The 144,179-nt window shown below is 42.8% G+C and overlaps 8 protein-coding genes across 14 annotated transcripts in view; 4 read left to right on the top strand and 4 right to left on the bottom strand.

The window, feature by feature from the left end:
- Positions 1 to 9,441, bottom strand: part of caskin2 (CASK interacting protein 2) — a 104,244-nt gene extending 94,803 nt beyond the window's left edge. Inside the window, exon 1 of the mRNA XM_079521447.1 lies at positions 9,180 to 9,441. The gene's annotated coding sequence lies outside the window, so the exon portion shown is untranslated. The remainder of the gene's footprint in view (positions 1 to 9,179) is intronic.
- A 3,534-nt stretch (positions 9,442 to 12,975) lies between these two features.
- Positions 12,976 to 20,508, bottom strand: st6galnac2 (ST6 (alpha-N-acetyl-neuraminyl-2,3-beta-galactosyl-1,3)-N-acetylgalactosaminide alpha-2,6-sialyltransferase 2; the record flags this gene model as incomplete). Its single annotated transcript, XM_079520758.1, has 7 exons — positions 12,976 to 13,155; positions 15,132 to 15,231; positions 16,071 to 16,151; positions 16,986 to 17,089; positions 18,052 to 18,190; positions 19,767 to 19,929; positions 20,304 to 20,508. The coding sequence occupies 7 exons, from the start codon at positions 20,506 to 20,508 to the stop codon at positions 12,976 to 12,978; spliced, it is 972 nt and encodes a 323-aa protein (XP_079376884.1).
- A 14,116-nt stretch (positions 20,509 to 34,624) lies between these two features.
- On the top strand, positions 34,625 to 37,550 carry LOC306936742 (G-protein coupled receptor 182-like). The gene is made up of 3 exons (XM_079520362.1): positions 34,625 to 34,880; positions 35,382 to 35,704; positions 36,068 to 37,550. Exons 2-3 carry the CDS (start codon positions 35,390 to 35,392, stop codon positions 36,833 to 36,835), a joined length of 1,083 nt encoding a protein of 360 aa, XP_079376488.1. The 5' UTR covers positions 34,625 to 34,880; positions 35,382 to 35,389; the 3' UTR covers positions 36,836 to 37,550.
- A 4,531-nt stretch (positions 37,551 to 42,081) lies between these two features.
- Positions 42,082 to 57,169, bottom strand: mfsd11 (major facilitator superfamily domain containing 11). Of its 3 annotated transcripts, XR_013791454.1 has the most exons (15): positions 56,970 to 57,169; positions 56,179 to 56,342; positions 55,676 to 55,731; positions 54,777 to 54,884; positions 54,486 to 54,565; positions 53,743 to 53,839; positions 53,578 to 53,636; positions 53,112 to 53,271; positions 49,149 to 49,192; positions 48,789 to 48,854; positions 48,151 to 48,276; positions 47,059 to 47,233; positions 45,951 to 46,086; positions 43,233 to 44,321; positions 42,082 to 43,181 (listed from the first exon to the last, which is right to left on the bottom strand). XR_013791454.1 is itself a non-coding variant. In XM_079519426.1 (14 exons), exons 2-14 carry the CDS (start codon positions 56,272 to 56,274, stop codon positions 44,160 to 44,162), a joined length of 1,365 nt encoding a protein of 454 aa, XP_079375552.1. In that variant the 5' UTR covers positions 56,275 to 56,342; positions 56,970 to 57,169; the 3' UTR covers positions 42,082 to 44,159. The 3 variants fall into 3 exon arrangements, 2 of the variants coding, with proteins under 2 accessions (XP_079375552.1, XP_079375553.1); XM_079519426.1 differs by having other exon boundaries at positions 42,082 to 44,321; XM_079519427.1 differs by having other exon boundaries at positions 42,082 to 44,321; positions 56,179 to 56,338.
- A 792-nt stretch (positions 57,170 to 57,961) lies between these two features.
- srsf2b (serine and arginine rich splicing factor 2b) lies at positions 57,962 to 61,561 on the top strand. Of its 3 annotated transcripts, XR_013791596.1 has the most exons (5): positions 57,962 to 58,223; positions 58,410 to 58,827; positions 59,355 to 59,631; positions 60,144 to 60,398; positions 60,825 to 61,561. XR_013791596.1 is itself a non-coding variant. In XM_079521067.1 (4 exons), the coding sequence occupies exons 2-3, from the start codon at positions 58,415 to 58,417 to the stop codon at positions 59,614 to 59,616; spliced, it is 627 nt and encodes a 208-aa protein (XP_079377193.1). In that variant the 5' UTR covers positions 57,962 to 58,223; positions 58,410 to 58,414; the 3' UTR covers positions 59,617 to 59,631; positions 60,825 to 61,561. The 3 variants fall into 3 exon arrangements, 2 of the variants coding, with proteins under 2 accessions (XP_079377193.1, XP_079377192.1); XM_079521067.1 differs by lacking the exon at positions 60,144 to 60,398 and having other exon boundaries at positions 58,410 to 58,779; XM_079521066.1 differs by lacking the exon at positions 60,144 to 60,398.
- A 334-nt stretch (positions 61,562 to 61,895) lies between these two features.
- Positions 61,896 to 66,889, bottom strand: mettl23 (methyltransferase 23, arginine). 2 transcript variants are annotated; one of them, XM_079520305.1, is made up of 5 exons: positions 66,752 to 66,889; positions 63,880 to 63,984; positions 63,327 to 63,564; positions 63,011 to 63,095; positions 61,896 to 62,927 (listed from the first exon to the last, which is right to left on the bottom strand). In XM_079520305.1, the coding sequence occupies exons 2-5, from the start codon at positions 63,961 to 63,963 to the stop codon at positions 62,771 to 62,773; spliced, it is 564 nt and encodes a 187-aa protein (XP_079376431.1). In that variant the 5' UTR covers positions 63,964 to 63,984; positions 66,752 to 66,889; the 3' UTR covers positions 61,896 to 62,770. The 2 variants fall into 2 exon arrangements, with proteins under 2 accessions (XP_079376431.1, XP_079376430.1); XM_079520304.1 differs by lacking the exon at positions 66,752 to 66,889 and adding an exon at positions 64,981 to 65,301 and having other exon boundaries at positions 61,899 to 62,927.
- On the top strand, positions 65,495 to 78,809 carry jmjd6 (jumonji domain containing 6, arginine demethylase and lysine hydroxylase). The gene is made up of 6 exons (XM_079520303.1): positions 65,495 to 65,952; positions 68,217 to 68,605; positions 69,731 to 70,017; positions 71,529 to 71,664; positions 73,719 to 73,857; positions 77,307 to 78,809. The coding sequence occupies exons 1-6, from the start codon at positions 65,824 to 65,826 to the stop codon at positions 77,445 to 77,447; spliced, it is 1,221 nt and encodes a 406-aa protein (XP_079376429.1). The 5' UTR covers positions 65,495 to 65,823; the 3' UTR covers positions 77,448 to 78,809.
- Positions 78,810 to 83,002: 4,193 nt separating this feature from the next.
- On the top strand, positions 83,003 to 123,339 carry LOC306936734 (uncharacterized protein). 2 transcript variants are annotated; one of them, XM_079520352.1, is made up of 7 exons: positions 83,003 to 83,596; positions 108,281 to 108,334; positions 108,377 to 108,458; positions 108,904 to 109,044; positions 112,502 to 112,589; positions 119,992 to 120,029; positions 122,215 to 123,339. In XM_079520352.1, the coding sequence occupies exons 1-7, from the start codon at positions 83,213 to 83,215 to the stop codon at positions 122,238 to 122,240; spliced, it is 813 nt and encodes a 270-aa protein (XP_079376478.1). In that variant the 5' UTR covers positions 83,003 to 83,212; the 3' UTR covers positions 122,241 to 123,339. The 2 variants fall into 2 exon arrangements, with proteins under 2 accessions (XP_079376478.1, XP_079376477.1); XM_079520351.1 differs by having other exon boundaries at positions 83,012 to 83,596; positions 108,281 to 108,458.
- Positions 123,340 to 144,179: the final 20,840 nt, after the last annotated feature.

Genomic DNA, 144,179 nt, shown 5'->3' with positions numbered 1-144,179 from the left:
CCAGACCCCCATTTGATATATTTATATATATTTCATCTCTGGGATCTCTTGGAAATCCATAAATAAAAAGGAATAATTATTACGAAGAAGTAGTGAACATAGCCGATCTACAAGCTCGCAACGCGGCGCAAAGCAATGCGTTGTGCATGTGTATAGATCTGTTATTTTCAGTTTGAGTCCCAGGCAAACAAATTTGTCGAATGTCACGTTTGGGCCTCGACCTGAAAGGTTTGGGAACCACTGATCTATAGCAATGATAAGTATCTGAATATAATAATATTTGTTCTGCACCTTTAAGTAAAAGCATTCAATTCTTCTTCCATGCCTCTGGTTCAGGCCCAGCAGCACTGGGCCATAGACCACATCCATGCCATGCCTCTGGTTCAGGCCCAGCAGAACTGGGCCATAGACCACATCCATTCCATGCCTCTGGTTCAGGCCCAGCAGCACTGGGCCATGAACCACATCCATTCCATGCCTCTGGTTCAGACCCAGCAGCACTGGGCCATGAACCACAATCATTCCATGCCTCTGGTTCAGGCCCAGCAGCACTGGGCCATAAACCACATCCATTCTCAGGCCCAGCAGCACTGGGCCATGAACCACATCCATTCTCAGGCCCAGCAGCACTGGGCCATGAACCACATCCATTCCATGCCTCTGGTTCAGGCCCAGCAGCACTGGGCCATAGACCACATCCATTCCATGCCTCTGGTTCAGGCCCAGCAGCACTGGGCCATAGACCACATCCATTCCATGCCTCTGGTTCAGGCCCAGCAGCACTGGGCCATAGACCACATCCATTCCATGCCTCTGGTTCAGGCCCAGCAGCACTGGGCCATAAACCACATCCATTCCATGCCTCTGGTTCAGGCCCAGCAGCACTGGGCCATAGACCACATCCATTCCATGCCTCTGGTTCAGGCCCAGCAGCACTGGGCCATAAACCACATCCATTCCATGCCTCTGGTTCAGGCCCAGCAGCACTGGGCCATAAACCACATCCATTCCATGCCTCTGGTTCAGGCCCAGCAGCACTGGGCCATAAACCACATCCATTCCATGCCTCTGGTTCAGGCCCAGCAGCACTGGGCCATAGACCACATCCATTCCATGCCTCTGGTTCAGGCCCAGCAGCACTGGGCCATAGACCACATCCATTCCATGCCTCTGGTTCAGGCCCAGCAGCACTGGGCCATAAACCACATCCATTCCATGCCTCTGGTTCAGGCCCAGCAGCATTGGGCCATAAACCACATCCATTCCATGCCTCTGGTTCAGGCCCAGCAGCACTGGGCCATGGACCACATCCATTCCATGCCTCTGGTTCAGGCCCAGCAGCACTGGGCCATAGACCACATCCATTCCATGCCTCTGGTTCAGGCCCAGCAGCACTGGGCCATAGACCACATCCATTCCATGCCTCTGGTCATCCATTCCATGCCTCTGGTTCAGACCCAGCAGAACTGGGCCATGAACCACATCCATTCCATGCCTCTGGTTCAGGCCCAGCAGCACTGGGCCATGAACCACATCCATTCCATGCCTCTGGTTCAGACCCAGCAGCACTGGGCCATGAACCACATCCATTCCATGCCTCTGGTTCAGGCCCAGCAGCACTGGGCCATGAACCACATCCATTCCATGCCTCTGGTTCAGGCCCAGCAGCACTGGGCCATGAACCACATCCATTCCATGCCTCTGGTTCAGACCCAGCAGCACTGGGCCATGAACCACATCCATTCCATGCCTCTGGTTCAGACCCAGCAGCACTGGGCCATGAACCACATCCATTCCATGCCTCTGGTTCAGGCCCAGCAGCACTGGGCCATAAACCACATCCATTCCATGCCTCTGTTGCAGACCACCTCTCTAACCACAACAAAACCCAACCAACCAAACACAGGATTTCACCGTGTCTCAATCCGCTTGCAGTTTAATCCTAATTAGATAAATTTACCATGAAACCTTACAGCGATGTAAAACAACCTGAGGCACCATGATTACTCGCTTCCGCCCCACACCTACCCACCCCCTCTTCTAAACAACCCCCGTTCCCCCCACCCCACCGCCTGGCTGCTGGGACCTCAGTCATGCACGCTGTGGCTCTCAGGGAAAGAGCCATGTCGCAATATCCTGAAAACTAAACAGAAAGTGTCCTCATATAATGCTCTCCGCACGCACGCACGCACGCACGCACGCACGCACGCACGCACGCACGCACGCACGCGTGGGACCGGCAAGGGACATGTCCCTTGCCAGAAAGAACAGATGGTGGTTAGCTTGTAGATCTGTTCTTTCTGAATATTTCCATTTTTTATCCTTCTCTCCCTCCATTGCTTGCTCTCTATTATATGACTATTATATGACACTCACACATGCATAATACTGTATGTTAGACATTAACAGATTAATGTATTCACAGCAACCTGTTGCAAAAACTGCAATAAATTTAAATTCATGCAAAAAATGTCAGAGCAATAATGTAAATAAATAAAGGCATATCATTGTTGGTAGTTACCTCCACTAAAGAGGTTGTTTTGAGTTTGGCTGTGACCAACGGATCTAAAAAAATTCACACCCGTGTGAAGTGAGTGGTGCAACTCCGTGTGGGGGTCCCCGGGGGGGGGGGGGGTTCCGGACCCACAGGAACGCACCCAGGCGTTTCCCGGTTCCAGCGAGCCGCCCCACGTCCGAAAAACGATAGAGAAATGACAGTTACCGTGTGGGGGTCCCTCTATTGTACACTGTACTGTACTGTACTGTACTGTACTGTACTGTACTGTACTGTACTGTACTGTACTGTACTGTACTGGCACACCTGAAATCATCATACATATGTGCGTGTGTTTGTGTGTGTGTTAGGTTGCGCTCAAATGGTGAAAAACAACCATGCTGTTTTCGTGCTCAGACCCACCCAGCCAGCCACCCACCCAGCCACACACATAGCTCCATAAGGGAGAGGTTGCACCACTCAAAAAAGGTGGCAGGATAGCCATGACATTTGCTTCACCGATACGATATGACCCGATATGCCAAACGAGGCCATATCGGTGGCCGATATATTGGTCAGGCACTACTGGCCAGGGTCCTTTCAATTACGTAGGCAAGTCAGGTAGTGACTCGAGTTTTACACTGGTTAACACTGGTCTACGAAAAGAGCCACTCTACAAGCTCACGACGAGTGTGCTTTGTGGTCAATTGAATCTCCTATCAAATGATTGGCTTAGGAATGCGACAAAACAAAGAAATGTCACTGAATTCAAGGCTTCATGGGGTGTGTAATTGATAGAAAATAAGTACGTCATTTTTCGGATGAACTACTCCTTTAACTGAGGATATCGCGCTGCGAAAAGAGCAAGCTCTACAAGCTCACATTGTGTTGAGAGCTTGTAGATCGGTTATTTACGAGAGGAAAGAAATGTATTTGGATCTCAGGATCCACATGAGAACACTGTGGATCCAATGTGGTTGTCCAACTCTACATTTTCAAAAACAGCAGATATACAATCTCGATTGTACATACAGTATAGGAGAAGCCAGGCTGCATGTTATGAACGTATTGTCCTCATATCACCAGGAGAGGGAATGAATGCTCTGGCAGGGCACATCATGCGCTGCTTGTTGCTGTATAAACACTAAGTGTGTTTGGGGAAAAGCAGGGATCACCACTGAGATATGGACAGTTCCTGGCTTGCACCCCCTGTGCTCCTCTGTGCAGTAGTACAGCAGTGGGAAAGTGCTCACATTTCTTGCTTAAGTAAAAGTATCAATACTGCAACGTAGAAATACTCGGTTGCACGTAAAGGTCCGGAGATTTTACTTTACTTTACTTTGAGTGAAAGTGCAAAAGTATCAGGCATCATACTTGTTATGCATTATGGGCTCCATCTTGCGCCACCCTTATCCCTTATCCCTAAACTTATTTGCCATTTTTTACTATTTTGAAAATAATTTTAAAATAGTTCAACTATCAGCTATTTGAACTATTTTAAAAGGTTTTTTTAAATTGTAAAAAAAAAAGGCAAATAAGTTTAGGGATAAGGGTTAATAAGGGGTGGCGCAAGATACAGCCCAGTGTCCCATTTCACAAGTTTTCAAATGTATCAAAAGATTTTGAAAATAGCAAACCTATAGAGAGGCTATTTTGAAATGGCCGAAATGTATATAGGGCTGTATAGTAGTGGGTGATGCATGTTTTGTAATAATAATCTAAATCTAAAAAGTAAAGTAACTATAAGTTTCCAAATAATTAGTGGGGTAAAAGTACAATATTTGTCTCTGAAGATGTAGTAAAAGTACAGAATTTTGGAAATACTCCAGCAAAGTATTGTACTAAAAAATACCTCAACATTATACTTAACTACAGTACTTGTGAAAATGTACTTAGTTACTTTATCACTCAGCACTGTTTTCCTGGTTCCAACTTGTTTCATTACATAACCACCAGTGAGCCTGAGTACACCACACACACACACACACACACACACACACACACACACACACACACACACACACACACACACACACACACACACACACACACACACACACACACACACACACACACACACACACACACACACACACACACACACACACACACACACACACACACACACACACACACACACACACACACACACAGAGAGAGAGACACACAGAGAGAGAGAGAGAGACACACACACATAGAGAGAGAGAGAGAGAGAAAGAGAGAGAGAGAGCACCGACTGGGCGTAAGCAAGGCTGTCATTCCTAATCACTGTGATCTCGTCCCCCTCTTCTCCTCTCTCTCCCCCTCCAGGGCCTAGAAGGCAGGCTTTTCATGCTCATTGCATTGATGACAATGGACCACATTTATATAGCCGCCCTTTCTGGGCTTTGCAGCCATTCAAAGTACTTTACAATGTACTTCACAGTCATTCACACACACGACGACACCGCAATGGTGCAGATGAGACACAGTTAAGACTTATACGTTGATTAATTCGATTCATTGACGGAAGAACATCAGTATTGGGTTAATACTAGGTTGTTGACAGTCATCTGTGTGTTGGCAAATGAGACGACATCCACCAATGCCAGTGGTCGATGTTTATCGTTTATTATCATGATTGCATTTATGCTCAAGGCTCATTAAATGTGAGATGAAGGGCTGAAAGACATTAAAAACCAGTAAATATTTCATAAGATGTATTTGTTCAACAAAACGTTGGTAGCCGATCTACATGCTCACTTGTATATCGGCAACTTCCAGTGTGAGACGACAGACAAGTCAGGTGTTACGCATTACATGATAACGCGACACACATTCACACACTGACTGACGAGCAATAAGGCGGTGTCTCGCTCGAGGGCACTTCGACACACAACCATGAAAGAGGAGGAGCCGGGAATCGAACCGGGAGCCTTCAGGCTGCAGACAGCTTCTCTAACTCCCTCCTGAGCCACTAGCACGCACGCACGCACGCGCACGCGCACACGCACACGCACACACACACACACGGAATAACATCTAGTCGTCTACACTGTACACATCGTGGTGCTGTCAGGTGGAAACCTCACACCAAAATACTATTTTATAAAAAATAAAAAACATTAAAATATGGAGGTAAGAGATTTCTGCCCCACAGCAATGATATCTTTGATAGAAACCAGAAACCTCTCATCTCCATGCATAGTCTAACTTTTTGTGATTTTTGGTAAATCAACGCTCTACTTGATCGTACTACTACTACAGCGTCACACAAGACAAACGCATAAAAAGTAGCAGATCCACAATCTGCTCCTTTTGAATTTGAATCCTGAAAAGTAACAGTTTTGCGAGTTTGAGAGAGCAAGGAACTTTCACAGTGACTTGCAAGACTGATCTCAAGTGCAACACTTTGATTAATAATGAGCAAAATCACTTTCACCTCTCTTCCTAAAGTACAGTGAAGTTTAAACCAAATCACTTTCACCTCTCTTCCCTTGAAGTGGGGATTATGGAAAATGTCTTGTAATAAAGTGGCGCACTGCATAGACAGTGCAGTATGTAAGAGTTGCAGTGCTATGTACGTATTACACAGAGTACAGTGTTTACTGTACAGCGTACAGTAAACATAGTAGGTACACTGCACAGTAAAGAAAGTACTACACTATACAGTAAAGGCAGTACTATTTGTGCTAAGAGACTGTGTTTAATTCTGTGATACAGTGTTTATGAATTCGGCGGGACATGTTTACATTGTATAGCTCAGCACACTGCCAGCAAACAGGGCTGCAGGGTACAAACTTTAGCCATCAATCGCAGATTCGCAGCGTGAGTCTAGTGTGAATTTTACTGCGACCGATAGCTTTGATGGTATACATCTCCTTGTATCGAGGCAATCATACAAATCTGCATACAAGATTTCACTGAATATGTCAGTGTGTGAGGGTTAAGTCAAGTGTTAACCACTTAGATCTTACACCGTGTTGTTACTGTTGTACGACGATAAGATATGATATATACCTGCCTCATTTATTCACCTGCCTTATTTATTCATTAAGGCAATGGGGTGATGGCATTTATTCACACTAATTACCTACTTGAACCCGATAGCGAAAATAGACAATCGAAGATTATTACACATCTTCAAAAATAAGAATCGGGCATAATTTGGGCTCTAACATGGAGGTAGAACTTGCCAGCCACACAACGTGCAGACCAGTTCCATGGCCTCCCGAAATGCAATGTTGTTGCATTTGAGTTTTGCACAGAGGAATGTGGTATTTCTGTTCCTGCAGAGAGCTCCTTTTTTAAAACAAAAATAAATGACTCAATTACAGGCGAGGGCGTCCTTTTCCTTTCCTGCAAAAAAAGAATACTTTTGCTAGTTTAAACTAGCTCCCCCCACCACCACCACCACAACCACCACCAATCTATCATGTCTTGACACCAGCAGCCACATCATTGACAAGCTGGGCCACGGCCTTCAATAAACATAATGTTGGCGAACTCTTATGACCTAGAAGTGCCCCCCCCCCCCCCCCCCCACCACCACTATTTGTGTAGAAAACGGAACTTGGGTGTAGCTCCTCCCCTTTCTTAGTTCACTTCCTGTCGGGTGCTTCTGTGTTAATTCCTACTAACAACACTACATGTTTAGGGCAGTAGTGCCAACAGATTACTGCTCCCCAGGCATGGGGCCTTGCCCACGCCTCCTAAAAGTTAGGTTCTCAAACGTTTTCGTGCCAAGGAGGACCCCCAAAAATTATGTGTATTGCACCTGGACTGTAAACTGTAAACTAGGTGATATTTTAAAACAAATGTTATTGATAAAAGGTTAACACTCTATATTTCGATTGCTATAGTTAGTTTGTTCAGTTAACAGCGGTCTCCCCTTCTCTCCAGCTCTTTAGTAAACAGAAAATACATTTTCAGTTGGGGTTACAAAAGTCATCGGATCAAGAGAGAGAATAATTTAATAGCTTGTGTTCCAGTTCCAAATGTGTCTGCCCATTGATTTGTTTAATCACTTCCGAGTTCCAATTTCACATGTCTATCCTGTATCCTGTCTGAGTTCTCTGTCCTGATTGGATGAAATTGGTGTCACGGTCTGAGAAATGCATTTTCTGTTTACTAAAGAACAGGAGAAATGGGGAGACCCTTGTTGTTACTGAACAAACACGGTATTAATGAATGCTACGGAAAAACATCACTTACAACGCCTTTGATTAAAAAAAAGAAGAAGAAAAAACATAATACAGGGACTGCAGGGTTAAGTGGCAATAATAATATTAGTGTGGACATAGTGAGTGGACACTAATGTCTTCTGGCAACATATTATGTTACCAGAAGACATTAGTGTCCACTCTGTCCAGTTATATTTTCCACATCTATTTCATGTATTGAGCACTCTACTAATTCTACTTTCCCTACTACTGTACTTTCACTTAAATGTTATGAACTTGAAGTGACTTCAAGCAAGTGACATGTATGCTTGATAAGCCAACATTAGTTCACATTCACACAATGGATGAGGGCTCCTTCCCAACAGTGTGGTGACAGAACTGTCACTTTGTCTTTCCATGCAAGCTTGAAAAGTGGAATGTGGAGTAAAATATGGAGTAGCCTCAGTAGACCTCAGTGTGCCACAGACAAACATCACTTCTCTCTCTCACACACACTCACACTCTCTCAGATTATGTGCCCCAGCTGTTTATTGTTACAATGTTTAAAACTAAAAGTTCTAAAACTAAAGCTGATGTTATGAGTCATGCACATAAACCATGTTTTCTATAATTTCTAACGCTTGTTACGTCATGGAGAAGAATTATTGTTATTTATTATTTCACAAAATTGTGTTTTACTAGGTCTTTTTTTTTCTTCACTTTTTAGCCCCTACCAACCCCATATGTTATTCTGGGGGTCAAATAGCCTAAGATTTAGACTCTCGTAGATGTATTTTATAGATTCTGACATTTTCGAGAGTCTAAATCTTATTCTAGGGGTCAAAGTGATGCCATAGCACCCACTTCTAAATGATATGACAGTCACTGACTTCAAAAACTGCATCGAATAATGTAGAAAGAACTGTTAAAACGTTATAACATGTGTTTCCCATGGATGCACAAGCAGCCTGTATAAATAGCTTGTGCATGTCAGATTCTGTATATTGCCATAATAACATGTATAAACGTGGCTCATTCTCTTCTCCCTATATAGTCTTGGATCAAGACTACCAATCTATTGTATTCAATCGAGTCTGACTTTTGCTTTAGTGTGATAGATGAGATACATCTTAGCTCTGGTCCATAGAGCTAGATACATCTCTGATACTAACTAGTCTTGATCCAAGGCTAAGTTCTGCCCTTACAACCAGCCAGCCAGCCAGCCAGCCAGCACGCAACCACGCATTGATCTGTTCTGATTCTGAAGCGATTTATTTTATTGGTTTTGTCACTTGCCGACAACAACTGAAGCTGGACGCGTTCACCTCATAGACTGTCAAAATGAAAGGTTCACCTTCAGTAGGCTACTTGTCGGCAAGCGACACCAACACACAACGAATTAAGCGCATAACTACACTTGATCCTGGCAGCCTCAAAATCTATAGGCGACCTTTGGATCATTTGGATCATGAGGACTCCAGCCAATGTGCAGTATTATGTGCCATGAAACTTGTAATAATGCATAAACAATCCAACTCACTCACCTTATCGTTTATTGGAGCATATCACATATTTGAATCCCCAAAAGAAGTTTGTTTGTTTTCGCAGAAGTAGCGCAATTCCTTCAGAAAGTCCCAAATCCCTGGCAGAATCCCTGGTGCTCCAGAAAAAAGTTCACCAGTAATTAAGTTTTCTTTTCTTTTCAGTGTCTTGATCTTGAAATAGAAGTTCCCGATCTATTTTGTTTCACGTACAAATAATAGTTATAGTTGTCGTTAGGCCAGTGAAACGTTCTCCTTCACTACATTGTCACTTTGCTTGCTCTAGTGCCAGACCAGAGAGAAGCAGAGAAGCAGTCACAGGCAGGCTCCTCAAAATGTGTTCGTACCTCCCACTAGCACCGTGTCCATCCCATGGGCCGGGAGGACCGGGGGGACGGTTGTCATGCCAACCAGCGGTTGCGTGCCAAGTGCCAACTATCTAGCAAATCAGCGCGCACCACTAAACATCACTTCCGGGGTATGGGATATTTACCCTTCCAAAAAAGGCAGGGGCTGTTTGTTTGTTTGTTTGTTTGTTTGTTTGTTTGTTTGTTTGTTTGTTAATATTTCATAAGGTAATCCAATACAAATCTTTTATTTGACTGCTATATGCTTCGAGTGTGTGATTTGCCCTTGATTGTCTTGCTTGGTTGGTAGGCCTATATGTTTCTTCAAACTTGTTTTGATTGATTGATTTAAATATTTATTAACAGTTTGCAGAATTACAGTACATTTCAAGCACAACTCCATACAAATACTGTTAACTGTGAGTGGACGACCCAATAAAGCATTACACTTGTTTACAAGAGTGTCCACCTTGTTCAAATCATCAAAACACGTACAAATAGACACTTCTATATAGCCAAACAAAAAAGAGAACAGGAATTCATCATAAAGGAGGTAAAAAGGGAAAAGAAGATGTGTGATGTTGCCTTGTTCTAAAAATAAAATAAAAAAATAATCATGTTTGGATCATAATCAAGTATGATTGATTGTGAATGTGATGCTGCAGCACCCCCCCCCCCCCCCATTTAAAATAAATAAAAATAAATAAATATATATATTTTGATTAATTTTGTTTAATTCAGTGATATTACATGAAAAGCTTTGTTGAGCCACAGTATTTTAAGTAAACACGTGAAGTATAATCACTCTCTCGCACTCTCACACTGTGCAATTGTGTATGTTGTGTCTCCCTCTGTTATGTATTTTTGTTTGTCACTGATGTTTTGTGTGGCTGCAGCAGGGGTGAAAGCCCAAGACAAATTTCCCTCGTGGACAATAAAGTTTACCTTGACCTTGGCCTTGACTCTCACACGCACACATGCACGCGTCCCCTAGTTGGATTTCAGTTGTAAATCTCTCTTTTCCCGCAAGATGTGTTTGAAGCATGTTAAATAACATGATAAATATATCCCCTAGGCTACAGTATCAAGTCGGCCATATCCTACCACCCATGCCCAAAATTAGCATTAAAAAAAACAGGCCAAAGGGGTTTAATAACAAAATGATAGGCAATATTAGGCCTATGGTCGAATATGACATCAAGGCATTTAATAGCAACTTAAGTATAGGCTAATAACTTGCTATTAAACCCTGTCCTATCCCGTCCCACTTGTCCCACACAAGCGATACTTCTGTCCCACAAACAGTTTGGATCTGGCCACCATAACACACATGCACACTCTCTCACACACACACACACACACACACACACACACACACACACACACACACACACACACACACACACACACACACACACACACACAGGGATCAAAGCCAGTGCAGGCCTTGTGGCTGACTGTAGTGGTATCCTTGAATAAAGTGTGGAGTACAAAAGGTGCTCAAGAGTCAGACGTGTCGCACAAAAGCTGTACGGTGAACGGGCTGCCTGCTCCACAAGGCTGAAAGCTTCCATTGTGGCAGTTTAAATTAACAACAGCCATCGAAGGAAAGAGAATAAAAGAGAAATGAGCCCATGGTTTTGTCCCGCTGCACCTGCCGTCACTTGTACAGATAACACCCCCCTGTCTCATCCCGTCCCTCAACACATGATAAAAGACATTCCCCATCCCGCAAACAGAAACTTGGCAACAACCAAGCATCATTGCGAGTATTCAACCAACCTTCTTTGAGGTGTCCCTGTTTGAGCAGGAGATCGAGAATCGGAGCAGCAGAGGCGTCATTGCAGTCGCTGTAGGCTACCGCACTGTGTGGGTTACATGACCGAAAGAATAAGATTGCGGATACAAGCGGCTGTCTCAGACAGGTTGCCGGCCTCTCTCTTAGATGGTGAGAACTGAGAAGTCATACGTGAGAGACTCAAGCGTTATTCATAGTATGGATTTTCGGTGGTGAGGTGACCACCGAACTACAACATGACGTCACGAGCCGCGGTGAAGAGCAAACTACCGCCACCGCCCCAGCCCTTCACTCTGTTTTTACTCACCACCGCTCAACGTTATTTCAGCTCCGGTGGTCACCTCACCACCGGAGCGGTGGTCACCTCACCACCGAAAATCCAGACTATGAATGAGCCTTTAGAGTAGAACCGCTGCTCCTTGACTTGGAAAGGAGACAGCTTAGGTGGTTTGGGCATCTAGTATGCATGCCGTATGAACACATCCCTATAGGGAGGTCCTTGCTGCACAGCCCACTGGGAAGAGACCCCTTGGCAGACCAAGGACCATGGGGGGATTATATCTCCACACTGGCCTGGGATCCCCCAGGAGGACGTTGCCAATGTTGCTCTGGAAAGGGTGGAAATCATGGAACTGTTTCCCATGCGACCCGGTTCAGGATAAGCGGTTGAATATGGATGAATGGATAGTATAGGGCAGGCAAAAATGCTCAATGGTTCAACAATAGTGAAAATAGCACTACAAGCTCACATCTTCTACATATTCCAATAGTTCGGTAAGACTGGAAAAATGTGCACCCTGGCATAGGATGCTCAGGAGCAGGGGTAAAGTACATGGCCACCAGTGCGGAGGTTGCAGGTTCAAATCCACCACGGTGCATCTAGTTTGAAGAGTAAACACAAGAGAACACAATTCGCCATGGCCCACGTGGGAAGGAAGCCGGACAGGGAGAGTGATGTTTGTCACTGCACATGCTCCTATGGGCATTCCCTGCCTGTACGTGGGAAATGTTGAACAGGAGGAGTAGGAGAGAGGTTTCCTCCCAGTGGGGGCTCCTCACTGGCAGGTACAGTAGGGTCCAACAGCGATGTCAAGCAATAGGAGGAGCAATTGCATTGGGAGACAGACAGACACACTTGCATTGGGAGACAGATAAGATAAGATCTATATTTATCATTGTATGAGACATACAATAAAACTTTGTTTAGTGCATTCATGCAACAGTAGTATCAACGAAAAGAAACACTGAGCGAGCAACACCATACCATAAACTCATAAACTGTTAATCCGTCAAAGTCAAGTCAAGACAGACAGACTGACATCAAGTCACATGTCATTTTATCATAATATACAAATTAAATTATCCATATAATGTATTATGGACAGCCCCCCCCCCCCCCCCCCCCCTAAGATTAGCAAAGAATTTTCACAGCATTGATGATAGTGCTGATAGTGAGTGTACACTACAGTACAGCAGCATCAAAGTTGGAGCAGAGACAACCCAATGTGGGATACGTTCTAGTCTCAAAGCTCACTACAAATAAAAACCTGGAATTCTTCCAAGCTAGTCTCACATTTCCCATTGATCAATAGAATAGGGGTGCTGGGGGTTCAAGTGGTTAAGTTTTAATTAGTGTGTTTCTTCAAGGTGTTGTTCAGCTTCCCCCTGTCCTCTTGTACAAGCGCAGGACTTGTTTGTGGTCCAGGACGTCCCACAGCCAGCTCTCCATCTTCAGGTCATGGTTGGCAAAGAAGACCAGAGGCCTCTTCACAGAGTCATAGTAGTGGTCCGAAAAGTCTGCGTAGTTGCTGGTTATGAAACCATAAGCAGACACCTACAGACAGACAGACAGACAGACAGACAGGCAGGCAGGCAGGCAGGCAGGCAGGCAGGCAGACAGACAGACAGACAGACAGACAGACAGACAGACAGACAGACAGACAGACAGACAGGCAGGCAGGCAGGCAGGCAGGCAGGCAGGCAGGCAGGCAGACAGACAGACAGCGGATCACTGTGTTATCAAAGCTATCCAGCCCTATATTGCGCTGAGCAATGGTCACTGAGTTATATGGCTATTTAAAATGTAGGCACTGCTGTAACACTGCTGTATAGTGCCATGTTTAAATTGTTATTTGTTTGGGTGTGACTATTGTCTTGGCAGACCCCTGAACAGTGTTTGTGCCAAATTTGGTGAGTTGCAAGTCTGCATCTTCTAACTATAAATGCACCAAGTCTCTGTGTGTGTACGTCTGTAATCCACATAACTCGAGAACCGTTCTCCCCACAGACTTCCACACCCCCACAGGGAATGCAGTGCATTCAGTGTCGAGTCGGTCGGACCCACTGTTGTCCAGAACCGCCTCTTCCCGGGCTCTGGACAGGGCCCCTGCCCAGGCTCCATATACTGTATGGAGCTGGACATCACAACACTCCATATTTGGGCATGCCTGACACAGAACTCCATATATAGGAATAAAGAGACACAGAGAGACAGATACAGAAATCTGTCTCTCTGTGTAGTGGAGTAGAAGTATAAAGTATGTGATATTGTAGTTTGGCTATTTTAAAAATGTTTGCCTCTTTCATACGTAATATTATTTGACAATTTTAGCAATTTTGTATTAAAAGGGTCTTAAAGGTCATTAAATTGTAACTTTAGAAATGTACAGATACCTTCAGGTATACTGTATGTTGTTTTAATTGTTTGCTGTTGAGTGAGAAAACAATGTTGCACATATAAGCTAATCATCTGGGGATCCTCCCAAAAGTATTTGGGGACACCCAACACATGACTAGTGTACTGTAGTGTAAAGGGTATGCACGCTGTATGCACGGGTATGCACGCTGTAGAGTGCATCGCTGAAATTTGGCAGAAGTAGCGGGATTTTGGCGGAAGTACAGCTCAAGGAAATGACGTTGACGCTTTACAAATCTGTTTTCATTCTCCGTGAATGAAACAAGTGTTGTACTTTGTCAAAAAAATATTGTATCCAGGGGATATACATCTGACGGATGTTCCAGTCCGACACTTCCGGCTATGCGGTCTCTGCCTTATATTATGACCAGGCTTTTCTCTTCGCAGATAAGTAAGGCTGGGATCGAGGCTAGATTGCATTAAATTACATTAAATTACGTTAAACTCACTTTGCCACTCGATTTGCCACTCACTTTATGCATGCGCATACCCTCTATAGCACGCACTAGTAGTGTTGTAGTGTTAGTGTTGTAGTACTAACACTAAAACTACTTGAGTCCGGTCTCAGTCTTGAGTCCGGTCTCAGTCTTGAGTCCGGTCTCCAGTCCACTTTTTCATTTACTTGGTCTCATCTCGGCCTCGCCCATAATTTAACTCAGTTTCGACTCGGTCTCGGACCAAGCGTGGAGTCACGAGTCTCTATAAAAGCAATGAAATCATTGTATTATACCCATATTATGAGGAGCCCATTCACATGTTAAGTAACGGAGCGCAGCTGACGTGCCTGCCTGCTCTGTTTTCTGTACCTATATCAAATGAGGAAAAAAAAAATAATGTGTAATAATAATCTGGTCACTGTCTCAACTCGGTCTCACCTCCCGTCTGTCTCGGTGGCGGTCTCGACACGGACTCGTCGACTCGACCCCCTCCCACCCTCGGCCTTGACTCGGACTCGATCCCCTCCCACACTCGGTCTCGACCCCCTACCACATTTCTTGGTCTTGACTCAGACTGGTATAGAACTAAAAGTGTATACTGACCTGGTTATGCTAGTATAAGACTAGTAGTGTATACTGACCTGGTTATACTAGTATAAGGCTATAGTGTAGACTGACCTGGTCACAGGTGTGCAGGGCCAGCATCAGCATCAGTGCTCCAGTGCTGGGCATGTACAGGTGACCTGTCCTGTACCTCTGTAGGGGAGACTTCAGGAACCTGCAGGGGAAAGCAATAGGATACCGACAGCACTGTCTGGCAAAAACCTTGTGTTACCATTTTCCTTTTCCTTTTTATGTTTATGGTATTTTTTTTACGTCTGTCTGTGGGGTTTTCAAATATTATACTCATGAAAGGTATTAAAAGGCGGGTAAAGTGACATTTTTATGTTAAAATAATGTTAAAATGAAAATACCTTAGGTTGGGATACCATTTTTGAGTGGTGTAAACCACTCCTACAACTGGCTTTGTTAGTCTGTGCAGAAAAAATGAGCATGGTTGCTATGTTCACCCTGTTCACCCGGGTGTGATTTCATTACGTCAGACATGATTTAATTACGTCAGACAGGCTATATAAGACCTTACACCACTCAGTTCACACGGGTGTGATTTTTTTCCAATCAGGAGTGAAAACGAGCAAATATTTTCAGCTGATGAATGAAGTTTCTGCTGCTCTCTCTCTCTCCTGACTTTATGAAAATGTGTATCCCAACCTGATAATTGTTTTCTGTTAAATTTAGAGCTGGAGAGACAGACCCCCCTGTTACTGAACAAACACTCTATACCAGCAAATGATTACTATCAGAATATAGAGCTATTACTTTTAAACAAAACACTCACAGTTTTATTTATTTATTTTATTTATTTATTTAAATCTGAACCAAAATGTTCACTTTACACCATTCCAATGTAACAAGAGCTTGCGTGTGACTATGTAATATTAGCTCCATTGGAATACAGGCTCTGTTTTCCATTTTCTATGTTAATATTTTTTGTCATATCTGTCCGGTCTCTCCCAGCTCTCTCTCCCTCTCATCTTGACCACAGCTGTTCCTTACCTTTGTGTCACATATGTAATAAAATCTGGGTGGATCATCTTGAAGTACTCAGGAGGTTTGAACCCAAAATACCTCCAGGGCCTGTTGGAAGGAAACAGCCTGCATACATAACAATGTAGAAATATAGCACTGAGAAACAAGGTAAGGTAAGCAATTGAAAAAAATTACAGAGGCAGAGCAAGAGCGTGATATCAATGAATATGGCATGTAAGACAAGTAGGCTATACATGTCAGTCTTGTTATTGTCAGAAACCAAACTTTACTAAGGATAGACTGCCATCTACAGGTCACAAGGGAAAAGTACACTACACAAAATAAATTATCCTGAATATTTTATAGGGTTTGATTGATTGATTGATTGATTGAAATATGTAACAGTTTGCAGAATTACAGTACATTTCAAGCACAAACTCAATACAAAGACTGTTAACTGTGAGTGGACGACCCAATTAAGCATTACACTTGTTTACAAGAGGGTCCACCTTGTTCAAGCGGGGCTCTATACTTTTCAGTCAGTACTACTCTACTTGATGTGTGGGTTCTTGTATTCAGTCAGTACTACTCTACTTGATGTGTGGGTTCTTGTATTCAGTCAGTACTACTATATTCAATGTGTGGGAGCTGGTATTATCTAATGTGTGTGGGCACTGCCGCTGGTATACAGATGGTACTACTTCATTTGCTGTGTGGCTGGTATTTAGGTGGTATTTGATTAGGTGGTATTTGATGAGTGTGGGCCCCTGTGCATGCATGCGTGCGTGCGTGCGGCTTGACAGGCTTGTATGTATGTGTGCATGTGTTGCACTGTCTCCTGTTTGTACAAAAACACACGGTCAAATGAATGGCTGGCACCGCATAAAAATGGTATTTCTGAAAATGGTGACAGTTTTCTACACCCATAATGAATGGAAGCACCTGTCCCCAGCGTCTTCACCAGAGGTGACAGTGAGGCCCTGAATAGCAGCTGTCATCATCACGTAGTCTCTGAGGTCTGAGGGGATGAAGATGTATCGCACTTCCTGCATGTTGACATGGAAAGATCATTTGACCCAATAACTCGGTTTTGTGAAGAAGCTTTTGTATGTCACAGGGGGTTACATAGACTTGGCTGCTAGTCTGCTACATGACGAGGTGGCAGCCAAGAATAAGGACCTTTTAATGTTTGTTTTAAGCCTGCCCAGCTGGGGCGTCATGTGTGTTTGTTTCTTGTGTTTGTCCATGATGAGATTTGAAACATTTGGGATGGAGGTTCTCCCTCGGCTTAGTGGGGAATGTGTGTGGATTCTGTGGAACGTTTCCCAGCAATCGGGCGCTGCATCCCTCGATGTTAGTTATTTTGTGTAAAACGGCCACGCCCAAAAACTTTGGAAGCCAATCAATAGCCAGTCAGAATGGAATATGACAAATCGGATAGATCCGTCTTGATCACATTGCTATAGAGATACAATTTAAAAGGCCTCCTGGTGAAGTTATAACAGGCCGATCTGAAAAATGTGGGGGCAGAGGTTCTGCTCTGGCCTTCACACACACACACACACACACACACACACACACACACACACACACACACACACACACACACACACACACACACACACACACACACACACACACACACACACACACACACACACGTGTTAAAACGTTTGCAAATAGTCAATCTAGAAGCTTGGCTATATTTTCAAATAGCATGTCTTGTCTTGTCTTGTCTTGTCTTGTCTTGTCTTGTCTTGTCTTGTCTTGTCTTGTCTTGTCTTGTCTTGTCTTGTCTTGTCTTGTCTTGTCTTGTTTATGCCAAAAAATATATAATAATAACAACCTAATCTAATCCTTTCTTATATTTTCTGGTTAATGTGGTTAAACTGATGTTGATGCTATATGTTAACTAAACTAGCTGGGGACCCCCTAGAACCTCCTTAAGGACCCCTGGCGGTCCCCAGGACCCCACTTTGAGAACCACTAGTGTATAGAATGGACATACGGGGCCTTGTGGAACCTGGGTGAATCCCTCCTCGTAGTATAAAATGAGTGAATGTTTCATGGTGTTGGTGGTGAAACCATAGAAGGAAGTCTTTGTCCCCACGTCATCTGCAAAGCGCGTGGTCACAGCACCGTTAACTCTTTTAAAAAAGAAAAAGGAGAATGACATTTTAGTTATGAATTATGCTTAAAACTGTGTTATGTGACTTTCAAATGCTGACACATTACAAGCCTGCTTGCTTGCTTGCTTGCTTGCTTGCTCGGGGGAGAAATTGAATTTTGTCAAACCAGAAACAGGATCGTGTCAAAGGTCGTGTCCAAGCTAGACACAGGCCCTAAATGTCTCAATAGAAGAGCAGGGAGACCCCAGGGCCAATTGTATAAGAAGTCATATTATTGTAAGTTAACTACTCCTACTCCATAATACAGGGGTTCTCAACGTTTTAGGCCGGGGACCCCGGAAATGCTTTGGCTTTGTCTCGGGACTCGGGACCCCCGCCCCGCCCCCTCCCGACCCCCAATATAAATTGACTGCTACAATAACCTTAATAATAGAGACAATACACCATGAATAAATACTGAAACCAGATATCATTAGGGAAGGTGTTTGAATGTACTATATGCATTTCCATTTTCCAGCCATTCTGGAAAAACAAAAAAAAGAATTTTAAATAATTTGGGGACCCCCCAAAATGATTTGGCAACCCCCAAGAGGGGTCGCGACCCACGGGTTGAGAACCCCTGCCATAATATACGTATACCTAAAGACTAAATCATGGTTGTGTAATACCTATACCTACAGTGTAACTATAAGTACAAGTACTGTACTTAAATACAATTTGGGGGTACTTTTACTTTACTGGAATATTTTTACTTTAATACTATAGTAATAATAATAATAATATCTGGGATTTATATAGAGCTTTTCATGAGTACTCAAAGGTGCTTTACACGTGTGGGGGGCAGGGGAGGGAACATAAGAAAAGGGATATTTCCAATTTTCAGTACTTTTACTTCTCCACTACATCTCAGAGGCAAATATTAGTTACCTTGTAGATTTTGATTATTATTACAAAACATGCGTGATCTCGGCAATTTGAAAATAACCAGTCTGCAAGCTCACAATGCGATGCAAGTCACGCAACGCACTGTGAGCTTGTAGATCTGCTATTTTCAAATTATTTTTTAACATTAAACATTTGAAAATGTATGAAATGGGACATTCTGCAGGATACTTTAAGTACCAGTACTACATTTTGAATGAGTCAATTTTGAAGTTGACTTTTACTTGTAACAGAGTATTTCCTATTAATGCTTTCACTTAAGTAAAATGAGGGGTACCCACTGTATTTATATCGGCCACATGACATAATTTCTTACATAGTCATTTAGTGAACTAAACAAACATTAAGGTCCATAGACAGACCCGGTGCCACAGGGAGTCAAAATGGGTCATTGACCCCTTAAACGAACCACCTTGACCCCTTAGTCAAGATCTTCTTCAAGGGGTGCACGCCATTTACAGTAGCACAGAACGCATTGCAGCACACAGACAGACAGGCGCCAGGCTGGCAAAGATTTACGACGTCATAAGTGCTCTAAGCAAACATTAAAAAGTCCATAGACGTAACTTGGCTGCCAAATGACTTGTTGGAGGGGCTAGCGTAGCACCCCTCAAACATGTTGTAGGCATATACTTTATCCACCACTGCCTACCTAAAGACTAAATCATGGCTGTCTATGGCGTGTCCTTGCTTGGACCCCCTGAGGATGCCGCCGTTGCCGACCACCGCGCAGCGCACACACTGCGCCTCGTGGGGGCGCTCAAACAGAACACTACTGACAGGGCTGTTCAGAAGCGCCAGGCTGGATCGAACAACTGAAAAACACAAAGAAGAAATTGGAAACTTACAATCTGGGACTTAAATGAATAAAACACAGTTTTTGTATCTCTATGGTAGAGGATGTTAATGCATATATACTATTCTATATTCCTTTGTATTGTATTATATTATAATTAATATATTATATTATATTATATATACTGTATGTTTGACATAACGATATTATTTGAAGTAGCCTATATGCCACGGCCCATGACACATTATTGTAGTCCAGTTGGCCTAGTTCAACATTATTGTTGCAATATGTCTCTCTGTCAGGAGAAGAAAACTAAACGAAGGCTATAAAACGTATGGATTGTAGTTTTAAGACATACTGTATACAGGACAAGAGCATTGGGTTTGAGTGTACCATTCACAGGCATGCCCTCCCATCCATATGGAGGTGCGTGGTTGCTCAGTCTCTGCCAGGCAGACTTGTGGAAGCTTCCAGCCCACTGCAAACCAGGCACTGAGAAGTTGAAGTGTCGCCTCAACTGCTGATCCCTGTGTACCGCCTTCCTCAAAGAGCAGCGTCCTTCTGTCTGCAGAGACCAAGAGGGAGATCCATCCGTCATTGGCAGATGTCCTAGTACTACTGTAGGCCTACTAGTAGTGGTTGGGGCGCATAACACTCTAATGTAGCTTGCCAGCGAGTCGAGGGTTCTATTCCCGAGCCTGAGCCCTTTTTCCTGTCTCTTTCTACTGTACAAGCGATTCTACTTGTACATATGCTTATTTCACTAGTTTGGGTCCTGATGGGGAGATAAGAAATTTCCCTTATGGGTCTTAATCCATTGAGACCTGGAACGCATCCATGTCACGTTAGCGTTTAACCACATTAACCATTAAAAGGTTTGGGATTGGGAACAACTGGTTTAAGTACTAATCACAAAATCACATCTGAGGCATTTGGAATAACTACATTTTCACCACTCTTGATGAACAGAAAGAGATGTTAACCCAACCTACCATGTGTTGCTGTGTTGCTGTGGTAAGCTTCCAAACACTCTCTCCTTCCACAACATCCTCAGTCCAACTGCTGACTCAAAGCGCAGAATAACCAGCATGTTATTTGGAGATGAGAGATGCTGATCAATGCTAGTTATAACCAGTTGATCGACTGGTTATAACTAGTACTCAGAATCTTTATTCCTTAAGTATAAGTATCTATACCACAATTGTGAAAATACTCAAAGTCAAAATACTGTTTTGACTTGCCAATACAAAAGTTTCATCAAAACATTCTTGAAGTACCAAAAGTGAAAGTGCTCAGATATTTCAAAATGGTAAAAGAATCTTTTGAAAATAGCAGATATGCAAGATCACAGTATACGATGTAAAGTGTTGTATATCAGCAATTTTCGATTAGACAAAGTATAAAATAGGGCTTAATTGGTTAATATTGTTTTGTAATAATAATAATCTATATACAAACTTTACAAAGTAACTTCAAGTAATTGTAGTGGAGTAGAAAGAAATCTTGTTTAAAATAACCAATCTGCCCTCTTCTGAGGGCAGACAGGGAACAGCAATCGGCATTGGTCTTGGATGTTGTCAATCATTTGCCAATATTGCACCTTCAAAAACTCCACAGGAAGTTTTATTTGAGGCTATTTCAGCCTTTTATACTGAGAATCACCTGAGAAGGGCACGTGACTTTTAAGGTTCCTGTTCAAAGTTCCCCCGTCTGGTTATTCATTCTGACAGCCGGTGGGGATATGTTTTATCCTGCTTCTGGTCTGACTCAATTACATTACATGCAATTCCTTTTGGGAAATGTAGGCGGTCTGATATGTTTAACAATATCACAATTTAACAACTTAGTTAAAATGTTTACAGTATTAACCACATTGTGCCTGGTGTACCAAGTTGGGTACATTTGGGTGAATTTGTCCAACATTTTGTCAACGCAACTCTAACAGCTACGTCGCACTGCCGTTCCGACCAATATGTCTGAGTCATAGTGTTGGGGGCTTTGTCAGAGTAACGGTTGGACGTGTCTCTGTCCCTTTTGTGTCCATATATGGAGATGTCTGTTTCTGTCTGTCTACCTGCTGTGTCCTTTTTATGCCCAAATATGGAGATCTCTGATGTCATTAGTATATGCCCATAAATTGGGCATGTTGGTTGGATCTGCAGAGTTTGAAGTCGGTTGGTCCCATTATAACATTGCAAAATAACACCTTGTGAGCTTATGATTTGTCATAGAAAAAAGTCTGTATAGTGGCTAAGAAGTGGTTAAGCCGCCTGTAAGGCATTACAATTACAATTTACAATTTCTGCCTGTACAGACGAGCAGGCAGAAAGGTTAGAAAGTAATTAAGGCTTATAGTCTCAGTATCTATTACGGTAGCCTCTCTAGCCAGCCTCTGCTTCCTTTTCACATCATGCCAGAGGCCATACATTTTGTAACAGCTGAAATCTCTGGGTACATTTCTTCTCCCTATGGCTTTGTTTGGAAGGTGTCTTGTGTCTTCAAGTGCAATTACAACTCTGAAATAAATTCCCATTGCGTCTGTCAGGTTCTATACCGGCGTAAAAAGCGTTAGAGTTGCCAGTGAAATCACCCACGGCAGTGGTTCTCAACCTGTGGTCTGGGGACCACTAGTGGTCCTTGAGGTTCCAGGTGGTCCCCAGTTAAATGATGGAGAGTTGGTAACAAAATTAAGCATTATAGATCTTTAAATCTTTAAGTTCAATTATTGTTAAACATCTGCATTACTTAATTTATAAGAAGTCTACACAATTAGAGAATGTAGAAGAATAGTTATTTTGATCAACGTTTGCATGTTATCTCTCCTAACCACAACACAACTGTAACACGAGGCCAAATATTGGGAAGTAAGCTGAGAACTGCTGCAAAACACACTGTTAAACACACTGTTTAACCCACTACACACGCACAAACACGCGCACGCACGCACGCACACACGCACACATGCACGCACGCACGCACGCACGCACTTCAGCCCTGTTTAAACTTTGGCTATTTGAAAATACCTGATCTACAAGATTATAGGCCTATCTGCGATTTTCTAGGCCATATATTGTGCATAATGACTACTTTTACTTTTGGCACTTTAAGTATATTTTCATTCCAATACTTTTGTACTGTCTTGTAAAGTTTGATTAATGGACATGTTATACTTAAAGCATTTAGTATACTTTTTCTACCACTGTATAATAGGTCACTTACCTGTGAGAAGTGTCGAAGCCAGTGTTACTATGGTATTGAACGTACATAATAGTCAATATAAAACAAATAGTAACACCTAGTAAAATGAGCTCCATAGAAGCTACTCTCATCTTTCTTGCTGTCCGAACGACGTGTTTGAAAAATCATGTCATAATCTCATGTCTTTTTCTTTGTCTTCTGTGCAGTTCACTGTTCCCACGACAATGAATGAAGTTCACAACCCAACACGTGTCACTGAGACTGAGCGCTATAGCTATCAGGATCAGGTGACATTTTTCTTTTTACAACTGTGTCAACACTTTTAGTACAGCGGCTTATACCCCAATACAAGAGGTATTGTGCACTTTTTCAAAAAAGCATGAAACTTCTACCATAGTTAGATGATATCATGAGGTGTATTTTCAGATGTGGAGTCAAGTCAGATTTGACCCCTGAGGCCCGGTAGAGCATAATATGTGACCAATACCCATAACATCCTATATAAGGCAAAAAAGTCCAAATTTCATCATTCTTTAAGTAGCATGTGACATATGAAACTAGGGTGTTTGCATGATTCTGAATCCATTCCAAGCATTAGTTTTGCAAAAAAACACTCATTGGGCTTAAAACGGCCATGCCCACTTGCCCAAATGTGCTGGCATCATCAATTTGTGATGACGGCATTGGCCGTTTTTAGCCCAATGAATATCGTCACTGTCGGGTTTCCACCCGACAGTGACGATATTCAAGTAGCCTATAGTAACTGTAATATATCCCTTACTTATTTGTATTAAACCATTCAATTAGATTTTTAGCGTTAATTCATACTGACATTTCTTATTAGGCTACTTTTAAGAAAAACAGCAGTGCTCTGCTCATGTCACATTATTTGTGCTCTATGTCCCTGTACCAACAGGAGGTGACCACTAGATGGTGCTGTTTACACTGCAATGGAACCAAACTCATTCTGCTGGATTCACACATAAATAATCATTATTTAATTGCATGCAGTTTGGTTTAAATTAGTTGTGCTTATTTCTCTTATAGTTTAATGTGTTATGGTTTTGATTGACATATCTACAACTTACAGTAGGCTATAAACTTGGTTTGAAACTATGGGATTTTTGGGTTGAAGAAGTACAATTTCAAAGTTCCTTTACTTTACTTGAGTAGGCTATGTAGTTTCTAGTTTAGTTATAGTTACTTTGCAGATTTACATGATCTATAATGAATGAAATTATTAATCACAAATCTTGAAATTGTTTCAAATAGCAGATCAAGGCCTAGAACAACGTGACGTGTTTTGAGCTTGTAGATAAGATAATATAGTATAAAAAAAGTACATCACTTAAACCCTCTCAGTATTTTAAATTTTCTGTAGGCCTACTTTTACTACTACACTACATCTCAGAGGCAAATATTGTACTTTTATTTTTTATTTGAAAACTTTAGTTAGTTTGTCGATTGTGATTATATTATTACAAAACCCATTCAGCCTTATATACATTTCGGCATCTACAAGCTCAGTGTGTTGCGATGTGACACATTGTGAGCTTGTAGATCTGCTATTATACATTTGAAAACTTGTGAAATTAGATATTCTGCATAATGACTATACTTACTTTTTATTACATTTTGATACCATGTTGTACTTTTACTCAAGTCAATTTTGAATTCCGGACTTTAATTTGTAACAGAGTATTTCTACATTGTAGGCTATTGATACTTTTACTTAAGTAAAATATGTGAGTACTTTTTCCACCACTGTCTACTCAAGCCTACTCTACTATACACTGACCGCAGTGGGCCTATCCTAGGTGACCGTCCCCTCTTCCTTTTTCCCCTCTACCCCAAATCTCTTCTCTAAAAAGAATTGACTCAAAACGTGTCACAACATCAGAATTGGATTCTACTGCAACTACACCCATTATCTTAAAATAAAGAGGTATTATTGGCGACCATCTTCGATTATAGTTACCCAAAGTTGCTACTTGGGAAACCATGCATGCTAAAATTGTTGTAGGTCCCCATATACAAATGTTCCTGAATGTTCCAAATTGCTAGAAAAAAAGGTGAACGTACCTTTTGCTTTTAGAGCCCCGACACTCTGGCAGTTGTACTGCCGAAACGTTGGTTTTTACTCTGCATCCTAATAAATAATCGGATCTTTGGCTATCAGTGTGTGCAGCCACTCTTTTGTCTTTTTAAGACTTAACTCTTTAGTGACTTTATAAATTGTCAATTACTTGCACGCAGGGGAGAGGTGGTGGAGTTGCTTTAGTAGACAGTTGCTTTAGTAGACAGTCTAAATTGGACCCTCAAACCCATTGGACCATCCAATGGAGTTAAGAGGTTTTGTCCAAAGCATTTTTTACTACTTTTCCATTGGTTCAATATTTTCAAAACAACACAGAGACAAGGGTGTTCAATAGCACTGATTTATGCAAAAAAAATAATCAAAAACCTCAAAAATGGAGTTAGGTGTTTTCCTCCCGACAGCAACGGAAATATATCTTGCTTTTGTGAATGAGTTTTACTTATTTACCAGTGCTGGCGCAGTAATAATATTAGCTTTACTCCTCGGGTAATAGACAGTGCTGACCCATACGTATCTCGATGATGTTTACTCAGACTTCCACAGAACGTACAGGGTAGCCGGTAGCGCGGGCCTCAGGGACTGGTCTTCCTTAAACTTTCCCAGAATTAGTCATTCTGTGCTGACTACTCCTTCCTGCTGCTTTGGAAAAAGACACAATTGGCTGTCTTTGGACAATGAAAATCAAACAGGATGGATGAGGAGAGAGTGAACGACAGTGGTGGACAATGTACTCGGCCCCAGTACTAGAAGTATTCCTGGTCAAATATATACTCAACCACGAGTTGAGTTTAAATAAATTAAAATCTAGGGCTGAAGTGGGTAATGTATGTTTTGTAATATTAATAATAGAAATCTACAAACTAGTGTAAAATAAAGTTTTCAAATAATTGCAGTGGAATAAAAAGTACAATATTTCTTTCTCTGAGATGCCGTGGAGTATAGTAAAAGTACTAAGAATTGGAAATACGCCAAATTCCTCAAAATTGTACGTAAGTACGTGTACTTATAGTTACTTTACACTACTGGAAAGAGTAGACATGCCATTAATCTGCAGCTGATGTGAATGTCAGCCAACACAAATGTCCCTGCATTCTGTCCCTGTCACACAGTGACCCTGTGTGTCATGGCCTTACTCTCACCCTGGTGACCACATGTCAGCTAGACAGGGGTATTCATGGGTTGAGGTACCCATGACCATGAGTGGTATTCCATCCATCGATCCATCTTCAACCGCTTATCCGTAGTCGGGTGCAGGGGCAACAGCTCCACCAGAGAACTCCAGACATCCCTTTCCAGAGCAACATTAGTCATTTTCTCCTGGGGGATCCCGAGGCGTTCCAAGGCCAGTGAGTCGATGTGATCCCTTCATCTGCACCTTGGTCTGCCCGGGGGTCTCCTCCCTGTGGGACGTGTCTCGAGGACCTCCCTAGGGAGATGCCCGAGAAGCATCCTAACCAGATGTCCGGATCACCTAAGCTGGCTCCTTTCCAGGCGAAAAAGCAGCGACTCTACTCTCTCGCGTGACTGAACTTCTCACCCTATATCTCTAAGAGAGATGCCAGTCACATGTCGAAGAAAACTAATTTCAGCCGCTTGTATTCGCGACCTTATTATTTTGGTCATGACCCACACTTCATGACCACAGGTCCATAAGGGGCGAGCTCCCGAAGATTGCTCGGTAGACAGAGAGCTTTGCCTTCTGGCTCAGCTCTCTTTTCGTCACAACAGTGCGGTACAGCGACTGCAATACCGCCCCTGCTGCTCCGATTCTCCGGCTGATCTCCTTCTCTGTCCTCCCCTCACTCGTGTACAAGACCCGAGATACTTAAACTCCACCTGGGATAATGTCTCATTCCCTACCGGGACTGCACAATCCATCGGTTTCGTGACAGAATATAGTTCAGTCAGGACAACTCAAGAATGGATGGAATATATATTTTTGAATATAAGATGAGCAATATATTTATTATGGTTTGGCGATGTATTGGATCTGCTTTTTAGGTACTCAGATCAAGCGCATCAGTCCCGACCATAGGGACTCTGAATCCCCCATACCTAAACAGTAGATCCAAAACGACAGGTGGTAGCTGGGGTGGAGGTGGGTGAGCAGCAGGTTTGTATACAGCAGCGCGCTGATACAGCAGCAGCAAGCAAGCAAGCAAGAGGAGGAATGCAAACCTCCGGTTAAAGTAGCCGGTATGAAGATGGAGTGAGTGTGTGATTGGTTGAGTGAATCATGTGAATGAGAGCGTGATGCTGAGGCGGCCCAATTAACGGCCGGCAGGAACTGCACTGAGGTTCCCTGACTGAACTTGCTCTGCACATGTCTACGACAGGCACAAATGCTCATGTGCATGGGTATGAGTGGTATTCTTATCCCCTAATTGCTTCCCTGAGTGCTAAATGACCACATCAGCTGGGGCAAACTGAAAAGTAGTTTCCCCTTGTTGGAATATTTAAGTCTTTATTAAAGGACCAAGCAGTTCTGAAAGAACTTGGTCCTTTTTTGAAATTGCTATTTATTTTCTTCCGCCAAAATAGCAGTTCTGGCTGAACCGTGCAGTCGGTTTTCGCGAAATTTGGAGATATGGTAGAGGTCCATGCCAAACGGTGAGGATGCGAAGCCCACAACCATTGGCCAAAGGGTGGCGCTATATTGAAAATGCAAACTTTGACCAGGCATAGCTCATGAACCGTTTGACCGTCGGCAATGAAACCTCGACACACATATGCGTCTTTTGACCTCTGACCTCTAGATCACCCGCCATTTTGAATTATATGAAAATCAATTAAAATGCATCTCCTCCCAGGATCTTTGATCAAAATGCACGAAAACTTTGGACCTATACGGACATGGGAAAGTATAGTATGTTTTTGTAAGTGAAAAAATGAAGGTTTTATGAGCCAATGAAAATTGCCGTTTTGTGAAATTCTGTCTTTACTTTGTTCTGTTGTAGTGCCTGTGGCTTTGCTGACCTCTGCTGGTCTAAAGTGCCTCACCTGTCAATCACCTGAGCCACACCCTTAGTCAGCTGTTCTTGATTAGTTGCAGGCTATATAAGAGGACTTGTGGCCAGCAGCTCATTGTCTCCCAAACACCCAAACTGAACAGTTGTGTTCCCTTTTTGTTGCTGTTATTAGTTAAGTTTCAGATGGGCTGGTCGTAAGTACTGTATTCTTGTCCATCAGTCCCTGTTTTGCAATGCAGGATTTTAAATAAATGTGTAATATCTTTGTAAACTTTTGATCTGACTTTGTGTCCTTTTATGTTAGCCCTTGGTTGAGCCAAATTGAAAGGGCCGTAACAATGCTAGAAACTGATTTGTTTAGTGAGAAACATGTATAAAGAACTTGATCCTGATCAAATCAGGTTCTTTACTCATGAATTGATAGATTATTTGATGTTGTACAACAGTGATTTTGAAACGAAGACTGATTTGGACACCTGGCCTTTCAGTTCAGGTTTTTTGTGTCCTGAAAGGATTCCCTTGCATGGATGGTTCTGGTACCGGATGGTACCCAGACCTGGCGAGCCGACCCGGAACTCTGAACCCCCCCCCTTCACCCACAAATGTGGTAATCTGGTTCTCCAAATTGGAGAAAGAGACTGCTTTCCCTGAACTGAATAGGAACTGAACGGGGACTTTTCAATTCAACAACTTAAAGTGGGCCCCATTTGTTTGTTTTTTATGAATGTTCAAAGCTGTTTATTTTCTGTGAAGTTTAATAATAATTTTTCAGTTAACCTTTAATCCCTGTTTCCGACTCATTTCATTGGTTTTCACTCACTCATTGAGCTCCTCGTCTGAATCTGGTACATTTTCTGGTTTATATGCAGTCAATTAATTTATCTTTACCCACCTTTTATCATTAGTTATCCTTGTGCAACTTGCTAGCTCGGTAGGTAGAGCTCTTGCCTTTGCAACACAAGGTCATGGGTTCAAATCTGGGCACCGCCAACTCTGTGTATGAGTCTTCAAGAACCTGTACCTGCCCCCCACTATAAAAAAACGACCCTGTCACAATTCCATGGTCTTTTTCTCAAGTTTAGTCTTCCATGTTTCTTGTGCATATTATTCTTATTGCCTTCCTGCTTGGTCCGGCCTTATCGCTGCTTGCAGCGATCCTTTTCTAGTTATTATTATTATGAACAGCATCATGACCTTCAATATTGACTTGTGAAAACAAGATGACAGAGCTACGTGTGGGTGCTATAGGTGGGTTGGGTGGAGGTGGGTGAGGGGGGCTTGCTCAAACTCTCGCTCCGAGTCTGGAGAAAGTGGCTTTGAAAGGAATGAACCTTTCTAGGACAGCAGCCTCATACAAGATGGTCCATGGTGGACATGGGTGGACGTGGGTGAAGCATTTTGTCACCTTTTTCACCCCAGGGCTGTTTGCATGGCTGTAGGTTAGGGTCAGCTATTTAAAATGTTAATTTGTTTATTGAATGATCTTTTTTCTCTCCTCAAGTTCAGTCTTCTATATGGCTTATCACTGCCGTATTGTTTGTTTTTGCTATGGATTTGCAAGTTTTCTTTGTGTCAGTGTCAGTCATTAGTCATGAATTTGACTGCTGTCAAATTCATACTCGGTAGCCTACTTCGTACTTTGTGTGACAGGTGTTATTACTGCACCGGTATTTCTCGTGCTGTGGCTTTTTGCTTCCACCCGACCAACAAACCACACCACTTATATTAGGAACACCTTCACAAAAAGGGCCTCCCTATTCGTGTTCAATCAGGCCATTTATCATCTGTACAGGGTTTTGTGACACAATTTCCACAACAATGTGGGCAGCAACATCTGCATGAATTTACATAAATGTTTATCATGCCTCACTGACGTCAACATACCATGTATAGGACGTGAAGGGTCCATGGTCTCGTCACAAACATCCCTCGACTAGAGGAAAGGTAGGCCTATATGTCTTATTAATCCTCTTCCACTGCCTCTACTGTGTTGTCACATTAAGAGTTTAGGAACTAAGACTATGTGATAAGAAGACTAGGGCTATTTACAGTCATTTAATATGTAAAATGTTAGTTGTATTTTTGTTATAATGTAAAATAAAGAATTATAGTTAAATTAAATGACCAATGCTTAAATAATTTTTCTTTTGTAGTGCTTCTTGTCATCTCATCCTCATCATTATCATCATCGTCATCTTCGTCTCATCTGGGTTTTGGCAATGTTGCTTCATCGGCATCTTTTGTCTCCAAATGTAACTACAATCTCCTATGATGCCGTATGGTGTGTGGACCAAGTGGAGGGCCCCGTCATCTGGGCATGTTTCGCTGCAGTCTTTTGCTTATGTGGCTTTCCCGCCTGCGTCGCTGTCATTTGGGAGCAATTTAAGAGACACAGGAATGGCGCCCCCTTCACCCCCAACGACGTCTTCATGCTGAACATCACTGTCATGAACCTGGTCTTCTTTGCGTTTCAGCCGCCCGCCATCGTGAATGAGTTCATGAGGCTCAATTTGACGTTTCATAAGGTCTTCATAGTGTATTTATACGGGCTGGTCCTCACCGCACAGCCTCTGCTCATGGCCTGCATCTGCCTGGACTGCTACGTAGCCGTGGTCCAGCCGCTCGTCTACAGGGCCAGGAAGAGTCTCATTCCCCGGGTCGTGGCTGCGTCCATCGTCTGGCTCGTCACACTGACTTACGGGACTGTATTTGTTATTTATTTCATGTATTTGTCCAACAGTCCTGTGTTTTCGTGGCCGTACATCGTCGCTCTCCCCACCATTGCTTTCTGTGACTTCTCCATCCTCTGCGCTCTGAGGAGACCTGACCCCGCCGGGGGAAGAGACATGAATCCCCAGAAGAAGAGGGCTCATCAGATCATCGTTAACAGCCTGGTCATGTCAGTCATTGTCTACCTTCCTCCCATGATGTTTCCTTTGCTGACTGCACTAATCCCACTGTCTGGGGCTGAGTTCATGTGTCAAGTGTTTACTACAGTGTCCATCTTTCCATCTTTAGGCTGTGCACTCTTGCCTATTCTCCACCTGGGAAATCTAGGCAAAATTACGGTAATCATTTAAAAGTTCAGATGAGGTTATTGCCTTTGTTTAATTGCATCTGAAGCATTCACTTGCAAGTGGTTAATTCATAATGCATGACAGTTGTATATGATTATGTCCCAGGGAGATTTTCAAGAGGCACACGGGGGGTACGTGAGAGAAAGTGGAAATGGAAAAACTGGACACAGTTTAAAGTCAATGTGCTGCAGGATTCCTTTTCTTATTAATATATATTCTTCAATACTCTTCAAACGGTGGGTTATCGTTCATTCATAACATATACCTTATGTCTAAAACGGCTACTTTTCAGGATTTAAATAAAAAGATAGCACATCTACAAGCTCAAAACAGAATGCGCTTTGAGCTTGTGCATGCCTTGTAGATCTGCAAGTTTTGCTACTTTTGTATAATACTGTAGTATGGCAAAGTAGGGCATTAATTTAGGTTAGGGTAGGTTGCCGGTCTAATGACACGCGGACCACACCTGTGCTTTGAGCCAATGTATTTATTAGGAGCAATCCCTTGAGATGAACCATTTCAAGGGGTCCGCAATTTGCGAAATACACTTCATACATAAAGACAAAAATAAATTGTACAGACAATTAAAACAAACAAAACAAGACAAGACAAAACAAAACGATACATACGAAAACAAAACAACTGCAACAAAACAACAGTACACATAGACATAACACATGGATCATTGCATTATGGATCTGTTAGTGAAAAAAGGTAGTCTCAAGATGAGAGGACAGCACAGTTTTGAACAATTGAATATGTTATTGAACGGTAGATTGTTCCAGTCAGAAGGAGCTTTAAACATAAATGATCTTTTGCCAACTGATATAGGCTAGATATTAAAGTAAACCTGTGAACAATGTCTAAGTTGATGTGAAGAAGTGTATGGTACCATAAGCTTTGATTAGACAGCTGTCATTATACAGAAATTACTGCTGAATTCAGTGATTGACTAATCGGAATCAAGCATTCAACCAAGCTGTGTAATAAAGGTCTATATCTGTCCATTGAGAAAGTGGCAATATTCCACGTGACACTCTGTTTTGGTGCCTACATTTCCCTAATTGTCATAACCTATCTTGCCACACCTATCTTGTGGGTCCCTGCATGTCACAAAATATTTTGGGTGATAGGCCTATTTCCTTTAAGTGACTATGTGTGTGGGTGGCTGGCTGGCTGGGTGGCTGGCTGGGTGGCTGGGTGCGTCTGAGCACGAAAACAGCATGGTTGTTTTTCACCACCTGTGCGCAACCTAACACACACAAACACACGCACATATTAACTGTATATATGGTGATTTCGGGTGTGCCAGTACAGTGACAGTACAGTACAGTAGAGGGTATAGTAGAGGGACCCCCACACAGTAACTCTGTCATTTCTCAACCGTTTTGGACGTGGGGCGGCTCGCCGGAATCGGGCCGCCGCCCTGGGTGCATTCCTGTTGGTCTGGAACTCCCCCCCCCCCCCCCCCCCCGGGGACCCCCACACGGAGTTGCACCACTTACTTGACACGGGTGTGATTTTTTTTATACGTAGCAACGGCACTGTATAGAACTAGATTATCTTGATGTTCTCAACATCTCAACATTGAATACATTTGAATGGAATTTAACTTGTAATCAAAACTCCAGTAAACTTGGGTCATTGTAAACACTGTACTCTGAGTATTCCAGCGGAAGATAATGATGAGCTGAATGGTTCTCATCTCCAGGCCTCAAGTCCAACCTGACACAAACCTTCTGCTGAAGCCAGGAACCTGATTGAACTACTACATTACTTAACATGCCCATGATTAGACTAATACTTGTTGACTTCCTGGATACAACCATTATATTCTGTCAGAGCAGAGGCCAATGTCTTCACCACTTAATCTGACTGACTGAAAACATAATCCCTCGCCTTCGGTGGTTCCGGTCTTCTGGCGGAGATAGGATAATAAACCGGCTCTTTTGAGATCTTAAACTTAGATTTAACAGGAAAAAAAGAAGTACAGCCAAGTACAGCGCACTGCGCACAAAGGGCCACAGATTTGCATAATCAGTTCAAACTGTGTTGTGTTGGTTTGTCTCTTCCAGCTGCACATATTTAAATTAGCTTCTGAGTGGTTGCTGATATGGTCTGGTGACTGGTATTGAATGTCATGATATTGTTTGTTTTGCTATGGATTTGCAAGGTTTCTTTGCTTGCACATCAGTCATGAATTTGACTGCTGTCTATAGGCCTACATACAGTGAGTAGACAGGTGTTATTACTGCACCGGCTGTGGCTGTGGCTTTCTGCTTCCACCTGACCTACAAACCACACTTCTGTGTATAATACAGGAACATACCTTCACAAAAAGGGCCTCCCTATTCGTGTTCAATCAGAATAAACATCACCTTCCTACACCATTTGTCTAACCTGCAACGAATGCTGGAAATCGTGGTAATGAGCGGCATCGCTTCATCTAGCTGTGCCAAGAGGATGTGAACCCTCAAGTGACATCACAGTCCATGACAGGGAGGCAGGTACGATGGTTGCCATGGAGATTGTTGTGAAGCACATATGAAAGAGTGACAATAAATAAAATAATAATAATAACATTTAGGACTGAGGCTGATTCTAAAAACACCTTCAATCAGCTTTCAGTCAAGCACCTTTTTTTATCTTACCTCAGGTACATGTCGGTGTACTCTGCAGGTCAAATGGTGCGTTCACACGGGCAGATGATACTGGAACAGAGACTGTATTTTATTCCACTAATTTTTATCCCACGATTTTGCAACCCATTTTTTCACCCAGTGTCAATTATCTAATGTAATCCTGGGCGCTACATTTCCTCTGCCAACCTGGGCGGAACAGAGACCGTCTTAACCCTTTCCAAGAAGGAAAGGATGTCCTGTTACGTGTGTGTGTGTGTGTGTGTGTGTGTGTGTGTGTGTGTGTGTGTGTGTGTGTGTGCGTGTGCGTGTGCGTGTGTGCGTGCGTGCGTGCGTGCGCGTTCATCCAAACAGAAAATTCCTATCTGATTGTATTAAACAATGTTAAACTCAACATAAGTACGGAAAGCTTGAATTATTCTTTATATATCAGCAATGTTTTTGTTTCATAAACCATGCATGCACCATAGACATGTTATGAGCTACTTTCTCCCATAAAATGACATGCAGGTCTTTTTCTTTTAAGTGTCAGGGTTTTGGCTCAGTTTTCAATAACGCAACGTCCTGCTGCCTCCTGAATTATGTGCAAATTACAAACAGGTGGTATGCACTATGCAAGTATGCAGGGCCGTTGAGTGATTTCCAACGAGCGCTTCCAAACTCCAACGCTCCATGCTGCTCAATTTTTTGCCACTCAGTCTATCTATAGATGAGGTGGTTCGCGTCTGTCCATGTCCACGTTCTATTGTTGGGAAGGTTTTCGCAGGAAATAGCAGATGGACAAGCGAAAGCATTCCCCCACAATAAGTGTTAATGAGCAGTGGGAGGGGAGAAACCGCAGGCTGCCTGATTGTCCAGACAGACAGTCCAGGACAGCAGAGCTGGTAGAGTTGTCTCGGGACTCTCAGACACGCCAAGCTGCACCTCAACATGGAACCCAACCTCTTCACCATTTATCCTCTCCAGTAGACACACACCAACAGATCAAGGTAAATAATTATGACATATTTAGTTAATGTGGTGGGAAGTAACCAGTTACATTTACTCAAGTACTGTACAATTTTATGCAAAATTGGAGTACTTTTCAACAAGCCCAAAGGCAAATAAAATGTAGTTTTACTCCGCTTTAATTATTTGAAAACTTTAGTTAGTTACTTTGTAGATTTTGGCAATCAATCAAATTTTTAATATTGCCAAAGATTGTAGATCGGCTATTGTCACTACTTAACATTTGTTTTCAAATTTCTTAGATTTTTCTTTTATTTCTTCATGAAATTACTGAAAAACATAATTGAATTTGTTTTGAATTCTTGAAAAAAATTGCATTTTTGCGAATGTTTTCTGAAAATGGTTTGAAATAATAATTAAAAACAAAATGTAGGAAACCAAAAAATAAAGTGACCCATAACAGTGATTTAATCGAATATTACTCAAATACAATGGGGCAGTTGCAGCCCTAATGTCCTTTTCCTCTGTGCTTTGAACCCCAGAGACCATCATGTCGCTGGAAGAACACGGCAACCACTCGGACAACGACACGGACTGGTACCTCCACGACTGCACCTTCCACCTGAACAAGGATGCGCGGCGCATCACACTCTTCCTCCTCTACCTGGTGGTGTTCGTGGTGGGCCTGCTGGAGAACGCCCTGGTGATCTGGGTCAACTGGCGCCGGCGCCACACTGCCAGCGGCGTCCTCTTCTGCGTCATCAACGTGAGCCTGTCGGACCTCATGATGATCCTGGTCCTGCCCTTCTTCATGATGGAGGTGACTGTGGGCGACGTGTGGCTCTGGGGACACTTCCTCTGCAAGGTTATTGCTTTTTATTTTTTAAGCATTGTTCAATAATTTTATAGATCGTTTCGAAATTGTAATGTATAAAATTATTTTATATATTTCTTTATTTAAAGAAAATCTTTTAAAATACATACCGGTATATCTTTTTTAAACTAGGAAAAGATAATGGGATTTCTACTTGAGTCGTGAACCATAAATATTGGTCCGTGACCCACAAATGAGTCCCGACCCAGTGTTTCGGAAACAGTGGATTACACTGTCTCTCTGCGTTCTACGTGTTTGCCTTGCTTATGGTAAGTCGCTCTGGGATAAGAGCGTCTGCTAAATGCCTACGGTCAGGTGTGATCGAAATTGTCTTTTTCTTTTCCTCCGCAAAAGGTCACCAACCTCATCTACATGCTGAACTTCTACAGCAGCTCCTTCTTCCTGGCCCTGATGACGCTGGAGCGCTACCTGTCTCTGTCCCGGCCCTCCGCCGTCTGCTTCCCGGCGGCCAACCGCCGGCGCCGTTGGCTGCTGTGCGGCGGCCTGTGGCTCACGTCCTTCCTGCTGGCGCTGCTGGAGAACGTGCACGTGGACCTGGTGCAGTGGGACGAGCCGGGCTGCTACCTGATCCCTGAGCACAGCCTGACCACAGCCTGGTACGAGCTATTCTTCTTCCTCAACCTGGCATGCCAGTTCCTGGGCCCCGCCGCCGTCATCGTCACCTTCAACGTCCTCATTGCCCGCGCCATTCGCTCGGCGCCGCAGGGTGCGCGGCCGCCACTGCGAGAGACGCGGCTGGTGCACGTCTACTCGCTGGTGTTCGTGGCGTGCTGGCTGCCGTACCACCTGGTGGTGACGCTGCTGATGACGTCCTACATCAACCCGAACGCGGACCACTACAGCTGCCGGACCATGGACGCGCTCTACTTCCTGTACGGCCTGACGCAGAACCTGTCGCTCTTCCACTGCGTGGCCAACCCTGTCCTCTACAACTTCCTGAGCAAGGACTTCCGCAGCGACCTGGTCAGCGCCGTGGCGAGCTACATACCCAAGGAGGCTCAGACGGGGACGGCGGCGGGGTCGCCGCCTGATGCGGCGGGGAAAGGGGGCGGGAAGCCTGCAAGCGACGTGAGCACCAGCCACTCAGATGTTGGATCTTAACCCATTCGGGAGTCCCTCAGAGCTCTATGCTAGTGTCTTTTCGGTTTTCTGTAATTGTGCAGGGGAAAGCTTTCGCTTCAAATAGCAGATCGACAAGCTCACAACATGTGTTGCAAGCTTGTCGATGGGCTATTTTCAGTGACACGGATGCTGGGGTCTACGTGGCTAAAGGGATATTTCACTTGAATGGGTCATTTTTATCGTGTACTCAGGCTTTTGTTAAGTTGCTCGATTCAGCATTTAGATATTTGATATTTATTTTATCAGACACGTCCCCAATCATCTTTTTTGAAGTGAAATATTCCTTTAAGCAGTTATCCTTCCAGGATTACACTATGACAAACAAAAAAGTGAAATATCTCTTTAAGAAAGCTGGTGATTTATTGTTAGAATAGCCTTCTATCATATCTATGCAGAAGATACAGTTCCAAAATCTTTCTCTTTAAGATGGGAAAATGAAGTTTAATTCTACATGTGGTAATCTGAAATGCAGTTTGCAGAGGCATACAGTACATTCTACTTATATGATGTGACTTTAGTGTCTTCTTTCACAGACTCATGCTGTTGTTTGTTATGTAAGAACGATGGACACCTTCCACTCGATCACTATACACTTCCTGCTTTTCTTTTTACCTAAAGGACCACTTCACCCATTTTCAACTTTTATAACCAGAACGACACCTGAAGACACATGCCATAAAAAACACAAAAAAGAAGCTGATCTACAAGGTCAAAACATGTTGTGTTGTGACTCTTGTGAGCTTGTAATTCTCCTATTTCTATTTTCTCTTTTTATTGCAAATTATTAAAATAATAATAAAAAATGAAAATGTGTAAGTTCTGGGTTCTCAGAAGTTCAGAGCTAAGGCTTAGAAGAACATCCTGAGCAGGATCCAAATTAGGTTCTGAGAGAGAGTTATCTGAAACCGAGCCTGTATAGCGCTGTGTGGAAACAAAATGTTTGCTTAGTTCTAGTAGTAGGAAAAGAGGCTACAACAATTTGCCGTAGTTGCATTTCACTATCTGGCTTCTTGTTGCTTTGTGAGGAAGTCCAGGCGGATCCTGTGACTTCCATTTCATCGTGCCAGGCTTCACTTCCAACAATGTGGACTGGCTGATAAGAAGAGGACAAGAGTTCAGGATTCTGTCCACACCTGGGTTTAGAGAGGTCAAAGGTCACAAAGCTCTGGAAGTGAGATGTGCAGAATAATTTCACGTGCCTAGTAACTAATTTTCAATGAGAGGCATGCGTTTATTTTGGACGCGCAGAGAAGTTGAGGGGTGATTACGCAAGCGCATTTTCAAGGGGGAAATTGTTGCTCGCATGCTTGTTTTGTGCACACGCCCGCGGGCGACTATAGACCTGGATTGTGGTGAGCTTTTTATCATGCTACGCATCCCGCGCCCCTCATGAGCAGACCTGTTGCGACAACGCCTGAAAGGACATCCGGAATACTGCTAATTCATCACTGAGCTTCTGAGGAATTGAATGTTGTTTAAAAAATCACACCCGTGTGAACTGAGTGGTGTAAGGTATTATATAGCCTGATCAGCTCTGACGTAATGAAATCAGCTCTGACGTAATGAAATCACACCCGGGTGAACTGGGTGACCGTAGCAACCATGCTCATTTTTTGAGCACAGACAGACTAAATAATGAAACCACACCCGGATGAACAGGGTGAACATAGCAACCATGCTCATTTTTTCTGCACTAACAAAGCCAGTTGTAGGAGTGGTTTACACTACTCAAAAAAATTACGAGAGGTTCGGGATGGGACACTAATACCAGGAATTTCATCATTTTAACCAAATGGAACCAAAATGGATCCTAACGGGTCCATTTGGTTCCATTTGTGTACACTCTCAGGCAGCGTTAAACACCCACCCGTAAGGGGCCAATTGGAACCCCCTCAAGGAACCATGAGGACTCCTGGACCACACTGTGGTGTTGCAGAGTGTAGCAATATCACCACCCTGTTTGACTAGAATGAATCCGTCAATATCAAAGGAAAAGAGGGCACTGTTTTTCCTTTATTTGGGTATTATGGGTTCTCAGATTGGACCAGAATAAACAGCCTTAATTAGCATCATTATTGGTAACACCTGCTGTGAAGGAAGTGAGGCCTATACATTCTTTCCAATATGGCTGCTGTGCATAAAGCCTGTTCAGCTGGGACACTGGGGCAGACCGAGTCACGGCCGCACGTACGCACCGCTTTTTATTCTAGAACTACAAACAAGATTAGATTTGTTGGGAAGGCTAACATGTATAGTTCTTGTACTTTAAACTTGTTTAAAAATGAAATGGTTAAATAAATACATAAAAAGGCATATGTATAACAAATAATTACATCATAATTACAAATTGTAATTAGATACAGACATACAGATGTAGGCCTACTGTTACTATTGCTGCTGTGCTGTGTCTCTGCTATAGCAAATCTATACACGTGTTATACACATGGCTATTCTAATTGCAAATTTGCTCTTTTTCCTCTGCCCTTATTATGTTATGCTGATGTAGATACTGCTGAATCATATTTGTTTTATTTTGATCTTTGTTTATGTTTTATTTTGATATTACTATTGTCATTGTTTTTGTAGAACACTAGGCCTACTTTGTGAACCACACACAATTGCATTTCGCTATACTTGTATACTAGTGACAAATAAACAGTCTTGATTCGTCTTGATTGTAAAACAAAATGTATCACAGGTGTGAAGTTTTACATTAGTAGCCTACTTTAGTAACGTGTCTTCAACACAACATGAAAACAGACCAGTGGTTGTAAAAGTATCAATACCACAAAAGGTAGAAATACTCTGTTAATTAAAATAATCATACATTTACTTGAGTAAAAGCACAAAAGTATTGGTATCAAAATGTACTACCGAAAGTAGAAAGTACTCATTATGCAGATTGCAAAATGTCCATTTCACAAGTTTTCAAACGTGTAACAATCTTTCTCAATAGCCGATCTACAAGCCGATCTACAAGCTCACAATGCGTCGCATTGCGACACATATTGTGAGCCTGTAGATGTATACGAGCAGGGTTGAGTTGTTTATGTTTTGTAAGTTTTCAAATAATTGTAGTGGAGTAAAAATACAGTATTTGCCTCTGAGATGTAGTGTACGTGTCTTTAGAAGTACACTATTAAAGTACACTATTAAAATAATGCATTTGTCCATGTGTCTTATTATTACAAAACATACATTAACCATTGCTCGGCCATTTGAAAATAGCCGAAATGTAAATGCCGATCTACAATGCGGCAATGCCGATCTACAATCGTGATGTAGATCTGCTATTTTCAAAAGATGATTGTACATGTGATAACTTGGATCCAGCAGGAAATCACGCACATCTCAAAAAGTTCTACGGGTGCTGAACAATACGTACAAGAGAAGAAGTTCGCACACCGGTCTTGAGCTCCAAGCTTTAATTTAAAGTAAAAGAGGAAACAGCGTTTCGACTCCTTCGGGTCTTCGTCACTCGTCAGGAATTAAATATACAAAAGTATAGGCATGTTATATACAAGCATATTAATAAGGTACAGTGCTGTACTGTATTCATCTTTTTCATTGTTTTTGTAGGCTTTAAGCTGTCTCTATAGCAATATTTAGATTTTTTTGGTTTAAGTTTGGTTTTAATTAAATGTCTGTTACCCATTAAATCAGCGGGTCTGCTGCTGACGTTACGACACTTTTTAGCTGCGCTCCTGTTATGCTCAAAAGTGCCCCTAAAGAATTCTGAGGCAACATGGCTGGAGACGAGGCAGCCAAACAGAACTGCTCGACCAACCTCCAAAAACCAGGCAAGCAACTGTGGGGGAATTTTTTTTCCAATTTTTGCTGGAAATAGGTCGTGACTCGTGACTGGTCGCGTACATTTCTTGGTCATTCTTTAACCAGCCGCTTTCCAAGCAGCTGGTAAAAAGTAAGTAAGCCTTGCCGAGCCATGAGGCCCCAATGCCCCATAGGGCCTATCTCCTGTTTCTGTAGCGTGAGGCAGCTTGATGTACAAGTACAACCCCTGGCTGGACATGATAGTCCAGCTATCGCAGGGATTTACCCCCAATCCAACCCTTGATGCTGAGTGCCAAGCAGGGAGGTATTGGGTCCCATTTTTTCCTTCTGTCTTTGGTATGACCCTGCCGGGGATCGAACCTCGACCTCCCATTCTCAGGGTGGACACGCTAACCACAAGGCCACTGAGCTGGTCACACACGCCTACTTTTGTATATTTCATTCCTGACGAAGACCAGGCCGAAGGGGTCGAAACGTTACCTCTTTAAATAAAAGCTTCATTGGAGGCGGAGCTCAAGACCGGTGTGCAAACTTCTTCTCTTCTCACATTTGATAACTTGAAATGGAAGTTGTATTGATACTTTCATTTACTATAAGTAAAACAATTGAGTAGGCTACTTTTTCCACCACTGAGCATATTATTTAGCTGATCAGTCAAGCATCGCGTGAAGGCAAAATAAAGGGCCCCAGTGTGGTAGGGTAGGTGACCTATTGAAATCAGTGACTTCATTCCGTTTTCATACCAAGAACAATCTGATCTAGTGCCCTTAACATTGTTCACCCACGACGAACCATCTGGATGGGATTTCTACTCTACTCCTTGGTGGTGGCTGAAGTTGCCAAACATCAGTACTGGAGTCACAGACTTGCGCTAAAGGTCACCACTTTTGGTGTAATTAGCTATAAATGTTATGTAAATTATGTGTTAAAATATTGTTTCTACATCAAGCTGGACTGAAATTGATAGAACTCACTATTGTTCATTGGTGTTGGGGGTATTTTGTCACTTAGTTGGCACATGTTGAATGTGTCCTGCTCTGCATTTACTTATCCTAACTATTAAGAGCAGTGATGATAGGTGGACCATGAGATAACAGGCCCCAGTTGGCACGGATACGCACAAGTAGGCTATAATGTGGCTAATTGGCTATATTAAAATATATATTATGGCTATTTTTTAAGAAGAAAATCTTTAGTGTTTAAAGGCTGTTTCTTAATTTAGCTTTTTTTTGTTTTTACCCCCACAAATCTTCTGGCAAAAACAAGCTTCATGGTGCCACCTGCTGGTCAGTTGTGGGGTGACAGGTACCAAACATTCAATCAAAATATCATGACAATCCTATTGATTATTGAAAGATATTTCACTAACAGAGTAGACACACACTACTACGCTGCACGCAATAAAAAACAAGCAAGCATGCTATTCATGATCATTCAAGTATAAAAATCACCTTTATTGTACATTGGTAATTCCCTTGATATCCTAGAGATACTAGATTGCATGTGACCCAGTCGCAACACAATCTAAAAGGCTATAATGTAAACCATGAACAAACCAGCCTTCTCAATGCTCCGTCTTCCCACAATAGATTAGCTACACAGTGTGTGATTCATCAACTGCATAAATAACAGAAAATAAAAATACAGCATGGCGAGATCCTTTGTCCAGGCCCCGATTTATGCTTTGTCGTGCGACATCCGACAAAGACAACTTCGCGAAGGTCCACTTCATACCAATGTGTTTGCTTTGTGTCTGAATGGTATCAAATGACTGTGAAAATCAACGTACACAGTACACACCATTCAGAGCTGTACCATGCGTGTACCATGCGACCGTGTTTCCCCTCCAGGCTTCTCTCTGAGGGGTTTGGGAGGTGGGGAGAAGAAAACAGGATATGGACTAGATAGAAGATGATGTTCAGTTCTACATGCACAATCCAAACAGTGTCAAGTTAGTATATTCACCGCACACCCAAATGCTGCCATCGACCTCTTTACAACATGAGGAGGTCACATGGGATCCAAAGGCAGGCACCATCGTCCAAACTAGGAGCTCCCAGCTGGATTGGATCTTCTAGATTACAGTCAAAGCATAGAGTTTGACAAACTTTGACGAAAACACAAAGACAAACATTTACAGCATAGTCCTTCATCAGTTGGGGTTCACAGATCCATAGATTTCCCTTTAAACTATTAATGTAATTTGATGCCGTGTCTTGTAATACATAGATTTATACGGGAAGGCGGCAGCCCTATGTATGTCCACACGTTTTTCTCTTCTTTTCTTTTTTTCTCAGCTGATAAAAATGGCAGACATGAACGGTCGCTTGGCACCTCATCGTGCTCCTGCCGTTCCCAGCATAGTGTAGATAAATGGACCTCACATTGAAAATAATTCAAACCATACGATGTTCTCAGCAGAAAAAGGCGTGTTGCTGGATGCAACCCATGATAAACGCCACAGGACGTGACGAAATCAATGATAAAATCTGTCTGTAACCATTTTGCATCACATTATTTATATAGTTGAAGCCTCACTAAAGAATCTATCTCGTTCTGAATAAGAACGTTGTTGGTTCTTCACCGCATCATTTTCTCTTGGATCTACTCATGACAGAGACAAACAGCTCAAAAACATATATTTTGGGGCGACTTAATCGCATGAAAATAATGCCCACGCAGCATACAAAGACCTTTACAATATGTGCTTATAATTTAAGGAGGAGAAAGGGGATGTAAATTTGGGACACATTGACAGCCCCAGTACAGGGGACTGTCAAATGTCAATGTGTCCCAAATTTACTCCAACTGAAGTAGTGTCCCTACAAAGCGGCGTTTCTTGCTGAGATCGGCACATTTTTGTTGGCATCATCGCACTATAGCCTATAATAATAAGCAATAAAAGCGGAGTTTTTTTTATTGCACGCAGGTGACCTCAATATGATACCATCTGAATGTCTACAGTGACAAAACAAAAGGAGGCACGAAGTTTCATTTACAATAGCCGTGGCAATAAATATCACTGTCCCCAAACGGTGTCCATTCATTGAACTCTGAAGGCAACAAACAAACAAACAAACAAACAAACAAACAAAAACGGATCCTAGTGATTTATGGAGCTAGAAGAAGGCTGTGGGGGAAACAAATCAAATAGCAGAGATGCCGTTGAGTGGAGGTGTGTGGACTGGAGAACCCAGGCAGGTCCAGGTCCAGGTGTGTGGAGTGAGGGTCAAGGCGGGTCCAGACAGAGATGCAGGTCTTCACCCAGGGTGGAGCTGTCCTCCTCACCAGTCAATGCTATCAAAAGTCAGGTCTGGTGACCACCAGGCAGGGGGTCCAATTGCCCCATCGTAGGGGCTTGTATCTCCAAGTGAGTTAAATTAACGCTGGGGGGTCCCAGAGATCAAATAAAATAGCATCAAATATCCTCAAAATTAAAAAAGAAAAGGCTTGAATCACTGGCCACCGCCACTCCCTCCTCCTGGTCCCACTAGTGCCACAACATGGCTGGTTAGATGCTGTCGTAGTCCGAGTCCCGCCGGCCGGCCTCCACCACCCACTCAGCCACGAAGAAGGATAGCGAGCCCAGGAAGCCCACCAGCACCAGGATGAGCAGCTGCCAGTGGAGCAGCAAGTAGTTGCTGTAGCCGAACGCCAGCGCCGCCATGATGGACTGTGTGGACAACATAAAACACCATTTACAATTTACATTACATTTATAGCTAAAGACGACTTTTACACCTGTTTCCCCCAATGGCTCCCCCTGCCGAAGACGACTTTGATGAATTGAACATGGTGGACCCTGTTGTAAACAAGTGTAATGCTTAATTGGGTCGTCCACTCACAGTTAACAGCCTTTGTATTGAGTTTGTGCTTGAAATGTACTGTAATTCTGCAAACTGTTAATAAAATTTTCAATCAATCAATCAAAAACTTTGACGACTTTTTGGTGTTTCTATTAGTTCATTTTGAGGTCGCTGATAGCCACCGTCTAGGAGCGTCTCTGTCGCCAGGAAAAGCTCGGCTCGGCTGTGGCCCATCAATGAAATGATTCCCCCTCGTCCACTGCCATACTTTATGTCGCAAGCACATGCACAGTCGTTCGCGCATACACATATTGGAAATAAATAATTAATTATTAACCCACACAACAAATCACGTTTAATTCTCTTTACTTATAGTGTTGTCATAATGCATTGACCCGTATAACCTTTAGTTCATTCCCCTCTAGGCAGCTTGACAAGTGGGCGCAAGTAGTTGCCTTGACAGACAGACTCATTTAGCCAATCACAGTGCGCTAGTAGTCTGCTCCTCATGCTTGAAAGATACCGCACAAAAAAACAAGGTCCGTTTAGTTTCTAGTTTCTACTTTCTATGTGAGCGAGCTATGTCGGATATACAGTATGTCACAGTCTATAGGTCCTTTCAAACGGGCAGTGACTTAATGCGGCTATAGTTCATTTTCAATGAGGCCTGCGTTTTCTTTTCTGTATGCACGGAGAAGTCGAGGGGCAACAACGCAAGCGTATTTACTTGGGTGCGGTCCTGTGAAATTGTCGTGCACGTGCTCGTTTCGTGTCACACGCCCACGACTCACCAGACCTGGATTCTGTTTAGCTTTTTTTTAATGCTTGCGTTGTCACGCCCCTCTTGAGCAGACCTGTCATTGATCCAGGCGACAACGTGTGTGTTAATCACTGCCCGTTTGAAAAGACCTTATATCTGAAATAATTGCACTTCGAGCTGTTCTTGTTTCTGTGGAAACCTTTGAACTTGTTGCGTCAAGGGAAGCCATTGTATGGAGTACCAGACAGTGGCCTTGTGGTTAAGAGTGTCCGCCCTGAAACTGGGAGGTCGGGCGGGGTTCGATCCCCGACCGGGACATACCAAAGTGTTTGGCACTCAGCATCAATGGGTTGGATTGTGGGGTCAAATCAACTGATCAAATGATTCCCAATCGCGGCACGGCTGTGGCTCACCGCTCCAAGAGATGGGTCAAATGCGGAGAACAAATTTCACTGCGGTAACGTGTGTGACAAATCGTACGACTTTGAACTTTGACAGTACCGCAGCACGTATGTTACATCACCATATACACAAGGACCAATCAGAGGCTGCTTTTCACTGTTGTACGGCACAGCAGTTGAAACGCAGTCACTGATTGGCCCCGATCATTTTCTGATTTCTCCAGCTTCCGCATACTCTCTCTGCCTATGGGCCGAAGTCCAGACTCATACCTGGAAGGAAGCGTCAGTGAATCCACGTTATGTGTATGGCCTAAGCCAGACTAGTGAAAGCGTACCTGAATGAACTTGAAGACGGCGAAGGCTGGAGCGCTCTCCTCACGCCACACGAAGCCGATGATGCTGAGCAGCTGTGTGTTGAAACAGCTGTCTCCCAGACCCAACAGGAAGCTGCACAGCAACGCCACCGGCACACTGATGCACGCACACGCACACACACACATACACACAGGGTTGTTCAACGTTTTTTAGGCCAAGGACCTCTTAGCTGAGAGAGATGAAGCTTTCTTTCTTATGACATGTGATGTATTATAAATATTTCACAAAAAAATGTTGACACAGAAAAAACAGGGGGTTTACAAACCGGCCAAATCAGTCTCAAATCGAACTCAGGGATTTCTATAGGCAACCGTTGCTAACTACAAACTGCTCATGACGGAGCGTTCCGCCAATTAAAATCCAACTGTCTGTTTTTTGCTTGGCCTTTCCTTCTTCAGCGATCCTAGACCGGTTTCGCGCATGCGCACTGCCGTTCACTTCTTGTATACAGGCTGACTAAAAAGCTGAATAACTCTAAATCTACATGGTTTTGACAAAATGCGCAATGTTCGGAGGTCTTTTCTGATCATCCGGTGATCCCGATTGAAACATTGGCGTTTTCTAGAGCAAGGATAGCCTCATTTTACGCCAAATATTTTGCATCTAAAATGGACCACAAAATGGCCACAAACGGACGTGCATCACACTAAAACCAAGTACATCTGGGTCAGCAGTCAAGCGTTGGCTCTTGCGTCCACCAGGTGGCAGTGATACGGTTAAGAGTTGTCTTATTCAAAAACATGGAATCCGTGATCATAAATATAAATCATGTGCTGCTGAATGAATAATATCATCTGATGTGAGTGACTGCTAATCAAGGCTGAGTCATGTCATGTTTATTTGTGTATGGAAAAAGAGAGATATCGCCTCCGTTGGGTGGAAACCTAATACTGTATGTCCAAAAATGTTACTTTTCAGGATTCAAATTCCAAAAATAGCAAGTAACCATATCTACACACACACTCACACACTCACACACTCACACACACAGTGTGGGGTCCTACATACCTGGGGTGATGTAGGCCTTGATGGGAGCGTGGGGGGTCAGTGTCAGTGGGTCTTACATACCTGGGGGTGATGTAGGCCTGCAGAGAGGTGCCCTCCTCGGGGGCGATGGGCGCGTCGCTGGCGATGTTCAGGAAGATGAGGTAGAAGGCCACGAAGTGCACGATGAGCCCCAGCAGCACCACAGGGTTCCTGCCGAACCGGTTGCACTTGTTCAGCATCCCGAACACGCCCCCTCCTAGTGGCCACGCGGGGACAAGCACCCAAGCCCAGTGTTAATTTTGCCGACTAAACCGAAAAATGTTTCATGGACAAAAACAAAATAAAAAACTATAACTAAATATATACAGACAATTTCATCAACAAAATACTAAAATGTAATAGGGAGGGACTAGTGGAGAAGAGATCCAGTAGTACTAAGAGAAGTCATTTTATGCTTGGTTGTGTGCAGGTGTCACTCTCCAACATTAGACCACAATCTCACAACGTTGTGAGCTTGTAGATCTGCTATTTTCAGCACACAGAAGACTATATAAATCAGGCATTTCAACGACATCACGGCCGGCCAAAATACATTTTAGTCGACTACATCAACTGCAGATTCGGTCGACTAAAATCGTATGGTATTTAGTCAATTAAACTAGACTAAAACAAAAGAAATTCAGGTGACTAAAATAGACTCGCTAAAACTACATAAAGATGTTGCTGTCAAATTCAACACTACACTCAACCCCACAGAAAACAACAACTAACCTCAAACAGTGAGCTTGTCTTGTGACATTCCCTCTCTAAATGACACTCGGAGCGTTTCCTTGTGTCAGTCACATCTCTGCCCTGCCGCTCTGCATGTGACACGTTGTAAACAGGTGGAACGTCACTATAGTACATTTGCTCAAGTGCTGTGCTTTTACTTTGCAGAAGAAGAAGAACCACTTCTTCCACCCCTGGTTAATGGTTATAAAGACTCATCCATGATGTTATGTAGTAGTGTAGTGTATTGATATCTGGCTTTATAGTTATGTACAGTATTGTTGTGATGTCTTGTTGTTTGTGTTTTTTTTCTTTCTTTTAGGACCACAATGGAAATAAGCCGAAAGGCTTTCTTGTGTTTTCATCCTCTGTGATGCCTTGACTTGTAGGCCAGGAAGTACTCACCCAAGATCTCCCCTAAGCCAATGAAAATGCCAGAGACTCCGATCAGGCTCTTGGCGTCTTGGCCAAACTGCGTCATGGCTCCGATGCACGTCCCGTACACCCCGCTGAAAAATGTCAGCTCCAGACCTGCTCAGTGGAAGAGAGAGAGAGAGAGAGAGAGAGAGAGAGAGAGAGAGAGAGAGAGAGAGAGAGAGAGAGAGAGAGAGTGAGCAAAGGTCCCAAATCGACACAGCACAAAAACTAGGGCAAAGTCAGGCAAAGTCCTAATCTGTGATTTGTGAAACGGTGAAAGAAGTCCCTCCACACTACTGCTGTGATTCCAATTAACACAATATGCAGAATGATATGTCAACTGGTGACAGGTTGAGGCGTTAAACTACAGGCTTTTATGAAATATCAAAGACCATTAGGGTTTTATGGCAGATGCTTCTGAACATGAATATTATTGCTAGTTTAACCTTATAAAATAACTAATAACCAAAAAGGTCTGATCTAAAAGCTCACAACACGTCAAGACGCGCTGTGAGCTGGTAGGCCAATACACAGGTCCATTTGGTTACATTTCGTTCACTCTCAGAGTTATAAATGAACACAGTACATTTGACAGTGTAGTACGAGCTGTGTTCATGTGGACCAACCTGTGTACGCTATAGAGATGCTGAGCAGAAGCATCTCCTTGGTGACCAACACTCTACAGGCTTGGACTGATGAGAGAGAGAGAGAGATTGATTAAAAAATGTCACAAAATGAGGTTTCAATTAAGCATAGGGCTGCAACTAACGATCATTTTCCTAGCGATTATGCTGTAGATTACTTTTTTGTGTTTCACTATTTGTGTTAGGGGTGCAATTGATTTAATTGATGATAAAAAACAATAATAATAATAATGTATTAATAATAATTTATTATCATCATCATCATCATCATCATCAATTAAATCAATTGACAAGTGACAGAAAGAGGTTTCAATGAAGCAGTCAGATATGGGTTGAACTCACCAAAAGCATTCGTAGCCTTGGTGCACAGGCTTACACTGGGTGTTCTGAAAAGATGAGGAGGAAGTGGTTATTCTTTATAAACTTCTGACAGTATGGGCAGCACTGTGAGAAGCACAACAGGTCTGTCAGATATTTCTTTAGATAACACAGAAAGAGTTTTTATTTTGAGCGGACAGCATCTACCACAAGCATATGGGAGGTCCACGCTATTTCAACTAGGCTACTTGTGCTAATAATGCAGATGACCCGCCATTCGAGCACATCAACGGTTGATATATTTGAACATTGTGGGTCAATAAACCGTTGATAAATGTGCTTAGTAACAAGTGCTCTGGACATATGCAAAGGACTCCTCTGTTTAAAAAGAAAATGCTTTCCTGTGAACCATATGCAGTTAAACATGCCTGTATTTTGACCTCTGCCCCTGGCTCTTTTCCAGGAACTATTTCATTTAGCAACATCCAAACCTCTGGGTAGGAGTAATAAACAATGCCAACGCAAATTATGTCAAGAAACTGCCTCTATTTCACCTATACAGTCCAACAAAAACACCGAAAAATAGGCCATTTAGATAATCAATATCGATTCATTTCACATTTTCTATACTTTCCTGAACTAATGGTGACATAGTTCCTATTGGATATTGAAGTAGTCTATTTTCAGAACTTTACAACAACAATTTCTACAATAATATATAAGTATAATTAAGTCAAGGCATGATAGCACAGTCACAATATAGGCTACAGATGTAAATATATTTATGACACAGTAAAATGTCGAAAATGAGTGCTATTCCCCTTTAAGTATGTCAAGGCTAAATTCATACATTTAATAAACCTTACAAATACAAACATTATTGTTTGTAGGCTACCCAGTAGCCTACCCATATGATTAGATGAATGTGCAACATTGTTTCCATCTTCCAAGCATATTCCTGCCAAAATGGAGATCTTAAATTGTTGAAAATGTCTTTAAACCTCTGATTCCACTCATTTCCTTGTATAATCTGAATGATTTATCCCATTTATCCTATATATAATCTAGATTCATTCAACCTTATCTTCCTGAATTAAAGTGTGTGTGTGTGTGTGTGTGTGTGTGGCTGAATGGTTATATAAGGTCACTTGTAATTTCTCACATGCTAATGTATAAACTAGCAGTAGCCATATCATCATCGTTGTTGGGCTGCCTTTGAAGCGCCTTTGAAGCGCAAACATTATCCACAAACGACCCCCCTCAATGCTGCATAGAGAGAGAGACGCTCTACTCCTTACTTACAAGGGTTTCACCGGATTTTACTGTTAAATAAATAAATAATTAGCCGTGACTGTGCACGTCTGTAGGAACCGATAGTTAGATCCGAAATTGCATTAGGCCTACTGTAATGGGTGCCACGGAAAGTACAGACTTTCTGACATTGCGGGGTCAGGGGTGAGCCCTGACCCCGCAATGTCAGAAAGTGAAGACAACTCACCGGGGTGAGTTGTCTGGACTTTCGGGGTGAGCTGTCCGTACTTTCTCGCCCAACTCGCCCCAGCGGAAAGTACAGACAACTCACCCCGACATGTCAGAAAGTGAAGACAACTCACCGGGGTGAGTTGTCCAGTATTCGTTATAAAGATATGTTCGTTGTTGATTTATTTGCACTTGAACAGCTGAAGCACTCTGTACTAGTGCAACATTGTTGTGGAAAAAAACATTCCATCACACTGAGAGAACTTGTTTCTATTATTTTAAACCCAAAAATGTACATTTAGACATTTAGAGAGACAGTAGGTGTCAAATGTCAAGACTGTACGTTCTTTATATCCCCAGACAAGACACACCGAAACTAAAACATGCATTGCATTGAAAAAAACTTGCTTTGGCTCATTCATTTTCGACTACTTCTCTCAGTTTATACACAAAGGAGATTATGCAAGTGATCTCTATGCAAAGCGGGTAGCTATCTTCAATTGTCCTGTAGCCTACAATGCCAATCAGCAGTTGATGGGTTTCACCTGGGGTTGTTGTGGCATTCAGTGTGAAAGGGCCATTCAGACAGAAGAGAGACAGCGCTCAGATAGACAAGACAAGAGTGGCCAATACACAAAGTGTAGCATAATGAGGGTAGCCAGACTGAATCATGGGGGGGATACTTATTCACCAGAAACCCCATACCAACCGGCAGTGTTTTCACATCACCTTAAGTTATGGTATCACTTCTGCTCACCTGGAACCTTGGAATTGCATTGGTAGCTTCCTTGTTTATGACTGTTAAAGTGTCTGTTTTATATCTGGTTTTATTGTGTCCTAAATATAATTGCCGTCGTGGACTCATGGAATAAAGCAAAAATAAAACCTCATGACTGAAACATTTAAAGTCAAAAAGCATGAAAGTAGTCACCCCACACACACTAGTGCTCCGTTTCCTAAACAATGACCACTATGTAGAATTATCCTAATCCTAATGTTCTTGCTGTTGGACCAAGCAGGACACACATTGGAAAGTGTTTCATTACACTTGTAAGTGTTTATCCTGGGTTTTATTATGATTAGGCCTACTTGTAATTCTTTTACCAAAATCAAATCAAAATCAAATCAGATGAAGAAATTACAGGCTTTAACCTTAGCTTTTATGAAATATCCGATACAATTAGGGTTTTATGGAAGATGCATCTGAACATGCATTATATTGTTAGTTTGTCCACCTGAAAAATAACTGAAAATCTACAAGCTCACAAGTCAGCGCAACGTGTTGTGAGCTTGTAGGTCGGCTATTTTCGGCGTGGGACAAATAACTGAAATCAGTCTGTTTGACTGAAAACTTGATTCCACGTGGACTGATAAAATCGCTATGTGTTGAGCTTGTAGATCGGCCATTTTTGTTATTTGTGAAAGTGGTTAAGTATGTCTGTAGATTTTAATACTGAACCAATGAAAAGTATTAACAGCAGCCTTTGACTATATAATAATAACTACATTGGAACGCATGTGCTTTTTTCCATTTTCACAAAAGTAACAGTTTTGGACATATCCACCCGACAGTGACGATATAGGTTTGTACCTCAACAGAGGTGATACTAGGTGCCCAAAGGTAGGTCTGGTGAGTAGAGTAGAGTGGAGCGCTGTTACTGTGCAGAGTTCTCAAACCAATCTATGCTATGGTTGAACTGTAGCTCTGACACTGCAGTTCCACATGGGAAGTGAGACAGCGAAAATGTGCTGGTTGCAGATAAAAGTGGCATTTTAAATTAAAACTACAGCCCGTGCTCTTTGTGGGGCCAGTGGGAAGTCTGGAAACCCAGCATAAGGACATTTATAAATGGCTCTTTTCGAATACAAAGAACAAAAATAACTGCGCCATTCTGTGATTGTTTCTGGATTTGGGCCCTCCTCTGGAGGTGGTACTAACCCTGAGTTTTTGGGAACCAACAACTCCAAACTTGTTACTTCTACAAGTGCATTGTGAGCTTGTAGATTTTTTTTTATGTCGTACCTACCCCTTCAGGGCTGGTTTCTGACTGGTTATAATCGAAACATAAACAAAAGAACATCCCTGACCTTCACCGGTTCTGTGAGTTTCAGGTTATCCAAGGTTCTGGGTTTACCATTCATCAGGGGTTCTCACATTTGTTCATGACTGGGGACACCCACATACAGTATTTGTCTGTGAACCCCCATCTGAAAATATTTTGTGCCAGCCTGCCAGGTACCTCCATATAAGATTTGTGCTCTTAAACTGATTATTATTATAATTAATTCATTAATTCATTTTTATTTTTTTTACAAATGTCTCACATTTTTTCAAGATGCTTTTTGAAAATAGCAGATCTACAAGCTATTTTCAAATAGGGTAAAAGTTGTTAAAATGGATGCCATTCTAACTCATTTTACTGGGGACCCCTGGGGGAGGGGGGGGGGTCCACTCCACTGGCCTGGATTGTCCAAAGGAGCCATTAGACGAGACAGAGGTTCACTCACTGCACTGTCGAGGCACTCTCCGACAGCTCAACCTGGAGGGCCGGGTCTGACGTTTCCACAGACGTGGAGTCAGGGTCCGGCTTCCGGATGAGGAAGAATAGGAAGCAGCCGACCAGGCTGACGACCGTGAGCGAGATGAACACAGTCCGCCGTTCGCTGTCTGATGCGTGCACGCACACCACACACACACACACACACACACACACACACGTCAGAAACTTAAAAATGGCATTTCCTAAGGGAACACAGCTATAGAGGAAATGTTCTGCAACATCTATGAATAGCAATGACAAAGACCTCATGATCTACCATTGTGTTGTTTATTACTGTTCAACGACCATAATACAATTACAATACATCCATCCAATGAGATACATTTCAATTGCCTGGCGTACAGTACACTGACAATAAAGTAATCTTCTCCATCCAACCATATAAAATCTATGATTAACCAACAGCTAAATACCTGTTATGTGAGTTTGATGGCGCCATGCAAAGTATATATAGAGGTTTCCAAAGAATAAGCTGCAGAGAGACATGGACATATTCAACAGAAGAAGAGTACTGCATTACACAAAACGGCACAAAATGCAGCTAGAAGAGTCAATAACGGCAAGTAAACCATAGTCACCTGAACTGCAGTAAGGACCAAAATATGCCACTGTTCCTGCCGATGGTCGTATCACTGGAGTTGACAGCCAGCACATATCCCTGAGCCGTCCACAACACTAGATGTGTAGATCACACAGATCAGAGGACATTTAAAAACACTTAAACAATAATATATTCTTTGTTGACCGGGGTCCCCCAAGGTCTCTTCACTGAAAATAAGATGATCTACAATCAGATTTATAAGCGCCTCTTATAAATGTTCCATCTGGTCCAAACAATATTTTTCCTAGAAATTATGAATATGGCTTTTGTTAATATTCTTGTTTAAGTTGTTTATTTTCCTGGTATACTGTGCAATGTGTGCATACATCATTTTTCCTTTCTTTTCTGTATGTGTGTGCCCTACTATTATGCAGATGCAGTTTGTTTTGAAACAGAAGGTGCCTGGAGAATGCCACTTCTCAAGCCTGTGGACTAGGGTTTATTTTTTTGAGTGGTGTCCTACAACTGGCTTTGTTAGTTTGTCTGTCTGTCTGTTCGTACCAAAAAACGAGCATGGTTGCTATGGTCACCCAGTTCACACGGGTGTGATTTCATTACGTCAGACATTACGTCAGACCACAGCTGATCATTCTATATAAGACCTTACACCACTCAGTTCACACAGGTGTGATTTTTTCATTTACATTTTACTTGCAAATTGTTCTACAATTTCAATTGACATGTGAGACAAACGTGATATTGCAACACTTTCATATTTACCTGCTGCTGCAACCCCAACGAGTACAGAGGCTGTATAAAAGGTCCATGTATATGGATGTATGAACATGGCGATGTAGCCACTGCAGGGGTGGGGTGGGGGGGTGGTGGGGACAACATTCAGAAGCCATTAGGAGACTGGGCAAACTGGAACATCTAGTATATTAAACTGAAAGACAAGCAACGTGTGTGTGTGTGTGTGTGTGTGTGTGTGTGTGTGTGTGTGTGTGTGTGTGTGTGTGTGTGTGTGTGTGTGTGTGTGTGTGTGTGTGTGTGTGTGTGTGTATTTTTTACCTGTATAAAAGTCCACTAAAGAACATGGACAGTTGTGGTCCTATGACTGCGACCACTGATGGAGCGATCATATTGGATGCAGAGAAAACGCCATAGATGATGGACATGCTACAAGTATCACAGGACAGGACGGTTAGGCTGGATGCTGATGGAAAGAGTCCATTTGTACAACATCCGTTTTGTTGTTAGAGATGACCAGAGCACCTCAGGGGTCTATACTGTTTCCCTCTACACTACATATCTTTGGCAGAAATAGCCAATCTTGATCGTCTAATTGTGACCGAACGTTCACCCCATAATGGGAATGCTATCTCATAATCTCACAAATGTTGCCTGATAAAAATAACTACTAGCCCATTTTAACTATCGTCTTATACTCCATGGCTAAAAAACAACACTAGAAACAATTGATTGATTGAAGTATGTATTAACAGTTTGCAGAATGGGTGCATTTCACATGAGAGCACAACTCAAAGGTATTAAACAAGCTATTAAACACAAACACAATCATGTAGGATTCAAATTGCTTATATACTCAATTTGTAACATTTTTGCTATAAAAAAAAACATTTTGGGGTCCTGAAAATGACTCTATGCCTCAAAAAACCTATGAGTTTATTTCATGTGCTACCTTATTTCACTGGAATGCAGGGAGCTGAGAGTAAGCTTTGTTACCTAAACTGATTAGCTATGATTCATTTATCCTTCTAATGTCATTTGCCTCTACATTCGATTAAGCTTCCTTAGATGTGCGACCAGGTGAGGAATCTATCCGTGCAACTAATATATGTCACCAGATCAGAACTGATCTCATAAGCAACAAGCAAGGCCATCTGCTATATGCATACAATATACGTTTATAATAATGTAAAACGCTCAACATTCTTGTCATAAACTACCTTGTATATCCACTGCCCTGGAACTCTGAGCTGTTGAAGCTCTTCAACACCGTTTGCTGGGAAGACAAAGTAAATTGACAGTTATGCCTGGTTTATACTTCACTGTGCGCCGATGTCGTGTGCCGGAAATAGCTGACCTTGTTGGTTGACACCGTCGTAAAACAAAGTAACAAATTAGGCATTACAGTTTGAATGATGAGGTTCTATGTAATCAATATGATCAGAAGAGGTTCTAATCAATATGATAAGGATTGGTTGATGAGGTGGTTGTGTGTAAACAATATGATCAGGATTAAATTAAGAGCTTCTACTGTATGTACGGTATATGAGGTCCCATGTAATCGACACAATGAAGAATACATGATGAGGTTGCGTGTAATCAATATGATCAGGATTAATTGATGTTGTGCTGATCAATACGATCAGGCCTACATCAAGCAGTTCTGCGCAATCAATATGATCAGGATGTAATCGTGTATAATCAATGAGATCCAGTTAATTACCTCTATGTTGCCACATGTTTGAAAGGCAGTGAACATGAACATAAAGCCAAATCCCAGGATGATGATGTTCAACAGTGATTTCCCCTCGGGAGACATGGTGACGTATGTAGTGTGTCAGCAAGTCAAGTGTCTTCCAAAAATAATTTAATCAGCGTCAACTCTTCCTGCCGGAACAGACAAAAAAACACGTTAATATGTATAACCAACTCCAATGTTTTTGTCACATCACTAGCTCTGCTCAAACTAGGTGAGCTTCTTTAGTGCAAGCCCAAGTCACCTTAATTTGTATAGCACGTCTAAAACAACACAAGTTGCTTTCCAGTCAGGAGAAAACTACATCAATGACACAGAGAGCTCAAAACATAAGACACAAATAGGCAAACATAAGATAACACGTTAAAGATAGCAAACACATTAACAACTACAATTATCAAAAGCAGCTGCCTTTTAAATAGGCTGCAGTATAATACCAAAGTAGTATAAGTAAACAGAAATACATGTCAAAACAAATATCATGTCAAAGTGTGTGACAGAGTTCCTGATTATCTTGTGCAAAAAAAAGACAAATCAAACAGCAGCAGATAAAATATCCATACAAAAATGTATGGAATGTATTAATCTATAGCATGGACACAAATAGGACACAAAGTAACTAAAGTAGAGGACTACAATAATTAATCCACAAGTTATCAGCAATGCAGTGGAATCCCTTACATGTACACGGTTTGATATTTGATCACAAGAAGTGATTTAATTATTGCAATATTGTTTGTTTGCGTTATTAAACTCACCTTTTGTCTTATAAATGTAGTTCAACCCTGCGGGCTGCGGCTGCTATTGTTTGTGACAGCTCATAGCGACCTCGTCGGTAGTTGAATAAGATATAATAAATATGTTATAATAATAATAATAATCCATGGGCAGAAACAACACTTTTCCGTTAAGAGTAGGACAACAAATGAAGTAGTCTTGTTATTTCCAGCTCCAGGAATGAGACAGTAAAAAAAAGTCATGTGAATAAACATGTCAGCTGACGGGCTACGTCACTAGAACTGAAAATAGCAGATCTGCAAGCTCACAGCGCGCCGCGTCCGCGACGCGCTGTGAGTTTGCAGATCTGCTATATTCGAGGTGCGCGACACCGCCATACGACGAAGTCCCTAAAACCTTCTTCTTCCGCTTTCTCCCTTTTAGCAGACTTACAAATCATACGGATGCCCTTTCACAGGCAGAGCAGCGCCTTAGGCCCATCCCAATCGATAAAGATCGAAGAAAGAGAAACGAAGCGGGTGACGACAACAAACATCCGGTAGAAGGAGTTTTTACTTTAATAAAAGTAAAATACCATGCAAAAATATAGCCCTGGTCCAGAGAGAGAAGCACTGGACCAGAGTCTCTGTAAGCACTGGACCAGGGCTAGCAAAAATACAACCAGTGAAAGGCCTTTATTCATGTTTTTTATTCCAGTAAAGGTATAATAGCATTGGCATCGATATCATATACTTACAACAGAACCAACGTGAAAGTACTGGTATTTCATTTATGTATTTAAAATTTGTAAAAGCTTTTAGAAAAAAAAGTCCTAGCAAGGCTGTGTGGTTAATGCATGTTTTGTGAATCTACAAAATGTTACTAACGTATTCAAATATTTTTAGTTGAGTAAAAAGGACGTAGAAGTACAAGTACCTCTAAAATACTTTTAATAATATACAGTACTTGAGTAAAAAAACTGGGGGTGGGGGCGGGTGGGAGGAGTCATGAGCAGTGAGCTATACTTGTTCCTCTTCCGGCGCATGGCGGAGGGCTGGTTGGTCGACGGTATAAAACCTTAAAGAAACCCAAACAATAAAACACATCTTTTCGCTCCATTTCGACGAAGCAACTCGATAGATTTTTCACTCGGAACGACCGACGACGGCGAGAACACGAAAAACACGGAACTTTGCACGCACACGGCCCATTTTTCCCCTCCTAATCCGTTAACAGGGCGCGTGGTGGTGTTTGATCCGCCGCGCTCGAGCGAGGAGAAAACGGAGCAACAAGAGGTAAGGAGCTAAGATGCTAACGGCATTAGCATCACCCCCTTCGGAATGTCTTATCCGTAATCACGGCGATACAGCCAATATTTGGATAATATAACGTGGGATATATCGATAACTCGATGGATATATTATAGAAATAATCGAATTCGTCGTGTTTTCTTTGCGTTTTATTCTCCCCCCCCCCAACAGGCAAGATGAGTTACGGAAGGCCTCCTCCCGACGTGGAGGGCATGACGTCGCTCAAAGTGGACAATCTGACCTACCGTACGTCGCCGGAGACGCTGCGCCGGGTCTTCGAGAAGTACGGCCGGGTCGGGGACGTGTACATCCCGCGGGACCGATACACTAAGGAGAGCCGCGGCTTTGCCTTCGTGCGCTTCCACGACAAGCGCGACGCCGAGGACGCGATGGACGCCATGGACGGCGCCCTGCTCGACGGCCGCGAGCTCCGCGTGCAAATGGCGCGCTACGGCCGCCCGCCCGACTCCCACCACGGTGGCGGTGGTGGCGGTGGGGGCGGCGGAGGCGGCGGCGGCCGCCGCGGAGGACCACCGAGGAGGTATGGTGGTGGTGGAGGAGGGGGTTCTGGTGGTCGCCGAAGCAGAAGGTGAGCGTGATCCGTATGGTCATTCTCATTGTTTTGCAGGGTTTATTTTTCTTTAATTTTCATGTTTTCTTGTGTTTAAATGTTTTAATTGAAATCATCATATATTCTTTCGGATATAACATGCCGTTCTTTCCCCCCCATGTAGTGGTATTTAGAGCTATAGGTCATGTCTAAACATAGAGTATAGGGGTCATGTTCTTTGTCTCTGCAAAAGTTGACCAATGTTTAAATCTACTCAACTTGAGTAGATTTAAACATTGAGTAGATTTGCAATACTTGAGTAACTCAAGTATTGCAAATCTTCTCGAGTATTGCAATCATGATGATCTTAATGAGTCTTGTAAGAAATGTTTTCACCAATATTCAATTTAATGGACTAAGCACTGGGGGAACTTTGTTTATAAGAGTTTTATATTTAGCATATTTACCAAGATGCCATGATGTTAATTGGTTCTTTAAAAAAACAAACTGACCAGCAAGCTTTTATTTCCTATATCTAAACGGGTTTTTTTCTTCCCCCTGAACAGCCCAAGACGTAGAAGACGGAGTCGCTCCCGCAGCAGGAGCCGCTCTCGTTCCCGTTCCCGCAGCCGCTCTCGATACAGCCGCTCCAGGTCTCGCTCCTACAGCCGGTCCAAGTCCCGCTCTCCCCAGAGGAAGAAGCCTGCCGCCTCCAGGTCACGCTCCAGATCCAGGAGCCGCACTCCTCCGTCCAACAGAGCCTCCAGGTCGAGATCTAAAAGCCCGCCGCCCAAATCGCCTGGAGAGAATGGAGATGGATCCCCGTAGAACATCAACCACAGGGTGCGTATGGGGGGGAAAATGACAATATTGCAACTAATGAATGTTATGATCAGATGAGTTGGTGAATTGTGAATGATCTATTATCTTTCTAACATTAGCTACATTGTCTTGCAATCAGGGTGGGAAATTGACTCCATCAAAATTTCCAGTACATATTTTGTGTGGTTGGTTTGTCTGCTGTTTTACCAACAAATTGAGCATGCAATTCATGAACTGCCATGATCAGATTTCATTCTGCATGACAATAATTTGTAAATTTTCTAAATTTATTGATTCTACTAGCAAGTTTGTTGCAACTCTGTTAATTTCCTGCCCTGTTTGGATTTGGATTGCAGGTGGTTTTTGTTTCCATTCCTACAAATTGATATGCAAAAAAACAGTTTTGGATTTACTGTTTACATGTTCATACCAAGTGTAAGCAAGTAAAAAAAGAGAAACAAATCAGTACATGCTAAGTCTTTTTGACAAACGGTTGTGATAGTAAACCACATCTGGAATTTTCTCCTTCTAAGCTTGCGGAATCCTGTTTGCAAAAGTGGAGCTTGGAGTTTGAAGTACTGAGCTGAACTGAGGAAATATGAGCAGTTAGAAGGGGTGTGTGCTGCCCAGGGGTCGCCTGTTGCTGTTGAGGGTTTGCTATGATGGAGCAGGTTGGCGAGGCAGTCAGAATGGTGGGGTTTGGTGGTGAGGTACGTCTGTCTGCTCCACAGTGGCCTCCAGGTTAAGTCCCTGACAAGGGGCATGATGGTGGTTGTGCAAAAACCAAGGTTTGTCCAAGTCTTAAGCCATGCAAATTACATTTTTATTGCTCCCCTCCATTGTGTCAAGAGCTCACTGTGTGCTGGAAAATCACCACCAGTCTATGTAAAAATGATGCCTTTTACACATTTTACATAGGCTGGTTCTCAACACACAGATCACACTGGGGAGTGATATGTCAGATTTCCATGTCCATCTCACAGTAGACAGATGGCATTTGTGTTCAATACCAGCGAAGTACCCCTTTTATAGCCAAACGATGTAACATTGAGGTGTACTGTTTGGTGCTGTTTTTAATAGTGACTTGGAGGTCACAAATTTGGCACATTGTAGACTTAATTTGGGAAATAAAAAATAATAATTGGGGGGGAAAAAATTCTGTCGTTTACAAATATTTCCTCTTGTAACCATTGCTTTGTTTGGACATTTTGCAGATGAAGACGTCAGAACTTCAGGTCCCAGACTGCACAGAGAGGACCCCATCCGAGCAATGATTACCTAGTGTAAAAGGTTATTGTATCATCCTAGGAATGCCTCTGTCTATCTGGTGTTTATTTTGCCAACAAAGGCTCAGCTTTCATTATTATACTGTGATTAATTTCCTTTTCAAATATTCATATAATTATCTTCTAAGCTCTCCTCTCTGTGCACTTTGTAAAAGTGGCTACTTGACAGCCAATATCTTAATTTCTGGAGTATGACACATTGATGCGATCACGACATTGCTAAATTTTACCAGGTTATCCAGGCTGTATCAAATATTTCCATTCATTTTGTTTAAATTTAACTAAACATGCCACTTGTTTACTGGCTGCTTGGTGAGCTTATTTTTATTTCATTCTTCTAATCTTCCTCCCTGTATTGTTTTTTGTGCATTAGGCGCAGTTGTGTAGCAGTTCAATTTTGCTGGTTAGCTGTTAAGGTGGCGTGTTGCTCTGCTGAGTGTGCTGATGTTTCCAGTATTCTCCAGAACGGTCCTGTGACTACCTTTGGGTATGGCTGCTCCTACCCTCTGTAGGAGGTACTTTTTCCATTCTGTCAAATTGGAGGTTAAAGATCTATATTTTTTAATTCTCACAAACAGTACATCTTATTTTATGTAACTTTTCTTTCCCCTGTGGTGTATTTTTGACCACTGTGAATGCGATTAAAGTTTTTGCATTTGTTTAAACTGGTCTCATGTTTTATTACTGACCTTTCGGTTGTGACAAAGATATGTAATGGTTTGATTGATTGAAATGCTTATTAACAGTTTGCAGTACATTTCAAGCACAAACTCAATACAAAGACTGTTAACTGTGTGGACGACCCAATTAAGCATTACACTTGTTTACAAGAGGGTCCACAATGTTCAATTCATCAAAACATTTAGTGACGTACAAAGACACTTCTAAATAGTCAAAGAACAGAACAGGAATTCATCAAGGAGGTAAAAAGGGAAAAGAAACATACAGTGAGGGGAAAAAGGGGTGGGGGGGATTCAGATTTTACGGGGCCAGTTTTGAATTGCAGCCGTCCGTAGGTGCCCTTGAAGGAGTCAAGGGATTCACATGTCTTAATGACTGTTGGTAGGGCGTTCCACATTTGGAGATTAAGAATAACCTTTATTGTCAAAGATGTCATGTCCATGCTCACAAGCAGTAAACTTCACTGAACATGTAATCGCATAACTCAAGAATGAGCAATACACATTGTGTCTAAGCTTTCTTTGGACAGGTATAAGGGCTACAAATGTCAGCTAAAAAAACAAGTGTATTGATAAACGGGGTGCCCAAATAACATTTTCTAAACTATTTCCAGTCCTCTAGCAATGGTGCAACAATGAGGCTCTTAAACGTGTGCTATCAGTGCCCCCAAACACATGATTGAGCATCATGTGACAAGATCAAATCAAAAAGCTGATCGGTAATCATGATGCACCATGTTTGCTCGTAGATCTATTCTTTCTCAGGTGATATCCTGTAAACATTAGCCCACTTGACCTGTTCTGGGACTTTTTTTTAATGAAACTTTATAGCCAAACATTCAGTTTATTCCAAACTGTTTTGAATTCCAAAATATTACACGAATTTCATGATCATGACTGTGGGAAGGAACCCTGGATATGGTGTACATCTCTTAATCATACATTGCACAGTAGCAAACAATTGCTGATCTACAAGCTCAAAATGGGCAAGCCAGGTTGAAAGTAGTCTTTTACATTGCCAAACCTTTCACAACCCCCTCCACTCAGGCTATGTGAGGTTGAAAGTGGTTAAATATTTAACCAATGAAAAGTAGGGGGTAGTGACTAAGTGAACCTTTGGAATTCTGGTTACCATTTACAAAGTAATGGTTTGACACAAGGTTCACATCCAACGGTAATAATATTCTGGTTGTCTTAAGTCCCAAGAGTGATTTTCATAATTTCAACAGAGTGGCTCCCTGGTAGTGTTGACCCAGCAAGCTGAGCTTTGTCTGCATGGAATGTTTCCAGTGGAATGTCCATGCACTTTAAGTTCCATCTGTGGAGCAACGCCTCGATGGACCAGTCAGCACTGAAACACAGACAACACATGGCAATTCAGGAATAAACCCCACTGCAGTCTCAGTTCCTGTAATGAACACGTTAAGACCTTACCTTCTTTCTTGGTATGTGGTCCAAAACTGGGCCTTTGGGTTTTTCCTCAGTAGGAAGGCAATGGTCACAAGAACATTTTCAAAGTCTGAAAAATGTAAGAGTTACCCATTCTCATGTGTGCATACCGCTATACAATATATATTGTTCATGTTTTCAGAGTAAACAAGTGAATAGCTGATCTGCAAGCTCGCAATGAGTGTTGTAATGAGCTATTTTCACTATTAAATATATTAATGGTCATACACGGTTTCCACCCAACAGACCGTATGAATAATCCCTTATGTCTGTCATTGGACACATTGCATGTAAAATAGACCTTCTGGCTCGTAGAAGACATCAGAGCCCAGGATGACATCCAGGGCAGGGAGTTGAAGCAGATGTGGGGATATGTCCCCCCATGTGAGTCCCATCACGGTCACATCAGTGAGACCGTTGGCAGCACAGGAGCGCCTACAGTTGTCCAGACACACAGGAAGCTCGGCGCTGTCCGACAGAATGACCCGTGCCCCACACTTTGCAGCCACAACACCTGGTAGACTCACACCTGCACCCAGCTGGAAATAGTTTAAGAAATATGTTCAATAAAGTAATTGCAATTTCTTTTCATCATCAGCACAACAGCACTGTTAATCAACCAGTTACGGGCTTGCTATACTTGGTCCATGTAATGCACCAAAAATAGATGTACAAACACAGTGCATTGCAATGGAACACTCATTGTGAGCTTGTAGATTGTCAGAACACAACACAATGCACGCACACACACGACAATTGTCAAACAGTTTGGAACCGCTGCATTCGCACACTAAAGCACAGTTGACCATTGATCATACAACAGTGAAGAAAGTAATGAATGCTTTGTAGCATACCTCTAGTACCGTCTTGCGCTGCAGGTCCTCTCTGTGTGTCCATACATACTGGGCCAGGACCACTGCACAAGGCCACACATACATGCCGTACTGTGCATCAAGCACCTGAGGGTGAACATTATACACAGTCAAATCAGAAATTGATACTTTTCAACTATACATGAATGTATCAACTGTGTAGTTATACTGTATAACTACGCAGTTGAACATTATCTAATTCAAAACAGTTGACAGACAGTGCAGCACATTTCCAGTGGTTTAATGATTTCTAGTTAATAACTAATGTACTGTGCACTTTTATTTCATGCACTTTATACTTTTACTAGATTTCAGAGGGAGATGTACTTTTTACTCACTACATTGTAGTGAGTAAAAAGTAGAAAAAAGGAGCAGAAAATGGTGTGTGGACTCAATTTATTCTTGAACTTTTTACGCACTACATTTATTTGACAGCTTTAATTACAAATTACCGATTTTCTTTTTTTACAGGTTACGCTAGTAAAGCCTTTAGCAGCTGCAGCGTAATGGACAATAATCATAATCCATAATAGTCCAATAACATCGTATGAAATGGACATTTTCTGCACAGCGACTCCTTTTTACTTTTGCTACAGTATTCTCAAATACGTTTTACTTTGAAGATTTTGAATTAAGGACTTTAATTTGTAAATTGTTACAAAGTATTTATTTATACACTGATATGTTGGCTCTGACTAGCTCTGATGCTCTAATAATGCAACGGCAGCAAAGGGCATTAGGGCTATGGACCAGAGCTAGGCTCTGACCAAAGTGTAGAGTAGACTCCGACTATAATATAATGCTTGTCGTCAGAGAGTGGCGACACTAGCGTTGACTAACTTGACTCCCATTGTAACGAAGTGCTCATTCTATCTCATTGGGATAGTTACTATTATCCCCTGTGTATTACTCTGGTTCTGACTACAAGCACCACTGCATGGTTAAATATATATTCCATAGTAGAACGGTGTCGCTGCCTAAAAGTAACAGATCTACATGCTATCAAAGCGTGGCCATGCAATGTGTTGATAACTTTTAGATCTATTCTATTTGATCAGTTTACAAGACAAACGGACAACAAACCTCGGGTATATGGACTGTGAGTGAGTTCAGGGTGTCCCCTTTGTTGTCTTCAAACGTGAATGTTTTGTCTGCTGTCATATCTGCTTCAGTTCCACTGTTCTCCATGCTTGGCCATTTTACTTGTGATTAGATTATTTCTCAAATAATTGTACGATTACAACCCACCATGCTGCCATGTTTGACATAATTCTTTCACGCAGCAACTGTGGAAAGGGGTTTCCATTTACTGTTCAGTGCTCAGATCCGGTGTAGAGCCCACCTAGTGTATCTGGTAATTTCCACCTACACATACATGCATGAAATAACCATTTCCAGACCGGATCTGCAACATGCAAAGCGAATTGATCCCAGTCAGAGAAAGGCGGGAAGGTGCCGACCCAATAAGGGCCCAGAGTAATGTAAGGGCCTTCCCTCCCACACACCCGCAACCAATGAGCTCTCCGTGTGTGCAACAGGGGCGGGGCATCTATTGCTAGGTTGACCATTGGGGGCGGGTTGGTTGGTTGCAGTCGCATTGTTGTCGTCTCACCAAACTACTAGCTCCTCCCGAAGCTACACTTTCACTTAGCACTGCAGACAGCTTCACAACGTCTCTATATCAAAACATAAAACCAAATGCATTCATGAATAAATACTACTCTTCTTGGTTCATTGAATAACCTTTTGAAGCTGTTACAACCAGCTGACGTTAACCTCCTGTTAGAACAACAACAACGCAGCTAGCCGGCTAGCCAGCCGGGCAAATGCATTTCCCTGTCCACAGAAGTAGATAGCTAAGCTAACAGCTAAGATAGCAGCATTCGTAACGTTGTTTTTGTCGTTGTTTGGGTTTTCATGTGAAACATGAACCACAAGAGCAAGAAGCGGATCAAAGAGGCCAAGCGGAGCGCAAGACCCGAGCTGAAGGACTCGCTAGACTGGATCAAACACGACTACTGTGACACTTTCGACCTGTCACTCCGCACTGTGAAGGTACGAATACTGTCACTGTCACACGTTATGCTAGTTAGCCTAGCCAGCCTCCTAGCCTCGCACGTTGAGTTGAGTGCATCTGGTCACGTAGGCAGCACCGATAGTGACACCCTCTTTTAGGTAGCCCAGGCTATTTAAGACCAATTATAATATTCTGTAATGCTTTCATACTTGATGATATTACAGGGCTAACTTGATATGCATGATCAAATAAACAGATACATGTATGCTTGTATATTACTGTTGCATTGTAAGTAACTGAAATGTATTATTTTGATGAGGAGTTACCAAACTTCCATTCTTAGTTATGGGCTAGCTAACTAGCTAGCTTGGTAATTTGCCAAACTGGACTGAATCTACCTGTCATGCATGACAGTGATGTTTTTTATAACCACATTTTTTACTCGTGAATGTGAATTGAGAATGTGTATAATCTGTCTTTCAGGGGTTGGGTCAGTTTACTTTGAAGTGTAGGCTAGTTACTAATTAAATGTTTAATCAAACTTCCTTGACAATTATAATGTAGTTACACGTTTTTCAGAATGTAATCTGGTCTGATTATTATATATTATTATTTTTCATAATCTGACCTGAAGTTAGTTGCTACTGTATCCATCCTGTTGTATCCATCTTTTGTATAGCAGATGTTTTTAATGCTAATCAAAAAAAGATCTAGATCTAGATTCAGACATATGCGATTTGATTTCTAAATTTGAGCAAAAATCGTGCAGCACTAGTTGGCTGTCCAATTCATTTTATTACTCGTGTTTTTGTAGCCCCTTTCGGGACCCTCGGTTACCTTTTCTGAATTTTGGACGGCGGTACCCTAGGGTCCCTCGTAGCTTATTCCACCCTCCATAGGACACAGATTTACCCACTGTCTGTTCACGGAGACCCGCGCGGTCGCTTGAGTGTTGGTGAGATGTTTCAAAGATGCATACAACAGCTTTAAGTATTTTTAATCTTTTTTTTGAAGTTTTGCTTCGCTGAAATTCTCTCTTCCTCACTTCCCATGTCCCGCCTCCCAAGACAAAACAGCATTATAAACATCCTGCATGTACGCGGTCGGCCAATCAGAGGCAGTAACTAGGACGTGCAGCTTGCCAGTCTTGGTGCGGTAGGCGGTACAATGGGAAGTCAACAAGGAAGTCAAGGAAGAGAGAGGAGAGAGAAGTTCAGCGAAGCAAAACTTTAAAAAAAGGCAACAGCACTTAATGCCGTCTCGCACACGTTTCAGTTGTCTCCTAAAGCTGTTGTATGCATCTTTGAAACATCTCACCAACACTCAAGCAACTGCGCGGGTCTCCGTGAACAGACAGTGGGTAATGTTTTTGCTACAGGAGAGAGACTTTAGTTAAGAGGTAATGAGGTATAAGTCAATCACTTTCATGTTGTCTGTTTAAAACCACAGTAGTTGGCTCCAGTTGCCACATTTTGAATGTAGTAATGTTCAGGAACTACAGACTAAAGACAATAAATATTTTCATGGAAAAAAATGAGAATCGTGATCTCAATTATTGTGGGGAAAATTCACATTTGAGCAAGAATTATTTGTGCATGTTTTATAGGACAATACCGGTGAGATAAGAGGAGATGATTTGGGTAAATTGTGTTGTCTTTAAATTGTTGCAACATATAATTAAATTAAAATAATGTCTATATGATAGACATGAAACGTCTCCGTTTCATGTCTATCATATTTGAGAGTTTGATATATTTTCCAAATGTAGTTAATGCATCAACTGCTTTTGGTCATTTAGACTTAATTGTAGACGGATCAACAAGTTTCAAGTCAATGGCACATCTCAAGCATTTGGTTCCTAAAAATGTTTTCCAGGATAAGAATTCAGTTTCCACCACAAAATTGGCATAGTTTGAATAAGTGTAAACCTTTGATACTGTAGTAGCACAATTCTTTTTTACATCCAATCCAATCCAATAGTTATTTTTTGAGGTGTGCGAGCCGATTAATTTAGGCTGCATTAGGGCCTGTTTCTACTTTGAGGCGAGGCTAAGACTAACCTTTGTCTTGTTGCTCAATACAGGAATGCTTCTTTCAGAGCAACACGCCTGTGTGCTTTATACTTTGTGGCGAGCTGCTGTCTAGCACTGAAAATAGCTGATCTGTAAGCTCACAACGTGTCACTCACAGTGTGACGTGTTGTGAACTTGTAGTTGTAGATCAGCTATATTCTGCATAGGACACCATTGTATTATTGTATGTCAGAGTATGAATCGGGCCTAAATCTATTCTGTGTTGTTAGGACAATGTGGAACGTGCCGACTCATTGCGTCTCACCCCCGAGGAGTTCATCGAACGCTTCGAGAAGCCCTACAAGCCCGTCGTGCTCCTCAACTGCCAGGAGAGCTGGCCGGCCCGCGAAAAATGGACGGTGGAACGCCTCAAGCGCAAGTACCGCAACCAGAAGTTCAAGTGCGGGGAGGACAACGACGGGTACTCTGTGAAGATGAAGATGAAGTACTACATGGAGTACCTGGAGGCGACGCGGGACGACAGTCCGCTCTACATCTTTGACAGTAGCTACGGCGAGCACGCCAAGCGACGCAAGCTGCTGGACGACTACATGGTGCCCTTGTTCTTCAGAGACGATCTGTTCCAGTTCGCCGGGGAGAAGCGCAGGCCCCCTTACAGGTCAAAGACACTCCTGTGTAACTATGGCTACATAACAACAGCTGTTCCTGATGATACATGCGGTTAGAGCTGGACAGCAGGGTGTAAAAAAAAAAGTGAAGTGAGGGGCGCTCTTATCATCGTGTAGGACAAAAATAGCCGATATGACGTAAATTCTCCATTCATTGTCAATGGGAATTTAATGTTTTAATGTTTGTGTAAAGCTCTGTGTGTGTGACTGTTCCCTTTTCCAGAAGCTGGCCTTCATGAGTTGGTGTTGGCTAGACCTCACTCTCGCAGTAACTAACTAACTAGTCTCTCATAGCTTCATTTGATTGGCTCAGCAGCAGCGGGATTTGTACCAGAAACTCGTATGAATGTATTGTGTGCTTCCAGTTAGAATCTGCTGCTGAGCCAATCAAATAAAGCTATTTTGAAACTGTCAACGAAAAGGAAACAGGAACGCCACCTTCTGGAAAAGGAAACCGCGGTCATGCACAGGGCCTATACGGCAGTAGTCGAGGAGGTAGATCGGCCACTTGGAAGTCAGGAGGTTCCATGTGTGGTCCCTGGGTTAGTGTCAAAGTGTCCTTGAGCAAGACACTGAACCCCTAACTGCTCCTGATGAGCAGGTTGGTGCCTTGCATGGTTTCCTCTGCCATCGGTGCGTGAGTGTGTGCGTGAATGGGTGAATGCAATGCACATTGTAAAGCGGTTTGTACATATATAAAGGCGCTACATAAATTCACCATTTACGCTTTACCATTTTTACTAGCAACCCTAGTATAGAGCCCTGGGGGATCCCGGTAAGCATATGGGGTTCATTCATGTTTTTAATTGCAACATTGATCGTTCTTGTTTAATATCTTTTAATATTTGTCCGTAGGCAAGTGGGGGGGAAAGATCGTTTGGTAATCAGAAGGCCATGGCGTTGACCTATGGCTTGCACATGTATTTTTAAGCGCAATATCTCCCCTGACCAATTGGGGATTGCCTCTTCGCAGAGCTTGGTATCTCATGCGGGAGACATGGGGTTGAATGCTGTTATCAATTTGAATAATTCTAATTTGTATATTAGAACCGGTCACTTTTATTAAACAGGTGAGTCTAACATTGTGTTACTGTGCTCGTGTGTTTCTAATGCAGATGGTTTGTGATGGGCCCGTCTCGCTCTGGGACGGGCATCCACATCGACCCGCTGGGCACGAGTGCCTGGAATGCCTTGGTGCAGGGCCACAAGCGCTGGTGTCTGTTCCCCACACACACGCCCCGGGAGCTGATCAAGGTGACCCGGGATGACGGGGGCAACCAGCAGGATGAGGCCATCACCTGGTTCAATGTGGTGTACCCGCGCACGCAGCAGCCCACTTGGCCCGCAGAGTTCAAACCTATGGAAATCCTCCAGAGAGCCGGGGAGACAGTCTTTGTCCCTGGTTAGTCATTTTTACAACTCGCAAACTCAAACTCGCAAAACGTATTTTTGAAAATATTTGCCTATAATGACCGGCGGCCGCGCCCAAAAGCCAAAAATTGGGAACCCAGGTTGAAAGTGGTTATTTCTTCTTTGTTTTTGTCGCATTCCTAAGCCAATAATTTGATGACCACATCCCTATGCTCCCTATACTCCTTATGGAGACACAGAGGAGACTCTTTGTGTCTCCATAGGGAATCACTGCTGGTCATCCATGGGGTGAGTAATCGATATCGCCATGGTAGAAAAAAAGTAATTTTGGAGGTGAACTATCTCTTTAAGCCACATGTTTGTGCATCAACACAACAAGGACAGACCAAAATGTATGGGGCAGGTTTCTTTTCCATAAACATTGACAATACTGCAGCATGGCATGCCACTGTTTAGACCACCGCCAGGAGTGTCACTGGTACTTCAGAGCTTCATGACAACACGGTGTGATAGCGATGCATGTGACCTAGATTCTTTTAATTCTCCCTGGCTGTAAGATGGCAACTAGATTGGATTAAACGCTCAACTGTTTTTGGCACAAGGCCCAGGGTTTGAGCCTCTCTTTTGTTTCTCTGGTGGATGATTTCTCTGGTGACAAAACCGCACAGAGCCCTGAACTGAACTCACTGCTTTGTAGCCCGGCCCTGTCCATCTGGGGGCCGTAACCTTTAATCACTTAAACGTGAAAATCCTTGTGTATTATAATAAAAATCTACTACCCCCCCACCCCAATCAATTGCCCCTAGCGACCTAACTGTAAGGCTGACGGAAATTGAAGTGTATGTGTCGGATGCAGTGCAACTTGGGTATCTAGTTTGTTGCGTCTGACCTTCCTAGCCCGCGTTATTAAAGAAAAACGGTAGACAATGGTCAAAACTCAATCGAAAATCGGTGAGGCGGGGGGGGGGGGGGGGGGGCGTGCTGTTCTAGCAATTACCGGGGGCCCTAGGTGGTCGCATATATGGCGGGCTGGCACTTTTTGTAGCATCTGTTGGACTGGCTGTTTGGTGTCGTGCATCCAGCTTAACGAGCCATTACCTCCCTTTATAAAGAAATCCCACACTCTGAGGAGTTAAATAAACACTCTTTTGCTGTGTACCTTTTATGGCTAAATAAACTATTGGGACCCCAATCTACACTGTAAAATCCTCAGTGTTGATTTAAATCGGAGAGTGTACAAATGAAACCAAATGGACCCATAACAAATTAAACCATAATATTGGTTCCATTTGTCACCTAACAATCAATCATTTAGCTGGGGACCCTCTGGAACCCCCTCAAGGACCCTTGGAGGTCCCCAGACCAAACCTTGAGAACCAGTGCTGTAGGTGATGACAAAATATGTTGTAGGCTCCAAATGTACCTCCACACCATAAACCCAATGATCAGCATTGTACTAATCTATATTTGCTGATGGCTATGATCGACATTTCTTTCATGGCTTTCATGACCTTAATGAATGATGACTATCTGCTTGTTCAGGTGGCTGGTGGCACGTGGTGCTCAACCTGGACACGACTATCGCCATCACCCAGAACTTCGCCAGCACCACCAACTTCCCCATCGTGTGGCACAAGACCGTCCGGGGCCGCCCCAAGCTGTCCAGAAAATGGTATCGGTAGGTGTCAACAGACGTACAAGTTTACAACAGTCTTTATGAAACCCCATAGTAAGGGTTTGGTTGGTTGGAAACCCCAGGCTTTCAGAGAGATTAAGGTTGAATTCTTATAATACCTATTGGGTTGTCATTATGTGACACATTGTGAGCTTGTACATCTGCTATTTTTTGGATGTGGGAGGTTAAAACACATCAATTGTGATAAAGGATCTATGTGTTTCTGTCTTGAAAATTATGAGTAAAAATGTATAAATTATACATTTCTGTTGTAAACAAAAGGTGAACACGGCAGATATCACAAATAACATAATGGAGTAACTTTATACTTTATATGAATAGTGGAAATAGCTGATCTACAAGCTCAAAGTGCAGCACACTGATGCGTTTAGACTCTAAACGCATCAGTGTGATGCTAGAGCTTGTAGATTGATTTTGTACTATATTTGAAAACATGCACATTTTACAACATGAAGACTATTATGACGACTGCCGATTATTATATAATTAAAGTAAGGCTGTCAAAATTATCGCGTTAACGGCGTTAATTAATTGTGTTAAAATATTTAACGCAATTAACGCATGTGCAGTGTTCCCCCTAATGTGCGCCGGTGCGCGCGGCTCAGGAACGTCCAGCGCATAACAAATCTGTCACTGTGTAGCGCTGTCATGATTGAACAACACCAGAGATCGCTTATGTATTTTAGGTGGGTTGCCAAGTGGTTTGAATCTGTAACTGTTGCGTTACTTTGTCTGCCTAGCAAAGCCCCTTTACATCATCATTCATTAGGCTACACACAGTCACACACACATGCACACACACACCTCCTCCAGTCTTCCTCCTCCCTCCTCCACGCATGCACACACGCACACTACTAGTGTGTAGCTATCGGGCTCAACACTCACAACATGTTTTATAGTACCGTCGGGTCCGTCGCAACTTGTGGACAGTTTGAAAATGCGGGTCCTACGTACATTAAGCCATTAACGTTGGTTCGTTTTGTCCAACGTGATTACGTGAATCAGCGTAGCTGTGCCTGCAGTAGGCTATTACCAAAACAAACACATGGTACTTTTGTGTCGCACATGGTCATGGAAAGCGACTGAAAACGACCATGGATATAAAGACAGTGCTGCTGTGCACAGCGGAGATAATGCACAACTCCAGGTACGATCTAAAACACTGACTGAAGCTGATCATTCACAACTAACTAACTCCAGAGTCCTGCAGTCCCACAATGAAGGAGAGACAATCTCTCTCACTAGTCCACTTCTCTGCAATGCCATTCTAGCCTTAAAACTTACATTTATATGTTATTCAATATATTACTTTAGCGCAAAATATAGGCTTTTCTAAACCATGCCCTGTTTCAAAAATGGTTATGTGCCATGTTATTGTATTTCGTGAATTAACTACAGTCTACAGTTGAAACCATTGATTCTCAGCCATTTTAATTTCAAGGACCCCCAAATTAAATTGATAGAAAGTAGCCTAGGCCATTTCATTATAATATTCATCTCTGGACTGGGACATCGGTCTCCATCCATCCATCCATCCATCCATCTTCAACCGCTTATCCGTAGTCGGGTCGCGGGGGCAACAGCTCCACCAGAGTGTTCCAGACTTCCCTCTCCAGAGCAACATTAGTGACTTCCTCCTGGGGGAGGGGTCCCACCCTAATGTTCAGTCTACATGGCCAAAAGCCAGTGTTCATTTAACTCAAAGTGTAGGCTAGGCCTACAAATGCTCACATCATATACTAAATGCATTAGAAAACAAAAAACATTAAAAAACTAATCTATATCCGCTTTCTGTCATTTCTATTTCTATTTCCACAACAATATACAGGAAAACATGGTATATTTTGGACATAGTTTGAATGGTGATTAATCATGATTAATTAATTTTGAAGCTGTGATTAATCTGATTAAAAATGTTAATCATTTGACAGCCCTAAATTAAAGATTAGGACAATTATGCAAAAAATAACAGCAATTATCTCAAATAAATGCAACTAGGTGATTTTTAATTTACTTGTTCCCTGGAATTCTCCCAGCATTCTGAAGACAGAGAGGCCTGACCTGGCCGTGCTGGCTGACAAAGTGGACCTGCAGGAATCCACCGGCATTGCATCCGACAGCTCCAGTGACTCTTCATCATCCTCTTCATCCAGCTCGTCAGACTCTGACTCGGATGTATGTACACACATGCACACTCGGACTCACTCAAACGTGCACACACACACGCTTGTAGTGAGATATGGACACCTTGCTATTTTATGCTGTTTAAGATCTTATATCCTCCTGATCTGTACCGAAAATAGCCGAGCTCATAGCTGCTATTTTCGTACGATCTCAGTCTCTTCATACTGTGAAGCATACAGCAAAGTATATATTGTAGTAGGTCAGGTCTTAAGCGGTTAAAAAGTAACGCATTTGGTGTGATATCTTTCACATAATATGCCGGTAAAAAAGAATAGCAGCAAGCAAAGCTACAGAGCGCTCCCAAGTTCCAACCAAGACTGCAGACACAGCAAAATGATCAAGGTTGCTACGTTACTCTGCGATAGCAGCGTTAGAATGATGCACTACTTCATTAACACCCCAATCACTGTCCTTTCAATTAGTAACACCCAGCGCGCAGGACGAAGTTTTATCCAAAAGACGAAGATTATTAATATCACAACCGATCGCATCGCTCCACAGCCTAGGAGCGCCTGTTGCAATACTCATCGAAAATGTTCCCCCCCTGTTTAGCCGACGAGACCAAAAATCTTAAAACGTTAATAACTCTTGATCTAAATCATCCCGTCCAATTCTAAGAAAAGATCATGTGTTAGACGGCCCACCGCGGTCCCGTCGCTAGTCGCGTTAGACTTAATCATACCTCCCGTTGTCGATCGGTTCTATTGTTTTGCCTACATTTAGCTACTACAACCACATCCGGGATAACATCCGGTCCGTCGGTAAAAGTGCTCCGCTGCTATAAATAAATCGCTGGGCGCTATGATTTAATGGATTAAATAACCCCGGGCAATCGGAGTGTTAACATACATGCTAGTCCTCCCTGTGTTGTCTGAACTGCTGTTCATTCCAACCATTCCTCTATAACTACAGAATACGTTTAAATAACGTTAGTGTTTTTTGTTTTATTCAGTCATGATGCTAATGATTTAGCATTATGTAACCCATGTTCCATGTGGCAGACGACATGTGCTTGGCATGTTGCCTCGGGGCCAATCAAATAGCGGAGGTCTCCTGTATTGAGTTCCCTGACTCAGCCTATCTTTCCTGAGTGTAAATGCTTTTGGCATTTCCACTTGACCTCCTTGGCCGTCAAACCTCCTCCCACTGTACCGTACTGTACTGTAAGTTAGATACCAGGTTGGCTCCGGTCCCGTTGAGTTTAATGTCATTACAGCGACAGGTGGAACTGGGCACAGCGTGACACAATGGACCCATGACCCCTTGGCCCATATAGGCCTTGTCGAGTTCATGACTTCATCATCGTCATATAGAGCAGTGATTCTCTATTTAAAAAAAGTATATATATATATATATATATATATATATATATATATATATATATATCTCAAAGACCCCCAGTTTGATATTGTTGGGCAGAAATGTTGTATCAGCATATTTGTTTTTCCCCTGTAAATGTATGTCCCACTTTGTTGTGTAACAGTGTCGTACAAAAGTAGTAGGTAGTAGGTAGATAAGCCTGTCACAATATATATCGCCTAATCGCAATTATTTTGTTAATCCCAATTATTGTTACATAAATTAATCATCAATCTTTTCCATGTTGAAAAATGTCCATACATTTTTCAAAAATCGCTGAAATCGCAGATCTACAAGCTTACAACATGTCGTGTTGTAAGCTTGTAGATCAGCTATTTCGCTATTCGGTAAATCTTTTAGAAAGTGATTTCTTATTTGTATTTATTTGTCATATATGCCCTGTGCAATTTGTGATTACAAAGCCTAAAAGTCAAACATAAATTCCGTTGCAATGTTCCAATTTACGTTCCAATGTTCAATGCAAAAACAATACTATTAAATCGTTAATCGTGATTATTTGTGTGACAATTAATCGTCAACTTAAATGAGTAATCGTGACAGCCCTACGGTAGGTAGTTAAGTATACAGACATTGACCTACTAGCAGTATCAGATTCTATCCTCTTGGATGTATATCTCAATCAACCAGCGCTTCCCAGGCCCTGAAAAGTACTGAAATGTGTTTGGACATACTGTAATAGGTTTTCGCCGACAGAGACGATATGCATTTGTCTACGGACCCCCATTCTTAACTCTCAGAGTGACAGACCCGTAATGGTCCACTTGGATCCAAAACTACTAAATCATTTAGCTGGGGAACCCCAGCTAAACGAGGGACACCTGGGGGCCCCAATATAGAGAATACAATGTCCCGCTAGCTGTAGAGGAATGTGAACAGCTGCCTCTGTCTTCAGCAGCATCCATACAGGAGCTGTCAGCAGGGACATTAGATCTGTATGTAAGCCCTGGACACAGCTGCTGAGAAGAACGCCATAAACACGTGTCACATTCTATATCGTTGCTGCTGTCAGGGCAGAAGCTTCTTATCTCCGTATTTTAACTTTTTGTGTTCTTTTCCCCCATATATTAACGCCCTACTTGAACATGCTACAGCTTCACACAAAGGCATCAAAATTGAGCAGATGTGCAAGCTTGAAACGCGGTGTGAAGTGACTCGTTTTGAGCATGTAGATCTGCTACTTTTGCTATTTTTTGGAATCTGAATCCTGAAAAGTAACGGTTTTGGAGTGACATATGAGGTTCCACCCGACAGAGGATATGTTAGTACCCATGATCCCCTTCACTCCTAAGTTCTAATTCAATCACAGCAACACTTTTCTAAGACAGCCTGGGTGTAGCAAATAAAAAAAATTATACAGTATAGCCCAAGCTGAATCAAAGTGCCGTACATGGTCAAAGCAAAAACTATTCAAAGCATCGAAGCAAGTGAAAAACATCAGGAGAATAAAAAATAAAACAATTCAAAACATTTTTAAATGTGTATAAAACAATAACACAATAACAATACAAGACATGAAACTGAACTGGATAATGTGGTAGTATAATATAATATAATGTGGTAGTAATCATGATTGAATGAATTACACTATGGGGAGGGGTATCTGTCAGTCTATATATAACATTAATTAAATCAGGATTTTTAACTGGCTATTTTAACTATATTGAACTTGACTATTAACTGTTTTTATTTGATTTGATTGTTTTAATCTTTCTCAATAGACAGACAGAAAAGCCTTTATTAATCCCAGAGGGGACTATTCAATTCCTTATGTCCCCACATGATTTTGGGGGGTGAAGTGACAATGTAAGGACTTTTAATGCCAAAAAGAAAAAGACCATTAAGGTGGTTGCACACTGGGCACGTTTTTCGGAAAACCGATGGAGAAACGCCGCTAAAAATCAGAAAAACGCGCTCGGTGTGTGGGGACCTTTACAGTGTGGGGACCTTTACAGTATCAAAACTAATCACCAAACTATACTATAAAAACTGGTCAAACTTTGCCAAATTTAAGACGCAAAGATTGTGAAAATATGTAACCTACCCACTCCATCCCTCTGCAGGCGGAGTCGGGAGGCTCGGAGGGAGACGCCATGTCGTCGCACCACAGGAAGAAGCGACGGACGTGCAGCGCCGCAGCAAACGGGGACGCCATCACCGCGCAGGACGATTGTGTCAGCAAGGAGCGCAGCTCCTCGCGCTGATCCACCACCACCGCTCCTCCGCTCCCCTCCATGATGTCCATGGGAGACTCCCACACATGTGCACCGATGACTTAACAACCAGGGTTTTCATTTGTATTTATTTTTGTTTCTCCTATACCGCCGTCCCCCCTCCTCTTCCTCTAGTTGTTGTTGGTGTTGTGCCACGGTGGCACTGCTACTGTCTGTTAGATCTGTAAGACCACCGGTGCTGCCGTCGGACAGATGGACAGATGATCAGGACGGAACTTCTGAAGAAGACAATGGTCTGGGGTGGGATCGATCGAGGGTTCTGTTCTGTAGAGCTGCTGCCACTGTGCGCCCCGCGCAGACAAAATTGCTTCTGCCGCTGTCGCTTTGGCCTGTCTTTGCCTTATCGGGCGCCACTGGTAGGGTTTCATTGTCTTAAAATCCTGCGTTGGGGCTGTGATTTGTGCGCAGTAGAGAGGCACAAATTGATTTAGAAAATATCTGATCTACAAACTCACCTAGATTATATATTTCCGACGCGTATATTCGGTGTAAAGGGGGGAGGGGGGTGGCTGGGGGCTAAGCACAGACCCCTGGGGGACCCCAGTCAAGGGGCGTAACCCCTCAGTACTTAAATGTATTGAATGTGACGCGTTGTAATAGATTGACTACCGCCATTCGACAAAGTATCAATCAGTGGTTAGTGACTTTGGAGTGTTTTCTGCCGTTGGTAGAGAGATTGGAACGTATTAGGGCTTAACATGCAGAGTCCCAACTTAAATATTGCCCCACAGGGTTACAGGTTAGTGGTATTAACACGCTGCCTCTTTTCTTTTTGTCATAAATGGTGAGGACATGCCTGTATGTAAAGAGAAGTCTGCATCAGTCACTTATATTTCGTACTTCCAGACAACCTTTTTGATAACGTTTATGCTTGAATTCTGCACTCCTGGAGTCATGTCGTGTCACGTTAAGTCGGTTAAGCCTTAATCAAATTAAGCAGTTAACGGTTGTCCGCAGACAGACAATTGACAAAAACAATTTTAAAAACATAACCCCAAAACATATTAATTGTGACATTCATTCATATCGTACGTATATTTATTTTTGTCCAAGCGTTCACTCTTCTTGTAGGTATAGGATATTTATTCCACTTGACGATGGGATAACAACATGAACGAAGGGAGTAAACATGGCAGAAGTAATCCTTTAACAGTAGTTTTTTTATACAGTTAGTTGTTCTCAGGTGCCAGAGTGTTAATGTCTACTACTTAAATTTAACAGCAACCAATATCTGCCACTAGTTTTCTTTTATTTTTTCTTCTTTTTTTGTATTCTGCCTGGCTAATCACACTTGTGGTAATGATATTAAAACAATAAATTATATATTTAGGATGCTGTTGTTCATATAGTAGCATTTATAAGTAAAACACAAACAAAAAAAGAAAACTGTGCTATATGCTGCTATGTTGAGATGGACTACAAGATGTTGTGCTTGTGAGGTAGTCTTTCTAACTCTGAATCGCATTGTCTTTTTTTTTTTGTACTTTTAAATTCCAATCCGTCTATGTGAAAGTTGATTCTCCAGCAAAAACACTAGAGGGCACTACAACTCAATGAAATGCACTGCGGGATTGTAGCTTGTTGGATGGATGCAGTGAGTGGGTTATTATGCCTAGCTTTAAAAGTCCATTTACATATGTTGTTTTAGAGCAGGTCAAGGGCCAAGTGAGCAAAGTGTAATGGCATTCATTCAGGTTCTACGTCGTCTTGTAAACTAACATCTTGTTTCTCGCAATGAGCATGTGTGAGTTATGTAACGTTATGTGACAAACAAGGCTCAGTCCGAGCTTGTTCCAAGGTTCTATTTCTCACTTCCTTCTTTCAAGTCACAGAGTACTGTGCAGTCAACACAGATCCCACTTGGGCCCACCCACTGTTTATTTTTTGGGGCGTTGAACATGGCGGCAAGTGAATACTGGTTTTGTGCTTTAAAGCAAGAGACTCCATCATCTAAACAATGAATTACAGTACATGTGAATCACTGTAATCAAAATCCACAGTACATTTTTAATCTGTTTAGACAAAAACAAAACAAAAAAAGTGCCTATTAAGTACCACATGACTGAGGTTTATTTTTTGCCCCTGAGAGGTGTGTGGTTTGGGTGTGACTGGCTGGCTGCGTTCTCTCCCTCTCTGAGCTGACTACATGTAACAAGCATTTAGCACTATTATTGTGGTCCCTGGGCTCGCTCACACACAGTGCCTTCAATGTGGCTTCTGTCCTAGCAGGAGGCTTTTCTCCTTCATGTCTTAAGCCTGATTTAAACCTAGTTGCGTGCCCATGCTGTGCAGTGAAAATAGAAGATCTACAAGCTCTCAACCTGCCTCGCAGTGACACGTAAGCTTGTAAATCGGCTATTTGCACTCGACTAGGTAAAACCCAGGCTTTGTACTTGGCTGCATGCCAGTGTCGCACACCAGAAGTAGCTAAAAATCTGGCTATTTTCAGTGCGCAACAAAGTATATGAAGTCATTTATGGAGTCCTTTATTTCACTGTCCTCGCCTCCGCCCAACAAGCATTGTAGCTGGTCTGAGATGAGAAACAAAATTAGTGAAAATAGGCTAGCTGATCTACAAGCTCACGGTGTGGCACTTTGTGAGCTTGTAGATTGGCTATTTTCACTATTTTAAAATGATGATGATAAAGGAATGGTTTTGGACATACAGGGTTTCCACCTGACATTAATGATGTCACAAGATGGATGGTCAGTGTTGATGGAATGAGCGAGAGAGAGAGAGGGAACACTGACACCTTCACCTTATGGAAATCAAGAGCAAAGTGAATAAAGTTTGTTGATGAGTTAAATAAAGTTGTTTTTCTATGTATCAAAGTGTGCTGCTCTTGTTGCTCTTGCTTCACATCAAAATGATGCTTTCATACATTTTCCTTTCGTCAAGTTTATAAAGTATAGTCGTACCACAGTTGGGTTTTGAGATTTATGATAAATTAGTTACTGTTGTATTCTGTTATGAAAAAAGAAAAACGTTTAATTTCAAGGACTCAAATTACTCTTGAATGTGCAAATGGATCCAAATGTAATTACAATGTAGTTACAAACCTTCAATGGTCAATTTTATATCACAGATGGTTAAATTACAAGGCTTTTCAGGTGGATTATCTTGGACAGGACGTAATAATGCACATGATACAGTAATGTAAGATCTGTGAAGGTAATATGGGATTAGTTTTAAAGGTAGGAAGTTATTTTCTTTGGTTAAAAGTGTTGAATAGCATTAGGCCTATATTCTGTACTTATTATATGGAGTATTTGTTCAGTAACAGGAGTCTCCATGTCTCTCCAGATTTATATTAAACAGAAAATGCATTTTCACTTTTCAGGTCGGGATACCAATTGTATCCAATCAAGATAGAGTAAAGGATAGTCATATAAGTGAAATTGAAGTGATGGCACTAAGAAATTAGCAGACAACATTGGAACTGGATAATGGGTACTCTCCTAATTGGCTGAAATTGTGTCACCTACCTGAACACATTTTCTGTTTATTAAAGAGAGAGAGCCATGCCATGTTACTGAACAAATGTAACACTATAGCAATGATTAGCCTACAGAATATAGTGCTTTGACCTTTTAACAAGAATCATTGTTTTGACCAAACAATACCACTTACCCTACCTTTAATTGACATAGTCATATTATCGTTAATTGACATAGTCATATTAAAGGAATACACTGTCCAGATGAACTGCATAGCATCATAGATAGAATATATCCACCGGACACACTACAGTGTGTGTAGTGTGTAGTGTAGTACTACAGGCAGATCAGGAGGGAGTCATTGTCAACTCTGCCACCAGATTAAAAGCACAGAAATTGGTTTGTTTGCTGTAGTCAGAATGGACAATGAATTAATAAGAGTATAGAACAGGTAACTCATTTTATTATTTGGGAATGCCTAGTATCTTAGAAATCTGAGATAGTGCTAGTCTAGTACTCAACTATATCCCACCCCATACACACATGGCAGCGGTGGCCGAACGGATTGCGGAGCGGTCTTGATACCGGAAGGTTGCCAGTTCGAATCAGCGGTCCGACACGTTAAAATTACCACCGCTGAAGTGCCCTTGAGCAAGGCATTGAACCACTACCATGAAATGTTCTATGAGCAGGGCCTGGCTGGAAACAAGTTCTTGAGCTTAGCCCAGATACCCTGGGTAAATATAGTAACTTATACAGTACTGCAGTGCAAGTATACCAACTTGAACTTACTCACCTTCTCTCACACACACACACACTCACTCACAGCTCACTCTCTCTCTCTCTCTCTCTCTCTCTCTCTCTCTCTCTCTCTCTCTCTCTCACAGTTAACAGTCTTTGTATGAGTTGTGCTTTAAATGTATCAATCAATCAAACTCTCTCTATATTACATTATACTGCATTGTTACGGCATTATTACACTTAACTTTATGTTTTATTTTATTTTATTTCTGAGAGTACAAGAATGTCACTGCTTAAATATTCTGGCACGTGACATTAAACATTGAACCTTGAACTTTTTTTAAATATACGTAGGCCTACATTATGCCAGTGGTCCTCACACTTTTTCGTGCCAAGGACCCCTTCACTGCATTTGAAGACAGCGTGCGGGAGTCCCTTCTTTTTCATTATGTCAAGGACCCCCCAAATTAACATTTGGCCACAGACCCCCATCTTAAAATGTGTTTTTACAGAAACACACATGATTTGTGATAAAAGTGTTTAATTATTTCATGGTCTTTTTGAAAATAGCAGATTTATATAGGGTTTAAGTCATTATTAAACACATTTTTGATTCATGCAATTAACTAATTTGGCTAGGGACCCCCTGGAACCCCCTCAATCAGACTTTTAATTTGTAGACACGGACAGGAAATGCTGTGTCCCTGACCCTCAGTGTGCATTACTTGATGCTCCGTGCCGCAGCCTGGCCGCAGCAGTTATTTGCAGTGTTGCCAAGTCTGCTTATTATAAGCTGATTTGGGCTTGTGATCCTGTAAAGTTGCTTGCAAATATGTATTTGGTTTGATTGATTGATTGATTGATTGATTGATTGACATTTTTATTTCAAAGTTTGTATAATGGGTACAGTTCAAACGAAAGTACAGGTCCATTTTCAATTCATCAGAACATTTAAAGACGTACAAATATACAAATATACAATTTATATACAAATCATCAGTTAGAAATGGAAAAACATGTACAGTATGAAAGTCAGTATATGTTTTTTTGTGAGGGATTCACATTTTTAAATAGCTGTTGGTATAGGGTGTTCCACATTTTAGTGGCATAGGAGCGAAATTAATTTAAACGCTTGTTTGAATTCATGGTGGGTATTTTTAGTTTTGGAGTTAGTTGCTTATTTGGCCATTCTTACTAGGGAGGCTATTATTCCAAATGTTTTACTATTTATTCATTTATTTCTCTCTTTCTTTTGGGGGAAAATAGCCTATATATAGCCTACATGGAGTTCAGGTGTAAACCGCTTCTTTCTCTCTCAGAGTCAGAACCTGGCAACACCGGCTCTTTATCAATGCAGTGTGGATGCGAGCCTCTTCAGTGTGAAGTTCACTGCGGCTGAACAACTACTACCACTCACGCACACTCCCTCTCCGGACGATCGAGCCCACCACCACCACACAATTCATGACCGCAAACTAAAATAATAATAATAAAAAAATACATAATTTAATTTTAATTTTCTACTTTTCTTAATAAAACAAGAACTCACACTCACAATGTTGGACATGGACAACGTCATCCACGCCATCGTCTTCACGGTGGTGGCGGGCTACATCGCGTACGTCTACCTGAAGAGCAAGTACGGAGCCCAGCCCGCAGCCGAGGAGGAGACGCAGCACGTCAAGCGCCAGGTGGGCTACGAGGGCATCATCCCCCCCTCCAGGGGCATGGCCATGGGAGTAGTGCACGAGGAGCACCACCACGTCGAAGAGCCTGCCGCTGCTCCTGCTGTTGTGGAGGAGAAGCACGTCCCTGAGCCCGAAGTTGTGCCCGTTGTCCCCGAGGTGGTCCCAGCAGCGCCCGTTGTGGTGGAGGAGATCGCCGTTGTAGAAAAGAAGCACCACCACGAGCACAAAGAGCCCGAGGTTGTAGAGGTCCAGGTAAGAAGATGTGATGGATAGATCAGATGGATGGAATCTGGATGGATAGATGGATGGATCAGTGGTTCTCTAACTGTGTCATTTCAAAGAATCTCCTTAATGTAGGGTAAGTGACTTTCTTTGGTTCAAATAAGTGTTAAACAGCTCTATATTCTGATAGTACTCATTGCTAGAGGGTGTTTTAAGTTAATGAATGGGTACTCTCTCCTGATTGGCTGAAAGTTTGTCACCTACCTGAAAATGTATTTTCTGTTTATTAAAGAGCTGGAGAGACAGGGAGACTCCTGTTACTGAACACCCTATGTAGCAATGATTATAGATGTTTAACCTTTTAGCAAAAAACTTTTGTTTAAACCCAAAAATATCACTTACCCTACCTTTTTTACTCTGAGCTTATACAAAGGGAACAAAATGGACCAGTACGGGTCCATTTGGTTCTATTTGTATAAGCTCAGAGTTACAGACCTGTAAGGGTCCATTTGGAACCCCCCCCCAAGTATCATTGAAGCAGGTTCCCCTACTGTACCCTACACCAGTTTGACAACCACTGTGATGGATTTATTTCTTATTTGTGCGTGCACAGCTACTGCACGCAGGGCACACTTGTATTTTAGATTGGCACAGTAGTAGCAGCCTAAAAAAGAAATAACACATTTTAAATAAAGTAAGGGATTTGTTTATTTCGCTGTGGACAAAAATGATGGGTAATTGTGATTTATTATTTTAATTGTGGCACAATGGTCCTCCATAATAAAGCGGGGAGCAGATATGCACATGCGTGTGATGATCAATGGCATGACTTACACTTGTCACTTAAACTGCACACAGCTTCATGTAGTCTACTGTTACCCAAAGTCACATATATGTAGTTTGTCCAGATAATTTGCTTTTGAAGGTTTATGGAGGTCTTATTGGCAGTTGTATAGTTTTGTTTTATCCACGTGCCAGTCACACATGTTGTGTTGAGCCTTGTATTAGATTGTAGACCATTGAACTCTTGTGAAGATCTCCAGACGTTTGGTTTCGAAGCTAAGTTCAAAGCATTGGATTCCATTCCGCACTCTGGAGTGGAAATGGTGCTCCTCCTTGTTCCGTTTACTGGCGATTGAAAGATCTTTGAAAGATCACAGACACATTTTCTCCCTGAAGATCTGTCATGATCTAAACATTGAACAGAACGAAGAGAGCTATTTGCCATGTTCACATCTTTCATTTTATGTTCATCTCAATTTGCTCCTACACCTGGACAGTTAAAGTGTGTCTCTTCTTCAAAAGCCAAAAGCAAGTTCATGGTAGACAAGTTGTTGAGCCCATACCGAGTGAAAACTGAACTTTAACTTCAACTTGCTGTGTAAGTGGTACATGATAGTGTCTGACTATGCATTTCTCACTGTCTGGCACACCTGTCAACCCCACCGGCTCGACTCAGTGTCGTCTCTGAAAGGTCACTTTAGCAAGACCTGATCTTTTCCAAGCTACGTTTTTTTCCTTTCTGACCTTTTCGAGCACTAGCACATAACCGGGGGCCCTTTTTTGAACAGGCCCCAGACTAGAGGGAAGAATGTCGCCCGTAACATGAGGTATGTGCTCTCTACAAAGAAAGGCACAGAACACCACTCTATATTTGGTGCCTAACCTATATTTACACGTATGTCTCTTGACATGGGTGTCACATGGCTGTAATGGACCCCGCCGCTCACGGGGGACAAGCTGAAAGGCCAGTGCCACCCATAGAAGTGGGTGTGACAGCGGGTTGGACTTGGGAACATGTGAATGCCACTTGGTGAATACAATCTGCTGTGTTATTTCTGCTGAATACTTTGTGCTGCTGGCTCCGTTGAGATCGCTGGTTCTTCAATGTTCAAGTGATTGATAGTTTAAGAACCAAATTACTTATGGAAGCTTTCCATCCATTAAGGTCTTGAGCGTGGTTTGCTGTACAAACTGTACAACTGTCCAGAATGCATGTACATTTGGTTCCAGACTTTGTACACTATGAGTTAAATCAACACAGATGATATTCCAGTGTAGATTGTGGTCAGAGAGATGGAACACACGAAACTGGGGGTCCTTGATCTAAACTAGTTTAGATAGAGGTTTAGAACTAGTCCAGACGGCAGCACATTTAGTTTCTAAATGATATAAGCTATTGTCATATTAATGAAAGCAATACAGATTGTCCATTTGGCTGGTGTATATGATGAACTAGTCAGAGAGAGACACACATACTTGGATGCAATTCTGAATAATAGCCAAGTTAGATAATGTATCCATTGGCCATGTGCTGTACAGGCCAGTGTGCGAGAGTGACTGTACTCGACGTAAACAGGATCTGGTCCATGACAAATGGTCCTCCTGCAAGAAAAGACTCGTCACACACCCTCCCTGAGCCATCTCTCGTCCCCTATAATTATACAAAGCAGTTTGCAAGCGGCCAACAAAACTGCACTCAACCACTTTTTATGGTGGGCACTTGAAGGCTCCATATGCTGCCTAATTTGTTTGACTCTTGCCCTAATAGGTCCCATGCCATGAAAAGTGCCCTTAGCTACAATCTGTACTGTACTGTATGTTCCAGTGTTTTTTTTTCTTCTTTCTTTTTTTCTTTTTTTTTTTCTTTTTTTTTTTTACAGTTTGGCATTGCGCAAAAAAGTCCATTAAGGAGCTTGTTTCTCCACCCTGTACACAGTATAAGTGAGACAGACCATCTACTGTTCCCTTGGCCTCCAAGCATTTGTCACAACAGTTGCTTCATTCAGTTGAGCTGCCCGTTGACCTCTGTGGGAAGTCAAACAGATTGTCCAGTCAGTCATCCTGCAATGAAATGACATAATCACTTGTTTTAATGCCGTCATCCTGTCAATGCAACTAAAGTCAATTTCCCATTATCGACTCTTACTGTATAGTCTGTGTCATTAGACTATCTTTGCGAGGGTGTCAGACATTTAGTCTTTTAAAAGCCTTTTCGAAGATTGTGTGTCTGACATCATTCTATGATACAGTATGGGCATAAGGAGTAGGCTGCTAATTCATACTGCTACTTCTCCCCACGGCGCAACATTGTTGTAACGCTGAATTTATGCTCCTCCGTAAGGTAAAAAAGCAGATCTACAAGCTCACAGCGTGCCGCTTTCGGCAACACACTGTGAGCTTGTGGATGCCGCATGAAACCATCGTATGATAAGATTTACAGTAGTTTGACAGGAAAGAGGGAGAGAGATAGGGCGAAGACACACAGAAAAAGTCGTTGGGCTCGGGACTCGAACCCGCGACACGCTGTCAGGCCGGATTACCAGCCTAGACGCCTGGACCGCTCGGCCTTAACGCAGGTTTCTTTTGTCTTTTTTGTCTCGTCGCAAATCTATGCTTTGACGTTAAGACCAAGCGCACTGCCACTGCACAGTAGACTGAACTGTCCTTAAAACATCTGGTCTAAAATGCCATCAGTTTTAGTGTCGTTGTGAACAGCTAGGGTCAAAGTTGCAGACATTACTACATCTTCAAATGAAATAGGATTAATCTGCATTACATAATGATTAGGATTTCTATTCAGCGCTGCTGTGTTGTGGCAGTCAGATTTAACACAGCCAAGCTACATCTGCAGGCAGGGAGCTAAGGAATGTTTGGGCTGATTCCATGTGTTGCTATGAGAGTTCCTTCACCTCTCTCTCTTCCTCTCTCTCTCTGTGTGTGTGTGTGTGTCTCTCTCTTCTCTCTCTCTCTCTCTCTGTGTGTGTGTGTGTGTGTGTGTGTGTGTGTGTGTGTGTGTGTGTGTGTGTGTGTGTGTGTGTGTGTGTGTGTGTGTGTGTGTGTGTGTGTGTGTGTGTGTGTGTGTGTGTGTGTGTGTGTGTGTGTGTGTGTGTGTGTGTGTGTGTGTGTGTGTGTGTGTGTGTGTGTGTGTGTGTGTGTGTGTGTGTGTGTGTGTGTGTGTGTGTGTGTGTGTGTGTGTGTGTGGCGGGCGGCGGGCGCCCTTCCTCTCAATCTGTCTCCCTGAGTCCCTGTTTCTCTGTCTCTCCCTCTGTCTTTCTCTGTCTGTCTCTCTCTCTCTCAACCACCTTCTCCAACCACCTTCTCCATTCCTTCCTTCTCTCTCTTCATTCTCCTCCACTTTTCTCACACTCGTGCGTGTGTTTGCATGATGTGTGCGACGTTACTGCGTTGGAGTCGAAGTGAGACACAAAGACAAAGTGTTCCACTCCTCGGCCCGTGGCTCTGCCGGGAACAAAATGTCAGTCTCCTTCACCCCTCCTGTACCATGTGTGCATGCCTCATTTTAAGAGTTGCGTGTAACTCCCAACGCTATAGTTGCATAAGCTGACCCAGCTGCCTCATGATGGTATATACTGTGCTAGCAGCCACCAGACTGTGTGTGACTTTATACTGATTACTGAACACCTGTGGAGTGTCCACTGTCCAGTCCACGTGTTGCAAGGAACCAGGGCTGCACAAAGTCCTCACCCCCACCCAGTGCTAGGCCTGTGACAATTATTACATAATCTCCTAATCATTTGAGATAATAGCAGTTATTTTGTCATAATCGTCGTCATACTCTTTTCAATTGACTATATTCACACAGTGGCAATTTTTATTCCTGGGTGTTGGGGTAAAATGGGGTGGCAAGTTGCAACAGGGTGGCATTTCATTAACTTAATAGCAAAATGACCGCCGTGTGAATATGGTGAATGGCTCGTCATGTAATTTTCCCCTAGTGTTGTTGAGTATATGTTGAGTATAAAATGATAAAAAATGGCCTATTATTGCATATTTAAGTTATTTGTCACATTTTCTTTTGACCAACACAGATATGAGGATTTCAATGGAAAAACACAATTCATTCGTACACACACACACACACACACACACACACACACACACACACACACACACACACACACACACACACACACACACATGTATCTACATTGATACAACGCAGGTGTGGTCAGAAGTGACTAATATGAATGATTGATTAGCACTGGTAGTGTGGTCAGTACACCAAATACTACCAAATACTGCACTCCCCCACGTGTTCTGTACCTTCATGTGATATACAAGTTTTACGCAAGAGAAAAAAGTCTGCACAGGAAAGTTTTTTAACTCATCGGCTGCCTAGGATGTGTTGGACAAGTTATTTCCTTATGGACCATGCTGGCAAAGCCATGTTGGACCAGCTTTTCGGTTGTATTGATTCACAATAGCCTCTTTTATATTTACCGTATAGTAGCTTCCCCGATGCTAGGCAACGCTCACTTCCGCTGTGGTCCGGCAATAAAATGTTTCCCCGACGTCCACTTCCATTATAAGCACAATCTTAACCTTTTTTAAATTAAAGTTGTTGGATGTGTGCGCTCCACCTTGGACTTTATACGTTTTATAACAATATTTCTATATTTTTCATTCCCAATTGATAATGTATTTGGCCACAGACCACCCACTTGAAAGTATTTTGTGCCAGGGACCCCCCAAAAGAGATTGTCAAGATTTCTTTCAATAGGCCTACATTTGAAAAATGGCCATCACATCAACACACGTGAGCTTGTAGACAGGCAATTTAATCGTTATACCACCCCCCCCCCCCCCCCTCCTCCTGGTGCTGCCACCATCTTGGTGGAGTATACATAATATAAACAATAGGAGCGGGCCGGGGCCGAGATAGCCCTTTATTTATTCCTCCCCACACACATTTGTCAGTAGGATACACTGCTGTTGTATCCTACAGTAGGATACACTGCTGTTGTATCCTACTGTAGGATACACTGCTGTTGTATCCTACAGTAGGATACACTGCTGTTGTATCCTACTGTAGGATACACTGCTGTTGTATCCTACAGTAGGATACACTGCTGTTGTATCCTACTGTAGGATACACTGCTGTTGTATCCTACAGTAGGATACACTGCTGTTGTATCCTACTGTAGGATACACTGCTGTTGTATCCTACTGACTCACCTGCCCTTGCGGAGCCCCCACCGTAGAGCCTTCGTCCTACTCCTCCCGCCCAACACTCCCTGCTGACAGGTGCCACCCCCAGCCCGTAGGAACTGATTCAGTGACACCCTCCCCCTAGACACTATTTTTGAATACCCAAATGATTAAATAGGATGATGATTAAATCTATGGCTTAAGTGGCTCAAATTTGACTGCCCCCCCACACACACACATGCTGAGACATGTGACATAAGATTATTATTGTCTCTGTCTGTTGGAAACCTCATCGTCCAAAACGTTTTTCTTTTTTTCAGGATACAAATTCAAAAGTATCAGATTGACAAGCTCGAAATGTGCTTGTCGATCTTCTACTTTTGATGCTTTTGTTTGACGCTGTATTCTGATCAAGTAGGCCATTAAATTATGAAACAACATTTAAATATCGAGATACAAGGTTTCTGCCCGACCGCGACGACATGTATCTCATGTGTCACCAGTACATAGATTTATAGCTGTGCACCCTTCCACCCACCGCCCTCACCCCTAAACATGTCCACATGTACCCGACTCCCTCGCCGCGGAGAGCCTAAAGTGGCTCAGTGACCTTTGGACACATGTGTGCTTACCATGTTGGCGTGTCCATCTCTCAGATTACATGTCTGAACACAGCCCCGAACTCCACGTGTGTAAATCCACCTCTTTCCTTGCAGTTGGCTGCTGATAAGGAGACAGGCATGCATGTAACATAATCAGTATCGGAAGGATCAGAGAATCAGAATCGACTTTATTGTCACATCACAGGTGACCACCAAATTGATACGTATTTGGCGGCGACGCAACATTTTTCAAAAGTTTCCAAATATTTTCAATATATTTTCCAAAAATGTTGGATGTACAAGCTCGCAGTGTGGCACAAAGTGGTGTGCTGTGCAGCAGTCAACAGAAAATTCTTCAGTTTTTGATTGAAAGTTTCCTGGGAGTTTGTTCCAGATATGTGGTGCATAAAGACAGAATGCTGCAAAGGTTAAAGCCTCATGTGCGATTTCCTCACCTGCTTGGCTGTATGTAGAACAGCAGGAACATTGTGTTCTGAAAGATAACACCTGAACATCATCATCCGAATGATTGTGCTAATTATTTTAAAAAGCAGCTTAATTGGTTGATGTTTGTCATATGATGATAATCTAAATTTACAAAGTAACTAAAGTTTTGTGGAATAAAAAGTACAGATTGTTTTCCTCTGAGATGTAGTAGAAGTATAATTCTTAAAAATGTTAAACAAGCAAGCAAAGTAAAGGTCACACAAAAAATGTACTCAAGTACAGTACTTGAGTAAATGTGCTTCAGTTAGTGTCCACCACTGTGAGAAAGTCAATAAGGGGACAGAGGAAGCCTGGGGGCCCGACGCAAAAAAGTGTATTTTTGTGTACTCTAGCTGGCAGAGCAAACACGCACAGTCCAATCCTGAGGGTTGATTTAATGGGCTATTTCACTTAAAAAAACTCTGTGGTCATTTTAATGTTTTCTTGATTTCAATAATCAGACCCCCCCCCCCCCCCACCCACTGTGTGTAATGGGGGGCGGGGGCTCATACTGCACATCCTAAAAATCGTCAGTTGTCCCATAACGGAATGAGCTAATTGTGAATCACCATGCCTATTTTAAGGGCACGCACATGTGCGTGCATGTGTGTGTGTGTGTGTGTGTGTGTGTGTGTGTGTGTGTGTCAAACATTCCGCTCCCATGTGAGTCTTATCATGCGTCTAACAGTAGCATGTAATGGAATCCGCTGAGCTGATTACTGATTGGTCAGGCTCCGCGTCCTGAACTACCATCAACTGGGTATTTCCCTCAGAGCGGTTCCTTGTTCCTAGAGTGATGTAAACTAGGAGAGTGGTGTCATTGAGGGGGCAGAAAACAGCGCTCGAGCGCTGTTCATGCAGTCCTGGAGTGTGACAAGCTGGAGTTTTAAATTCATCGTTTTCAACGAGGGCGGCGCCAATATCAGCAATTTTAGGCATGTGTGCAACATACCAACTGTTTTTAAAGTATTGTACAGTGACAGCTAAAGTCTCTGTTATGTTTATGTTGTACTATTACTAAAAACGATCTAAAATAAAGGGATAAGTCTATGTAGAAGAGCCGCCATTGGACTGGCCCCGTGAACTTGCGTGAAGTGAACGGAGTTGTCACAACTCTCTCATCTAAACGGCGCTGCTTGTTCCCACCCCCTCCTTTCAGTAACCAAAGGAGAAGATACTGCAGTGTTTAGGTCTTTGTTGGCCTAGTATAGCCAGTGGCCAGCAGTGGGGGAAAGTAACTACTAAGTACATTGACTTAAATACTGTACTTAAGTACAATTTTAGTATTTGTACTTTACTTGAGTATTTCCAATTTCCAATACTCCTACCATCTACTCCACTACATCTTGGATTCCAAATATCATACTTTTACTCCACTGCATTTATTTGAAAACTTTAGTTAGTAGTTACTTTGTAGATTTGGATTATTATTATAAAACATACAGTACATTATCCACTTCAGCCCTATTTACATTTCGGCCATTTAAAAATGGCTGATCTACAAGATCACAATGCCTCGCATCGCGACGCATTGTGAGCTTGTAGATCTGCTATTTTCAAGATATTTTTATACATTTGAAAACTTGAATTGGGATATTCTGCACAATGAGTACTTTTAATTTGGATGCCTATACTCTTGTACTTTTACTCAAGTACATTTTGAATTCTGGACTTGTAACAGAGTATTTCTATATTGCATTATTGATGCTTTTAATTAAGCAAAACATTTGAGTACTTTTTCCACCACTGGTGGTGAGTCAGAACAGAGGATGTTATTGAACAGTAGCCTGTCTTGTGCTAAACAGAGAGCAGAGAATACTGGTTGTTTCCACTCATGAGGTTAGACCAGCACCACCAAACAGCAGCATGCTCTTTTTGCCAGGTGCTTGAAAAGCGCCTGGACTACATTTTGATAGTACCTCTAGTACTAACGGCCATAAAGAGGACTATAAAGACGACCCTATACTGGACACCTTTTCATGATTGGCTGCCTCCAGTCTAGGCTGCCTTTTAACCATTGGGAGACTTGCCCATAAAACCCATAGTCTGAACGGTGCAATGTGTCTGTATTCTCTGCAAGAGGAACGGACGGAGCGAGAGTGGCAACAGAAGCTAATGTTATGAGCATGGAGCTAAAGGAAAGTCATAACAAAACACAGTGAGTGAACAACGGCCGGAAGGCGGGAGGTTGTGACAGAGAAACAAATGTTTTTGGGAAGGAAAAAAAAAGAGAGAAGGAAAGGGGGGAAAAGATGCACAACGGAGCCGGCCAAGCAGGAGCGCTTGCTGCACTTGGCAGTTATGACTGGAGTGTCATTCTGGTTATAGACAATCTTCCGCTCACAGACTAAACTATAACCACCTTGCTGCTGTTGTAATTCAGTTTGGTCAACACAGTGAGGCGGGTGCTTCCTGCTAAAAGCACAGCTCCCGTTCCCAATGATTCTGTCTGTAATCATTTGAACAGCGTTGCCAAACAATCCAACAAAAGAAGCCACTAGGCCACATGAGCATCAGATATTTGAAAATAGCAGATCTTCAGGCTCACAATGCGTTGCGATTGTGAGCGTGTAGATCTGTTTACCTGCAACCTGCAACTACCAATATTTATAAGTGACTTTACCGGAAAATCAAGCCCAGAGTCGCTTATAATAAGCGGACATGGCAACACTGGATGCTGCCTCTTTCGAGCTAAAATTGTTCAGCGACATTACGCTATTTGACTGTGTTTTCCAGTGGAGATGTCGCGGGAGGGGTGGGGGGTGGGGGGGCAAGTCATTGTAAGGGGCAACTGAACACTGCCTCTATTGATTGTCGGGACAGGGACGCACAAAGCCTGTATGTGTGTGAGTCTTTGCATCCGTCTGTGTTTTGTCACGTTTTTGTGTGTTTGTGTTTGAAAGTCCTGCTTCGTCAAAGCAGTGCTCAACCCTGTTGCCACACACACACACACACACACACACACACACTTTCTTGGCCATGAATTCCCCCTGGACATATATGTAATGGAATGGCGGTGTCAATCAACACCCAGAGAGAAGACACAGCAGGGGGTGGCGTCCAAGAAACCGTGTGTGTGTGTGTGTGTGTGTGTGTGTGTGTGTGTGTGTGTGTGTGTGTGTGTGTGTGTGTGTGTGCATGCGTGTGCGTGTGCCCACAGAGCAGGGTGGGAGGTCACCCACACATAACAACAGGCCTTGTTCTTGTCCCCCCCCCACCTCTCTCTATGAGCTGAAATGCAGGAAGAGTGCTTCAAGGCATTCCTTGGTTTCCCTAACCATACATAAATAAATCAAATGTATATTAAGCACTTCTGAAACCAACTCCTGTACAAAGTGCCGTACATAAATATAGAAATATGTACGGCATGATTTAAAAATTCTGTAGCCAAATATACAAATGTATTATATTGGAAAATGCATTGACATTCCTGGCGTCACTATTAATAATATTTTTGTCATAAATCCGGACGGTTAGCTCAACCGCCTGGGCTGCCAAACCAGCGGAAGGCGTGCCGCGGGTTCGACTCCCGAGCCCGACTCCTTTGCCGCGTGTCACTCCCATCTCTCTCCCCCTTTCCTCTCTGTCTACTGTGACTATCAATAAAGGCATAAAAAAGCCCCCAAAACACTAATCTTAAAAATAAAAAATGGCATTACAAAATAACTATTTTAAAAAACAGCTATTTTGGCTATTCTAATGTTAGTGTATGGGGCTTACTTAAGTGGCTAACAAGGTTTCCGATTTCTTAGACGATCAACCTAATAAAATCTTACAATGTTATCTCTGTCCTCTTGAATTGTAAGAAACATCCTAATTCATATTGTTATGCAATGCAATGATGTTTTCTAATCAAACTTGTACTTGAATCTATGAGGTGATAGGATACTGTACTCTCACTCCCTCCAAAAGGCCTTTCTGCTGCATCAGCTTATTGCCTCGGTTGGTTCCTTGTCAAGACTAACGGAGTGTTAATCTCTGTGGAGCCAGCTTGGCTCACACATGCGCCCCCCCTCCCCCCATCACCAGGTCTTACCATCTTAGTGCCATTTATTTAATGGGATCTGCAACAACGAAACAAGATGGCATCATGCCCCCGCACCCGCTTCGAATGTTATCAACCCATAATCACCAGTATGTTCTTATGAGGACCATGCAATGAAGCCAGTATGGACATTTCCTACATACTGCTACCGCGAGTATAGGCGACTAGGAAACGCAGATATAATGTGGCCTGCGAAAGAGAGGTGTGGGATTCTCTGCTGGAACTGTTGGCATGGAGGTCTCCATGACTGGCAGACGTCCTGAATGCTGACTCTGTGTACCAGACAGGCTAAATTAGTGCATTAATTAGGCGGGCACGTTTCTTACACTGCAAGACAGACCGAATAGTCTTTCTGTTTCTTTATCCATACCATTTGGGGTGCTACTTGTTTGTCAAAATGGATTGAGTCCTCCCCCGAAAAAACAATATCCCACATTCTCTGTATTTGATAGTTGCAGCTCTGTTATGCAATTTCTTTGTGTGCATAACATTTTATTTTGTGCATATAACTTAAACAGTTGGGTGGTTGTAGTTGGTCTCCCTGCTCTTCCATTGAGACATCCTGTGTCGAGGTTGGACACACAACCTTGACAACACAATCCTTTTTCTGGTTAGACCCAAATTCAATACGATTTCTCCCCTGAGCAAGCAGGCAGGCTCAGTGATAAGAGAAAAGTGTCAGCACTTACACAAGAGACCTGGGGTCAAATTCAGACTAGAAGAGGAAGGTTACTTTAAGGAAGCAAGCACACAGTGTTTCTCTGCACTCCGTACAAATTGGAATTGTCCACAGGGCATGTGGCTCGGCCGGGCATTCCAACCAACACACATGGACGTGTTTGAGGGTGGGAAGCCGGGTTGGGATGGAGGAGGGTCATCTCAAATAAAGGGATAAGTCTATGTAGAAGAGCCGCCATTGGACTGGCCCCGTGAACTTGCGTGAAGTGAACGGAGTTGTCACAACTCTCTCATCTAAACGGCGCTGCTTGTTCCCACCCCCTCCTTTCAGTAACCAAAGGAGAAGATACTGCAGTGTTTAGGTCTTTGTTGGCCTAGTATAGCCAGTGGCCAGCAGTGGGGGAAAGTAACTACTAAGTACATTGACTTAAATACTGTACTTAAGTACAATTTTAGTATTTGTACTTTACTTGAGTATTTCCAATTTCCAATACTCCTACCATCTACTCCACTACATCTTGGATTCCAAATATCATACTTTTACTCCACTGCATTTATTTGAAAACTTTAGTTAGTAGTTACTTTGTAGATTTGGATTATTATTATAAAACATACAGTACATTATCCACTTCAGCCCTATTTACATTTCGGCCATTTAAAAATGGCTGATCTACAAGATCACAATGCCTCGCATCGCGACGCATTGTGAGCTTGTAGATCTGCTATTTTCAAGATATTTTTATACATTTGAAAACTTGAATTGGGATATTCTGCACAATGAGTACTTTTAATTTGGATGCCTATACTCTTGTACTTTTACTCAAGTACATTTTGAATTCTGGACTTGTAACAGAGTATTTCTATATTGCATTATTGATGCTTTTAATTAAGCAAAACATTTGAGTACTTTTTCCACCACTGGTGGTGAGTCAGAACAGAGGATGTTATTGAACAGTAGCCTGTCTTGTGCTAAACAGAGAGCAGAGAATACTGGTTGTTTCCACTCATGAGGTTAGACCAGCACCACCAAACAGCAGCATGCTCTTTTTGCCAGGTGCTTGAAAAGCGCCTGGACTACATTTTGATAGTACCTCTAGTACTAACGGCCATAAAGAGGACTATAAAGACGACCCTATACTGGACACCTTTTCATGATTGGCTGCCTCCAGTCTAGGCTGCCTTTTAACCATTGGGAGACTTGCCCATAAAACCCATAGTCTGAACGGTGCAATGTGTCTGTATTCTCTGCAAGAGGAACGGACGGAGCGAGAGTGGCAACAGAAGCTAATGTTATGAGCATGGAGCTAAAGGAAAGTCATAACAAAACACAGTGAGTGAACAACGGCCGGAAGGCGGGAGGTTGTGACAGAGAAACAAATGTTTTTGGGAAGGAAAAAAAAAGAGAGAAGGAAAGGGGGGAAAAGATGCACAACGGAGCCGGCCAAGCAGGAGCGCTTGCTGCACTTGGCAGTTATGACTGGAGTGTCATTCTGGTTATAGACAATCTTCCGCTCACAGACTAAACTATAACCACCTTGCTGCTGTTGTAATTCAGTTTGGTCAACACAGTGAGGCGGGTGCTTCCTGCTAAAAGCACAGCTCCCGTTCCCAATGATTCTGTCTGTAATCATTTGAACAGCGTTGCCAAACAATCCAACAAAAGAAGCCACTAGGCCACATGAGCATCAGATATTTGAAAATAGCAGATCTTCAGGCTCACAATGCGTTGCGATTGTGAGCGTGTAGATCTGTTTACCTGCAACCTGCAACTACCAATATTTATAAGTGACTTTACCGGAAAATCAAGCCCAGAGTCGCTTATAATAAGCGGACATGGCAACACTGGATGCTGCCTCTTTCGAGCTAAAATTGTTCAGCGACATTACGCTATTTGACTGTGTTTTCCAGTGGAGATGTCGCGGGAGGGGTGGGGGGTGGGGGGGCAAGTCATTGTAAGGGGCAACTGAACACTGCCTCTATTGATTGTCGGGACAGGGACGCACAAAGCCTGTATGTGTGTGAGTCTTTGCATCCGTCTGTGTTTTGTCACGTTTTTGTGTGTTTGTGTTTGAAAGTCCTGCTTCGTCAAAGCAGTGCTCAACCCTGTTGCCACACACACACACACACACACACACACACACTTTCTTGGCCATGAATTCCCCCTGGACATATATGTAATGGAATGGCGGTGTCAATCAACACCCAGAGAGAAGACACAGCAGGGGGTGGCGTCCAAGAAACCGTGTGTGTGTGTGTGTGTGTGTGTGTGTGTGTGTGTGTGTGTGTGTGTGTGTGTGTGTGTGCATGCGTGTGCGTGTGCCCACAGAGCAGGGTGGGAGGTCACCCACACATAACAACAGGCCTTGTTCTTGTCCCCCCCCCACCTCTCTCTATGAGCTGAAATGCAGGAAGAGTGCTTCAAGGCATTCCTTGGTTTCCCTAACCATACATAAATAAATCAAATGTATATTAAGCACTTCTGAAACCAACTCCTGTACAAAGTGCCGTACATAAATATAGAAATATGTACGGCATGATTTAAAAATTCTGTAGCCAAATATACAAATGTATTATATTGGAAAATGCATTGACATTCCTGGCGTCACTATTAATAATATTTTTGTCATAAATCCGGACGGTTAGCTCAACCGCCTGGGCTGCCAAACCAGCGGAAGGCGTGCCGCGGGTTCGACTCCCGAGCCCGACTCCTTTGCCGCGTGTCACTCCCATCTCTCTCCCCCTTTCCTCTCTGTCTACTGTGACTATCAATAAAGGCATAAAAAAGCCCCCAAAACACTAATCTTAAAAATAAAAAATGGCATTACAAAATAACTATTTTAAAAAACAGCTATTTTGGCTATTCTAATGTTAGTGTATGGGGCTTACTTAAGTGGCTAACAAGGTTTCCGATTTCTTAGACGATCAACCTAATAAAATCTTACAATGTTATCTCTGTCCTCTTGAATTGTAAGAAACATCCTAATTCATATTGTTATGCAATGCAATGATGTTTTCTAATCAAACTTGTACTTGAATCTATGAGGTGATAGGATACTGTACTCTCACTCCCTCCAAAAGGCCTTTCTGCTGCATCAGCTTATTGCCTCGGTTGGTTCCTTGTCAAGACTAACGGAGTGTTAATCTCTGTGGAGCCAGCTTGGCTCACACATGCGCCCCCCCTCCCCCCATCACCAGGTCTTACCATCTTAGTGCCATTTATTTAATGGGATCTGCAACAACGAAACAAGATGGCATCATGCCCCCGCACCCGCTTCGAATGTTATCAACCCATAATCACCAGTATGTTCTTATGAGGACCATGCAATGAAGCCAGTATGGACATTTCCTACATACTGCTACCGCGAGTATAGGCGACTAGGAAACGCAGATATAATGTGGCCTGCGAAAGAGAGGTGTGGGATTCTCTGCTGGAACTGTTGGCATGGAGGTCTCCATGACTGGCAGACGTCCTGAATGCTGACTCTGTGTACCAGACAGGCTAAATTAGTGCATTAATTAGGCGGGCACGTTTCTTACACTGCAAGACAGACCGAATAGTCTTTCTGTTTCTTTATCCATACCATTTGGGGTGCTACTTGTTTGTCAAAATGGATTGAGTCCTCCCCCGAAAAAACAATATCCCACATTCTCTGTATTTGATAGTTGCAGCTCTGTTATGCAATTTCTTTGTGTGCATAACATTTTATTTTGTGCATATAACTTAAACAGTTGGGTGGTTGTAGTTGGTCTCCCTGCTCTTCCATTGAGACATCCTGTGTCGAGGTTGGACACACAACCTTGACAACACAATCCTTTTTCTGGTTAGACCCAAATTCAATACGATTTCTCCCCTGAGCAAGCAGGCAGGCTCAGTGATAAGAGAAAAGTGTCAGCACTTACACAAGAGACCTGGGGTCAAATTCAGACTAGAAGAGGAAGGTTACTTTAAGGAAGCAAGCACACAGTGTTTCTCTGCACTCCGTACAAATTGGAATTGTCCACAGGGCATGTGGCTCGGCCGGGCATTCCAACCAACACACATGGACGTGTTTGAGGGTGGGAAGCCGGGTTGGGATGGAGGAGGGTCATCTCTGTCACTACGATCTCTGGCGCTACAGTAGTAGAGTGGCCAGACGTCCCGGTTTGGCCGGGATTGTCCCAACGAATATCTTTAAAAAATACAACATTTTCCCGGTTTTCAACATACACTAAATAGAGTAAACAACACCTTTTTGTTTACAAAACATTTTTAATTATTATTGCAAATTATTTCAGAATTTCATGAACTAAAAAAACAAAACAAAATCTAAATAGATAAAGTGCAGGTCCAGGGCAGGTCAGGTTGTGGCCTCCTGGTGGCGCTATGATAGGCCAATGTGAAAAGGGTGCCATTTCTTCTTTTTGCAATTGGATGATTTGAGGCATTTTATTCTTGCAAAAATCCACCTGTTGGTGGCACTATAACAGGCCAATGTGAAAGGGGTGGGATATATCCCTCAGCCTAATAGGAAAGTCTGTCCACGTAAATTGCATGCTGCATTCATTATTTCAGGCTTTTTGTTAAAAACGGGCCAATCCTGCAAACTTTGAAACCCAAAGCCAATTAGGATGGAATATGAAATGTCGGACAGATCCGGCATCCGGGAAATATTTGAAGTATAAGTAAAGTACGAAGTAAAACAAAAATCATGTAGACCATAATAAAACCCTAATAAAAAATAAAAATCACACCCGTGTGAACTGAGTGGTGCAAATCCCACTCTCTCTCTCTCTCTCTCTCTCTCTCTCTCATTAGCAGGCAACAGTGCAATACTATCTCTCTGTCTCTGTTTCTGGCACAACAGCGCCCCTACTGGTACTCATGAGTCACACATGAGTCACACACAAACATAGGTTAACACAAGTCAGAGACATTGCTGTTCCTTGAAGTGGTTGCACCACTCAAAAAGACCAACATAAAAAATGTAGACCAAAATAAATAAAATAAAAGAGTATATGAAAACAAATTATTGGGAGTAATTCTAGACCATAGGCTCTGCTGGAAACCCCATATAGAATATGTGAGGAACAAGATGGCTAAGAGCATCTCGGTCATAAATAAGGCAAAACACCTACTCAACCCCAGCTCATTGCACACGCTGTACTGCGCAATGATCCTACCCTACCTGAACTACTGCTTTGAGGTATTGGGGAAACACCTACCAATCTACCATAAATCCACTGATTATACTTCAAAAGAGAGCACTAAGAGTAATAAACAATGTAAGATACCGGGACCACACACACCCACTGTTTTTACAATCACACCTTCTGAAGCTCACAGATATGGTAAATGTACAAGACAAATTTCTGGATAAGGAAAGGGGATACAATCTTAGAGGACCACTGAACTTCAAAAAACCTGTACAAACTTGAAAACGAGGAGCATCTCCTCTTACGGAGTCAGTCTGTGGAATGAGCTGGAGGATGAATTAAAGCGCTGTGGAAACAAACCAATTCAAAACTAGAGTGAAGAGAACAATTTTTGATTACTAGTAGTAGTAGTAGTAGCAGTGAACCATAATGCATGTTGTCATTGTTGTGTACTATATAAGTATAGTAAACCATACCATGTATCATATATATTATATACTATACTATAGTAAAACCATATTACCTATTATAACTACTATACCATATTACAGTAAACCATAACATATATTATACCATGGTTATCATACCATATACATTATGAGTAACTAATATATATTCTATAAGGATAGCATAACAAACGAATGAGACGCAGGAATCATACACATACCCCCCAAATAATAACCCTCATATAATAATCTGCCAACAATGTACTTCGGGATGCTCTTTGCCACCTTGACCTAATCAATCAACCAATCATTTGTAAACCTTAACACAATGGCAATGAAAGGTATTGACTCTACACCGCAGGAATCATTGTGTTGATGTGATGTATATTGTTGTGTATGTAAGTAGCTGTATGTTTATATGCTCATTTACAGTATATGTATGTTATATATGAATATGTGTAGGTGAATGTAAGGACAACATGAATGTATGCACTGTGCAGGTAGACGGATATCCATCAGTCTACAACACGTGCACTTAAATATGCAAATTAACTCCAGGGGTATAGGGCCCAACAAGCCTATGGCTTCTCCCTAGCCCTTTTTCGGATATTGGACAGAACATAAGCAACAGACACTCAAAAGAAGTAGGGGAAAAAAAAGAAAATAAAAAAATGGAAATATGTTTTATGTATGAACTGTATATGTCCACCATTCCGGGAAAAAAAAAACTTTACTGAACTGAACTGAACTGAAAAAAAAAAAAAACGGAACTGAACTGAACTGAAACTAAGTATGAAGTACCACTGCTCTACATACAGGAGTAGATTGGTTCAAATAACCTTTTTATTAATAAAAAAAAAAGACCAACATGAACATACAAGTCTCACCAGAACAAAGACCCCCATTCAATCCCCAAGCCTCGCAGCCACAGGAGAACCTCTTGTGCTGAAATTAAAACATCATGGGGGGATGATGTCATCGGAGTATTACTCATCATACAAACATTAGGCCACTCATCACCGCAGAAAGAATGATTTGACCAAATTAGGTGTGATAGAACATGGCCAAACGTGACAGATGGCTTGTGGTGTTTGGGCTACATACAGTACATCTCACTAGCATCATCTCACTACATCAGTGCTACATCAGTCAAAGTGGGGTTTGGGGAACCCCAGATGTCCTTGTTCTATAGGGGGGGTCCCTGCAGCTATCACTGCAAATGGACAATTATAGGTCTGTAACTCTGACAGTGTGCAAATGGGTCCATTTGGTTCCATTTGTACACTCTCAGAGTCATGGGAGTCTGTGGCCTGACCCCCAGGGGGTCCCCACATGATCCTTGGGGGTCCCCAGATTACATGAAGTAATCGGGACACTATACTACTATATAACCTGGTGAAACAATGCCCAAATTGTCAAATCATATAAGAAAGTGGTAAAAATTGTGAAAAGAGCCGATCTACAAGCTCACTCAATGCCTCGCACTGCAAGCCTTTGCTTCATCCTTGAGGTTAGTTCCAGTGGTTGTAAGGAACTAAGTACATTTACTCAAGTACTGTACTCACGATGTGTTGCATCGTGAGCTTTACTTTCAAAAAAGTATGATTTATTTTCTTTTTTAGTACTTTGGTACCATAAGTACATTTGGATGCTTTTGTTCAAATGCAGGACTTTTTTTAAACTTGTAACAGAGTAACAGAGTATGTCTACATTGTGATATGGTTACTTTTACCCAAGTACAAAGTCAGAGTACTTCTTCCCACCACTGCCGGTTCTCTTCTGTATTTTGGTGTTTTAATAGCTGAGGAATTCCGGGGCATTCAGAGGAAGGGTTGGATGGCATTCCTGTGTGGGCGCAAGGGAGGGTTCTGGGCTGGGATTAGATGCCCCTCGGTCTGCCCACCAGAGAACAGCTAGGCCAACTGGCTTTAATACACTCGGTCCTGGTGGACTTTAGTTCTCAACCTCTTTCATTTCAATGACGCCCAGTTTGATATAAAAGATTATATCACTGTTGTCGGGGGGCAGAACTTATCTACATATTCTATTTTTCTTTTTTTTAATTAACACCCTACTTGATATTGAGAGATATACTTTATTAATCACAGAAGGGGAATTATTACAGCGTCACACAAAAGCATAAAAAATAGCGGATCTGCAAGCTCGGAACGTTGGAGCTTTCGATCTGCTACTTTCATATCATTTAGAATTTGAACTGTTTTGGACATATGAGGTTTCCACCCGACAGAGACTATATATAAAGAATGTCTGACCTCAAGATACAATTGGGCTTAGTAGAGCACCCTGGAATGCTCCACCACTCCTTTTTCTGTAAATATACTTTTTTCTGCTACTGGAGCTACTGTATGTACCGTTGAGAAACACCGGTTTAATGTCCCACCCACGTCTTGCATGATGTGACCATGCATTTGTCGTTGAGTCCTGCTTTTGTCTGGCGATGAGGCAGGGACAGGTATTGACAGGCGGATACGTTTACCACTAGCTGTCTATAACAGTCTGTGTGCCTTGTCTTTGTATGTGGAGCTAATCTCTCACAATGCTGGAGCGACCAGTGCCAGATTCCTTCCTTGTACATACTGCCAGTAGGCCACAGAAATATCTACAGTAATTCTCTTTGACATGTCGTATTATACTTTGAAATATTTTACTTTCTATGGTGATTATAATGAAAAATTTGGACTAATACATACATCGTGGATATGTCAAATACTTTTATTTTTAATTGTTTACTTTTATTTTACCCAGGGACGGGTTTTCTGAGTGAACACTAGTGCACTTTTACAGCAACACCCTGCACACCCAGACACACATTAAAACTGAGAAAGCAACTGTCATTTTAGATTACTATATATATATTTTTTTAAGTTAACTATATTCCAAATGTTAGAGAATAACCTTCGCACACCTAGAATCAAAGCTTAAGAGCAGGTGCGTTAGCGTAGGCAAACGAGTGCACAGTCCACCACTGCATGGTTCTCCATCTTTTCAGCCCGCCCAAAAGAATCATTTGAACTGGCGACCCCTCACCCTGACAATCACTGTCTTGGAATTGTAGGAGTTAGAGGCATTTCATTTTGATTGACTCTGTTCCACAAATATTATGAAAATAGCAGATCTACAAGCTACACTGAGCTTGTAGTTCATGGATGCCCCACCCAGTTATTATGTCTGTGTCCCTTTTATGCCCATATATGGAGTTCTTTGTCAGGCATGCCGGAGTCTATGCAGGTGTCAGAACATCATTGTGATGTAGAACAGGACAACTCCATATATGGAGATCTAGGGGTGATCAGGTGTGATAAATTGGCACATTTTGACCCTGTCCATAGCCTGTGCAGAGGCTTTTATGACCATACTTTATTATATTGTTGATTACTTCTTTTTTGAAGTATTAAAAGTCCTTAAATTGTCAGATCACTGTCATCTGGGGACACACCATTCCCATGTGGATCCCGAGGAGCTCTTGTGTTACACTTTTGACAAATAATTCACTTGCTGACATGAGAGGAAGAGGTGCAAACTACACATCGTTCTGTGTCTTTGATCACATTACTTGGTTCTGTTGTACCATTCCCGTTGGGATATGACAATAAAACTCTATTGCCTGTCCAATGTCCATCAAATTTGACATAAAATGGAAACACTGCACACTGGCAACCAGTATACAAACAATAAAAACAAAAAGTAACTAATTTAATGCCAGCCCATTAAGTACAATATAAATAAGGTATTCCCAGCAACACCGTAACACAGCAACAGTGATCATGGGCTGTAGTGGCATTGGGTGCTAGTGTTATTTAAAAATGTTCCTATTTAAAATATCCACTGCAGATGAAGCACAAACACATTCTTGTAAGCCTTCTTTTTTTTGCTAATGGTACTCTAAAGGCTAAGCCTCCTGCCTAATGAAGGGCAAAGAGGGTGGGTAGAGTCATTGTAAACCTGAATTGCCTTTTTGGTTATGTAGCGGTTGTATACAGTATATCCTCAAGTTGCAATAGTGTGTCTTGACTACCTGGGTGAGCTTGTTTTTATCTCTAACCGAGAGGTTCCCATTACCAGGAGACAACGTTGAAAGTAAGAACACACTCGGTCTCCGTGAGTGACCTGTAGGGGCGTGTTTACTGGCATTAAAACTTCTCTGTTTCCTGAGAAGACAGAGCCTTTCTGTCTTTCACCTTTTTGATGTTAGTTCAACAGACAACATACAGCCACCAGATGTTGCACTCTCAACACCTCAGTTGCATAAGGTCTTAAAGGGATAGTTCACTTTCAAACATGTTTGTTGTGTTGTCGTCTACTCTGGATTTCGTGTTTTGGTTTTATACATTTTTTGAGTGGTGTAAACCACTCCTACAACTGGCTTTGTTAGTTTACGTGTCTGTCTGTCTGTCTGTGCTCAAAAAATGAGCACGGTTGCTATGGTCACCCAGTTCACACGGGTGTGATTTCATTACGTCAGACATTACGTCAGACCACAGCTGATATAAGACCTTACACCACTCAGTTCACACGGGTGTGATTTTTTTATTATTATGTTTTTAATATGTTTTGAGGGAAAGAATCTATAAAAATACAATGTATATATTGTTTAAGAGAATTTAAAAGTAATTGAAAAAACACAGCCTTCTCAAGTATTAGAAGAAGTTGTTTTCGATAAATAGTTAAAAGATTTAGTTTGAAGGTACAATGTTTGTATAGTGATATAGTGTATAGTGTCTGATAACAATAAATACTGAATCAAGCAACTTAAAAACTGTCTCACAAAAGTCTGAGTAGACATTAAAAGACATGTTTGAAAGTGAAATAACCCTTTACGTCTTATCTCCTCGTCTCACTTATGTAAGGCCGTAACTGTAATTGTCTGCTTGCGTCTCCTACTGGTTGACCTTTCCTTTTCGAGAGGTCAAACTTATGACAGCTGCGCCGTCATGTCAGTTTTGACTCTTATTCATTCTTCATTTATAGATCATTCATAAACTAAAAGGAAGGTGTCAACTCTTAGCGCCGACCGTCCATGTATGGCTGGGTGCGGCGAGCGAGAAGCTCCTGTTGCTATCTATGCAAAGTCAGCAAACAGCTGCCTTGTGAATGCACACAGTCAGTGACAAGGCTGTGGCCTTGACTCTGTCTTTTCAGAGACATGTGTGTGCGTAGCTGCGTGCGTGGTGCACGTGTGTGTGTTTGTTACTATATAATTTATACAAATTTGAGAAATGGACATTGTGAGGACAGTTTTCCAAGATAAATGCTTGTTTTTGAGGTTAAATATGTTTTTAGTAAAGGTTTCAGGGTAGTTTAGATATTTAGAGGTTAGGTTTAAAGGTTGGAGTTATGCAACATGCATGTTATTTTCGACTTTAGGGTTAAAAATGGCCATATATACTTTATATCGTTGCTGACTGGCAGAAACCAGATAACTCCATTTTTCAGGTTTTTGATACATATCATACATTAGTGCTATTGAACACCCGTTACGTCTGTGTGTTCAAAATAATATTGAACCAATGAAAAGTATTAAATGGCGCATGGGCCAAAACCTCCTAAAGCCCCTTGAGCTGGATGTTTTTTTTCCTTCTTCTTCTTCTTCTTCTTTTTATTTTATCTTCTGATGAAATGTTTTGGAGTTGGTGGATTTTGCCGACAGCAGAGAGATAATATATGGCATTCATAAAAAATAGCCATCCTAAAATGTTGATGTTCTCACAACTGTGACAAGTATAGCTGGTGTGTGTTTGTGTATGGAGTCTGTGCTAGCGGTCACTCAGAGACCAAGGTCCCGAAAAGGGAAAGGTTTCCATTTAAGTGAAGAGTGGTGGGAGGGAGTGTGTCATGGTGTCAGTGGCAGGCGGTGGATTTGGGACCCTTAAAGGAGGACCTGAGAGAGAGCTGCAAGTGACATTAATCACTGTCGGTACACAGCGCTATCAGGGATCATCGGAGTTGATTAAAAGGATCACTTCAGCCATTCTCAACCTTACCTTCATAGTACTCAATAAATATTCTGTTACAAGTAAAAGTCTGGAATTCAACCTTTACTTGAGTAAAACTATATAAAAGTATTGGCTTCAAAATGTAATTAAAGTACCAAAAGTAATCATTGTGCAGAATGTCTTGAAAATCTGTCCACTCATTCTGCGTATCATTGGTGGGCTGTAGACCTGCCTACCAGCAGTGAGTGACAACCTCAATTGGGATTCCAAGCTTACAGAAACTACAGCATGCTGAAATAGAACCCGTTCTTTTCTCACTTTAATAAAAGAAAACGTTTCAAATATTGTTTGAAATGAATACCAAGCCTGCGCACCAACGATGTCAATGGTCGGCTGGTTTTTGGACTGTCCACAGCCCTCCTCTGAGATGTGCGTTGTGCGCTTGTAGATCTGCTATTTACTTTATTTCAAGTGGTAAAGATTGATCAGGACACTCTTGATGAAACCTATATTTCTTATTGACACAATGTTTGCTGAGATGATTCTATGAACACAGGTTGTATAATTAAGTTAACTCTTAGGATTTGTGTGTAAGCTACAACTTCTACAAGTGCTGTATAAGGCATTCTTCCAGTAGTAGGGATGCCTAAATGCCAAAATGGCGTTTTGGTTAAAGTGTATTATGGAGTCTGCTACAAGGCCTCTTTTATAATCAATCTAAGCTCACCAGGATCGCAGTGACTAGGCCACTAGTGCACAGCGGTTCATGTTTACTTCCTTTTAGCTACTGATATTCTCGAGCACTGCAAAGGGAAATACATTTGGAGCCATTAAGAATGTTTATGTTGTAAAATGTGAACAGGTCTATTGAGGTTATAAACATTTGGAGATTAGCTTTTGACCAGTTTTAGTTTAGTTTGGTTTAGAGCATCTTCCATATATGTTCCAATCACATTACGTTAATTACGGTACGTATGTGGTGTGATGTGTGAGATCACTTTCTGTTTGAAACCTTATGTCCAAAATTAGGGTTGTCCCGATCCCATTAAGTGATCGGAAATTGGAGCCAATCGCGTCATTTTGGACCAAAATGGTTACTCGAGGGAGAAAAAATATCTATGTTCCATTGGATCCAATGTGGTATTTATTTAGTCACAAGCTCTCGTTAATACATATCATTGGTTCAATATTCATGACACCCACAGACTCACTTAATCACACTAACTTTTATTTATTTTGAAAATGGCAGAACTACAAGCGAAGCTTGTAGCATGGCTGAGTATTTACCGTAACACTCTCGTATGACGTAGGGAAATAATTGATGGAAAAACCTAAAGTAGAAATGGAGGAAACGAGGTTTCTATATTAGTCCATCCGTCATAGAATCTAACGACTGTTTCTACCGTCCCTCCACACAGCCTGAGGTGGTCCCCGAGCCTGTGGTGGTCCCTGAGCCTGAACCCGTGGTGGTGGTGCCAGAACCCGTCGTGGAGGTGCCAGAACCCGTGGTGGAGGTGCCAGAACCCGTCGTGGAAGAGCCTATTCCAGAGCTGATCGTACCTGAACCCATGCCCGAGGTGGTGCCCGAGCCCGAAGGTTGTTACAGTTTTTAACTTTTTCTATTAGTTTTTATTTGTATTTTTATTTCATAAAGCACGTCAAGTAATTTTATGTTTGGTTGCGATCGGGTGTTGCGCTTTGAAAATAGCAGATCTACAAGTTCACAGCGTGTCACAGTGCGGCGCGCTGTGAGCTTGTATATCAGCTATTTTCAGCAAGCAACCAAGTGTAAAATCAGCCAAGGCCAGCCAAATTACATTCTTCTCGCCAAAATCAACTGTAGATTTAATCAACTAAAATCACATGATATTTAGTCGACTAAAACTACAGTAGACTCAAACTAAAACATTTCAGGTGACATTTCAATATGACTGAAATGAAGTGGAATTTCATTCAAAAGACTATGACTAAAACTAAATCAAAATTTGCTGTCAAAATCAACGCTGCTGTGACCTGCCTGTGTTGTGTGTCTGTGAAGCAGAGCCTGAGCCAGCTGTTGTGGAGAAGCCCCTAACCCCTGAGCCAGAAGCCCACCCAGAACCCATGAAGGATGAAGCCCCCGTCTATGTCGCCGAGTACGCTTCAGAGCACATCCACGAACCTGAGCCATACAACTACAACGGTAAGCACCACTCGTAGTTCTTTACCTGAGCCCTACAACTACAACGGTAAGCACCACTCGTAGTTCTTTACATAAAGTAGCGATGCCACAATGTAGAAATACTCTGTTACAAGTTATAAAAAAAAAAGAAAAAAGTTGACTTGAGTGAAAGTACAGAAGTATTGAAAATGTATGTACATTTTTAACCCTGGAATAGATTGATGATTATTCAATATAATTGCGATTAGACAATTATGTAATAATTGTGACAGCCCTACTGCACTGCGTTACGTATTTCTGTGTGAACAGCTGGGGCGCGTTGTGGGGTGTTTACATACTGTATGGCGGTATGTGTTCTCCTGCTATAAAGTGCTCATTCCACAGCAGAGCCAACGGAAACACTGGCTGGTTATGTTCCATAATGGAAGCCTTCCCTATCTCCAAATCCTCCCTGTACCAGTAAATATGCCCTAGTTTCAGGACTGTGTACATTTAAGGCCATTTAGTACAAATATACAAATGTAAGGTACGTTTTTGTACTTTTACTCAAGTACATTTTGAATTCCAGACTTTTTCTATTGCCGTATTGATACTTTTACTTAAGTAAAGAATGTGAGTTCTGACCAGGGTTGTGTTTGCATTGGAGGCCTTTTCTTTGCATGCATAAACCTATTGGAGTTGTAAAAATAACACTTCTAAACACCACTGTGCAGAGAGCAGATAACGTGTTTCCAGGAAAAGCCAATATCTTTGCCTCTCTGCAAATTTCTGGCATGTTCATTTCTATAGCTCACTTCAACAACAAGGCAATTCAATGCAACATAAAATATTGTACAACAGTAGGCTACAAATTAAATGTGCTCGGGTGGCGCAGCGGCTTTGTCGAGCGTCTATAGAAACAGAATTGGCCCGGGTCCGGGGGAGGGAAGCCGGGCGGGGTGGGTGATATTAGTCATTACTCTGGGGCGGCACCTGTCAGCACGGAATGTTGGGCGGGAGGAGTGGCACGAAGGCACTATGTCCTCCCGGTGGGGCCTCCTCCCTGGCAGGTGAGTCGGTAGAATACAACAGCAGTGACAGCAACACCACACACAACTGGGAGGAATTAATTGTCTGACTAAATTAGGGATGGAAAAAGTGGTAAAATTAAAATGAATATAGCGTGTAAGAGTGTAAGAAATGGCAAACAGAAACGTTTTTAGCCGTGATTTAACACAAGTGAGAGTTGAGGCAGACCAGCAGGTTTCTGAGAGTTTGTTCCAAATGATGTGGTGCATCCAAACTGAACTGGGTCGACGCTTCAGCGACTTAACTGACTTTTCATGGTACACTTGTGATTATGTGGTTGTGCTTCCTCTCCAACCGTGGTGAGGAAATGGACAGTTAAGATGTATTATACAAAACATGCTACATTTATGGAAAAGTACCAGACAGATCTTTTCATTGATCAAAGCAGGAAATCCTCCTGCATGCGAGATTAAGTGTTTCTCTGTCACGTTGGCGAATGACAGCGCGTGACAGTAGTACACACAACGCCACATTACAACACATCGTTGGTGGAAAAACCTTTTATGTCCAAAGCTGTCACTTTTCAGAAAATGGACCTGAGGCCGATAATACAAATATGTTCTAAATCCTGACATTCCTAACACCAAGTATGTTGCTATATCAGTGGTGCTCATACTTTTTCATGACAAGGACCCCCAAAACTATGTGTTTGGCCCCATCTCATTATGTTGTTCCAGGGACTCCCAGGAGCAAAGATTTGAGTTAAAAACCTTCATCATAAAAGGCTTTTTCAGCTTCACATTCAAACGTAATAAATGCAAAACCAATATATCATTTAGATATCGGTTCAATACTGATGTCATTTTCAAGGCCGATTCTGACATGACCGATTAATCGTGCATCCCTAAAGGAGCTACAAGGATTCTGTGTTTCCGTTCGACAGACAATACAGTAAGATCTTTATTATAGCTGTGGCCTGACCAACTGTTGAGATAAGTCATTCAGCTCTACTTTCAGACATTAGTGCTGGCCAGTGGCCAGCGTCTAAGCAGTGTCTGTCAGCAGTGCAGTGTCTCCAGCGTCTAAGCAGTGTCTGTCAGCAGTGGCCAGCGTCTCAGACCAAGTGTCCAGATTAGTGTCAGATTATAACATCATTATAATGTCAATCCCAGTTGACTCTGGCTCTCCATACAAGAGAAGGAGCCTTCTGTCTTATCCTGGCATAATCTCAAAAGAGAACTAAATAAACTCTGCACATCTATTATACATTTGAAAAGGTGTGCCCAAACCAGGAAAAGGGAACCAAAGTCACCAGCTACTACGTCACTGACACGCTGCGCACCACGCTGCAACACACACTGCAACAACACACTAACACGTCACAGACTTACCCTCCGCGTCGATCCATGGCTATCTCCTCATGTCGCGCCGCACGCCCACACTCAACACCACCCGCGTACAAATTGTCATTGCACTGCCACTAAAGCCGGCTCCCGTCCAGACTCTCAAACAATATCAATATCAATAATAAACACAAACACGCCACAAGCACCGACACCCCCGCCTAATTTGTTGCCACGTCTATGAAAACAAGCACAGAAAACATTCCATTTAACACGCTACTTACACACACTACCACTCGCTTACAATACGCGGACCTGGCAACACTATATTCCCTCTCCCATTTGCTCAAAGCCCACCACGTGACCCACGACTTTTCATGTTGTCCGGATGTTACGTACCTCACATCCGGATGCACCACCGGACGTTACACACTACACACACACACATTAGGATCAAGTAGGGCGTTGTGGGACACTGGTATGATCAAGTAGGGCGTTGTGGGACACTGGTATGATCAAGTAGGGCGTTGTGGGACACTGGTATGATCAAGTAGGGCGTTGTGGGACACTGGTATGATCAAGTAGGACGTTGTGGGACACTGGTATGATCAAGTAGGGCGTTGTGGGACACTGGTATGATCAAGTAGGGCGTTGTGGGACACTGGTATGATCAAGTAGGACGTTGTGGGACACTGGTATGTTCAAGTAGGGCGTTGTGGGACACTGGTATGATCAAGTAGGGCGTTGTGGGACACTGGTATGATCAAGTAGGGCGTTGTGGGACACTGGTATGATCAAGTAGGGCGTTGTGGGACACTGGTATGATCAAGTAGGGCGTTGTGGGACACTGGTATGATCAAGTAGGGCGTTGTGGGACACTGGTATGATCAAGTAGGACGTTGTGGGACACTGGTATGATCAAGTAGGGCGTTGTGGGACACTGGTATGATCAAGTAGGGCGTTGTGGGACACTGGTATGATCAAGTAGGGCGTTGTGGGACACTGGTATGATCAAGTAGGGGTTAATTCATGAAAAAACACAACTTAAAAAATTTAGATAAAAGGTTTCTGCCCCCCGGCGACGATATGCATATTGTTTTAACCTGTTCCTCTCCGCTGTGTTTCAGACTCGGCCTCCGTTGACTACACCCCCGGCAAGAAGCAGAGCAAGTTTGAGACCCTGATGACCAAAGAGGACATGGAGGACGAATCAAGGTGAGACCCCGCCCCTTCCATGCCCCGCCCCCTGCCCCTAAACCCCTCCCACTGCAACCCACCGCAGCATGACTGTTGGGCGATCTTGCTTAGACCCAGTGCCTGGCAACAGTAGTGTCCACAAGCCAGCTCTGCTTTTACGTGCAGTCAGTGTTGATTTTGACTAAATAGCATGCGAGTTTAGTAATTAAAAAAATTACCTCGTAATGGCATATTTTACACTTGAAAATAGCCGATTTACAAGCTCGCACATTGTGAGCTTGTAGATCTGCTATTTTGAGAGCGCAACCAAACATAAAATGACTGGATCTCTTCTCCACTAGTCCCTCCCTAACATTTTAGTCTAGTTTAGTTATTTGTTGACGAAATTGTCAATATATTGACCGTCTTAGTTTTAGTCATCATAGCTTAGTTTTTATTTAGTTTTCGTTTGTGAAAAAGGGTGGTCGACGAACATTTTTCGTCATTGTTTTAGTCGATGAAATCCACACTGCCTGCAGTAAGCATCACACGGCGAAAATGGGCGATCTTCAAGGACACAATGTGTCACAATGTGAGTTTATAGATCACCTTCTCTGACTGGAGTATAAATTGGGGCGTTAGGGTTAGTGTCTTTTCAACATAATGTTTTTGTTCCAATCAAAGATGCTAAACCATCGAACCATTCTTAAGTGCTAAACAGGTTAGCGGTAAACCGGAACCTGCTACGGTTGCTACGTTCTATCAAGAAGCCCGATAGCATTGTGGTCCATGCTAAAACCGCCGAATGGCACATTCCTGCACGTTCCTGCTTATGGCAAACAGTCCCTACTCGCTGCTTCCTGCTTTTTCTTTCATCCCATCTCAGTGCTTAACATGCAGACCTGGCATTTAGCTGCGATCTGACCTCACCATGCAGGAGAACTGGTGTCACACATACAGCTACACCGCTAATCCTGCAGAGCCTTCAGCTGAAACTGAAAGTCACAGTTCATCTGACACAGAACTAACTAAAAACAATTGAGCAGACACAATCGAAACTGGAACACTATATAGAAACTGATAAATGATCTATGTGGGTCAGTTGTATCAAACCGAGTTGCATATTATTTCTCTGCTCGGTTCCGATCGGCAGCCACGGGGCTCGAGGAAAAAGTGAGGAAACCAGGCTCCCCCTCTCCCTCTCCCTCTCTCTCTCTCTCTCTCTCTCCCTCCCTCTCTCTCTCTCTCCCTCCCTCTCTCTCTGCAGCAGCCAGAACCTCTCCAGTAGTCGTTAGTTTCCGGTCAGTGTGTGTGACCTCATACTGCATCTGGCTGCTAATGTTTGTCTCCCGCGCGTCTCTGCGTCTGTCCTGCAAAACGTGCCCCGAGGCCTCCGCTCCACAGAGCTGTGACATCATAACCATGGCCAGCGCTGCAGACACTATCAGCTGCTGATCTCCATACTGTGCTATATGCTGCTGTGGAGGGTCTCGGGGGGGGGGGGGGGGGGGGGGGGCGTTTAGGAACTGGAAGTTCTCTGTGAATGAGAGTAAAAGGGGCCGACCGAGGACAATAGAAAATAGAAATACAGTACAGTACACCAAGTATTTATAGTTGCTTGGTGTCACAAGCAGCACAGTACCGTGTAAAACTTGAAGTTTGACGTTTTTTAGACTCATGGCACAATGTAAAACATTGTCCGGACTAATGAGGGCTGCTGGCACATTTTATAGTGTTGGCTTTGACTTTTGTCATCTTCCATTCTCGCTTCAAGCCATCAGATCTGAATTACATCTCTTCAGTGTAGAAATTGGATTACATTATGATGAAACCCCCCGCCCTCCGCCCCACTCCTTCCCAAGCCTTCGTTAAAGCTGCCGTTGTGCGACCCAGAAAACAAAGGGAACTATGTTGTCATGTGTCACAACAATCCAGCTCTCCCCTCTCTCCCCGTCACACGCGCCACCAACAGACTACGGCCAGCTCTCCCCTCTCTCCCCGTCACACGCGCCACCAACAGACTACGGCCAGCTCTCCCCTCTCTCCCCGTCACACGCGCCACCAACAGACTACGGCCAGCTCTCCCCTCTCTCCCCGTCACACGCGCCACCAACAGACTACGGCCAGCTCTCCCCTCTCTCCCCGTCACACGCGCCACCAACAGACTACGGCCAGCTCTCCCCGTCACACGCGTGGCGCGCCACCAACAGACTACGGCCAGCTCTCCCCTGAGTCCCCTCTCCTCTCCCCGTCACACGCGCCACCAACAGACTACGGCAGCCAAAGCCGGACAAACGCAGACGCTACTCGTCATGGCATGCTGAGTGGCGAGAGCTGTGCCACGGTGCAGTGCTGTAGAGCAACTTTACTCAAGTACTACTACTCAAGTACTGTGCTTATTAATCACTTGAACCCCATATGGTCCCTCGGCGCTAGTGTATTTTCAGTTTCGGGAAAATAGTTTCTGCTATTTCTTCTGTGGAAGTTTTCGCCACAGTATAGATGCTGGTCACTAGCTTTAGTTACTTTGAAGATTTAAATGAATACAAAGCATACAATAAGTGATAAATGATAATGTATTATTATAGGTTAATCTGCCCAGTTAAAGTGACGAAAACAACGCATTACTATACAATCCAATGGTAATTCTTAAGCGTATTTTGCTTTAGTAATTTTACTCGAGTAACATTTTGAATGCAGTGCTTTCACTTATAACAGAGGGGTATATGTCTACATTGTGGTATTGGTACTTTTACTTGAGTGCCACTGCCAAGCTCCCTCACAGATCTAGGATCAGGTAGGGAGGGAGCTTAGGGTCTTAGAAGGAGCTTAGAGTGGAGCTCAGGGGGCTTTAGGAAGGAGAGAGACAAACCACACTGATCAGTCGCCTGCCAGCTCTTATTGCTCGCTATAGCTTTACGTCTCAAATAATTACTTCGCACATCATATGAAGGTCCTGCTTGTGCTATTTCACTTTAAAACACGTCAGGACTCATCATTTCAACGTCTGCTCTGGCTTCCAGACAGTTTCTTAGGTAGCTTGATTCAATATTTTGATATTCATTTTATCCCATTTGAAACCCATTGTAACTGCAAACACTATTTTAACCATGTTAGACGCTTTTAATAAACACGTCCCTGGTTCCGGTGACTGATAATGTTCTTCTAATGCTCGACGGGGCCTACTTTTTGTTATACCTTTTTCTTCTTTATTCTGATTTTCTAAATGTTTATATATAAAGAAATGAATAAGTAATTGAAAAAAGAAAAAGAAACACTGCACAATGTCAGTCACCAGAACCAGGGATGTAGGATCTAGTGAAATAAGTTGCCGTAAGCATCTCCACAAACCTGTGTAAATGGTTGCTCACATGCGCTGTAATCGCTTATAACCCGTTTACCTTTCCGTTTGCACACAGGTGCCTCTGCGAGTGTTCAAATGGAACCAAATGGACCCATACTGGTCCATTTGTACCCCTCAACACTCAGGACTAGTTCTAGTTTGACTGAAACTGTTATGTAAACAGCGGGGGTTAAAAAAAAAGTTTGGGGTATTTTCTTGTCTGCCTTCACTGTTCTGCTTTTCACCAGAGCTTTCACTTCTATCCCATCTTTATCTTTCAGGATAGAGCTTACAGCAGATTTTACCTCTTTATAAACAACACCAACAGGCCACAGTGTTTGTTAGAAACATAATGGTAAGATCATATTTCTCTTCAATAAGCCCCCCCCCCCCCCCACACCCCCCCCCCCCCCCACCCCAACCAAACCTTGTCCCTTATTCACAGGTGCTTTCCCTTCATCAATCCTCCCTCTCCCCTTAAAGATAGGCCACCTGTCCCTTCATCAATCCTCCCTCTTCCCTTAAAGATAGCCCGCCTGTCCCTTCATCAATCCTCCCTCTTCCCTTAAAGATAGCCCGCCTGTCCCTTCATCAATCCTCCCTCTTCCCTTAAGATATCCCGCCTGTCCCTTCATCAATCCTCCCTCTCCCCTTAAAGATAGCCCGCCTGTCCCTTCATCAATCCTCCCTCTTCCCTTAAAGATAGCCCGCCTGTCTCTTCATCAATCCTCCCTCTTCCCTTAAAGATAGCCCGCCTGTCCCTTCATCAATCCTCCCTCTTCCCTTAAGATATCCCGCCTGTCCCTTCATCAATCCTCCCTCTTCCCTTAAAGATAGCCCGCCTGTCCCTTCATCAATCCTCCCTCTTCCCTTAAAGATAGCCCACCTGTCCCTTCATCAATCCCATCTCCACACTGCTGTTGTGTACATGTTAAGCGCTCTGACGCTTTACATTACTGCTGACAATTTGAACAAGCAAACCGTGTTTTCTGGGAGGCTGCTTTGTTTTCCTCTACCTTTCAGTAAGCCTGAGAGTGTATGTACAAATGTAACTCTCGGTTATAACAGTCACTGGGCTAAACATGCACAAAACAGTGTTATTGGTCTATATTAACCATTGATTAGGTGCAGTAGTCTGTAATAAATAATAATAAACCTAATAATAATAATAAACCTAACTGCCTTATGAAATACTTACAGCAGATGTGTGCGCATACAGTACATGCGTGCACAGTGCTATTCTTGCAAACTGCTGGACCAATCAGCACTGGATTTGTTGTGCACATTGCCAGTAGGCCACAGAAATACCTCCACTCATACAGTACATATCTCAATTATATACTTTGCAAAATAACTGTGATTTTGTAATATATGTCATAGATAGAGGACTGACATCAGAGACAGATTTACAAGCCCATCGTCAAAAAAGATTGGCTTAACCAATTTAAAGGAGAATTCCGGATTAACCATTTTCTTACCTTAATCTGATGTTATTATATCCAATAATGAGTGGTACAGGTGAAACATTATGTAACTCCATCCAGAGCGCACCGCAGCAGGGTCTTAGGCTTGTTCGCCTTTAAAGCCCATTTGGGACAAAACACTGCAGAGTATTTGGTCATTATGAAAGACAGATGTGTCTCTGGATGGAGTTATGTAATATTTCACCTGTACCACTCGTTATTGGATATAACATCAGATTAAGGTAAGAAAATGGTTAATCCGGAATTCTCCTTTACATCCTGGCTATTCATGTGGGCTGTGGGGGGAAAAATGAGAGTGAAGTGTATTTTCGCAGTGGTGCTGACACACAATTTCCTGGAGCTTAAAACGTTCACTTTGTAGCCACCTCCACCACCAGCTACGATATGGCCCTTAAACCGCCTCTGTTCATAAAGGAGGGCCTGGTGTCATCATGGTACATTATATACACGTCAACCTATGTGGGTCATGTGACTGTGACATGTACATGTACTCTTTCACTGAACAACGCATCTGGGAACAATCTTCGGACAAAAGCAGAGTGTTATATTGGTGTCAACCAGGGACATCCATTAAAGGACCACTTCACCACTTTTCAACTTCTCTTCCTATAATTGGTCCTAACTAATGTTCATGATAAAATACCACAATTTTTTCCTACTCAGTCTGTGTCTCATAGGAAGGCTGTGGGCAGTTCAGAAACCCGGCCACCAGTGACATCATCGATGGTGAATCCAAGCTAATAGAAACGGCAGGCTTTCTTTTCCTGAAAAGTTGCAATGCAATAGTTGAAGCCATCGTTCTCACGATAATAAAAATCTAAATATATTTTAAAACAAATCTTGTTTAAAAAAAAATCTGCCTAATGATTATGTCACTGGTGGACGGGTGTCCGAACTGCCCAACGCCCTCCTATGAGACACAGACTGAGTAGGAAAAAATGGTGGTGTTTTATCATGAACATTAGTGAGGACCAATTATATGAAGAGATGTTGAAAAGTGGTGAAGTGGTCCTTTAAGCTCAGAAAGAAGGTAGGATGTCCGCACACCGTTCTTCATCAGGAAGGAATTGATTCCTGATTGTTGAATTCCGTTGAATCCTAAATGAAATACTACTGGGAGCTTAAGAACATCCTACCTTCTTGCTGTACGTATATATTCTTTTTCAGCACCCGTCAACTTTTTGTTTGTTTTTTTGTAAATGTATGCCCTACATGATCGTTCTACAGCGTCACACAAAAGCATCGAAAGTACAAGATCCTATTATTTTTTCTCTATCTATACATATTTTTCTTACTATATATATTTTAATTACCATTATTATTATTACTATTGCTATACACATTTAATTGTGCTTCACTCTATAATTCTCCCCTCAGGATGGGAAAGTGGGAGGGTAGATCCATGTTGTTCTTATTTCATGTTCTTATTGTTCCTTTTCTGTCTTTGTATGTCCTGTATTTTAAAGTAAAAAAAAAAAAGAAAAGATCCACTTTCACCGAGCTTGAAATGCATCTCGAAGCGACTCATTTTGAGCTAGCTGCTTTTGTTTCTGTAGCATCGTGAGGCAGCTTGATGTACAAGTTCACCCCCTGATGACACTATAGTAGGCCTATGTCACAGGGACTTACCCCCAATCCATAATAGTTAATAATATCAATATAGTTCATAGTATGTCCCATTTCTAATATTCCAGTGAGATTTCTATCACCGCCTCTCAGATTTTAGGAGCTACCTGACAAAATGTGAATCAATCTTAAGCCAGCAGCTGTGTTTGCAAACATCCCTCTGCACGTCTGTGTGTGTGTGTGTTTGAACTTTCAAAGTCGTTCTAACAGAGAATGTACTTACGACACAGTGTGACCGTATCGCTGTAGCCGGTTGACATGGTCGTGGGTGCATTCTTTTCCTCCAGCAAAGCAGTTGTTTTGTTTTCTATACTGCCAATGACAGACTGGGCATGCAATGCCGATCATATAAGCAACACCTGTGTGCTATGTTTAGCTAGTCCAGTCTAAGGAGTTGCTAGCTGGCTATGTATGGCTGGCTATGTATATTACTAACTCAGTGGCTCTCAAAGTGGCGTCCCCCAGGGGTCCTTGATGGGGTTCCAGGGGGCCCACAGCTAAATTGCTGACAGGTCTCTAACTCTGAGAGTGTACAAAATGGAACCAAATGGACGTGTCCATTTTGTTCCATTTGTACACTCTCAGAGTTATGGGGGTCTGTGGCCTAATCATGCATACCAACATTTTATGTATTTATTTTATTTGTTTTGTTATTTGTTTATTTGTTGAGAACAACTGCTGTAGCCTGTTTGCACCCTGCAAGTAAACATGAGCTCCCTACTGTTGTACTTTGGCGCCCTCTACAGCACTAACACCAACTGTTTTGTTGAACTTGAGAATCACACTAATTATTGAGATGTGATGAGGAATTTCAACCCTATGAGGAGAAATGTGTCTATTCAGAGGGTCACTAATGCAACAAATGTTGATGACAGCCTAACCGTCCATTTACATGTCACCTCACTCACTGCATCAGGTTGGACTAGTACAGTTTTTATAATAGCAAATGTTACATCAGTCAGTATAAAATCTGTGGTGGTCATTACAGCACAGAGAATGAACCATCAATGGACGTCACACAGTCAGGTATTCAGTTTACCGCCTTTCTCTTTTCCACCTTCAATACTGCTCCATCCGTCCGTCCGTCTATCCCTCCGTCCGTCCGTCCGTTCCATTCTATTCCGTCCATCCTCGTTCGTGGTGCATTCACACCAAATGCGTTGACAACCCCTCTAGACCAGTGGTTCCCAGAGCTGGTTCCAGGGACCGTCATGGTTTCCTTTAAGGGGGTCCCAAATGGACCCCTACAGGTCTGTAACTCTCAAGAGTTATGGAGGTGCTTTGAAATGAAAGGGTTTGAGAACCACTGTACTAGACGCATGGACATTTCTTCAACTGGTGTTACCAATGATGTTAATTACGGCTCCATTTGGTTCCATTTGTACACTTTCAGAGTTCCTTGAATCCTTGAAATGAAATAAAAAATCACACCCGTGTGAACTGAGTGGTGTAAGGTTTTATATAGCATGATCAGCTCTGATCTGACGTAATGAAATCACACCCGGATGTGATTTCACAACTGGCTTTTTTTGTGCAGAAAAAATGAGCATGGTTGCTACGGTCATCCAGTTCACCCGGGTGTGATTTAATTACGTCAGAAATTATTTTGAACATAGCAACCATGCTCATTTTTTTCTGCACACAAAAGCCAGTTGTAGGAGTGGTTTACACCACTCAAAAAGTTTGAGAACCACTGTGCTACACCAAATGGAATAGAGCCTTTATTGGAATCACTGATTCATTGGTAACACCTGTGAAGGAAGAGGCCCAATTTCTTTCCAATATGGCTCCTGTTCACACAGCCTATTGTTGAGAGAACACAGCACAAATCACAGACTGAGACCGGACCTATTGGGCCTGACAAACACATTCAGTCGTGAGATTTGCTTTTGTTTCAATCCCTGAGGACATACTGTACTAACATGGTGGTGGGCTACAATCTCTTTCTGTACGTTGGGGGGGGAAAGCGGTGGTCTTTCTGCTGGCGTTTTTATTCCAGTTTAACCTACAACAAGCGGTGCTACTTACCCTCCTAACTCTGCATGCTGCGTCGCTCGGCGGTGAGTGCTAACTCTACTCTCTTTCCATGCTTAACCTATTAAGACCTGAGGCCCATTCCACAAATGTCTTCTAAATCAGCACTTTCTAAAACCGTGCTGTGAGCTTGTATATCTGCTATTTTTGAATAGCCAACGCAAAACTTTAAAATAGCACCGCTATGCTTTCCCAGTTTTAAATTTAGAGTCCCGTCATATGACTGGGTCCCTGCGTCAATTGCCGATCTACAAGCTCACAAGTTGAGAGGTTGGAGATGGATTGATTGAAACCTTTATTTCAGGGAAATCCATTGAGACCAAGGTCTCTTTTTCAATGGCGCCCTGTATTAAGGCTGCACAATATTAGAAAAGCATGCGATATTCGATAACGTATTTGAATACCTCTAACGATATGACTCACAATAAGTACATTATAATTGCATTGGATGAAGTACTTCCATGAAGGGCTACTGGGAACTGGGAAGTACTTGAAAACGTACTTGAAAACGTTCACGCTCAACTTGAGAAAATAGCAGATCTACAAGCTCACAATGCATCGATGCGTTGTGAGCTTGAAGATGTGCTATGTCAAAGGCCCTGTTCAATCTGAACACCCCAAATCCAGCCCAAATCTCATTTCCTATCCAGATTTGAGTCAGATTGGTTTTATACAGTCTGAACAAGTCTAAGGATTTTGTGATTCAAGTCAGATTAGCAAATATCTAACTGCATAAAAACAATGCGACATCCACTGTAGGCCACAAATCGGATTTGGGCTTCCAGTCTGAACGCAGGGCCTATAAGAACAGAGGGTTTAGTCTGTTCTCTGCTAACAGCAATACATAACGTAGTGGTTCTCAACCTGTGGCCGGGGGTCCCCACATGATTGGGGGAGAGGTCCCCAGATGTCAGTGAAGTGGCAAATTAAGCCTTTTTAAAGGCCTCAAAAGAGTCAAACTAAATGCAATGCCTAACTCCTACTGCTGCTCCTAACTCCTACTGCAGGTTGGGGGCGGGTCCCCACTCCCAGTTCAAATACAGTATGATTATTTGGGGGGGGCCGCGGCCTGTTAAGGTTGAGAACCATTGACATAACACACTACTATACTGACCTCTAATACCAGTTTTAACTTTCTGACACTCACACTCCGTCTCCTCTCCCTCTTCCCTTCCAGAGCCTCAGAGTTCTGAGCAAACATAAAAAGACTCCCTGCCAGCAGCCTCTTCTTTGTTTTTGATTTGTTTCGTTTGGTTTGCTTTTAAGCTGATCTTTGAGAGAGAGGAGGAACCTTTTGGAAAAAAGAAGATGCGTTTTGGAAGATCGGTTTGCCTTGTCGACGACTACTACGCCGCACGGAGCCCTGGACCCAACCATCGGCCTCTACTCTTCCCTCCCTGTAGTTCTTCTACGGTGTTTTCGGGGGAGACATGCGACCGTGTCGGTTTGTTTTGTTTTGGCCTGTGAATTGCGAGCGGCTTTTTTTAAGCCATTCACCCAAGTGCCTCTGAAGTTGTATTGTACACATTTTTTGCTTGCCTTGTGTTTGTCTGGGTGGTGTTAATTGTGTTGTAATTTTGTCTATATGGGGAGGGAAGATTCCAAAATCGAAAATCCAATTTGGAAGTGGAGAAAGAGCAGCAGAGAATAAGCATTCAGGTGGTAGAAATTGGAGAATAGGAATTTGATCTGTTTGGATTAGGAATATAGTTATTAGACATTGTCGGTAAAAAGCAGAGAAAGGTTAGAGTAGTATTTTCTTGTTTTACAGGCTAAACTTTTATTAAATTGTCGTCTCCAGAAGAAAAAGGACAACAATGTGGTAACCTTAACATAGGTTAAGGTTAACCTATGGTTAACAACATCCCAAACTTTCAAAAGTACCAAAAGGAGAGAGGAAAAAAGAAAACCAGAGTTTGTAATCAATATCTCACTCCTGCGGTAGACATTTGTATCATTTAGATATGCACAATGCCAATGAACACTCATGTCTGGTATACATTAAAGCAAAATGTAGGTCTACACTCCGTTACCGTAGTGTGGCGTTGTCGCTTGGCGACAAGAACGGAGATATTAGCTACAACTTGTCCCGTTGCTATCTTAGATAACTCGTTTCTTGTCACCAATTGAAACCGCCATGTGACAGAGTATGAGTTATTTTAGCTTGAATATATGTGACATAACGTGTTTGATACATAGTGCGTTTATGAAACCGTACAGACCTTGTAGATAACTATTTGTTTAAACTTGGGGGTTTTACTGTATAAACTCTGGATTATTAAAGCCAATTTGTCTAAACCAACGCTTGTGTTCTTATGCTTGTTTTCACGTCTACTATAATTTCTGGGTCAGATGAAGCAAACTGTGGTATCAAGGAAAACCAACTGTTTCTTATTACTTTTAAGACAAAGAGGTTTTCCACACATTCAAATGGTGTGGAAAAACAGTACCTATTTTATAATTTGGCATTCTCATAAACACTAAATGTGTTGCCCCTGTCCGAAAAGGTCTAGTAAATAATGTTCTGTGATGTCAGGATTGGAAGAAGTCCAGCCTGGTAAAAGCTCTGTATAAAGGATGAAGGCCCTTTAGGCTTACAAAGCATCACCAGTACAGTAGCCTACTTCACTGTTGAGAGGCTTTCACAGAGTGTGTGCGTGCCTGTGTGCGTGTGCTTTAAAATAACAAACATGAATAAAACAGTTCAAGAAAAGTGTACTTTGCTGGGGGACAGTATTTTGACTGTAGTTAGTATAGTTTTCTCATCATGCCCAGGCCACTCAGGATGTGTGGCAGTTAAACAAACTAATCAATTGAAATGGGCATTTCACTTTTAAACACTTCTGGGGTCATTTTAACATCGATTTTTATCTGTTATTGTTTTCATTTAAAAATTAAAGAAGACAATATCAGTTACCAGAACCAGAGGCATCTGTTTTCAGTGAGTAACATGGTGAGTTAGAGTTTGAAGTTACAATGGGTTCATAATAGGAAGGTTCTGGATATTGAATCAAGCAACTTCAAAACTGTCTGGGGTGCACATAATAGCCAAATTGGAAATGCGGCTTAAATCGATTATTGAAAAATAATCCTATCCTAAAATTGCCTAATGAGAGGATGGTGGACGTCACAAACGGGTAACATTTGGACCTGCAAGGCGCTTAAATCCACACCAAACTCGACACAAACACGGTTCAGGGGTTGCATGGCCATGACGATAGTCACACCAGGGGCCATGTCTAGCCTTGTGTAGCCAGCCAGCCTTCATCTACCTTTGCAATGCATATTGCCCCAGGGCAGATTACAGTGATATTAGTATCGCTATGCGAGGCTAGGCCATGGAGGACTGCCCTTAAGTCAGACCTCCCGTTAGTCCAACCTGTGCTGCGGGTTACAAATCACCCATGGCTTCTTCTGAGGTGGCCATGTCAGGGACCTATAAACCTTCTGAGGTGGCCATGCATGTCAGGGACCTATAAACCAACACATACACTAGTATGGGGCACTACAGCAATGTTTAACATGTCAAATGTCAATATCTCAGTTGACTATTGCTCTGATCAGAGTAATATAGTGTAGGACTGGATTTTATTTGAAGCCTGAAACTCTAGTTCAATAAAACATTAAAACATCAATTTCATATATAGGCCTATATAATACATGGAGCAGTGCCCTGTAGGCCAGGTGTAGCAATGGTACACCTCAGTAATGGCCGCACCCAGGACACCCCTCTGTGGATTTGTGGTGTCTTTAGTGGGATTGACAGGGCTACTGCTGTGTGTGACTTCACTTCCCAGGGTGCAACAGGAGCAGCTGGCGGCCATCTTCCTGATGCTCAGGGAGAACCAAGAAGCACTGGGTGACGTGACGGAAGGAGACATGAATGAACAACTCAAACTCTACTACTCTCTGTAGTCTACAGGAGAGGCAGAGCAACTCAAACTCTACTACTCTCTGTAGTCTACAGGAGAGGCAGAGCAACTCAAACTCTACTACTCTGTAGTCTACAGGAGAGGCAGAGCAACTCAAACTCTACTACTCTCTGTAGTCTACAGGAGAGGCAGAGCAACTCAAACTCTACTACTCTCTGTAGTCTACAGGAGAGGCAGAGCAACTCAAACTCTACTACTCTCTGTAGTCTACAGGAGAGGCAGAGCAACTCAAACTCTACTACTCTCTGTAGTCTACAGGAGAGGCAGAGCAACTCAAACTCTACTACTCTCTGTAGTCTACAGGAGAGGCAGAGCAACTCAAACTCTACTACTCTGTAGTCTACAGGAGAGGCAGAGCAACTCAAACTCTACTCTCTGTAGTCTACAGGAGAGGCAGAGCAACTCAAACTCTACTACTCTCTGTAGTCTACAGGAGAGGCAGAGCAACTCAAACTAGTCTACGTAGAGAGAAGCAACCAAACTGTATAGTCTACTAGTACTTAGTACTAGTAGAGCGAACAACTAAAATTGTAGTCTACTGGAAAGAGAGACAACTCAAACTGTAGTCTATTAGTCTAGAGAACAACTCGAAGGCCCCTTTTCCACCGTTGTTGAACTGGTTCTGTTCCTTTTTCTCTGCCTAATATTGAACCACTGAAAATGAATTGGTTCAGAACCCTAAAAGTTGGTTCAGAACTGGAAATGCCCTGACCTGGGAACCAAAGTGGGTCTGTGGGTGTGTCACTAGCTTAGATGCAGATGTGATATAAAGTAAGCAATGGCAAGGGAAAAATCATAGAAAAGCGAAACTGTAACTGCCATTGACGACAGAATTTCCCCCTGTTAATTGGACACTTTGACGGGTCATATATAACACATTGCGAAAACTGGGGCAACTGGGAACTCCTTCTCCCTGCAATGGTTCTGCTTTAAACTGGTGGAGACGCAAGTTGGTTCGTGGCCCGGTTCCATGAAAGCACCACGGCTCTAAGAATCATCTGGAACGGAACCAGTTCTAGAACCAAAGTTATTTTGGTGGAAAAGGGGCCAAATTGTAGTCTACTAGAGAAAGAGAGAGCAACTCAAACTATAGTCTAGTTGAGAGAGAGAGAGAGAGAGAGAGAACAACTCAAGCTCTAATAGTCTAATAGAGAGAGGGAGATGTATTCTCCACGTGGAGAATAGCCTACATCAGGCATCATCTGATTGAATGTGCCACAGTGTTGAACTACTTGAATGCAGAATAGATAGAACCGATCTAAACAAATATGCCTCTGCTCCGCTCTGCACACCACCCCCTTCCACATCACCCCCTTCCTCTGCTCCGCACACCGTGACCACCCCCTTCCAGCAGCACAACTCAGCTCTGTGAGATGTCAGGGAGAGCACCAGGCTCACGTGGAATAGCCTAATGTTTTCACACAGCTGTAAGAAAAGTCTCTATTTGAAAAATACGCATAATAGTGCACATCAATTGTCCCAAGAAACTATCTTCCCCCCCACCAAAAAAAAGCTAAAATAGCTATAGTCTCCAAGCTACCAGCACATTGTGACATACAGCTTGTAGATTGGCTCTTCACTTTTGTGTGTGAAAATGTTAGAAAAAATGTGAATGCGGACAAGTTGTGGAAAATAGGGACGTCAGTGTTATGTGATGAACAAATTGAACATACAATCATTATAAAATAAAGATATCATCAAACATAACATTTCAGAGAGTCTACATTTCCCAAAAAGGGGCTTGTGGTATCAAAAGCAGCAAATGGGGCTTTATTGGTTACTATTTTCACTTTTATCACAGTAACTTGCATAAACACATATATTACATAACTATATTGGATCTCACCTTTTCGTAAATGAATGCCCTATTTCATCATACAAGAGTGTTGCACAAAAGTCGTGAAAATAGCAGATCTGAGTTTGGCTATTTTTAAATGTTTTTCTTTTGTTTTTGTAATACGATAATAAAAACAACGAATGGTTTTGGACATTTTACTTGTTTCCACGCTACTTTTCAATGTGTTCACTGTTCATAAAGATGTCTAGCTGGAGCCTGTCACTCTCTGCTGCACTATCATGACCTGTAGGCTGTGGTAAATCTGTGGAACTACCAAAAAAAAGAAAGCTAAAGAGGGAAACATCGCCCCCTGGTGGCCACATACCTCCACATTACCAAGCAGGTGTTACACTCAAACGGGTGACCCACAAGGTAACCAGTTTGAGTGTAACGTCGCTGCCATGTCAACGTGGGATGCAACCAAAGACCTCCAGCCGCTTCAACTCTCCTGAACGGAGGTTGTTGCTGCTCGCTGTCACCACTGTGTCCCCAAGATGTCATGTCACCAACAAACAAGACACAACTGCAAGTATACTAGTAGCCTATAGCCTACTAGACTTTTTTTTAAACAATCTGGATAGACCTTTTTTGTTGTTGGTGAAAACGTCGCGAAAAAGCGTAATTTTGAATGGATCAGATCCATATAGTTTTAAGTTAACTTTGAGTTGATTTAATTTATTTTTTTATTTTTTTTAATTCAATGAAATACTATTAAACCGACGTGTTTAATTAACTTTGGACGTAAAGAGAAAGCCGCATGAGTATCATGGTGAGTTTACATGACTTGGTGGACGTAGCGCTGGGTTCTGATGCGGGGCTGGTGAACTTCAACGCTCTCCGCGCCGCGCTGCACGCTATGCTGGACCACCTGGACATGCAGCATGTGCAGACCACCTGGACACACCGCGATGATGAACACCACCCTCCTCCTCCTCACCACCACAAGTCAACGGGTCCGTAATCTCCGTATGGTATTGGTATATTAATATCTGCTGTATTCGCTTCTGCACTGTTTGGTTTTGAAGTAGACTATAGGCTACTGTTACTGAAGTAGCATTTTAGAGCATTGATTCTCAAGCTTTTGTATTTTAACCCCCCAGCGGCCCAGCCCCCAGTTTGACTGACTGACATGTATGCATGATTTACCAGTGGTGGAAAGTAAATAAGTACATTTACAATTTTGAGGTATAAGAAGGTTAAATTAAGTAAAACATTTGAGTACTTTTTTCCACCACTTGCATTTAGGCCATGCCAAGGACCCCCAAAAACCCCCCAAAAGCCAGGCATGGGACCCCCAGAAGAGAATACTTTGTCAGCTCACACTAAAAATGATATTGCGTCCCATATGGCAGCCCACATGTACAGTATGCAATCACATATAGCCTACACACATTTCTTTGACATAACACAGAAAACAAAAACAAAATTGCATAGGCCTACATGAAAACATAAAGGCAAGAGCAATGTCCATACTCCTGGCCAAACTCCTGATTAAGCCTCAAAGTTGATTGATGGGAAAGGACCTCTTCAGTCTGACCTTATTGTATGCTGGAAATATCTCCTTCCTGAAGGAAGCAACTATACTCTCCATACAAAACATGGCCAGTGGGCAACCGTAGGATGCTGTTATCATACGTGGATGTATAAAGTCTCTGAAGTGGCTGTACAACAATCTTTGAACAAATGTTCAGTTGTTGCAGCAATTGTAGTTGACTTTAAGGCTACAGACAAACATCCAGGACCATACCATTTACAGAACTGAAGAACAGTCATAATTACAGAAGTGAAAAACACAACAAGAATCCATCTACTGGCACCAAAAGATATTAAATCTTGCGTTAGGGTGGAAAATAAATTATTCAGAAATTTCCAACTAAAGTGTTTCTCCACTGTGGTGGTGTTGTTGTTTACTGAAGTCAGAGAGCTGAGCAGGCCATCCTCTGGCCGCGCTGCACAGCGAGCCATGGCTGTGGAGGAGAAGCTGCAGCGGATCGAGCAGCAGATCTCCACGTGGGAGAAGCTGCCCAGCGGCGCAGACCTCCTCGAGCAGACCTCCTCGTCCTCCAGGACTCCTGTCCAGGACGTGTGGACCCTGATGCAGCTCCGCCACAGGACCCAGACCAATGAGGACGGGGTATCCAAGGTCAGCCTCCTGCCTCCCGAGTGTGTAGAACGAGTGATTCTGAACCTTTTCAGGCTGCCTGCAACCCCCGAAAAGAATCCTATTTGAACTGGGGGACCAAGCACATGGAATTGTCGGAGTTGAGGCATTACATTTAGTTTGACTCAGTTCCACAGATACATTTGCAAGGCGTTGTGCGTGAGCTTGTAGATCAGCTATTTTCACAATGTTTGCCTCTTTCTTATATGATTTTATTGTCTAGTTTGTTAATTACTTATAATGGTCTTTCCTTTCCTTTCCTTTCCTTTCCTTTCCTTTCCTTTTTAACATTTTTCTAGGTATTAACAAGGTCTTAAAAGTCCTTAAATTGTCCCTTTACTGTCATCTAGGACCCCCACCCAAAATAAAATAAAATAAATAAATAAATAAATATCATGTTGGGGTCCTACGGTCCTACCCATAGTTTGAGAACCTCTGGTCTAGAACTGTGTTATTCTGTATCGCAAGACATCTGGTGTACTGTAGCCTATATCACGGGTTCCTTCTGTAGAACGCTGTGGGGTCTTTGGTGGAGACTTGTGGAGACCCCCACACACACACTGTGATTTCACATGACCGCAGGCGGGCCATAGGTAACTGCCTGGAACATGTAGTGTTGTTGTTAGTAGGAATAAACACAGAGACACCCGGGAGGAAGTGGACTAAGAAAGGGCAGGGGCCAAACAGAGTTCCTGTTTCTACATAACCTTGCGTCACCAGACTTTACACCTCAGAAGAAAGCCTGGTATTCGTTCCAAACTGGCCCGTGTGATCCAGTCTAGGCCACGGATACTGAAAGAATAAAAATACGGTGGTTCCAGTGCACTGGTTCCGTTTTTTCGGCGCTGCTTTGTTTTGGTTCCCCCAATCCCCATTTAAATGCTGAATACAACCACTAGTTTAATCTCGTCAGTTGCTACGAGTTGGAAATAATAGAAGATGGATACAAACAAATCATTCCTATAAGGCCTATAGGAATAGTTTGTAAGTATTGTGGCATAGTATAAGCTAAACTATGCCACATCAAGGGTTTTATTGGGTTGGCCCTTACGGGGAATTCTTTTGGGTAATTCTGGTTCTGGTTTGGTGCTTCCGGCCTGATGACTACAAACCAGTGTCTACAACATGACGAAAGTTTTTTCTGCTCATGACCAGATCCAAAACACGAAAATTGTATCTTTTTTTTACCAATGTGTTCCCAGATCGGACCGTAACTAATGCATTTTAGGACATAAAATCTGGCCTCATGGGCCATGTCTTCCAACTGGGGAAGCAGTGTGTGTGCATGGTGATCATAGAGAGTAGCCTGTAGTGTGCAGAGTGCATAATAAGGCCTTTGATGACAGAGCAGCGTACAATAGGAGATGGGCACCATACTGTCTTCTCAGATGACCTGTCAGTGTGTCTCTTCAGGTTTCTGCAGGGACGCACACTTCCTGAAAGGACACAGTGCTGTTACTCTGCTCACACTGTCCGCAGTGCCACCTGTGTGTTTTAAGCCACTAACACCGATAAAGCATCTGTGTTATTGTACATTTGTGGTAAATTGTAATGTATATGTATATAGCATTAATAGCAACCTAAGTAAAAAAAAAAAAAAAACTCTTAGGATTTAGAACAGTGGTTCTCAAAAATAGCAGATGTGCAAGCTCACAGCGCATGCTGCGAGATTGTACATTTTGTACATCTTGAAAGTGTTGAATCATTTAGATTTTCTTAACACAAATCTTCTCTTCTGGGGCTCCCTGGCACAAAACCTTTTCGGAGGGGGGTCCGCGGCCAAATACATATCAATTTGGGGGGTCCTTGGCACGATAAACATTTGAGCGATACTGATTTAGAAGGCATTTTGTGGAATCGGCCTCAGGTCCTAATGGGTTAAATGACGCAAAGTTTAAACAAAGCGATGGTGGCAACAGAGGGAAAATATTAACGCCATTGTTTGCATGGACATTGCCCGGACTTGCCATCATCCCCTTTTATCCTGTCTCGCCCTCTCTCTCTCTCTCTCTCTCTCTCTCTCTCTCTCTCTCTCTCTCTCTCTCTCTCTGATAAGGGGTTGTAATTAGCCCCCTGCAGAGATGCCTGTGTCTGTCATGGTATGAATAGCTTCCAGTTGAGGTTGAGGGCAGAATAATGCCTGAATGATTCATGGTGACCCGTGGGCACACTTTGGGTCAAACTGCGTTGTGTTGAATGTTACCCAATGATCCCTTACAGGCCTGTAACTCTGAAGAGGGTACAAATGGAACCAAATGGACCTGTTTGGTTCCATTTGTAGTGCCATCTTCAGAGTTACAGACCTTTCTGGGTCCATTTGGCTCCATATGTAGTTATGTACACTCTTCAGAGTTACACAGTACAGACCTTTCTGGTCCATTTGGCTCCATATTGTGTACCCTCTTATCATGAGTTAAATTAACCCTAAGTATTTACTGTGTAGCCCGTGAACCCCACAGTGTGCACTTCTACGCCACTACACAGTACTTATGTTCCGAGAATTTTGTATTCATATTATGTTCCAATGTTTAATGCCAAAAAACACAATCGCAATTATGTGTATGACAATTCATTTGTCATGTTAAAGTTAAAATTGTGACAGTCCTAGCTGTATGAAGACAAACTGAGCACTTCTTTAAGGTGCCGACTATTTTGTGACGTGTTGTGAGCTTGTAGATCTGCTATTTTCACTAGTTTGGGTCCTGGGCAAACATCCAATTTATCTTTTGGGTCTAGAGCTAAACATTTGGGGAACAACTGTGGTAGACAAGTAGTATATGAGGCTCAATATTTGTATCCAGCATTTTGAATTGATACTGTCAGAGTAAACTGTTACATATCCTTTGGGGTTTTCCAAATGCATATGTGTGTGGACATGTGTGTGCGTATGTATGTGTGTGTGCGTGACGTGTGTGCGTGCGTGCGTGCGTGCGTGCGTGCGTGCGTGCGTGCGTGCGTGCGTGCGCTGTGCGTGTGTGTGTGTGTGTGTGTGTGTGCATACCTTAACCCAAGTTGAAACAAAGGAAATTCCCAAGTTCTATTGACAGAGATTCCTGTGCATATTTAGTGGTACTGTTTAACCGGTGTCAGGTGTGTCCAGACATGAAGCCATGGCATGCATAGCCACACATATGCACGCACGCACGCACGCACGCACACACACACACACACACACACACACACACACACACACACACACACACTGCAGGCTGCCTCGCCTCAAACAACTCAATCACTAACAGCCTGTTAATGAGTGAACGCTGGGTACAAGATGGAAGTCACCCAGCGTGGTCAGTGCATGGCGGAAAGCGACTCGTTAAATGTACTCGAGTACTGTACTTTTCAGTACAATTCTGCGTTACATGGCTGAGGACCCCCAGGACGGCCAGGAGTCATTGATGGGATGGATAGATGGATGCATTCATGGATGGATGGATGGATGGATGGATGGATGGATGGATTAGATAGATAGATAGATAGATAGATAGATAGATAGATATCCACCATGTACTGAATCATGTATAACGATAAAAGTGTACTTAGATGATCCCAGAGATACAAATCAAATGGGGGTCCTAGCAATGAAAAGCGCAGAGAATCACCTGTACCTCATATCTCATGTGTGAGGATGGTGTTTCTTCTTTAGTGTGTAGGCACTAGGCACTATGCCCACTAGGAACACTGCCTCCATGGAGGAGCCATGCTATCTGCAGCACCATGCACCACAGTGTGTGGCATGGAGGAGCCATGCTATCTGCAGCACCATGCACCACAGTGTGTGGCATGGAGGAGCCATGCTATCTGCAGCACCATGCACCACAGTGTGTGGCATGGAGGAGCCATGGAGCCATGCTATCTGCAGCACCATGCACCACAGTGTGTGGCATGGAGGAGCCATGCTATCTGCAGCACCATGCACCACAGTGTGTGGCATGGAGGAGCCATGCTATCTGCAGCACCATGCACCACAGTGTGTGGCATGGAGGAGCCATGCTATCTGCAGCACCATGCTCCACAGTGTGTGGCATGGAGGAGCCATGGAGCCATGCTATCTGCAGCACCATGCACCACAGTGTGTGGCATGGAGGAGCCATGCTATCTGCAGCACCATGCTCCACAGTGTGTGGCATGGAGGAGCCATGGAGCCATGCTATCTGCAGCACCATGCACCACAGTGTGTGGCATGGAGGAGCCATGCTATCTGCAGCACCATGCACCACAGTGTGTGGCATGGAGGAGCCATGCTATCTGCAGCACCATGCTCCACAGTGTGTGGCATGGAGGAGCCATGCTATCTGCAGCACCATGCTCCACAGTGTGTGGCATGGAGGAGCCATGCTATCTGCAGCACCATGCACCACAGTGTGTGGGACCACTGGTTGCTGCAGTAACTGGCGCGGCAACAGCAGGGGCCCTAAATAAATGCAATCATGAAGCCATTGAGTGAAATGCGACAAAATGTGACAAAATGCGTCAAACTCAAACAAAAAGCGCCAAATGCTTTTACAGTGCCGCGTGGCAGCTGGCAGGTGGGTGGTCCCTAGGACAGGTCAGGATGTTATTATAGATGACCACAATGCTGATGATATTCAGAACAGATATTCAGCTATTCAGGGATGATAATATGTAAGCTGTCCAGAGCACATTCAGAGTGGTCAGCCATTAACCTAGCTCTGGTCCATAGCTCTAATGCCTTCATCAGAGCTATGGAACTGTTCTCTTCCTATGCTCGCATAAATGCAGACCAGCCTCTCGTCTGTAGCGTAAATATAAAAAACGTTTTACCTACTCACCAATACAAAGGCGGTTTGTGTAATTAGAAAGCCTACTTTCCTTAGTGGACACACACAAACCGCCTTTGTATTGGTGATGGTGAGTAGGTAAAACGTTTTTTATATTTCCGCTACAGAGGAGAGGCTAGTCTGCATTTCATGCGAGGGCTAGAAGCAGAAGCAAAGAGTGGCAGAGCCTTAATGCAACGGCAGCAAAGGGCATTAGGGCTATGGACCAGAGCTACCATTAACCGAGCCTGATTAAATACGGCGGTCAGCATAGAATTGTCTCAACTTAAATTCTTAAAATAAAAACGTTTTGTTTTGTTTTGTTAAGAAGTTAAAGCGCTATATTACAATAGCAATCATTGGTATAATGTGTGTTTAGTAACAGCTCTTAAATAAACATTAAATAAATGGTTCGGGATACCAATTTTATCCAATCAGGAGAGAACCGCACAAAATCATCTACCTACTGGTATATATCAGTATCAGTATGTCCAATTTGACTTGTTTATCCTGTATCCTGAATTAGTTATCTCTCTCCTGACTGGATGAAATCGGTATCCCAACCTGAAAAAGCATTTCCTTTTTACTAAAGAGACGGGGACACCCAATGGGACAACCCATTGGCAATGATTGCTAGAGTGCCCATAGAGCTATGCAACACTTATTTTAACATACTCTACCACACTGATTGAGTAAAATAACCTTTTATATTCATTAAGTTAAGACATTGCAGCTTCAAGTAAATAAAAAGGGGTTTGGCGGCATGTGAGCAATGTGGTGACCATTTGCACTGAACAGCAATGATTCACTGAGCAGTGAGCAAGTCCTGTTTCCTGCTGGGATAGCAGCTTTTGGAAATGAGTGTGTAACAGCTTGACGTGGCTTATCCAGGAACTGTGGGCCTGTGAATCAACACACGTGCAACAGCTTGATGTAGCTGATCCAGGAACTGTGGGGCCCTGTGAGTCAAACACAGTGCCCTCCAAGTCAACAACACTTGTCAACAGCGGTTTGCATTGAAGGCCAGAGGTTAGGAACACAGCCAGACAGCTAGTCAGACAGCTACCATGGGCGGGGTGGGGTGCATGGGGTGCTATTGGAACCAGGCCCAGTTTAGGTTGTTATAGGGACCTTCAGAGCTGTGGTAACATCGTCATTGTACCTCCCATTGTTCCGAAATTACTAACCCTATCTCTAACCCTAACCCTATCCGCAAACACGGGAGCAGCGCATGCGCTTCCAACCAGCAGCGCATGTTCGCCAACATTTCCGCATGTTCGGACTAAAGGGACTTCGGATCTATGGGCAGTCCCCCAGAACTGTAAGGGGTGGGCTGTCTTCTGGGGTCCCCAGTTCTTTGCCCCTGAAGTGGGAGAAATGTATTTACTTTCATTCATTTTAAAATAGCATAACACATTACACCATGTTTTTGACGTTGCATAGAAAACCTCTCTCTAAAATAAAGGTTATGGATAGTCAAAATCAGTTGGAAATATCATGATGTGGTGTCATAATTACACTTAATGTTGATTTGGCACACTGACTATCAAGAAAATAAAAACATGGCACTTCATGTCAAAAAGGTTGCAGATCCCTGCTGTGTATATATATCAAATGCACGTGTCCATTTCACTTGTATACGTACATTGTGGGTATGCCACCCTCTGGAAATCCAGGACTATAGGACAGACACTAGGGCCTATTTTGAAGCTGATGTATCTTCCATACGTTCGCAGTCCATGGCCCTCATCCAGGATCTACTGAAGGAGATCCAAGATCTCCAAGCCTTCCGAAACAGCCTTAAGAAGGAGGTTGAACAACTGCAGGACCAAGTGAACAAGGTGAGAATGCTCATAGCTGTGATGTCGGTACATGGCACAGTACCGACATCAGTCAGTCAGACTCAACTGACATTGAGTGGGTGGAATTGGGGGTGGCAAAGTGGTAAACATGGATTGAAGTTCTCAGTCGCCCAGTCATTTGGATGCTATAGAAGCGAACATGTTGTGCACCGACAATAGCAGATCTACAAGCTCAGATCTCAAATAGCAGATCTACAAGCTCACAACACGTCGCACTGCAATGTGTTGTGAGCTTGTAGATCGGCTATTGTCGGAAAGTAGCAATACAATCAGTATTAGTTCAGAATCATCTTCCATAAACATGCATGGTCTCAGAAATGTCATAAAAGCAAAGGTCAATGCCTCAAATCTGTGGTTTCTTCAACTGGTCGGGCTGTATGTGCAACAGCAGTTTAGTGATATTATACCTAAACATCAGCATTAAACTTTTAGTCATGAGATTAATTTTGCTTCATTCCATGAGTAAAGTACTACCTGCCCACCATTGCGGAGGCTGGGTGTTCGAATCCACCGCTGTGTATTTGGCTTTGTCGAGCGTCTTTACAAACTATGATTGACCTGTGTTCGGGGGAGGGACGCCGGGGGGGGGGGGGGGGGATATTTGTCACGTACTCCTACGTGCTGGGACAGAACCTGTCAGCAGAGAGTGTCCTCCTGGTGGGGACTCCTCTCTGGAAGGTCAGTCAGTAGAATGCAACAGCAGTGACAGCACACAAATGTGTGTGGCGAGGAATGTTAGTAACAACTGCAAAACAACTAAATTGAGGAGAAAAAGATTTGAATGGGTTGTAGCAACTGTATGACTTAGGACTTACTTTGTGGATAATTTTAAAAGCTTTTTTCCCCCTTTAAAGGTCAGGTACAGAAAATTGTTTGGTCTCTAAGTCATAATTATGGTCTCAGTTACATAGACCACTAGGAGTCACTGTAGGAGTCACACAGAGGGCAGCAGCATCAAAGGGCTTGACTATAATCCAGTAGGTGTCACTCAGTACATCACCATGGATACGCAACAATACAATAGAGATCTGGTTCCACTTCCATGCTATAATGGTGATGTCTCTCTCTCCCTCTCTCTCTCTTTTCTCTCTCTCTCTCCAGATAAACATGGGTGAAGTGGCTCAGAGGGTGACAGAGGTGGAGAAGTGTTTCCACCGTGTGGACGAACTGGAGGCCGTTACAGTGAGTTCTTCTCACAGTAAACTCAATGCTTTAAATACAATGGTATGTAAATGGAATGGGCGTCTGTGGCCTAATAATGCATATCGAACTGTGGGGTCATTGAAATCAAGGTCACAAATCACTTTATTAACCCATTAACCAAATCTGTGCCAGAATGAGATAATCTTGTGAATAGCTATTGTATCCAACGGTGCCATTCACAACATTACGAGATTTGATTAAGTATTAATCCAGCATTATTATTATTTATTTATTTTTGAGTGGTGCAACCACTCCTATAGACAGCTATGTGTGTCCCTGGGTCTGTCCCTGGGTCCCTGTGTCCCTAAATAGCGTTATAGTGTTTGTTCACCACCAAGTGTCACTGTTGCACAGCCTAACACACAGACACACACAATCCAGGGAGGAGGGCTTGTACAGTACAGTACAGTACAGTACAGTACAGTACAGTACAGTACAGTACAGTACAGTACAGTACAGTACCACTCACCTCAGACAGGTCTGATTTTATTTTTTATTTTTTTACTCACATGTGATCTGCCATCTGATGATATACGAAAGAAGAAGATAGATTTAAGGGACACGCTGTGGGCTTGTATATCTGTTATTTTTGGTTAATAGTTAAAATCTAAAATTACATTCTCATTGTCATTTACAAATGGAAACTCATCTCACATCTCAACGACTAAAATACCTGGCTCCATGAGGTACAGTACATCTTCCTGCTTCCCCTCACACTACCATTGGTCGATGGTCTTTATGAACACGACTGACCCGTGTTCGGGAGAGGGACGGCGGGCCAATAACCTGAATTAGCGGTTCTGTGTCTTCAAAGACACTTCAACACAAATTTTGGAGGAGCCGGGGATCGAACTAGGAACCTTCTGGTCAGGGCCGGATTAACACCTCTGAGGGCCCCTGGGCACTGAAGCTCGAAGGGCCCCCCTTCACGCGCGCGCAACATTTTTGCTGTTTTGGAGCCGTTTTGGGGCAGTTTCATGCCGTTATATTGGCCTATTTCCGGTCACCTATACCCCCCCCCAGAGTGACAGCCAATCTAGCGCATTGTTGCTGCTTTACACACAATTGCACTTTTCAGCCATTTATTTCATTCGGATTAGCAGGGAAATTTTCTGTGGAGCACGTGGCCCCTGGGCACGTGCGCCCAAAGTGCCCATATGGTAGATCCGGCCCTGCTTCTGGTTCCCAAGTGGCCGCTCTACCTCTTCCGCTACTGCCGCCCCAAATTAATATGGAAGGGCTAACGCATGTTTTTTTTGGACGTGTCACGTGTGTTGTTGTTGACAGAGGACACTGAGGGAGAGAGTTCCAGAGAAGCTGGACCGTTACGTGAGCTGGGACGCCCTGCACTCAGCCCTGCTCAGCCACCATCACACCCTTCAACAGGCAAGACCACACATCTGCTGGCAATTACATTACGCTCTTATCCAGAGCACCTTACAAAGTAGAACTGTCATTTTAGTTTTTGACGATTAATTGTCATACTTGCCATTAACAAGATGGCAAACTTTTTGGGGGTAATGTTTTATCTTCTGCTCCATCTTCTACTCCACTGTTTCCCAAACAACCCCAAACACCCCACAAATAAGTAAATAAAAGCACCACTGTTGTATTCCACAGGAACTTGGAGGCCCAGGGACAGTAGAGTCAGTGAGAGACACCAGTGTGCCCAGTGATCCAAGCAGCAGCACAGTCACAACCCTGACCAGCCCACTGGCTCCAACAAGCACCACCACAATCATACACGAGACGCCGCTGACTTCTCCAAGACAATCAGCTCCAGACCACGGTTAGTAGAGTTTTGCATTTTGCATTTTTCTGGTTCGTTTTGACCTGAGTTTCAGTTTAGTTGGTGAATAAAGCAATATCTCTCCCCATTACGACCAACACGGGGGCTCCGCAAGGGTGATTTCACCGGTATTGTTCACGCTGTACACAAGCGACTGTAGGAGTGAGTCAGACAACACCTGTATTGTTAAATTCGCAGATGACACAGCTATTGTTGGTCTGATTGAGGATGATGAGATAAGCTATCGAAGAACAGTGGATGAGTTTGCCGGTTGGTGCAGGAGTAACTTCCTTCAGCTGAAAATCAAAAAAACTAAGGAGGTCATATTTGACCTTAGGACTGGTGCTCATGCACACCAGGAAATAATCATTGGTGGGGATGGGGTAGTGATTGTGGAGGAATACAAGTACTTGATTCCAAGCTGACATGGAATTCCAACACTCATTCCATCTATACAAAAGGTCAGCAGAGGCTGCATTTTATGCGCAGACTGAGACAGTATAACGTGCATTGACATTTTGGAGAGTGCATTGACATTTTGTTTTGTTTCCTGGTATGGCTCATTATCATTGGTTAATAAGAACAAACTCCATAAAATCATCAACGTGTCCAACAAAATAGCTGGGTTACGATTTGAGAGTATGACCTCAATGTATGAGACCTGGGTACTCAGGAAGGGGAAAGCTATTACTAGGGACAATACACACCCGTTACACAGCCAATACCATCTTTTACCATCAGGGCGACGGTACATGGTACCTTCTCTGCAGGCTAGGGCCTCAAGATTGTTTGTTCCTATAAGTATAGGACTTATGAACAAGCAGGCCCCATCTCAGTTCCGTGCATAAAGTGTGATTTGATGCCTCTTGGAACTATGACTGCATGGTGGCCTTCTGTTGGCATTGTTTCTTCATTGTCAATGTACTGTGTGATCTGTTTGTTTGTATATGTTTTCTGTATCCTGATGATTGCTGTGCACAAGACAAATTTCCGAAAGGACAAATAAAGTATCTATCTATCTATCTATCTATCTATCTATCTATCTATCTATCTATCTATCTATCTATCTATCTATCTATCTATCTATCTAGTTGGAATAGTATGTAACTTTGCAGCGTTTACGTAGCAAATAAGCAAAACAATATTCATTTGACTCTCTACCAGCAGTTGTCAGCCACTGGAGTAGTGGTGGTGTTTTACCTGCAGAAACACACTGCTCCCTCGCTGTATTTTGGTGTTTTCTGTTTGTTTTTTTTTGGTTTGTTTTGGTTCTGTTTGATAGGTTGAATACTTTATTAGCAGGGTTGTTAACAGTACAGAAAGTACGGTCAAACGGTATGCTAAAAGGATAACACAGAAAGCCCCAGAGGGCTTGTTTCCATTGTGGTCCATTGTACTCAATTCATGACAGTACTACATAAAATACATACACTCCATAAAGTGTGATAATCACATATGTCCCTATTAACCAGAAAAGTGGGTTTACTGGTTTGTTACTTTTTTTTGAAGACTTAGTTTTACTTTAGTCTTTATTGGTTTTGTTACAGTCGTTTTATTTTTTTATTGTATATACAAAAGTGTGACCGTGCACCCTCCCCAGAGCTCCGGCTGCCCGTGCACACGCACCCCGACACGGACACTGCGGTCGCTACGCGGCACCTGTCTCAGGGGGCCGGCAGCAGCAGAGCCCTGCTGCGCCACCCAGAGACAGTGGAGGCCTTGAGAGAAGTGGGCAGGCTGCCACAGAGGCATGGCAGCGTGGAGGCCCGTGTCACAGCGCTGGAGTTAGGCAAGGTGGACCAGGCACAGCTGACTCACCTCCGGGAACTCATCAACAACATGGGTGAGTAGCGCGCCGCTGTCACTGGAAACATAACTCACAACGCCTCGCAGTGAACGAGGCATTGTGAGCTTGTAGATCGGCTATTTTCACAATGTTTGCCTCTGTCTTGTATAATATTTGATAATTTGGTATTAACCGGGTCTTAAAGGTCATTTTGAAATGTGCAGACATTGTTGGTTTGTTTACTGTTGAGTGAGAAAACAATGTTGCACATTCATTTAATCATCTGGGAACCCCCCCAAATCATTTGGGGACACACCTGGATCCCAACCCACAGTTTGGGAACCACTGCAAGACGCCATTGACCCTTATTTGATCTTTTTTTGTATTTAGTTTTTTATCTGTGCGACCCCAAACTACACTGTAAAAATGATGAATTGCCATATCCTCATTTGCCATGTCATGACCTCAGTGTTGTGTCAACAGGATTTAACTATTATGTGGTATAATAAAACATAACTTACATTTTCTTGATATTGTGTCTTACTGTACATAATAGGAGCGCGGGAGCTGCCTGACAACCTGCAGGATCAGCTGAACCACCTGAGAGCGTTGGTGCACAGCCTGACAGCAGACAGGGAGCGGGTGGGTCCTCCAAACACACACATACAGTACGCTGCTGTTTGGCCCCAGGGCCCACAAAGGGTACATAATGGGTCTGTATTATTGTTTAATTAAGAACCCCATTAAGGCCTTTTCAGACGGGGACCGGATGTGAAGTGGGCGGGGGAAAAAAGCTGACCACAATCCGGCTCATGCACACCGTTGACAATTTCATGGGACCTCTTGTGTCTCCGCCACTCAACGTCCCAAATAATCTCCCTCGCCTCTCATTGAACATTAATTACCAAGGCTCCCCGTCTGAAACAGCCTTCAGTCTTCACGGTATAGTAGATACGATTCCTCCTGGGGTTCATGGTAACTCTGAGAGTGTACAAACGGAGTGTTCAAATGGTTATTCTAAAGTGGTTAAAGTCGTCCCAATCCTTGTTTCTGATTGGCTGGTTTCCGTTAAGTAGACATATTAAAAGAGACTATAATCTACACTTTAGATCGGCTTATATCAATCACAGGTGTGTGATCTGTTTCTACAGTGATCCAGCGTATGTGTAGCAGGATGAGGGAAGGGGAGTTGTCCTTACAAGCCCCGGCCGCGCGGGGCTTGTAAGTAGTTTGGAGTATCTGGCTGGCGAGGACGTGTTGTGATTGGCCAGTCTATCGCTCTGAGATAAAGTATAGTAATACACAAATATACTAATACAATTGTGTGCGTGCGTGCGTGTGTTGACCTCAGAGTGCAGAGTCACTGAATGCAGTGCAGGGGTCCATCCATCAGTTGCAGGAGGAGTGTGACAAGCTCCACGCTGCAACCAGAAGCCTGGTGGAGGAGCACAGCCACAAGCAGAGTCACATCCAGGTAGGGGACAATGGACGTCCGCCGCTATTTCACTGTTTGTTTACAGTAGGCACTAAACAAGTTAACTGCTGAACAAATGTCCCTGTCCAAAATAAGAAATTACCAGCTGTGAGTGTTCACCCCCAGAATAGACCTTGCCAGTGATGACATCACCACAACCAAAAAATGTATTTCCGGGACGATAACACCAGCAGTGTTGCATTGTTATTCATTAACCGTCATTCTGGAAGAAAGGGACACTTATTGCTATCGTTATTGACTAATATAGAAATATATTATTTTTGTTCTAAATATCCACAGGTTGACAAACTAGACATAGAGCTAATGTTCTGGACACTTTATTTAATAACTCTGCTGTCGGGCAGAAACCAGCTATGTAAATATTAACTGGTCAGGAAATGTAAAACATGTTTTTTTTAGGTACGCTAGCCCCTCCTATGCCCAGCTCTGTGTGTCTGTGTGTTTGTACCACGGAATGTGATGATTTGATTCACTGAGCATGGAATGTGATGATGTATGATGATGTATGATGATAATAGCGCTCCTCACTTGAGTCACTTCACATAGAACAACACTGCCTCATCAAAGCTGGTATGGTGTCTTAATACATTGATTGATCATGTTACCCAAATCCAGCTCAAGTGGAGTTACAGGAGGTTTTTGTGGAGATATAGATATCCATATACAGACATTCTTCTTGGAAATCCTTCCTTCCTGTTTGCTTACAAACCTTTAAACACTGTGATGTGGTCTACAGGGTTCAGGGGTTAAATGCACCTTGAGTTCAGCTCACCAACATCACATGCTTATGGATTATTTTATCCATAATCATCAAAAATTTAAAAAGCTGGAATAGCAGCTCTACAAGCTTGTAGATCAGCTATTTCCGTTATATTGTAAAAAAAAAAGTACAACATTAAGTATGTCAGTAATTTCTTTGTTTAAGTTACTTGTCCTATCTGCCCTGTGCAATTTTTCATTACGAAGCCTTAATGGCAATCTGAAATGTCATTTTGATTCATCTCAAAGTTCTAATGTTCAATGCCAAAATCAATTAAATTGTTAATTGCAATTATTTGTGTAACAATGAATGGCCGACTTAAATGTGTAATGGTGCCTTAAAGCTTCACTGTGCAGCAGCTGTACAGCCATAATGCTTCACTGTGCAGCAGCTGTACAGCCATAAAGCTTCACTGTGCAGCAGCTGTACAGCCATAATGCTTCACTGTGCAGCAGCTGTACAGCTATAATGCTTCACTGTGCAGCAGCTGTACAGCCATAATGCTTCAGTGTGCAGCAGCTGTACAGCCATAAAGCTTCACTGTGCAGCAGCTGTACAGCCATAATGCTTCACTGTGCAGCAGCTGTACAGCTATAATGCTTCACTGTGCAGCAGCTGTACAGCCATAATGCTTCAGTGTGCAGCAGCTGTACAGCCATAATGCTTCACTGTGCAGCAGCTGTACAGCCATAAAGCTTCACTGTGCAGCAGCTGTACAGCCATAATGCTTCAGTGTGCAGCAGCTGTACAGCCATAATGCTTCAGTGTGCAGCAGCTGTACAGCCATAATGCTTCACTGTGCAGCAGCTGTACAGCCATAATGCTTCACTGTGCAGCAGCTGTACAGCCATAATGCTTCAGTGTGCAGCAGCTGTACAGCCATAATGCTTCAGTGTGCAGCAGCTGTACAGCCATAATGCTTCAGTGTGCAGCAGCTGTACAGCCATAATGCTTCACTGTGTAGCAGCTGTACAGCCATAATGCTTCACTGTGTAGCAGCTGTACAGCCATAATGCTTCACTGTGCAGCAGCTGTACAGCCATAATGCTTCAGTGTGCAGCAGCTGTACAGCCATAATGCTTCACTGTGCAGCAGCTGTACAGCCATAATGCTTCACTGTGTAGCAGCTGTACAGCCATAATGCTTCACTGTGCAGCAGCTGTACAAGTCCATGGAGGAGCTGGGGGAGAGGAAGGCTGACAAGCAGCAGCTGGACATGGAGCTTGAAATGGTGAGTGACTCATGGTCGCTGATTTAAAATGACAACCCCCCGTCCTCTCCCCCTGTGTGTAAAACGTACAGCAGTGGCTCCTCACAGTGGCCTCCGGAGACCCACTATAGGAGTCCTTGAAGAGGTGCCAGGGGGTCCCCAGCTAAATAAGTTATAGCATCAGTCTAGTCTAGCCTGTTTAACCAATATTTGATCATTTGGATGTTCCAAAATAGTAAAAAAAAATCTTAACACAAATCTTTTCTTCTGTAATAATGAAAACAGTGATCAGTGGAAACAGTGAAACAGACTCTCTCTCTCTCTCT

The sequence above is a fragment of the Electrona antarctica genome (genome assembly GCF_951216825.1).
Source record: "Electrona antarctica genome assembly, chromosome: 14".
In the NCBI taxonomy this organism is placed as follows: domain Eukaryota; kingdom Metazoa; phylum Chordata; class Actinopteri; order Myctophiformes; family Myctophidae; genus Electrona; species Electrona antarctica.
This window is presented reverse-complemented; position numbering and strand designations above follow the sequence as displayed.

What these genes read in the sequence shown, in the direction of transcription:
- LOC306936742 (XM_079520362.1), top strand. Translation starts at nt 35,390, where the DNA reads ATGTCGCTGGAAGAACACGGCAACCACTCGGACAACGACACGGACTGG. An exon ending in GGGGACACTTCCTCTGCAAG is followed by an intron (nt 35,705 to 36,067) that starts GTTATTGCTTTT and finishes CCTCCGCAAAAG; the next exon opens with GTCACCAACCTCATCTACAT.
- mfsd11 (XM_079519426.1), bottom strand. Translation starts at nt 56,274, where the DNA reads ATGTCTCCCGAGGGGAAATCACTGTTGAACATCATCATCCTGGGATTT. An exon ending in CGTTGGGGTTGCAGCAGCAG is followed by an intron (nt 53,840 to 54,485) that starts GTAAATATGAAA and finishes CTACACATCTAG; the next exon opens with TGTTGTGGACGGCTCAGGGA. An exon ending in CATCTCTATAGCGTACACAG is followed by an intron (nt 48,277 to 48,788) that starts GTTGGTCCACAT and finishes TCCACTGAGCAG; the next exon opens with GTCTGGAGCTGACATTTTTC.
- srsf2b (XM_079521066.1), top strand. Translation starts at nt 58,415, where the DNA reads ATGAGTTACGGAAGGCCTCCTCCCGACGTGGAGGGCATGACGTCGCTC. An exon ending in GGTGGTCGCCGAAGCAGAAG is followed by an intron (nt 58,828 to 59,354) that starts GTGAGCGTGATC and finishes CCCCCTGAACAG; the next exon opens with CCCAAGACGTAGAAGACGGA.
- mettl23 (XM_079520304.1), bottom strand. Translation starts at nt 65,085, where the DNA reads ATGGAGAACAGTGGAACTGAAGCAGATATGACAGCAGACAAAACATTC. An exon ending in TCACAGTCCATATACCCGAG is followed by an intron (nt 63,985 to 64,980) that starts GTTTGTTGTCCG and finishes GTTCACCCTCAG; the next exon opens with GTGCTTGATGCACAGTACGG. An exon ending in ACCACATACCAAGAAAGAAG is followed by an intron (nt 62,928 to 63,010) that starts GTAAGGTCTTAA and finishes TCTGTGTTTCAG; the next exon opens with TGCTGACTGGTCCATCGAGG.
- jmjd6 (XM_079520303.1), top strand. Translation starts at nt 65,824, where the DNA reads ATGAACCACAAGAGCAAGAAGCGGATCAAAGAGGCCAAGCGGAGCGCA. An exon ending in AAGCGCAGGCCCCCTTACAG is followed by an intron (nt 68,606 to 69,730) that starts GTCAAAGACACT and finishes TTTCTAATGCAG; the next exon opens with ATGGTTTGTGATGGGCCCGT. An exon ending in GGAGACAGTCTTTGTCCCTG is followed by an intron (nt 70,018 to 71,528) that starts GTTAGTCATTTT and finishes CTGCTTGTTCAG; the next exon opens with GTGGCTGGTGGCACGTGGTG.
- LOC306936734 (XM_079520351.1), top strand. Translation starts at nt 83,213, where the DNA reads ATGTTGGACATGGACAACGTCATCCACGCCATCGTCTTCACGGTGGTG. An exon ending in GGTGGTGCCCGAGCCCGAAG is followed by an intron (nt 108,459 to 108,903) that starts GTTGTTACAGTT and finishes TCTGTGAAGCAG; the next exon opens with AGCCTGAGCCAGCTGTTGTG. An exon ending in AATGGACGTCACACAGTCAG is followed by an intron (nt 120,030 to 122,214) that starts GTATTCAGTTTA and finishes CTTCCCTTCCAG; the next exon opens with AGCCTCAGAGTTCTGAGCAA.